The sequence below is a fragment of the Symphalangus syndactylus genome, chromosome X (assembly GCF_028878055.3).
Source record: "Symphalangus syndactylus isolate Jambi chromosome X, NHGRI_mSymSyn1-v2.1_pri, whole genome shotgun sequence".
Classification (NCBI taxonomy): Eukaryota; Metazoa; Chordata; class Mammalia; order Primates; family Hylobatidae; genus Symphalangus; species Symphalangus syndactylus.
Genome location: NC_072447.2, coordinates 152333452 through 152473830, shown reverse-complemented (window position 1 = coordinate 152473830; position 140379 = coordinate 152333452). Strand labels below are relative to the sequence as shown.

Here is a 140379-nt window from a genome sequence, read left to right as displayed (position 1 = left end):
TATTTTGATACTGCAACACTCCTCTCTGAGTAAATGATAAATGAACTAGACAGAAAGTCCTCAAAGTTATGGAAAGACCTGAACAACAAAATGAACCAACTCGAGCTGATTGGCTTTTGCTGAATGCGCCACAGCAAAGCAGCAGAATATACAGGATTTTCAAGTATATGTGGAAGTTTTACCAAAATAAATCATAAATCAACCCATAACTAATTTAAAATAATTGAATATGTACAAAGTATGTTTTTAAAATCTGTAATGGGATAAAATAAAAAATATAACAAATGAGATACCTGTATTTTTAAAAATAGTTTTAGTGATCCATGTTTCAAAAAATTCTTGAGGAAAGTTAGAAAATATTTCCAAATAAATTAAAACTTAAATGTCATGTTTAAAAATTTGTGGAATTCAGGTAAAGTAGTGCCTATGTCATTAAATGCTTATATTAGAATGTAAGAAAAGATTCAAATAAAAAATCTAAACTTTGATCTTATATAATGAGAAAAGAAAAGTAAATTAACCTGAGGCCAACAAAAATATATGGATGATACCCAGCACTTTGGGAGGCCAAGGCGGGTGGATCACGAGGCCAGAAGTTCGAGACCAGCCTGGCCAAGGTGGTGAAACCCCATCTCTACTAAAAATATAAAAATTAGCTGGGCATGGTGGCGGGCACCTGTAATCCCAGCTACTCGGGAGACTGAGGCAGGAGAATCAGTTGAACCTAGGAGGCGGAGGTTGCACTGAGCCGAGTTCATGCCACTGCACTCCAGCCTGGGTGACAGAGCAAGACTCCATCTCAAAAAAAGAAATATATGTATATATATATTATATATATATACGTATATATGTATATATACATATATAATATACGTATATATATTATATATACGTATATATATAATATATGTATACATATATTATATATATACGTATATATAATATATATTACATATATATTTTATACATATATATGGATGATATAGATAGGAAAATAAAAAATTTTAGAAATTATAGAAAAATAATAAATGAGGTTGATGGAACTAAATTTACTTTTTAAAAAAATTTTTGAGATAGAATCTCATTTTGTTGCCCAGGCTGGAGTGCAGTGGCACGATCTCAGCTCACTGCAACCTCTGCCTCCCAGGTTCAAGTAATTCTCTTGCCTTAGCCTCCCAAGTGGCTGGGATTGCAGGTGCCCACCACCACGCCCGGCAAATTTTTTAATTTTTAGTACAGACAGGGTTTCACCATGTTGGCCAGGCCAGTCTCGAATTCCTTACCTCAGGTGATCTGCCTGTCTTGGCCTCTAAAAGTTACTTCTTTAAATAGATAAGACTAGTTGAAATGTCTGACGTCAATCTGAGAATTTTTTTCTAAAAGTTGTTCAGAAGCAATGACTTTAAACAAAGCTTCAAATAGAGGAAAGTATATGTAAACTGTAATTTTCTTGTGATAACACTCTTCGTTCTTTAGAGAAGATTCTGAGAAGACAAGATTCTCCTTGAAATTTTCTTAATTTTTAAGTGCCTACTATGTGACAGATTTTTTTTTTTTTTTTTTTTTTTTTTGAGACACAGTGTTGCACTATTGCCCAGGCTGGAGTGCAGTGACATGATCTAGGCTCACCACAACCTCCGCCTCCTGGGTTCAAGTGATTCTCCTGCCTCAGCCTCCTGAATAGCTGGGACTATAGGCGTGTGCCACCATGCCTGGCTAATTTTTTGTATTTTTAGTAAAGATGGGGTTTCACCACGTTGTCCAGGCTGGTCTTGAACTCCTGACCTCGTGATCCACCTATCTTGGCCTCCCAAAGTGCTGGGATTACAGGCGTGAGTCACCATGCCTGGCCGTGACAGATGTTTTCAAATGCATTAGCCCATCCGATTTGAAGAGCATCCTGTAAAGGTCAGCAGAAAGAGTTCACCTTCTTCGCTCCATAGCATTTACTGCACTTCCTTTTGCAATGCCATCTATCATCTCAGGAGGCTGAAGATTTCCTCCTTCCATCTGATGCAGGGGCAGAATTTTGCTCAGAGTCTTTGATACCTTCCACATAACCATTCTTGCTTGAACACCTGTACAGGTACCACTAGTCACACTGAAAGCCAGTATGTTCCTGGGGAGAGATGCCAGACAGGAGGCAGTGGAAGGCTAATTATCTTTTCAAATTCTAGCTGGCATGTCAATCATGGAACCATTTTTCACCTCCTGAGAGAAGCCCAGGGTTTGTAGGAATTCAGACTCAGTTGGTTGCTGTTCCTCTTAGAATTCTTATGAGGGGATGGAAGTTTTGAGCACCTAAAAAAGCCTGTCCCTTTGTTTGCCCGTTCAGTCCCCAGGTTCAGATAAGAAGGTCATTAAAATCATACTGCAGATATGCTAGTGACTGGACAAACTCTCTGTCTGCCTTCAGGCATGTACCCTAAGAACCAGGAAATTATGTTTCAAATCATACTCTACTTGCAGCCCACTGGGAAAACAAACAGTATGCAGAGGATTCCCTGGAGGGAATACCAAGTGTCTAAAGTTGCAGTCCAGGGTGGCTGTGGCTGTGGCTGTAAGACAAGACCAAGGGTGTGCGGTGGCAGAGTCAAGGGACTTTTGCAGGGGATAGGATTACTCCATGTCCCAGGGAGGGGAGGTGATTCTGCACAGCCTCCAGGGGAGGCAGCGTTGAAGACCAGACAGCAGGCCAGTTCCCCTAGTCAGAAGGGAGGGCACATGAGGGTGACTGAGAAAAGGTGCTGTGACACGAGAAACTGTCGGGGCCAGAAACAAATCCTGGGAGTGTACTTGTCCCATGTGCCCAGGAAGGACAGGAATGCAAGATGTGGATGAGCACTTGAAGCCTCTCCCACAACCTAATGAGCACCCATAGTAGGTGCTCAACAGAAAGCATTCAACAATGAGCTCCCAGGGGACTTACCACATGCCACCCCCTAATGGTGTTTGATTCTCGTTGTCACCTTTGTAGACCTGCTTTTAGTACCTTGGTCTCAGGTACTTTCTGTCACCTGAGAGACATGGTGCAGTGCTGAGAAGATGCAGTCAGGAGATGGGCCTCAGGCTGGGGGGAGGGGGAGCAGCATAGGCTCTGGAGGAATTCAGACCAGGGGTCTTTCCAGCCCTGTCCTTTAGTAGCCACAGGATCCTGGGAAATACTCAAGCCCTGTGAGCCTCAGGCTCTACGTCTGTGAAGCAAGTGTGATAAGTCCTTTCCACTAGGACTGTTGGAGTGTGTGCCATGCAAGTGAAGCACCTAGCTCAGGGCCTGGTGTAAATTACAAGTTTAAAGAATGGTGAATGGCTGTTTTTTCCTATATTATTTTACCCCAGGCCTTAACACTCTGGGATTTTGTTGTTGTTGTCATTGTTCTCCAGGACTTATCAGATAATATACAGCTCAGTAAGACATGGAATAATCAGTCAAAGAATGAAGTTTCATCTATAAAATTCAGTCAATATTTCCTCTTAGAGGACATACTTCAAACTTTGGTTGTTGGGGAGTTTTCCCAAGCCAGATGCAGCTCGCAGCTCCTAGAATTTGAGTCAAGGACCAACTCCTTCCTTCTCTGCCCACTGCTTTTCCATCCAAACCACTATTTTCTTTCATTTCATTGCCACCGAAAATCTAGCCGTTGCTAAAAATTAGCCAAATGGCACTTGAGATGACCTAATTAGAATGTCATTTTAATAGAGTCAGCTTTGGCTCCTAGCCAGGCAGAAGAGACCTGTCCAGTGGCTTCCGGGCCTCACTTCCAGGGATATTCACCCTTATCTCTCAGAAAACACTTGCAGATGATGCGTATCCATCACCTAGCTCTTGTGCTGTGTTCAACCTCACTGGAACAAGAGCACAGGATGCTTTCCACTCCTGCCCCAAATGGAAACTCCTCTCTGCTTTATCCACTATTCAAAAGGAACTGCTGAGCAGTTTTCTATTCCAGGCTTTTCTCTCATGCCTGAGAATCTGGCTCTGGCACCACACAGCTTCATTACAATTAGCTCCCCCAGAAGGAACTACAGTTTCCCAAAGTCCAAAAGGTTTTGGCTCAGGGCATGTACACTCAACTATTAATACTCTCACCTGTTGCCCCACACCCTCACCACTCTCTTATTTTCCCTCCAGATCTTAGAAGACATCTGGCCACTTTAATTCTGTGACTGCAGATCCTAGACTCCACCACCCTAAGGTTAGGGGTGGATCTGGCTTACCTTAGCATCTCTACTACTAACCTCAGCCTTCCAAGTAGCAGATGCTCGATGAATGTTTTGAGAAAAAAATGAGCCAGTGAGCAGGGGGACCTAATTATTCATATGTAATTCTCTTGCATGATCGAATAAGCCAAGCAAATCTGGTAAGACTTCAGGATAGTGGGTTCCCTCCTGGCCCAGGGCAGGTCTAAAAATGCCGTCCAAAAGCCAAGTTCTGGAATCAAGAACCCCAAAAGACAGCTTGGTTGTCTTCCCCACTGTGGGTTCTAAGGGCCCTCACTGAAACCAGTTATGTGAAACCAGCTGGTAGTTTTCCTGAACCAAATCTTGTGGAAAATAAACTTATTAGGCTGTCCGCCAGGCACAAGAATTACCCTGTGAAAGGCATACTGGAAAACCTACCATCAGCTCCCCTCCATCTCCAGTTAGGTCAGCCTTACCAGATATTCTAGTACTAGAACTTCAGTTTGGCTGGGGGCTCTGAAAACAGCCCCTTAGGCAGGCTTCCCATGAGCTAAACCAACTGAAATTGAACAGACCAAAGAATGAGCCAGATGAGGAATCTACCCATTCTAACCAACCAGCCTGTTTGTCTTATTCATCCACGTACAACAGAAAGTGTTAGCAGCTGCACAGAGTCCTTCCTGTTGAGCTAGAAGGTTGCAGTTCCATGATCTAGTATCCCATCATGCGCTAAACTGAGGCAGGGAGTGAGGCCAAGTGGATCTTGAAGTCTGACTATAAAAGGGATCACTAGCAAAGTTTAAACAAACAATTGCATCAAGGATGTTTCTAAATTTAGCCACTGGGTGGATTAAAGAATGTCTTGGGTCATGTAAAGATATAGGTTTGGCATGGGACATCCAATGTTCTATGGAAGCTGATCATTGTAAAATTCTAACTACATGTCACCCTGGACCCACACAGGTCTGAACTGCGTGGTTCCACTTATGCATGGATTTTCTTCTGCCTCTGCCATCCCTGAGACAGCAAGAACAAGCCCTCCTTTTCTTCCTCCTCCTCAGCCTACTCAATGTGAAGTTGATGAGGATAAAGATTTTTATCATTATCCACTTCTACGTACTGAAAAGTAAATATATTTTCTCCTCTGTATGACTTTCTTAATAACCCTTTCTTACCTCTAGCTTTCTTTATTGTAGAAATATAGTATATAATACACTTAAAACACAAAATATGTGTTCATCCATAAGATTTCCAGTCAACAGCAGGCTAATAGTAGTTATGTTTCTGGGGAGTCAATGTTTATACACAGATTTTTTACTGCAGTGGGAGTCGGTCCCCTTAACCCCCAACTCGTTCAACGGTCTAGCATACAGGTGTTATCTTGCCAAGTGAAAGAGGGAAGCATAAGCAAGAAAAAATTAAGAGGGATAAGGATGTCATTGTGAAAGGGAGTCTTGTTTCAACATCTTCAGAGAAGCTGTCTACAGGATGAAGTCATCGAGTTCTCATTCTGGCTTATAGCTTGAAAGTCTGGTTATGGCTTCAAGCATTGTGGTGAACTCTCTGAGTGGCTCACACATCACGCAGGAGGGTTGTTTCTTAACATTTACATGAGATGTCGAGCTGCAGCTTACAGAGGACCTGAGCAGTTCTTGTTAGTATGAGACTTGCAGCCAGATAATGCAGAAAATTAGAACAATTTAGAATCATGTATGGCCTGCAATTAGACTCGAAAACAACGAACAGAGCTACAAGCTAATAACAAGTATACCATAGTTTTTTAATTTTCCTGAAACTTAATTTTTCTCTCTTCTATCTGCATTTCTATCAAAGATAACTAGAGTAAGACTATTTTTATAACAAGTTTAGTCTCATCAAACTTAGAATGGTTACTTACGTAAGTGCAGCAAGGATCCATTAGCCACATAGGCTCTTTTAAAGTTTGCTTTGTTGGAACTTTTAGGGAGGATTCTCAGATTTCAGTTTTCAAAGCCGCTTTATGCTAGGAAGCCAAACCAAGGTGGACTTCAGACTTTGTCTGCTGCACCTATAGATTTGGGTGAATTTCTCTCTTCTTGGGGTCCCCCAAATATTTTGAGGTTCCTGGGCTTTCCAGGAAGTGACTTTTTTTCTCACTATAAATCTGGGAACACTTAAAGCCATGCATTCTATGGACATTCTCAAACATGGTATCACAGTGACAACCTGGGTAGTATAACTAGTATTCCCGATTGCATCCTGTTATAAAGAGAGCAGATTGTGATTGAACTTATGCAAACAACTTTGCCATAAAATCCAGAACACCCACAAATTGTCTCTGGGAGGCAAGTTTTACAAAAACCTTTTTAGAAATTTGTGTGCATGAATAGGCATCCATGTAGGGGCCTATTTCGGAGGGCCTAATTTTTAAGCGCATTGTTGGGATGAACAGTATTGTTCATCTGGAATGTTTCACATGATGGCCATTGTAAGTCTAAATTATCCTTATGAAGATTGCACCTTTTTGTAAAGGTTTGCTGATTCTGCTGCGTAATACTTACACATATAGAAAGCAGGCATAGCCAGAAGGTGGAGTACACAGTTGTCTGGAAAGCAAGGATGCCATTTTTATGTTGACTCAGAGATAAGATCAAAGTCTAAGAAGGAAATGCCATGGGATTGGGTCCTGGTTTGCTTTCCAGTGAACCTTGCTGCATGGATGCTGTCTTGAGGCTGACGGTGACATGGTATTTAACTTATTTGTTTCGTGACCAGCTGATCCTAACACAGACGTCTTATTTTTAGGTGGTGAGTGCTCTAATCGCTCCTAAGTTCCGAAACTGGAGCCACCAGTCAGTCATGGCTATGGCTCTGAGCTTCCCCTGACTAACGTAGCCAGTGAATCTCTCCTACCAAAGCATACAAGCAAAAGAAACTGGAGAACCCACATCCCTGCAGATTTCCAAAAGCCAGAGTCACACACTGCATGTGATAATTTGCTCCTGCCATCAGTTACCTTTAAAACTACATGTATTGTCAGTGACTTGTCAGCCCCCACAAACCCCCAGGTCATGTTCTCTCTCACAGGACAAATGAATCCTGGAATCAAGAGCCAAAAGTATCAGGGGACTCAATGCAAAAATCTGACCCGAGAAGAACTTAGAACCCTTGTGTCTCTGTGAGGGTGAGAGGGGCCTCCAAAGCTGTCAGCAGCATCTCCCCTGCATTTCTCAAGGGGTCTCCAGAGACATCAGCTGTGTCTTTTGGGTCCCTTCATGGGTTGCCAGAAACTGCCAAGAGAATAAATAACATCAAATACGATTTGAAGATCGAGCTGGCTTTTTAAATTTTTTCGCAATACTAGAATTGGGCAACACAACATTCTATAAAATAAAATGAGTGTTCCAATGAACCGAGCAGAGGAGGTTGGCTTCATAGGCAGAACACTGCTAAAGAAAGCAGAAATAGGAAAAAAAAAAAAAAAAAAAAAAAAAGCAGATTGGTCAAATTTACTTTCCACTTAGAGTTAAAGAAGAGGAGACTTCCTTACTATGCTGACTCAGGTTAATTGGAAGATTCTGCACTTTTTTTTTTTTTAATTGGCCCCTTGGAAAGTCCTGGATGTGTATGTGGCACTCAGCACAAGTGACCATGTTCTGGTTGGGTGTGGTCAGCTGGGGCTTAGGGCAGAAGGCTAGTCCACAGAAATGGCCTCCCCTCCCCTGAAGGTTGTTTCACACAAGTCCCTGAATTAATGAGTCTTGCTAAAGGAGGCTGTGCTAGCTTTCCTAAACAGCCAGCTTTCGTCCCTTGCTGTAGACAGGGACACTTGGATGCTTGCGATTTCCACTGGTTGTCTTTTCTACAGCATCTTAAAAGCCTTTTGTGGGAAAGTTTGTCTGTGAGGAAGTATAGTATTAACATCATTCTCAGTCAATAGTGCTTGGATTTGCTTTCTCTCTCTCTCTCTCTCTCTCTGTGTGTGTGTGTGTGTGTGTGTGTGTGTTAAGCTTTTCAAGTATGGAAACCAGAACATGTCTCTGTAGGTGATAATTCTTGCCTCTTGGGGTCCCTGGAGAAAGGAAGTCCACATGGAAAACAGAGGCAATCTTCAGGTGGAGATACATCCTCAGAGATTTAAAAGCAGTTTTCAGCCTGTGTTATATACACTTACCAAAGATGACCTGTGTGTCATCCCTAGGCTGGATGAAGGCCTTGGTTGTCGTTTAGACATGGGATGTTGCTGTTGATTGGCCTTGAGGCTTCTCGGCTATCCTGCAGTACCGCTCGTGTTTCTCTACTGTTTTTCTTCACAAGACTGAGACCTGTTGGCTCCGAAGCCCACCAGCACAAAACTCAATTTTTCACGTTTGATCATTTGAAACATGGTACTGCCAAGCAGCTGGTTAGGCATTCAGAGCCTACCTGGCTTCCATACCCTGCTAAACTTCATCCCACATCTGCTAACCATAGATAAGATAGAACCTTGTGGTTAGGAGACCTCAAAGCCACTTTGTCCAGCTACTGAGACACATCAGCTAGACCTGTAAGGCCCTTATCCAATTCCCACCACCTCCAGCAGTTCTCCTGCCTTCCTCCATGTCTGATGGTGACCCCTGAACCGTAAACTCTGGACAGCCCTCTGCTCTGAGGATATCCCCTCCCCAGCACCCTATCCAATCACCACCCAATAAAGCTGCTTTGTGTGGTACAGCCTCTGTTGGTCCTATCATTTTCCTTGATCAACCCCCCAGGCCCACACAGTGTGAAATGAGCTCTTATGAACTCAGATATCTGACCCTTAGAGGCTGATGATTGAGCTGAGTGGCATGATTTGAGGGGGTCTGTTTGGACAAGACCAAAAGGCCTTAGGAAAGCACACCAGGCAGGCGTCTCACGGGGACATGGAATGCTGCTGTTGTCTGGCCTTGCCGCGTCTCGGCTTTCCTACTGCTAAAGAAAACCTCTTGATTGTTTTGGAATTCTGAATTCACAGATCTCAACAGACTGGGCTTGACTCTAAGCTAAAACCCAAAGTGTCCACCCTGAGCTGTTTCAGACTCACCACAAGCTGTGCTGGACAGAAAGTAGGCATTGCTCAATGCAATAAATTAGTCTTTGACACTGGAATCTTGATTGTTCTGGGCCCTACTCCATGGGTTGTAAAACTGTTGCAACCTGCATGCAGCCCTGGGCCATCCACATCTCTTGCAGATGCCCATGATTTAGGGCTTGTTCTCAGGTGGGACCCACTAGAGTGGGACTGCTCATGGGCACTGTATTTCTGATTCAGGCGGGTTGCACTTCTAACCAGTCATGGTGGCCAAAAGCTGAACATCGGGAGAGGACACCCCACAGAGACTGTGATCCCTCTGCCCACTCATGACAGATCAGTCTTGAACCCCCTTTCAGGGATGTCCACTGCTGGTGACTCGTGTTTGACAACCTACATCAGTTACATGTTGGTATAGCAGATGGACAGCCTGACTTTACTTCCTCTCTCTCCTCCTGGTCCACATGCCAGGCAGTGGGGTTATCAAACGCAGCTATGCCCAGGAAGGGATGAGTTTTTTCTGCTCTGCTCACTGCATAAATAGGCGGGATGGAAAGGGATATGTAAACCCATTTTGAAATCTTTTCAAAATGCAGGATTTTAAACATGATGGGTTTTTCTGTTCACATCTTGTTTTATGACAGTGTTTTTGTCCCTGTTACATACAGCCTTGCTAGGCGAGAAAGCCTGGGAGAAGATATGAGAGATTGAGGGAATGTAAAGCTTTTATTACTGAGTGAGCCACGTTGATTTTATAAGGGTGGAGAAAAACACAACAAGATATCTGTGGAGGTGAGAGGGAGAGCACTGTGGTCTTAGTGTTGCAGAACTGTTCCTGGAAGCTTTCCTCCCTTTCTGAAGGAAAACTCCCCATGCTGCCTTTGCAAGCTGCTGCAAGCTCTGTGACCCCAAACTGATGGCTTCACCTGAGCCCATACCTGACGCCATACCTGACCCCACTGACTAGGGGAGAGAGGCGGTGGCTCCAGCCCCTCCATGTTCCCCACGGAGCACCTGCAGTTGTCATCCACACCAGTCATGGACAAGCCGAATTGTTTGCAATGAAACCAGAGACTGAACTGGATTATGTGGCCTGTGCTGGATACCCCATGGCTGGCAGCAGCTGCCACAGAGGAAGGCCACAATGAGGCCTTGATGTCCTGTGCTTCCTGACTTAGGTACACTCTCTTGGGGTGCCCAAACCATGGTACACTTGGTGTGTGCAGGGACACCATGTGTGCCCTCATGTATTGTACATCCTGTGTACTCTGCCTGTCATGACACTGCCTCAGGCCTGGATGACTTTCAGATCAGCTCCAACTTACTGGCCAGAGTTGTGTTCTACCTGAATTGATGCCCTTGGCTAGGTAAAAAGAAACCATTTGTACTAAAATTTAAGGAGGGAGCCATGTGGTTGTCTAAGATAGTCCTGTGTGGTTAATGGGGTTTGTGTTGACTGGTTCAATCCAGGACTCCTAACAGGCATAAGTGATATCTGTATGCAGCTTGATTTCACCCTGCTGTGTCCGGTCCTATTGATAATTTCCTGTAATATGCCTTGACCAATGAGGTGCGCTGTGCAGAAAAGACTGCACACAGCAGGCTTCATTGCTCTACTTAGAACAGCCTATTACTTTCAATGTTGTCCATTGGCTGGATTCTGAGGACTTGGATTTGGGAGGGATTTCACTTTTCTCAGAACTCATTATACCTAAACTATGTATGGAAACAAAAAGCTGCACAGTGCTTTCCTCCTGGGAGTCTGGAATTTTGGTCCATGCCTGGGAGAACTACTTGTGTGACCAGCCCAAGTTCAACTCATGGGTGATGAGGTTTTACTGAACTCCACTGGTTGGCAGCATTTTACATGTGTGGTCACACCTTGTTGTGAGGGAATTAAGTGCATTCTTTGTGACCCTACTGGGAGATGAGATGACTCTGGAAACCTGTGTCTGGTCTCCTGCACTTCTCCCTGTGTACCCTTTCCCTTTGCTGACTGTGCTTGGTATCCTTTCACTGTAATAAGTTGTAGTATGGGTAGGACTATATGGTGAGTCCTGTGAGTTCCCCGTTAGTGAGATACTGGACCAGATTTAGTGGTTTGGGGTCCCGCATTTGGTCCATATGCCCCATATCTGGCACATCCATCCAGCCCCTCCATCTCACACTCCAGGAAGTTCAGATCAGGACACTACTGAGAGGAATCATAATGGACAAGCTTGCTTGAGTGTTTCTTAGATCTCAGGGACTCTTCTCAATGCTTTTTAAAACATCTAATATATATGTCATCACTCCCCGTTGAGATAGATTCTATCGTTCCACCAATTTTGTGAAATAAATCCTTGGTTTTCTCTATGCAACTTTTCTATAAATCCAAATCTCTTCTCATATCAAAAGTTTATGTTTCTATAAAGTAAATGGTACCAGGAGGTTTGGGCAAAGAAACTAGAAGTTGAAGTAAAATCAGTATGGTGGTAAAATTTTTGTGCTTTTTTTTCCTCCTCTATCTCCAAGACTGAACTCAAAGGCTGCCCAAATTTCTAAATTGCACATGAGGTGTGGACAAAAAGAGTTTTATGGAAAAGGTCTCTGTCTATGGTCCAAGAGCTAGGAAGGCAGGCCCATACAGTATACAGGGAATGAGGGAAAGAACATTTTGATCCTGCTGGGCCAGCTCACAGATTAGCTCCAGTCCTGAATCTGTATCCTGTGGCTGCAGCATCAACCACAGCTGGAAAAGCATCTAAAAATCTCAAGGAGGGGAATCCTACTCTCAAACAAGATATTTTGTCCAAAAAAGTGTGAGAAGATTGGAAGGTGGTAATGAGTAGCACTTTTGCAGGTCTCAGCCCAGGGCACAGGCCAATAAAAAGACTGAGACTTACTCATAGGTCTGTGGAACACTTCCTCTTTGCCACATCTTACCAGTATGTCAGTAGGACTCCTGTGTAATAGCAGGGGAATAGCACTGAAACAACTTCATATCTCAGATTTCATTTAAGAATAAATATCTAGGGAAACTCAACACAAGAACAGAAAGTTTAACCTCTGAAACCTATGGCTCCAGGAAACCATAAACACAGTTGTTCGCCAGTGCCGTAAAGAAATAGCACTTGAACGCTATTATTTAGTAAGGCCATTTTTACTTCCTGCAGAAAGGGTATACTCACCAGCAGTTTTGCCATGAGAATACACCAAACAAAGGAGACAGGGTCATTTATAACCTGACATGTCCACCCTACTGCTGTGTCTGGTTTCCATTGGCTGGAATGGGACCTCACATTCTGTATTTGTCCTGAATGGCTAGCAACTTAGGAGTTTTTAAAAGAGGCAAAGGTAGGCCGGGCGCTGTGGCTCACGCTTGTAATCCCAGCACTTTGGGAGGCCGAGGCGGGTGGATCACGAGGTCAGGAGATCGAGACCACAGTGAAACCCTGTCTCTACTAAAAATACAAAAAATTAGCCGGGCATGGTGGCGGGCGCCTGTAGTCCCAGCTACTCGGAGAGACTGAGGCAGGAGAATGGCGTGAACCTGGGAGGCAGAGCTTGCAGTGAGCCGAGACTGCGCCACTGCACTCCAGCCTGGGCGACAGAGCAAGACTCCGTCTCAAAAAAAAAAAAAAAAAAAAAGAGGCAAAGGTAGAGGAGAACAAAAGAAGGAGGAAGTAACTTGTGAAATGCTGAGAAAGGTAAAAACACTTTTAAATAAGGAAGAGGAACAGGCTATGACCTCATGCTTGCTTGGACCAGTATAAGCATGCCAGGGCAAGGATTTAGGAGCACAGGTCTTTGAATAAATTTTGCTTCTAAGAGAAGTTACTATTTATTTCTAATGAGATTGGAAGGAAAGTCTTTGAAGATGAACCTCTACTTTACTTTTTATTTACAATGTTCAGTTCACAGAAAAACTGGATGATACCTCTGTAGCTTTAGCCAATATGTTTACACACAGAATTTCCTTTACAATTAATGTTTCAAAACTTGCTTAAACCTTTAAAACAAAATTTTTTTAACCTTTTAATGTAGGTAAAAATCCACATCATTATGCCTCCATATAATCCTTTTACCAAAGGTATATTTTACTTCCCTTATACACCTTGCACATAAACTGTTTCTTCAATAGTTCTACATTCAGGAGGCCTAATTACTTTTAAATTATACAACATTTCTTGTGTAAATTCCCTTTTATAACTTTTTTGCCACAACTTTCACAGACAATTCTTCCACATGCCTCAACTGTCTGACTTGTTGCAAACATCCTTTTCTTTAAACAACCAGTTAATTTATTTTAGGACAAGAATTTACCATGTAACATTATTTTTACATAAATTCCCCCCTACCCTTTTTTTCCTAAAGATGATAACCATTCTTTTCCAAAGCGAACTTCCTTCATGTCTGTGGCCTAGACTGCCTAAGGCCATAAGATTAGAAGTCAGGATAATACATGTTACACTGTTAACTTTTAGCAAACTTTACTTTTGTCGAAAACCTTGTAAGTTTGGGATTTCAATTATCCTTTGCTGTTAATAAGACCTTGTTTAGTCCAGATTTACTTAGAATTGGTATAGATGGTTCCTTCCTGGTTCTTTAAGTACTTTAAGGCTTGGCCGAGTGGAAACAGCTCTCAGGTTTGAGCAGGCCAATTATTAAGCCATTTTCCTAACTCTGCTTTTACAAGACTTTCCCTGTCAATTACTGAATACCTATTGTGTCTTTTTCCCTCAGTCACCGGGGAGGAACCATCTACTGTCCTGTCCTGAAGGGAGTTCCTCCTAGGTCTGGTCAAACCTTTGTATGGTAATTAATTAAGATTTAGATTAGGAAACCTGCTGGGTTAAGGGAATTATCAGTGGTTAATGTTAAATCATCTTTTTCTAACACAAGAGTCCCATACTTTAAGATTTTTGAGTTAGTAAGCTACTTTTTTGCTTTTTTTTTTTTTGACTTAAGATAGTTCTGAACTTGTGAGGTGTGCTCACAGTGAAGTTTCCTCTAAAAGCTATTTTTCTACTTCCTTCTGCTAGCAAAGCAGTTGCTGCTACAGATTAAATGCATCTGGGCCATCCACAGGTTAAGGATTTTAGATAGGAAGGCTACGGGTTGTCAGTGGCCTCAGTGCTTTCGGGCTACGCCCTTGTTTACACTGACAACAAGGTGGTATTGGAGTGTTATAGGGTCATGGAGAAGACCTTCAATTATCAATTATAGGTTTTAAATTTACCCTGACTTTTACAGGAATAGGGTACACTGTTTCTTCTTTACTACTTCTATCTTTCTTTCTTTCTTTGACTTTGTCTCTCTCTGACTCCCTCTTTGTCTGTCTCTTCCTCTCTCTCTCTGCCTCTCTTTCTCTGACTCCCTCTTTGTCTCTCTCTCTGCCTCTCTCTCTCTCTGCCTCTCTCTCTCTCTGCCTCTCTCTCTCTCTGCCTCTCTCTCTCTCTGCCTCTCTGATTCCCTCTTTGTCTCTTCCTCTCTCTCTCTGCCTCTTTTCCTCTCTTTTCCCCCCCTCTCTCTTTCTGCTGTTTTTTCCCTGCCTCTGCCAGCTGCTTATGCTGCTGTTCTCCCCTCTCCTTCCCCTTCCCCTAGGGGAGTGACCAGCAGGAGTGGAGCTACTCTTTCTTCCCCTGAAAAGAGGATGCCCAAGATGGACATTAACTCGACCCAAGTGTACAACTGAGGTCCTAAGAATTGATCAATTTGGTCTGCCACTCCGTAAGGGTCATCTAGTAGTGATTTAAGCTCCTTTTTTAAAAAAATTCTGGACTTCTGAACTCGTTAGGGTAGCATATGCAAAGCCAATGCCCCCTTCCCCCCTACACCCACCCTCATTGTGGTACCTCTTTCAAAGGTAAGTGTCTGGAATTGGTGGATTCTTGGTCTCACTGACTTCAAGAATGAAGCCGCGGACGCTCGCGGTGAGTGTTACAGTTCTTAAAGGCGGCGTGTCCGGAGTTTGCTCCTTCTGATGTTCAGATGTGTTCGGAGTTTCTTCCTTCTGGTGGGCTCGTGGTCTCACTGGCTTCGGGAGTGAAGCTGCAGACCTTCACGGTGAGTGTTACAGCTCATAAAGGCAGTGTGAACCCAAAGAGTGAGCAGTAGCAAGATTTATTGCAAAGAGCGAAAGAACAAAGCTTCCACAGTGTGAAAGGGGACCTGAGCAGGTTGCCACCGCTGGCTCAGCAGCCTGCTTTCATTCTCTTACTTGGCCCCACCCACATCCTGCTGATTGGTAGAGCCGAGTGGTCTGTTTTGACAGGGCACTGATCGGTGCGTTTACAATCCCTGAGCTAGACACAAAGGTTCTCCACGTCCCCACCAGATTAGGTAGATACAGAGTATCGACACAAAGGTTCTCCAAGGCCCCACCAGAGTAGCTAGATACAGAGTGTTGATTGGTGCATTCACAAATCCTGAGCTAGACACAGGGTGCTGATTGGTGTGTTTACAAACCTTGAGCTAGAGACAGAGTGCCGATTGGTGTATTTACAATCCTTGAGCTAGACATAAAGGTTCTCCAAGTTCCCACTAGACTCAGGAGCCCAGCTGGCTTCACCCAGTGGATCTCACACTGGGGCTGCAGGTGGAGCTGACTGCCAGTCCTGCGCCATGCGCCCACACCCCTCAGCCCTTGGGTGGTCGATGGGACTGGGTGCCATGGAGCAGGGGGCGGTACTTGTCGGGGAGGCTCGGGCTGCACAGGAGCCCACGGAGGCAGAGTGGGGAGACTCAGGCATGGCGGGCTGCAGGTCCAAAGCCCTGCCCGGCAGGAAGGCAGCTAAGGCCTGGCGAGAAATCGAGTGCAGCACCGGTGGACCGGCACTGCTGGGGGACCCAGCACACCCTCCACAGCTGCTGGCCCAGGTGCTAAGCCCCTCATTGCCTGGGGCTGGCAGGGCCGGCTGGCCACTCCAAGTGTGGGGCCTGCCGAGCCCACACACACCTGGAACTCATGCTGGCCCACAAGCACCACACACAGCCCGGGTTCCTGCCCGTGCCTCTCCCTCCACACCTCCCCGCAAGCTGAGGGAGCTGGCTCCGGCCTCGGCCAGCCCAGGAAGGGGCTCCCACAGTGCAGCGGTGGGCTGAAGGGCTCCTCAAGTGCCACCAAAGTGGGAGCCCAGGCAGAGGAGGTGCTGAGAGCGAGCGAGGACTGTGAGGACTGCCAGCACGCTGTCACCTTCAAGAGGATCAGGGCTAACCCCTTAGGTACAGAGGGAAACGGGAAATTCTGAATATCTTTTTTACATCATTCTACCTCATGCTGGAGTTCTTTTAGACAGGGGTATTTTCGTCAGGAGGGAACAGACTGATGGGATGGTAATTCCCAAGAGTCAGTGTTATAAGGAGGAGGGATAACATGAGTAGAGGAGGAATTTGGAAAGGGATCTGAGGTGTCAGTGGCTGTCTGAGGGGAAAGATTGGGGATGCTGAATTGGGGGAAGATAGTCTAGAGGATCCCATGTGCTGGAATTTTTAGGCATGAGAGCTGGCTCTTCTGACTTTTCATTTTGAGGTGCCAGATTGGGTTCTTCCCTATTTGTTTTTAAGGGAAAAAGGAGGGCAGGTCCTTGTCTCCATAGCCTAGTTCTTCTTGGGACACTGGACTTTTATCATTAACATGTCAGATTAGAAGCTGACACATTACATGCTCATTTGACCTAAACTTTAGCCAGAAGATTGAGGGTTTGAGGATGGGTCCCTGAGTTCAAATAAAACAGCAATATTTTATCGTTTGTTGCTTTTTCCTTTTTTTTTAGTCTCTTCATTATCCTTCCAGTGTTTTAGCATGAGACCTAGGGGGCTATCCGGGGGGATATCTTTGTTACCATCTTTATCCTCCTTGCTCCCTGTCTTGCTTGGGGTATTTCCCATCTTGATGGTTTTGGGGTAAGGTTCAAGGTTCAATTTCCCTTACTGGGAATTTCTCACCTTTTGGGGTGAGGCTCAATGTCCCCACTGGAAATTTCTTGCCTTTTGGGGTGAGGCTTAATGTCCCCACTGGAAATTTCTTGCCTTTTGGGGTGAGGCTCAATTTCCCCACTGGAAGTTTCTTGCCATTTCTACTACTGGAGATTTGTGTGAGGTTCAATCCCCCACAATGGGGATGTCTCACCACTTTTTAACTTCTAAGCCACCCCGACCAAGGAGTACTTCACTGCCCCCGCCCCACTGCAACTTTCTTACCTTGGTCCTGACCACCAAGGAAATATTTTACCAGCTCCCAGAGCTTCTCCTTCCTTGGTCTGTGCACAGAGTTGTTGCCGCGCTATGTGAGGATCCTTTAAGCTAGGTTGCTGGCCAGTGCCCCCTGCCCCACATTGCTGAGAGCCCAGGTTATTCCTCGCACTGGGTGGGTCTTGATTTCTCACCCCCGAGGCTGCCACAAGGGGGCAGGGCATGCCTCCTCACAAGAGAGAACCAGAGAACATCCCTAGGGGGGAATGTAATCACAGGCGTGCCCCCAAATTGTTATATATAAAGTTTCAGTGCAGCAAAAGGAATAGCCCTCAAATATAAAATTTTATTTTTAATTCTCAGCAAGGCAAGTTACTTCTATAAAAGGGTATGCCCTTACAGATGGGGCAATGGTGAGTGCACACTTGGACAAGGGAGGGGAAGGGGTTCTTATCCCTGACGCATGTGGCCCCTGCTGCTGTGTCATTCTCCTATTGGCTAGGGTTAGCCTGCACAGGCTAAACTAATTCAGATTGGCTAATTTAAAGAGAATGTCGGGTTGAGTGCTTTGGTGGGAGTCAGGGTAGAGCAGGTAGCAGGTAATCTGAATGAGTTAGGGTGCAGCGGGTGATCAGAATGAGTTAAGGTGGCACAGGTGATTGGAATGAGTCAGGGTGGAGTAGGTAATTTGAATGAGTCAGGGTGGAGTAGGTAATCAAAAAAGGTTGTTTTACGAGGAAGTTAAGTTTAAAAGTAGAAGGCAAAGAACTGAACATACTGACATATTAATTATTTGAAAAGAAATGTAGAACTCATATCTAAAATCTGAGAAAAAAAGAAACAAGAATTTAAAAAGGTAAATATAGAGCAGTTTCAAGATGGCCAAATAGGAACAGCTCCAGTCTACAGCTCCCAGCGTGAGCGACGCAGAAGATGGGTGTTTTCTGCATTTCCAACTGAGGTACCAGGTTCATCTCACTGGGGCTTGTCGGACAGTGGGTGCAGTCCATGGATTGTGAGCCGAAGCAGGGCGGGGCATCACCTCACCCGGGAAGTGCAATGGGTAGGAGAATTCCCTTTCTCCTAGCCAAGGGAAGCCATGACAGACAGTACCTGGAAAATTGGGATACTCCCACCCTAATACTGCACTTTTCCAACAGTCTTGGCAAATGGCACACCAGGAGATTATATCCTGCACCTGGCTTGGAGGGTCCCACACCCATGGATCCTCACTCACTGCTAGCACAGCAGTCTGAGATTGAATTGCAAGGCAGCAGCAAGGCTGGGGGAGGGACGTCCACCATTGCTGAGGCTTGAGTAGGTAAACAAAGCAGCTGGGAAGCTCGAACTGGGTGGAGCCCACTGCAGCTCAAGGAGTCCTACCTGCCTCTGTAGACTCCACCTCTGGGGGCAGGGCATAGCTGAACAAAAGGCAGCAGAAACTTCTGCAGACTTAAATGTCCCTGTCTGACAGCTTTGAAGAGAGTAGTGGTTCTCCCAGCACAGAGTTTGAGATCTGAGAATGGACAGACTGCCTCCTCAAGTGGGTCCCTGACCCCCTAGTAGTCTAACTGGGAGACACCTCCCAGTAGGAACCGACTGACACCTCATACAGCCCGGCGCCCCTCTGAGATGAAGCTTCCAGAGGAAGGATGAGGCAGCAACATTTGCCTTTCTGCAATATTTGCTGTTCTGCAGCCTCCTCTGGTGATTGATACCCAGGCAAACAGGGTCTGGAGTGGACCTAGGCAAACTCCAACAGACCTGCAGCTGAGGGTCCTGACGGTTAGAAGGAAAACTAACAAACAGAAAGGACATCCACACCAAAACCCCATCTGTACATGAAAGACCACAGGTAGATAAAACCACAAAGATGGGGAAAAAACAGAGCAGAAAAGCTGAAAATTCTAAAGATCAGAGTGCCTCTTCCCCTCCAAAGAAATGCAGCTCCTCGCCAGCAACAGAACAAAGGTGGATGGAGAATGACTTTGACTAGTTGAGAAAAGAAGGCTTCAGATGATCGGTAATAACAGACTTCTCCAAGCTAAAGGAGGATGTTCGAACCCATCACAAAGAAGCTAAAAATCTTGAAAAAGGATTACATGAATGGCTAACGAGAATAAACCGCATAGAGAAGACCTTAAATGACATGATGGAGCTGAAAACCATGGCATGAGAACTATATGACACATGCACAGGCTTCAGTAGCCAATTCGATCAAGTGGAAGAAAGGGTATCAGTGATTGAAGATTAAATGAATGAAATAAAGCAAGAAGAGAAGTTTAGAGAAAAAAGAGTAAAAAGAAACAAACAAAGCCTCCAAGAAATATGGGACCATGTGAAAAGACCAAATCTACATCTGATTGATGTACCTGAAAGTGACGGGGAGAATGGAACCAAGTTGGAAAACACTCTTCAGGATATTATCCAGGAGAACTTCCCCAACCTAGCAAGGCAGGCCAACATTCACATTCAGGAAATACAGAGAAAGCCACAAAGATACTCCTCGAGAAGAGCAACTCCAAGACACATAATTGTCAGATTATCCAAAGTTGAAATGAAGGAAAAAATATTAAGGGCAGCCAGAGAGAAAGGTCGGGTTTCCCACAAAGGGAAGCCCATCAGACTAACAGCAGATCTCTTGGTAGAAACTCTACATAGAAGCCAGAAGAGAGTGGGGGCCAATATTCAACATTCTTAAAGAATTTTCAACCCAGAATTTCACATCCAGCCAAACTAAGCTTCATAAGTGAAGGAGAAATAAAATCCTTTACAGACAAGCAAATGCTGAGAGATTTTGTCACCACCAGGCCTGCCTTACAAGAGCTCCTGAAGGAAGCACTAAACATGGAAAGGAATAACCAGTACCAGCCACTGCAAAAACATGCCAAATTGTAAAGACCATTGATGCTAGGAAGAAACTTCATCAACTAACAAGCAAAATCACCAGCTAACATCGTAACAACAGGATCAAATTCACACATAACAATATTAACCTTAAATGCAAATGGGCTAAATGCTCCAATTAAAAGACACAGACTGGCAAATTGGATAAAGAGTCCAGACCCATCAGTGTGCTGTATGCAGGAGACCCATCTCACATGCAGAGGCACACATAGGCTCAAAATAAAGCGATGGAGGAAGATCTACCAAACAAATGGAAAACAACAAAAAAAAAAAGCAGGGGTTGCAATCCTAGTCTCTGATAAAACAGACTTTAAACCAACAAAGATCAAAAGAGACAAAGAAGGCCATTACATAATGGTAAAGGGATCAATTCAACAAGAAGAACTAACTATCCTAAATATATATGCACCCAATACAGGAGCACCCAGATTCATAAAGCAAGTCCTTAGAGACCAACAAAGAGACTTAGTCTCCCACACAATAATAATAGGAGACCTTAATACCCCACTGTCAACATTAGACAGATCAACGAGACAGAAAGTTAACAAGGATATCCAGGAATTGAACTCAGCTCTGCACCAAGTGGACCTAATAGACATCTACAGAACCCTCCACCCCAAATCAACAGAATATACATTCTTCTCAGTACCACATCGCACTTATTCCAAAATTGACCACATAGTTGGAAGTAAAGCACTCCTTAGCAAATCTAAAAGAACAGAAACTATAACAAACTGTCTCTCAGACCACAGTGCAATCAAACTAGAACTCACCATTTTAAGAAACTCACTTAAGACCACACAACTACATGGAAACTGAACAACCTGCTCCTGAATGACTACTGGGTACATAACGAAATGAAGGCAGAAATAAAGATGTTCTTTGAAACCAATGAGAACAAAGACACAACATACCAGAATCTCTGGGACACATTCAAAGCAGTGTGTAGAGGGAAATTTATAGCACTAAATGCCCACAAGAGAAAGCAGGAAAGATCCAAAATTGACACCCTAACATCACAATTAAAAGAACTAGAGAAGCAAGAGCAAACACATTCAAAAGCTAGCAGAAGGCAAGAAATAACTAACATCAAAGCAGAACTGAAGGAGACAGAGATACAAAAAACCCTTCAAAAAATCATTGAATCCAGAAGCTGGTTTTTGAAAAGATCAACAAAATTGATAGACTGCTAGCAAGACTAATAAAGAAGAAAAGAGAGAAGAATCAAATAGATGCAATAAAAAATGATAAAGGGGATATCACCACTGATCCCACAGAAATACAAACTACCATCAGAGAATACTATAAACACCTCTATGCAAATAAACTAGAAAATCTAGAAGAAATGGGTAAATTCTCGGACACATATGCCTTCCCAAGCCTAAACCAGGAAGAAGTTGAATCCCTGAATAGACCAATAACAGGCTCTGAAATTGGTCAATAATTAATAGCCTACCAACCAAAAAAAGTCCAGGACCAGGCAGATTCACAGCCGAATTCTACCACAGGTACAAAGAGGAGCTGGTACCATTCCTTCTGGAACTATTCCAATCAATAGAAAGAGAGGGAATCCTCACTAACTCATTTTATGAGGCCAGAATCATCCTGATACCAAAGCCTGGCAGAGACACAACAAAAAAAGAGAATTTTAGACCAATATCCCTGATGAACATTGATGCAAAAATCCTCAATAAAATACTGGCAAATTGAATCCAGCAGCACATCAAAGGATTATAAATCATGCTGCTATAAAGACACATGTACACGTATGTTTATTGCAGCACTATTCACAATAGCAAAGACTTGGAACCAACCCAGATGTCCATCAGTGATAGACTGGATTAAGAAAATGTGGCACATATACACCATGGAATACTATGCAGCCATGAGAAAAAAGGATGAGTTCATGTCCTTTGTAGGGACATGGATGAAGCTGGAAAACATCATTCTCAGCAAACTATCACAAGGACAAAAAACCAAACACCACATGTTCTCACTCACAGGTGGGAATTGAACAATGAGAACACTTGGACACAGGGTGGGGAACATCACACACTGGGGCCTGTCGTGGGGTGGGAAGAGGTGGGAGGAATAGCATTAGGAGATATTCCTAATGTAAATGACGAGTTAATGGGTGCAGCACACCAACATGGCACATGTATACATATGTAACAAACCTGCACATCATGCACATGTACCCTAGAACTTAAAGTATAATAATAAAAAAGGTAAATATACATACATATACACATACACATACACATACACATATATATGTATAAAGCAAGCATATATAAGCATATATATGTATATATGTATATATAAGCATATATATGTATTTATATATAAGCATATATATGTATTTATATATAAGCATATATATGTATTTATATATAAGCATATATATGTATTTATATATATAAGCATATATATGTATTTATATATATAAGCATATATATGTATTTATATATATAAGCATATATATGTATATATGTTCAAAAAGCATACGGAAAGGTAAAGGTTTTGAAATAATTAAAACAATTTTCAAAACACAGAGTAATTGAACAAATCCTACCACTCAATTTTAAGACTTAGCATAAGCCTAAAACAATTAAGTCATTATGGAATTTTCTAAGGGATACACGTATAGATTAATGGATTAAAACAGAGAATCCATAAATAGACCCACACGAATATAGCAATGGAGGTTTTAGAAGGGGAGAAAGACAATTTATTGGAAAAATATTAGTCTTTTCAATTAGTGGTATTGGAACAATTGAACATCCATGTGTTAAAAATATGACTTGACCAAAACCTCACGTTTTACAAAAATTAACTCAAAGTGGATCACAGATCCAAATGTTACATGAAATACTATAAAACTTTTAAAGAAGGCCGGGTGCGGTGGCTCACACCTGTAATCCCAGCACTTTGGGAGGCCGAGGTGGGCGGATCATGAGGTCAGGAGTTCAAGACCAGCCTGGCCAACATGGTGAAACCCCATCTCTACTAAAAATATAAAAATCAGCTGGGCGTGGTGGTGCACACCTGTAATCGCAGCTACTCGGGAGGCTGAAACAGGAGAATCGCTTGAACCCGGGAGGCGGAGGTTGCAGTGAGCCGAGATCGTGCCATTGCACTCCAGCCTGGGCAATAGAGTGAGACTCCGTCTCAAAAAACAAACAAACAACAACAACAAAAAACTTTTAAAGAAAACACAGGGTGAAATATTAGTAGCCTGATGTGAGGCAAAGAGGTCTTAAACATGACACCAGCAGTGTGATTCATAAAGAAAAGAAACAATAAATTAGACTTCCTCAAAGTTAAAACTTTTGCTGTGAGAAGGACATTGAGGAGAGACTAAAAAGCCAAACGAAGTATTCACAAGTATTCGCAAATCATATATACACCAAAGGCCTTTTATGAAAATTGTATGAAGATTCCTAAAATCTCAAAACTTAGAACATATGTCAAAACACAAAGTTTCACCAAACTTTGTTCAAAGATCTAACTGGCTTTTCTTTATGATTCTTGAATGGGCATTTTTTTCTCTCCGTCAACTTGAATGAGTGTCCCTATGTGTGGAGCAAAAGATGTTGGCTTATAGGCAGAAGAGGACTGAAAAAAGTAGAAACGGGGAACAAAACGTGGTTTGGTGATTTCAAAGTTGATTTCCTTGTAGGATTAAAGCAGAGAAAACTTTCTTATCATGCCTGCTCAGGTACGGTGGGCTCCTTGTTATTGGTTGCTGTGACTATTCTGTTTTTAATTTTTTGAGAACTGGCCCATTTCAATGTTCACTTTGATGAATGGCAATTAGTACAAGGGACACTATTCTGATTTTGTCTGTTCTGCTGGGGCCTGGGGCCAGAGATTAGGGCAAAACAATGGCCTCCCATGAGTTCATTTAACACAAACAACCACATTTTTTATAAGGGCAAAACATATCAATAGACATTTCACCCAAAAGGACATACGCATGACAAATAAGCCCATGAAAAACTATTCTACATCACAGCTGTTAGAGAAATGCAAATTAAACCATGATCAGATGCCATAATGCATATTTGAAAATGACTGAAATTTTTAACGAGATACTTCTAAGTGCTAACATGGATGAAGAACAACTTAAAATTTCATACATTGCTAGTGGCAGTTATGAAACGGGACAACTGCAGAAAATGATTTGGTAATTACTTATGAACACATGCCATGTGACTCAGTGATTTCACCTAAGGGAAAAAGAAAAATTTATGTTCACACAAAAGCCTATGTACATGAATGTTTATAGCAGCTCTAGTCATATTTGCCAAAACCTGGAAATTATACAAATGTATTTCCATGGGTAAATGGGAAATGAAATTTTGGTGCATCCTTACTTCCTATGAAATACTTCTCAGCAATGAAAAAGAATGAACTACTGATACACATAACAATGTGTTTCAAACTCGAAGGTGTTTTGCTGTGTGAAAGGAGCCGGTCTCAACCAGTTACATATTCTATTATTCTGTTTACCTGGCATTCCTGAAAGAGAAAACTGAAACGATGGAGTACAGATGAGTGGCTGTCAGGGTTTGGCGTGCAGTGGTGGGTACAGCTATAAATGAATTGCACATGGAGGAGGTTTCTTTTGGGGAGAAGACATAACAATCTTAACTGTTAATTCACGTAAAAGCAGAGATTCAAAATGCAAGAAACTGCATCTGATAGAACTGCAAGGATAAATCGTCAAATCTACAATGATATTTGGAGATGGCGACAGTCCTCCTCAAGGAAATGATTGAAGTAGACAGAAATTCTGCAAGGGTGTAGGAGGAGCTGAACAACAAAGAACCAATTTGAGCTGATTAGATTTTAGTGAACACTCCTCAGAACGACAGTAGATTATATGATATTTTCAAGTGTGTGTGGAATTTTTACCAAAAGAGACCAGAAAACAACCCATAAAAATTTAAAATAATTGGAATTGTACAAAGTACCTTTTCAAAATCTATAATGGAATGTAATTCAAAATATAACAAAGGAAATATCTGTAAAGTCCTTAAGTATTTTTAAAATAACACATTTTTACTAATCCGTGTTTAAAAAATTCTTGAGGAAAGTTAGAAAATATTTTCAAATAAATAAAAATGGAAATGTGATGTTTTAAAATATCTGCAATTTAGCTAAAATGTGCCTAGGGGAAATTTTATGTACTGAAATGTTTATATTAGAAAGTAACAAAAGACTCGAATATGTATACTTTGATCTTAAATAACTAGAAAATAAGGAAATTAAACCTAAGGTGAGCAAAACGATGGGGATAATATAGACAAGAAGAGAAAAATTAATGAAATTGGGATTTCAGAAATTTTAGAAAAACAATAAATAATACTGATGGAATCAAAAGTTAGATCTTTAATTAGATCAGACCAGCTGAAAGGCCCGAAGTCAATCTGAGAAATTTAAAACACCTGGCTTTGGGCCAGGTGTGGTGGTTCAAGCCTGTAATCCCAGTACTTTTTGAGGCAGAAGCAGGCAGATCTATTGAGGCCAGGAGTTCAAGACCAGCATGGACAAGATGGTGAAACCCTGTCTGTACTAAAAATACAAAAATTAGCCAGGCATGCAGTGCATGCCTGTAATACCAGCTATTTGGGAGGCTGAGTTACGAAAATGGCTTGAGCCTGGGAGGCAGGGATTGCAGTGAGCTGTGATCTTGCCACTGCACTCCAGCTTGGGCAACAGAGTGAGACTCTGTCTCACAAAACAAAACAAAACCCCAGAAAACGTGGTTTTGGAGAAGCAAGAGCTTTGAACACAGCTAGAAGTAGAGGACATTTTACAGCAACTTTAAACTGTTGTGACAACAACAATGTTTGTTTCTTAGAGAAGTTTCTGAGAAGACCAGATTTGCCTTGAAATGCTCAACGTGTCTGCAATGTTACAGATGCTTTCAAACGTATTAACCCAGGGGTCCCCAACACCCCCGGCCATGGATAGGAACTGGGCTGCACAGCAGGAAGTGAGTGGTTGGCCAAGCAAGTGAAGCTGAACTCCACCTCCTGTGAGTTCAGTGGCCACATTAGATTCTCCTAGGAGCAGGAACCCCACTGTGAACTGCGCACGTGAGGGGTCTAGGTTGCGTGTTCCTGATGAGAGTCTAATGCTTGATGATCTGTTACTGTCTCCCATCACCCCCAGATGGGACCATCTATTTGCAGGAAAACAAGCTCAGGGCTCCCACTGATTCTACCTGGTGGTGAGTATGCAATAATAATAGAAATACAGCGCGCAATAAATGTAATGTGCTTGAATCATCTGAAAACAATGCCCCACCCCCAACCCGTGCTCATGGAAAAATTGTCTTCCAGAAACCGGTCCCTGGTGCCAGGAAGGGTGGGGATGGCTGCATTAACCCATCTAATGTGAAGAGGATCCTGTAAGGTCAGCATGGAGAGTTCACCTTCTTCACTCCATAGCATTTTCTGCACTTCCCTTTGCAGCACCATCTATCATCTCAGGAAGCTGAGGATTTCCTCTTTCGATCTGATGCAGGGGCAGAATCTTACCCATCATCTCTGCTACCCTCCATATGACTGTTCTTACCTGAACACCTGTATAGGTGCCACTAGTCACGCTGAAAGCCGGCATGTTCCTGGGGACAGATGCCAGATAGGAAGCAGTGAAAGGCTGGTTAATTATTCTTTTGAAACTCCAGCTGGCATGTCCGCCATGAAACCATTTTTCACCTCCTGGGAGGAGCCCAGGGTTTGTAAGAATTCAGCTTCATGAAATGGCTGCTCCTCTTCTACCTCTTAGGAGGGGAATTTCTGAGCACCGTCCATCTGTTTGTGTGTTCTGTCCCCAGCTTCAGATAACAAACTCAGTAAAATCCTACTGCAAATATGCAACTGACTGCGAAAACACTCTCTCAATCTTCGGGGCTGTAACCCAACCAGGAGCTTATAGGTCAAATTGGACTCTTCTTACAGCCCACTGGGAATACACAGAGTAGAATTCTCCCAAGGAGGGAGGACCAAGTGTCTAAAGTCACCGTCCAGAATGGTTGCGGCTGTGGGACTGGACTGAGGGTGAGCCGTGCGAGAACCAGGGGACTCCTTCAAGGGCCAGGAATGCTCCATGTTGCAGGAAGGGCAGGTGGGTCTGCCCAGCCTCCAGGGGAGGCAACACTGAAGAGCAAGCAGTAGGTCAGGTCGCAGAGTCAGAAGGGAGGAAACACGATAGTGACCGGGGAAGGGCACTGTGACACGGGAACATGCTGGTGCCAGACAGAAGTGCTGATTATGTATTCGTCCCTTGTGCCCAGGAAAGAGAAGATAAAAGATGTGGATGAGCATTTGTAGGCGCCCCTACAACCTGTTTCATAGTAGGCGCTCAACAGACAGCACCCAGCAGACAGTTCCCAGGGGACCCACTGCATGCCATCCCCAAATTGTATTTGATGCTCATTGTCACCTTCTTTAGGCCTGCATTTAGTACCTTGGCCTCAGGGTCCTTCTTTTTGTTACTTGAGAGACATGATGCATTGCTGAGAAGAGAAATGAAGTACCAGTGAGGAGGTCTGCCTCCGGCTCAGGGGAGTGGGAGCAGCACGGGCTCTAGAGGAATTCAGATCAGGGATCCAGCTCCAGCTCTGTTCCTTACTAGCCACCTGATCCTGGGAAATACCCAAGTTCTGTGAGCCTCTGGTTCTTCATCTGTGAAGCAGGTATGATGAGGCCCTTCCACTAGGACGGTTAGAGTGTGTGCAATGTAAGTGAAGCATCTGGCTCAGGGCCTGGCATTAAGAAAGAAGTTTAAGGAATGGTGGATGGCTGTCATATCTAATACTATTTGACCCTAGACCCTAGCACTCTGGGATTTCGTAAATGTTGTTGTTCTCCAAGACTTACCAGAGAATATACAGCTCAATAGGACATGGGATAATCAGCCCAAACAGGAAGTTTCGTCAAGAAAATTAAGTATTTCCTCTTAGCGAATGTACTTCAAAATTTGGGTGTGCTGGAGTCTTGCGCAGCTGAATGCAGCTCAAAGCTCCTAGAATTTGAATCGAGGATCAACTCCTTTCCTTTCTCCCACCTGCTTTTTGATCCAAGGCACTGTTTTCACTTATTTTGTTAACACTCAAAATCTAGCCTTTGCTTACAATTGGTCAAATCCCACCTGAGATAACTTGATTAGAATGCCTTTTAAATACGATCAACTCTGGCTCTCCCAGACAGGCAGAAAAGCACCTGGCCAATGACTTCTGGGCTTCCCTTCTGGGAGATTCACCCTCATCTTGCAGGAAACCCTTGCAGATGATAGGTATCTATCACCTAGGCCCTGCACTGTGTTCAACCGCACCGAGACAGGAGCACGGGACAATTTCCTTCTATTCCTGCCCCAGGTGGAGACTCTTCTCTGTTCATCCACTATCCAAAAGGAACTGCTGAGCAGTTGTCCATTCCAGGCCTTTCTCTCATCCTCTGAGAATCTGGCTCTGGCACCACCCAGCTTCAATAGAATTACCTCCCCCAGAAGGAACTGCAGCTTCCCAAAGCCCAAAAGGCCCTGGCTCAGGGCATATACACTCGACCGCTGTCATCTAGAGCCCCAAACCCTCACCCATGTTTTATTTTCCTCTAGTTCTTAGAGGACATGGCACCACCTTAATTTTAGGATTGTAGCTCCTAGACTTACCACCCTGTGGTAAAGGGGTGGGTCTGGCTTAGCTAGCATCTCTACTACTAACCCAGGGTGTTCCGAGTAACAGATGCTCAGTGCGTGTTTGAAGAAAAAATGAGCCAGTGAACAGGAAAAATTATTCTTTCAATTTTTATTTCTCTTACATTCTCAAAGAAGCCAAGCAAATCCAGGTATACATGTATATATTTTAATTTTACAGGGGAGAGAAAGAGGTATAAGGCAAGAATAACTACATTTTCATTTCATTATTTCTTTATGAGCTCTATTTTGCTGCTAAGTTCAAGTTTCAAAAAAATTATTAATTCCTCTGCTATGTTATCTTGTCCCAATTCACAAAATAACAGGGATTTCCCCATGTGAATCAAAAGCAAGAATCTTACTCCTAAATAACATAAACAGCAATATGTGTGACTACTGTCATTCATTAACTTCGATGGTGAAGTTCATTAAACTGACCATTAAAAGAACATTTGAACAATTCCAAAAGGGAGCAAGGATAAATCTCCAAATCACCCAATAAACAAGGAACCCAGAGATGACATACAGTATGCTCACTTCCACCCATTGCCACTGAGAACGCTGATTGCTCTCTTCAAACACAGTGAAGAATGGGCCTCATGTCACATGGGGCAGGGTAGCTGCTGGATGGGGCCCTGACCCCACAAACATCTGCCCTGGCTGCAGCTGGTGCTCAGACTCCCTATTGCTCCTCTCCCAAAGCCTCTTCATAAAGGGATGGGTAGCAAATGGGCTCTCTTGTGTTGACCATGACCAAATAATTTATGATCTTCTCATAGCTGGTTTCAGCGTGGGCCTTTGGACCCCACAGGAACTCGTAGCATGCAGGATCACTGTGGGGCACCTGCCGGTACTCCAGGTAGTTTTCCTGCACCCAATCTTGGGTGAGCAGCTTCCTGGGCTCCCCATAGAAAATGTGCTCCGTCCCAACATACACCCCCATCACACTCAACGCTTCCCAGATAACCTCTTCAGGGGCGCAGTTGTCTTCGGTTAAGATCACACCCAGGATAATGATCAGGAGGGCGGCCTTGGGCATGCTATGACCATCACCCAGCATGCTATCACACGAGAGGCCAAGAGCAGTGACAAGGATGTAGGAGTGGCCAGCGGGGTCCACCTCCTTCACATCAGCACCAAAGATCAGCTGCATGAACTCGGAGGCTTTGCCGAAGATCACAGGAAAGTAGTGCTTGTAATTTTTGATGACACTCTCCAGCATTTCTGCCTTTGTGACCGGCTCCTTGACTCGATATTTGTGGAGCAGGAAACGAACCAACTCAGCCACCTTCCATTTCAGTGTTTCTTGGAACATGAAATCCAGGTGAGCTGGGTCGACCGAGGTGCTTGGCCCTTCCTCTTCTTGACTGCTGGAGCCCTCATCGAATTGGCTCCATAAAGTGTAGTAGATGGAAGTGGAGGAGGAAGCGCCTCCCTGAGGACTCTGGGGAGGACTTGATGACCCAACAGCAGACATCTCCTCCTCCTCCTTGTCAGAGGAGGAGGTAGCCTCCTGCTCCTCGCCTGTGGGATCCTGTGCACCCATCAGGCCCAAGTCCTTTCCTTGGGCTTCAAGGTCTTCATCAGGCTTGCAGGGCGGACTCCTCTGCTCAAGAGACATGATGACTCTGGTCAAGGCAGCAGTCAGGAGAGTGGGCAGGAGCTGGGTGATGGAGAACCCACAGGCCTGGGGAGAGAAGGATTGTGTGAGAGACTTCAGCTGAGAACCGAACCTTGGAGGTTCTAACAAAGGCTGACTTACAGGTCTTCTTCAGTGCTGCTCTGGGGCCTCTTGGGGCTCCTGTCCTCCTGGTCAGCCTGTCCCCTGAGAATCTGAAGGAGGAAGTGAGAGGGCTACTCAGCGTGCAGCTAGCCTGCAGAGATCAAGGCTCTATGAGTGACAGTAGGGTGAATGGGGCCAGGTGCTATGGGGTCCCATGTGTGCTGGGGCAGGTGGGGCCCTTGGTGCACATTCAGGGTGAACACTTCACCTTCACTGCTGACACTGCCTGGGCCTCCTCTGCTCTGTGACCTGAGGACACTGTCTCAGACCAAGGCCTGACTGCTTCCTGGAGCTCCCGGAAGAGGAATCGAGGGGCCCTTAGGCTGCAGACTGCAGGTAGAGCCCCGGTCCCTCAGTGCTGTCAAGAGGGCGGGCAGGACACTCTTGAGTTCTACACACCTTTGGGGCAGATGGTCCCCTCTGCGCTCACTCAGGGCCCTCACCTTTCTCCTGGCAGGGACTGGACTCCACTCCTCTACTCGCCTGAGAATCTCTCGGATCAAGAGCTCACATCCCTGATATGGAACAGAAGGACATGCCCCAACCAACATCTGCCCACACCTGCCCAGGGTTTCCTCGGAAGTACAGTAAGAGATGTCCAAATTCAATGGGGTCCATGTGTCCTGGGGTGAGGATACTGCCCGGTCCTCATCTTGATGCCTGCAGGGTCTGGAACCCTCCCCCTGTTGACCTGAGGCCCTATCTCCAGGAGACACCTGAAGAGGAAGTGAGGGGAGTCCATCCACCCAGCGGCTTCCCTCAGCTGACAGAAGGGGCAGGGTGGGGCTAGGTCCTCTGTGTTTGGTGAGTGGGGTCCCCTCAGTCTGCACCTGGACTCCTGGCAGGGCCTGGGACCCTCCCTCTGCTGACTTGAGTGCAGCCCCCTCAGACCAAGGCCAGCCCTCCCTGACACCAATGATCCCAGGATAAAGGAGGGACCTCAGCAGACAGTCCTGCCTGGGTTCTCTGGGGTGACAGTAGGGGCAGGGCAAACTCTCTTGATCTGAGAGTTTCTCTGGCCTGGAGGTACCCTCAATCCTCCCTTAGGTTCCTCACCTGGACTGCTCTCCAATCCTGGGACCACTGTGTCTGTTGAACACAGTGCCTCCCTGTTTTGTCCACACACCCTCTGAGAACAAAGTCCTCACCTCCCTGAGATCCAGAAACAGAGGTGAGGAGGCCCCACATCTGTCACCCCTGCGTGGGGTGTCCACGGCTGACCCCACCAGCTGAATCCTTCAGGTATGAGGTGGGTGTTCCAAAGTCCTCCTGTGGGTTATTCATCTTTACTTCTGCTGGGGCTTCTACTTACTCGACCCTCAAACCCTTGAGATGAGCAGACATCTCCCTTGACACCAATGCCTCATCCCCCTGAGGGCTCCTCAACTTCCTGCCGTGGTGCAAGTGAGCTTGCCACTTAGCACCATCCCTGATCAGCTACCCCCCCGGCCCCCACATCTAAGAACAGAATTCACCTAGACTCTGTGGGGTGGCTTCTTTCTGGGTTGGGGGTACCTCCATTCCTCATGAACGGGGCAAACCTCGGGTCCTGCTGATCCTGGGAGTCCTCCTTCTACTGACCAGGTGTGGAGCCCTCTGTTGAATCTTTCAGTGCCCTCTGGGATCAAGGTACTCACCTCCCTCAGACCTCTCACCCCTAGTCACGACGGGAGAAATGAGACCATGCCTCATGCCATTCCTGCCTGGGGCCACCTGGGGCTGAGAACAGGTGACACCAGTGTCTGTGAGGTCCTTTCTTTTCTGAGAGCGTGGAGGTACCTTCTTACCTTCAGTCCTCACCAAACTTCCTCCCCGTCACTCCTGGAAGACCCTGGATTCCACCCTGTGCTGACCAGGTGTGGCTCCCTCTGCTGAGCTGAGGAAACCCCTCGGACCAAGGCCCCCACCTCCCTGAGACCTGGGAGGCAGAAGTGAGGGGGCACCTCATGGTCACTCATGCGTGAGATACCCAAGGCTGACCAAAGGAGCAGGTTTCAGGGGGCCTCGTCGGTCTCGGTGTCCTCTAGGTATTCATATTTGCTCCTCACAGAATCTGGCCCCTTCCATTTTGCTGAACCAGAGATGAGTCTTGCAGACCAAGGCCAATTTCTCCCTTAGACCCTCTTTGAGAAACTGTGTGTTGGGGGTGGACAGGGCACTTCCCTTCCTCACAGTCCTGCCTGGGGCCTCCCAAGACTGACAGCAGGGGCAGGTTTCCTAGGTCTGGGATGAGAGGTCTGGTGAATCCTTCCTCAGGCCTCTGGGACTCCTCCTTCTGCTCACCTGAGGCCCCACTCCTCGTACCACAGCCCTGTCCCCATTGACACCCGATCCCACCAGCCACAATGCACCACATGTGGCCACCGTGCCCGGGATCACCCAGGCCAGGATCCCCACCGAGCTGGACTCCAGGGTCCCCTCTGTCCTCTGTCTTGTTCCTTCCCTGGTCTCCTAGAGGGCTGGGCCCCACCCCTCTGTGGACCTGAGTCTCTATCTGTCGGATTCCCGAGGCTGAATGAGGAGGGGCCTCGGTCTCAGATAGGGGCCGGGTGGGCCCCTTGTCCTGGGGTACTGGGTCCGCTCAGGCCTTCCTTGTCTCCCAGCAGGACCTGGACCCTCCCTCTATTCTCCCGCGGCCATGCTAACGATACCAACCCCCTTCCCTCGGTCAGCCCAGGATGCAGATATCAGGATCCGCTTCCCTGACCGCCATGCCCGGAACGTCCCAGGGTTGACTGCAGGGGCAGTGACTCCCTCTGTGGGGCCTCAGCCCTCCCTCAGGGTCCTGGCCCTGATGCCTGGCAGAGCCTGGCCCCTGCCCTCTCCCAACCAGTCCTGCCCTGGTCACACCAAGCTCTGACCCAGAGTCCCCTGGGGCTTAAGCAGTGAGGTGGCGAAGGGTGGCCCAGCCCGAGAAGTCCGCCCCCGGGTGGTCCAGGGCTGGCAGCAGGGGTGGTGCTGGATTATTTGGGGCCCTCTATCTGGGGTGGGGGCGTCCTCAGTCCTCCCTCAGCGTCTCACCTTGCCTCCCCACAGAGCCTGGGCCCGCTTCCCTCTGCCGATCTTCAGCCACCACTCAGAACCAAGCCCTTGCTACTCTCTGGCCCCCAGTGCGCAAGTCAGAGGCCTTACATCCGGGCACCCGGAGCTTCCCTGGGTTGACAGCAGGGGCCAAACCGGATTCTGCCACGGGAGACTTGGGGGTGGGGTGGAGTGGGGGGTTGAGGATGGAGGTGGGGAACCTGAGACTGTAGGTCATGGTGGTGGTGGCTGGGTTAGGGGTGTGGAGGCATTCAGCCCTCCCTCAGGGTTCTGAACTTGATGCCAGTCAGAGCCTGGGCCCAGCCTGATAAGCCCGACTCCGCCAGCTCAGGTTGTCCAGGGCTGGCACAGGGGCCGTGCTGTATTATTTGGGGTCCTCTATCTGGGGTGGGTGTTCTTGAGTCCTCTCTCAGGGTCTCACCTTGCCTCCTCACAGAGCCTGGGCCCGCTTCCCTCGGCCGATATCGACCCACCGCTCACAGCGAGACCCCCCGCTACTCTCTGACACCCAGCGTGCAAGTCACTGGCCTTACATCCGGGCACCTGGGGCTTCCCTGGGTTGACAACAGAGGTGGAACCAGATTCTGCCGCGGGAGAGTTGGGGGTGGGGTGGAGTTTAGGGTGGGGTGGGGTGGGGTGGGGTGTAGAGTGGGGCTGAGGATGGGGCTGGGGAACCTGGGGCTGTAGGTCATGGTTCGGTGGGGGGGGGGGCAGCCCTCCCTCAGGGTCCTGACCTTGATGCCCGGCAGAGCCTGGGCCCTGCCCTCTCCTAACCAGCCCTGCCCTGGTCACACCAAGCTCTCACTCCAGAGTGCCCAGCAGCTTGAGCGGCGGAGGGAGGGGGTCGGCCCAGCCTCACAAGTCAGCCCCAGATCAGCCCCCGGGTGGTACAGGGCTGGGAGCGGAGAAGGCACTTGGTTCTTTGGGGTCCTCTATCTGGGGCGGGGGCATTCTCAGTCTTCCCTCAGCACCTCACCTTGACTCCTCACAGAGCCTGGGCCCGCTTCCCTCCACCGGTATGAAGCCGCCCCTCAGAAGGAGGCCTCTCCCTTCTCTCTGACCCCAGTGCGCGTGTCAGTGACGTCACATCCGGCCTCTAAGCCTGGGGCTTCCCTGGGTTGACAGTAGGGGCTGAATCGGGTTCTGGTGGAGTAAGGGTGGGGATGGGGATAGGGGCCCTCAGTCATCCCTCAGAGGGTCCTGACCTTGATACCTGGGTCTGGATCCCCATTTTCTGCCGATTGGGTGTGCTCCTCTCAGACCAAGTCTCTGACTCCCAGTCGCATGAGGTGGCAGTGAGGGGAGGGGTGTGGTCGGGGTGACGACATTGCCAGGGTCTTCCAGGGCTGACAGGAAGGGCTGAGCTGGATTCTGTGGCCCCTCTATGTGGGGAGGGTGGACCTTCAGTCTCTACTCAGGAGGGTTCTCCTCCTGGCTCCTGGCTCTTCGATGAAGTGATGGGTGGGAGATGATCCGTTTATGTCACCTTTGAGCATTTGTCCGGCTGCACGCGTTGCAGAGAATGGCTGCGGGTCCAAGGCTAGATGCTCCCTGGGGGGCTGCAGCACCTGTGATTGTAGGACCTCTGAGAGAAGATGCACACCTTCCCATGGGGGCTCCTCCCCAGCCAGAGCTAGACTTTGCAAACCTTTTGTCCTAAAAGGTTTATTTTTACACGGAAGAGGCTGAGCAGCAGCAAGAGATTTGGAGAAGCCATGTGTTTTGAAGGTATCGAACACAGCAGAGTCCAGATTAGTGATTTTCATATTTTAATCCTCATTCATATGGTAATAAATTTTACATTGTATGTGTACATTAGATATAGTATATGTACATTTTGTTTATATCTACGTTTATATACATACCTGTTTTAGACATTATGTACATTTATGCTTATATGTATATATACATGCATATATATCTTTATATCATAGATGTATAATTATATATACTTACGTGTATATATCTTTAGATACATATTCGTTTGTATTTGTAGACTTTATACTATATATATGCACACAGATTTTATTAATATCTACTCATAGTATGTGGCCTTCACACATACTTACTATTCTATTCCTAGTTCATTCTTTATATTCCATTAAAATAATAATTTCGTGGAAGGCTGGTCTTCTCCTACTAAGTTTGTTTCAGGTGGTTGTTAGCAGAACTCTGGAGCCATAGTGTCTCAATCAACTCAAATTTCCTGGTGTCGTGATATTACCCCACGGCTACTGGCATCAGATTCTGTGGCGCTGCCTCAGATTGCGCAATGATGTGGGGTGGAATGTTAAACACTTTCTCCTATCCATCCTGTAATCTGCCATCTATGCAGGGTACAGACCTCCTCGATTTCCCTGCTGCTCCCTGGACCCAAAACACAAGTACTAGTTTAGCACAGGCTTCAGTCATCCCCAGGGCTTTCTCTGTTTTGATGTTTTTTTTTTTTTTTTTAATCTTTTCCCTTCTATATTTTTCCGGGGTTGATTTGGGGAGCAGAGCACAGCAACCTGAGCTTGGTTGTCACTTTGGCAATGACAGTTAAGGCACTCACTCTGTATTTAATTTAAGTAGCGTTTACATCTTTGCCATATTCTGTTCCCCATCAAGGAATATGGTATACAGATCCATTTACTTGAGATTATTTCCTGAGTCTATCAGCAACTTTGCACAGTTGCTTCCATGAAGGTCTTGTTAGGCTCTTCTTACTTCCATTTTGGATTTTAATGCTGCTGTGAATGGTATATTTTCTATTTTCTATTTTATGCACTAAGTTGCTTCTGTGTGGCAAGGCTCATGATTTTGCTGTAATCACCTTCTATATGACGTTTTCTGAAGTCTTTTATTCATTTGAATATTCAATGTGTCTATTCCTTTGAATTTTCTATGTAGATAATCATATAGTTAACAAATACTATTTCTTAGCAGTCTTCATATCTCATTTTCATTTTGACATCCATAGCTCTGTCTCTTTTTCATTTTCATATTCACTGCAGATGTAGGTGGTAGTGGTGACAGCATAGGTCAACGACTTGTCACTGCCGTGAATGGCAGAGCTTCTGACATTTCACATTTATGTATGCTTGCTGCCGATTTGAGGAAATGGAAGTTCCTTTTAATGTTAGTTTGCTTAACATTGTTAATTTGTACTTACATAGAATTCATTTCAGAGCCTTTGCCTGTACCCATTGCCATGACTGAATGTTTTTTTCTAGTCTATCTTGTATGCAGGGAATTAGAATTGAATTTTTTTCTAACATTTCATCGTATTTTTATTCCATGCATACAGGCGGCTTGTTCGTTTAATCCACTGTTGTGTTGGATATGTGATTATCTGTTTATGACATTTGCTGTGATATGTGTGAACACTTGCCTCACAAATTCTTTTCATGAGTGCTCGGGTGCCTTCATCTGTTTATGAATCTAGGAGAGCGAGCCTGGGAGAATGAGTTAAACAATTGCCCATTTTGGATGCATTGGAAGAGTTGAGATAAGACAGTGATTCATTTTCCCTTGCCACTTGGCTGAACGGGCCTCCAAAATTTCCTGTCCTGGAATATTTGAGGGTAGATTGAACTTTGAATACACTTTCAGTTTGTGGAAGTACCATTGGTTTTATCCATTCACCTCTTCAAGGACATCTTGGTTGGTGATTATGAATAAACTACTATATACATTCGTGTACACGATCTTCCATGTGAGAACCAAAGTTTCCAATTCACTTAGGTAAAACCTAGGAGTACGACTGATGGATCTAAAGGTAAGTCTATGTTTTACTACATAAGAAAGGGCCAAAAGGCCTTCTAGAGTGAATGAAACATTTTTCTTGTCTACCAGCTATGAATGAGAATTCCACATCCTCTCCAGAATTTGATATTCTCAGGTATTTGAATTCTATCCATTGTACTAGGTGGGTAGAGGAATCTTAGTGCTGTTGACATTTGCATTATTAGTGAATAATTATGGTGATCATCTTTTCACGTGTGTATCTTCATTGGTGAATCTATGTGTATTTCTGCGTGTCTTCATTGGTGAATGTCTTCAAATCATTTACATCTTTAGTTGGATTCTTTGTTTTCAAAGGTTGAATGTTAAAATTTTGGTGTTTATTCAGCATATGAGTTCTTTATCAGACATCAGATTACTAATATTTTCTCTCCATCTATATCGTTTTTTCCATTCTTCTAACAGTATTTTTTTTTTTTTTTTTTTTTTTGGAGATGGAGCCTCACTCTGTCCCCCAGCCTGGAGTGCAGTGGCGTGATCTCGACTCACTGCAATCTCTACCCCCTGAGTTCAAGCGATTCTCCTGCCTCAGCCTCCCGAGTAGCTGGGATTACAGGTGCCTGCAAACGTGCCCGGCTAATTTTTGTATTTTTAGTGGAGACAGGATTTCACCATCTTGGCCAGGCTGGTCTTGAACTCCTGACCTCATGATCCACCTGCCTCAGTCTCCCAAAGTGCTGGGATGACAGGCGTGAGCCACCGTGCCCGGCTGAGATTCACAGGAAAACCAGGATCGGAGGGGTATAAGTTTGTAGGAAAGAGGTTTTTAAGTGGCAGCATCTTTGCATGATTCAAACTCTGGAGGCATATGTATAAAGTCCAAGAAACACATGAGAAAATTGTACTTCTTGGAAACTAAGGAGCTCACAAATGATGAAATGTGATTCACACCGATTTGTAAATGAGCACCCATTTGTAAGTGAGCAGGCCGAGACAGGGAGATGCAGACCTGGCTGGACTCTGGATTAATCCATTCCCATGTCTGCATTCTCTTATGGCCTCTTCCCACGTCTCCCAGGACTCTGCCACCTACTGTCAAATTAAAAATCACAGGCAGGGATACCTCTGGGTTCTGGTGTGTGGGTGTTGGGGCTCTCTGCACGCCCTGATTTCAGAGCTCTTTTGATGTCTGTGCCCAGTTGTGTCTATGGTAAGGACTTGAATCTGTTTCTTCTGATCATTCAAAGAGGTTTGTCGATGATAGCATGTGTTCTAAGATGAACACCCCAAGTGACCAGAAAAGGCTGCTTCCTAAGTTAAAACATGACATGACATCTTTTAAATTAATTTTTGGCTCCAAAAGAAAGAAGGAGAAGGAAGGAAGGGAGGGAAAGGGAGAGAGAGAGAGAGAGACGGAAGGAAGGAAGGAAGGAAGGAAGGAAGGAAGGAAGGAAGGAAGGAAGCAGAGAGAGAGAGAAAGAAAGAGAGAAAGAGAAAGAAAAAGGGAAAGGAAAGGAAAGGAAAACAAGAAAGAAAAAGTGGGGGCATAGTGGGGGAATCAAGGAAGGAAGTAAAAAACCCCACCAGATCCAGTACAGACATAAAAGCCAAACGTAAATCCTGTCCACCAGACACTAATGAGCACCCTCTAAACTGCAAACCTGTAGGACTCCTTGGTAGTATGTGTCACCGCCACAACTATCAAGGGCACTTTTTAACTCAATGACAAAGCCAGACGTGATCTCATCTGTATGTAAAGTGAAGATCCTGTTATATAAAGGCACCACCATGACAAGGAATGGCCAGCAACACAGTGTCATTGTGAACCCTCGGCCGGCAATGCTAGCAGCACAATTGGCACTCAGCGAGCAACTCCAGGTAATTTTTTTTTTTTTTTTTTTGAGACGGAGTCTTGCTCTGTCACCCAGGCTGGAGTGCAGTGGTGCGATCTCGGCTCGCTGCAAGCTCCGCCTCCCGGGTTCATGCCATTCTCCTGCCTCAGCCTCCCGAGTAGCTGTGACTACAGGCTCCCGCCACCACGCCCGGCTAATTTTTTGTATTTTTAGTACAGACGGGGTTTCTCCGTGTTAGCCAGGACGGTCTCCATCTCCTGAGCTTGTGATCCACCCGCCTCAGCCTCCCAAAGTGCTGGGGTTACAGATGTGAGCCACCGCGCCCAGCCAGCTCCAGATAATTTTTAATGAGCAGAGGCAGGATGTCTGAGGGGCTTCCTAAAACTCAGCAACTTCTCGAGAACCTCCTGGGCACTTTTCCAGGGAGGCGTGTTAGGCTGAAGTCTCTATCATGCAAGCCAAAGATGTCAGAGCGGGGTACTGGACTGCAAAGAAAGAAAAAGGATGGAGACCATGAAGACTTTTTTGTGCAGTCAGAAAATTACTCATTTTCTGACACATTTATTGACCAGCACGTATTCTGCCCAAATGCTCGCCTCTATGTGCTCTGGTCTGCATAGGCTGGGTACGCCTGGGCCCATCGCTAGCTGGCATGTACCGTGACATGCGGTGGCTGTGGGGGCAATGGTGGTGCAGAGCTGGGGGATGGGGGAACATGGCCATGGAGGCAGCAGGCTGTGCAGCCCCAGCAGCCACTAGGGTCACCGGTACCCAGAGATGGCAAAAGGGCAGCATGCCAGGTGCAGGAAGTCCTGTGGTGTCCATGGCAAGGGCACTAGGGGACGCTGTGGGAAGGGCCACCACAGGCCCGTAAGAATTCATCTGAGTGGGATATCCAGGGACATAGAGGAAGGGCAGTGCTGCAGGCCCAGGGACAGTGGCCACCGGAGTGACGTGAGCCTGGCTGCCCTCTGACCACTCGCCCGCCGGCTGGGTCGCTGGAGCGTTGTCACTCGCCATGGCGGGATTGGGCACCATCACAGGAGTTGCTGGTGGAGCAGAGCCACTCCTGATTTGGGTGTTGGGACCGGCCGGTTCCTGGTGTTGCAGTGTGACCTGGTCATTCTCATTCGGAGATGTGTGATCTTGTTGCTCAGTGTCTGCTGGTGCCAGACAGGATCCAGCAGCTTCTGGCTTGTCCTCCTCCTGATGTCTTGGTGCAGACTTGACGCCCACTCTTCTCTTCATCCTCACGAGGAGGTGAGGGGAGTCTCTTTGAAAGTAAGGATGGCAGTAGAACTCTAACTGTAAGTCAAAGTTTAAATAAACAAAAGGAAACTGCAAGTCACAAGGATGGACTACAACTACCAACCATCTACGCCCCTGTGCAAGAGAACTCTGCTGGCCCAGGAGGCCTTTCTGGAAAAGGTCCCAGTCCCCAAAGGAAGCTGGGGACTCGCGTTCACATCGTCAAGGTTTACCAAGTTGTGGCGGGCCTTTCCGTCTTGGAAAAAGCCTCAAAATGGCAGATTAGGGTGTCCATGGCCAGCGGAAAGGGTCTTTGAAGTTGCAGACCAGGAGGGAAGAAGATTCTGGGCCTCCCCCATGCAGTGTCGGCTGGCAACAGAATGCACCCCGGCTGGGCTGGAGGCCCTGGGCACTGGCTCTTCCACACCAGGGGCCCACCTACCAAGGGCAGCAGGAGCATCTGCACCTCCTGCGCCAGGCGCCCTTCAGCACTTCAACTTGAGCACTTCTCCAGACACCAGCTAGGGTGACAGTGGTACAAATACCAGACTCCCCTGGCCTGCTCACCTCACACGGTAAAGCGCTATGGAGTCAGGGGGACACAGCAACCACCAGACGACATGGCTGGCCCGGGGCAGGAGGACATGCAGATATGGCTACTTAGCACCTGTGATATTTTACACACTCGAGAGGGGCAGGTACCATCCTCAGCCCTCTCCCCACATTCGCTCTTAGTTCATGTCACCTCCACCCAGAGGGGGACACAAGCCCACAGTGATGGCCCCACACCCTGCCTGAGGTCGCCCACTTCCCAGGAGGCAGTCCTGGGACTTCCACCCGACCAGGCCCCAGAGCCCACCGACTTAACCCCCCCCAGAGGCTTGTCGTTCATTACCTTATTCGAGATGGAGACCGGCCTGTTTGTGGAGAAAATGCGGGTGAAGGTCCTGAAAGTGCATTGACGCCATTTTCGGAAGCCATGCAAGTTTAGCTGGTGGAAGAAGCTCTTTATCGAATTTGTGGCAAACACTTTGTGTGCGACGTCCCTTTTGAGAATCTCCTTTTCAAAGAGTTTTTGATTGATCACTATACAAGTCCCACTGTCATCCCACCAGATGGACGAAAACTGGTTGCTGCTGACCAGTCTCCACAGTTTCTGCGGAAAGGGGAGGGAGAGGAGATTATCTGCTCCCTGGGGCGGGACGTCACCGTCAGGGTGCGGCCTTCTGAACGAAGCTGCCTCGGCCAGAGGTTGGAAAGCGATTTCTTCTGTCAGCAGCATGAAGTTAGGGCTCCCAGTGGACACTGGGTGGTGCCAGGCAGGGGAAGGATCTGCTGGGTGAAGGTAGGTCTCTGAGTGCAATTGGGGAGGAAAAGGCACCCTTTCCAAGCCGTGACCCTGTCCTCTCAAATTTCTTTCTTCACAGCGAGCCATGATCAATGATGGCTAGTCCTCCAACTGGCAAACTTGCTAGTGCAGTGTGGCCAGCAGCACCCCTTGGCAGTCATGTAACCAGCCCCATGACATCATAAAGGGGCTCTGACTGCCGAGGGAGGGGTGGCATCTCCACACACCCAGCAAGTTATGTAATAAAGGGCCAAGGCAGACAAGTAGCTGCCCATCTGCATGTGCACATTCCGATCCTCACAGTCATTTCAATGGGAAAGATGACACTAGTGCACAGGAGTGCCAAGGGGCCCTGCCACACCTTAGGTGCAGACCTGGAGCGGTCCCCTTGTCCTAGAGCTCCTGAGCCAGGCAGAACTACAGGAAAGCCCTGGCTCAGGAAGGTCAGAGCTCACCATCTGAGTCATGGGCCCACAGACCCCAGCACATGACTGACACTTTGAAGCACAGAATAAAGGGTAGGACAATGCCCACGGGTCAGGCTGTAGCCACGCCACCCTTTCCACCCTGTCCTAGCCAGAGGCAGCAATGTGCTCCATACAGATCCTCCTAACACACCCACACTGTCGGTCCCCAGCACGCAGATACCCGACAGCCACTTAGGCAAATGGCTTAGCTGACTGCCCCAGCACACACCGTCGCCATGCAGTCCAGTGGGGAGTCGGAGGCAGCCTTCTTCCTGCCTCTCCTCGGCCTGCACGTGTCCCCCCACCAAGCAGAGACACCCTTCTACACCCCGGGTCTCTGCAGTCACATCGTGGTGGGGCATGCAGCTGTTGGCCTTTGAGCATGTCTTGTTTTCCTTGGCCAGTGTCTCCAGAGAAACGCACATGGGTTTGTGCCTAGTGGTCCATCTCTGCAACAGTTGTTCCTTTGGGATCGGATGCTAGGAGGTCACGGGAGAGGTGTCCATCCAAAGCAGTGTCTGTGTCGTACACTGTCCCCACACACAGGGCCACCTCTGCACAGACTCCCCCGACTCGATTCTGGGCACAGAGCTCAGGGATCTTCCAGAGACTGCCACGAACCGGTGATGCCTCCACGCTTGAGACATCCTGACCGCAGGGCCCAAGATGCACTGGCTCAGGGGGTGACAGTGAGGGGTCTGCAAACAGACTGCTGATGCTGGTGTCTCAACCTGGCCGCTGCCGAGCTGTGTGACTTGGGCACGTCACTTAACCTCTCTCGGCCTCCGTCTCCTCCCGGGGATAAGAGTAGTAGCACCTGCTTCCCGGGGCTGTGAGGATCCAGTGGGACGTATAGGCTTGCAGGGCGGACTCCTCTGCTCAAGAGACATGATGACTCTGGTCAAGGCAGCAGTCAGGAGCGTGGGCAGGAGCTGGGTGATGGAGAACCCACAGGCCTGGGGAGAGAGGGAGTGTGTGAGAGACTTCAGCTGAGAACCGAACCTTGGAGGTTCTAACAAAGGCTGACTTACAGGTCTTCTTCAGTGCTGCTCTGGGGCCTCTTGGGGCTCCTGTCCTCCTGGTCAGCCTGTCCCCTGAGAATCTGAAGGAGGAAGTGAGAGGGCTACTCAGCGTGCAGCTAGCCTGCAGAGATCAAGGCTCTATGAGTGACAGTAGGGTGAATGGGGCCAGGTGCTATGGGGTCCCATGTGTGCTGGGGCAGGTGGGGCCCTTGGTGCACATTCAGGGTGAACACTTCACCTTCACTGCTGACACTGCCTGGGCCTCCTCTGCTCTGTGACCTGAGGACACTGTCTCAGACCAAGGCCTGACTGCTTCCTGGAGCTCCCGGAAGAGGAATCGAGGGGCCCTTAGGCTGCAGACTGCAGGTAGAGCCCCGGTCCCTCAGTGCTGTCAAGAGGGCGGGCAGGACACTCTTGAGTTCTACACACCTTTGGGGCAGATGGTCCCCTCTGCGCTCACTCAGGGCCCTCACCTTTCTCCTGGCAGGGACTGGACTCCACTCCTCTACTCGCCTGAGAATCTCTCGGATCAAGAGCTCACATCCCTGATATGGAACAGAAGGACATGCCCCAACCAACATCTGCCCACACCTGCCCAGGGTTTCCTCGGAAGTACAGTAAGAGATGTCCAAATTCAATGGGGTCCATGTGTCCTGGGGTGAGGATACTGCCCGGTCCTCATCTTGATGCCTGCAGGGTCTGGAACCCTCCCCCTGTTGACCTGAGGCCCTATCTCCAGGAGACACCTGAAGAGGAAGTGAGGGGAGTCCATCCACCCAGCGGCTTCCCTCAGCTGACAGAAGGGGCAGGGTGGGGCTAGGTCCTCTGTGTTTGGTGAGTGGGGTCCCCTCAGTCTGCACCTGGACTCCTGGCAGGGCCTGGGACCCTCCCTCTGCTGACTTGAGTGCAGCCCCCTCAGACCAAGGCCAGCCCTCCCTGACACCAATGATCCCAGGATAAAGGAGGGACCTCAGCAGACAGTCCTGCCTGGGTTCTCTGGGGTGACAGTAGGGGCAGGGCAAACTCTCTTGATCTGAGAGTTTCTCTGGCCTGGAGGTACCCTCAATCCTCCCTTAGGTTCCTCACCTGGACTGCTCTCCAATCCTGGGACCACTGTGTCTGTTGAACACAGTGCCTCCCTGTTTTGTCCACACACCCTCTGAGAACAAAGTCCTCACCTCCCTGAGATCCAGAAACAGAGGTGAGGAGGCCCCACATCAGTCACCCCTGCGTGGGGTGTCCACGGCTGACCCCACCAGCTGAATCCTTCAGGTATGAGGTGGGTGTTCCAAAGTCCTCCTGTGGGTTATTCATCTTTACTTCTGCTGGGGCTTCTACTTACTCGACCCTCAAACCCTTGAGATGAGCAGACATCTCCCTTGACACCAATGCCTCATCCCCCTGAGGGCTCCTCAACTTCCTGCCGTGGTGCAAGTGAGCTTGCCACTTAGCACCATCCCTGATCAGCTACCCCCCCGGCCCCCACATCTAAGAACAGAATTCACCTAGACTCTGTGGGGTGGCTTCTTTCTGGGTTGGGGGTACCTCCATTCCTCATGAACGGGGCAAACCTCGGGTCCTGCTGATCCTGGGAGTCCTCCTTCTACTGACCAGGTGTGGAGCCCTCTGTTGAATCTTTCAGTGCCCTCTGGGATCAAGGTACTCACCTCCCTCAGACCTCTCACCCCTAGTCACGACGGGAGAAATGAGACCATGCCTCATGCCATTCCTGCCTGGGGCCACCTGGGGCTGAGAACAGGTGACACCAGTGTCTGTGAGGTCCTTTCTTTTCTGAGAGCGTGGAGGTACCTTCTTACCTTCAGTCCTCACCAAACTTCCTCCCCGTCACTCCTGGAAGACCCTGGATTCCACCCTGTGCTGACCAGGTGTGGCTCCCTCTGCTGAGCTGAGGAAACCCCTCGGACCAAGGCCCCCACCTCCCTGAGACCTGGGAGGCAGAAGTGAGGGGGCACCTCATGGTCACTCATGCGTGAGATACCCAAGGCTGACCAAAGGAGCAGGTTTCAGGGGGCCTCGTCGGTCTCGGTGTCCTCTAGGTATTCATATTTGCTCCTCACAGAATCTGGCCCCTTCCATTTTGCTGAACCAGAGATGAGTCTTGCAGACCAAGGCCAATTTCTCCCTTAGACCCTCTTTGAGAAACTGTGTGTTGGGGGTGGACAGGGCACTTCCCTTCCTCACAGTCCTGCCTGGGGCCTCCCAAGACTGACAGCAGGGGCAGGTTTCCTAGGTCTGGGATGAGAGGTCTGGTGAATCCTTCCTCAGGCCTCTGGGACTCCTCCTTCTGCTCACCTGAGGCCCCACTCCTCGTACCACAGCCCTGTCCCCATTGACACCCGATCCCACCAGCCACAATGCACCACATGTGGCCACCGTGCCCGGGATCACCCAGGCCAGGATCCCCACCGAGCTGGACTCCAGGGTCCCCTCTGTCCTCTGTCTTGTTCCTTCCCTGGTCTCCTAGAGGGCTGGGCCCCACCCCTCTGTGGACCTGAGTCTCTATCTGTCGGATTCCCGAGGCTGAATGAGGAGGGGCCTCGGTCTCAGATAGGGGCCGGGTGGGCCCCTTGTCCTGGGGTACTGGGTCCGCTCAGGCCTTCCTTGTCTCCCAGCAGGACCTGGACCCTCCCTCTATTCTCCCGCGGCCATGCTAACGATACCAACCCCCTTCCCTCGGTCAGCCCAGGATGCAGATATCAGGATCCGCTTCCCTGACCGCCATGCCCGGAACGTCCCAGGGTTGACTGCAGGGGCAGTGACTCCCTCTGTGGGGCCTCAGCCCTCCCTCAGGGTCCTGGCCCTGATGCCTGGCAGAGCCTGGCCCCTGCCCTCTCCCAACCAGTCCTGCCCTGGTCACACCAAGCTCTGACCCAGAGTCCCCTGGGGCTTAAGCAGTGAGGTGGCGAAGGGTGGCCCAGCCCGAGAAGTCCGCCCCCGGGTGGTCCAGGGCTGGCAGCAGGGGTGGTGCTGGATTATTTGGGGCCCTCTATCTGGGGTGGGGGCGTCCTCAGTCCTCCCTCAGCGTCTCACCTTGCCTCCCCACAGAGCCTGGGCCCGCTTCCCTCTGCCGATCTTCAGCCACCACTCAGAACCAAGCCCTTGCTACTCTCTGGCCCCCAGTGCGCAAGTCAGAGGCCTTACATCCGGGCACCCGGAGCTTCCCTGGGTTGACAGCAGGGGCCAAACCGGATTCTGCCACGGGAGACTTGGGGGTGGGGTGGAGTGGGGGGTTGAGGATGGAGGTGGGGAACCTGAGACTGTAGGTCATGGTGGTGGTGGCTGGGTTAGGGGTGTGGAGGCATTCAGCCCTCCCTCAGGGTTCTGAACTTGATGCCAGTCAGAGCCTGGGCCCAGCCTGATAAGCCCGACTCCGCCAGCTCAGGTTGTCCAGGGCTGGCACAGGGGCCGTGCTGTATTATTTGGGGTCCTCTATCTGGGGTGGGTGTTCTTGAGTCCTCTCTCAGGGTCTCACCTTGCCTCCTCACAGAGCCTGGGCCCGCTTCCCTCGGCCGATATCGACCCACCGCTCACAGCGAGACCCCCCGCTACTCTCTGACACCCAGCGTGCAAGTCACTGGCCTTACATCCGGGCACCTGGGGCTTCCCTGGGTTGACAACAGAGGTGGAACCAGATTCTGCCGCGGGAGAGTTGGGGGTGGGGTGGAGTTTAGGGTGGGGTGGGGTGGGGTGGGGTGTAGAGTGGGGCTGAGGATGGGGCTGGGGAACCTGGGGCTGTAGGTCATGGTTCGGTGGGGGGGGGGGCAGCCCTCCCTCAGGGTCCTGACCTTGATGCCCGGCAGAGCCTGGGCCCTGCCCTCTCCTAACCAGCCCTGCCCTGGTCACACCAAGCTCTCACTCCAGAGTGCCCAGCAGCTTGAGCGGCGGAGGGAGGGGGTCGGCCCAGCCTCACAAGTCAGCCCCAGATCAGCCCCCGGGTGGTACAGGGCTGGGAGCGGAGAAGGCACTTGGTTCTTTGGGGTCCTCTATCTGGGGCGGGGGCATTCTCAGTCTTCCCTCAGCACCTCACCTTGACTCCTCACAGAGCCTGGGCCCGCTTCCCTCCACCGGTATGAAGCCGCCCCTCAGAAGGAGGCCTCTCCCTTCTCTCTGACCCCAGTGTGCGTGTCAGTGACGTCACATCCGGCCTCTAAGCCTGGGGCTTCCCTGGGTTGACAGTAGGGGCTGAATCGGGTTCTGGTGGAGTAAGGGTGGGGATGGGGATAGGGGCCCTCAGTCATCCCTCAGAGGGTCCTGACCTTGATACCTGGGTCTGGATCCCCATTTTCTGCCGATTGGGTGTGCTCCTCTCAGACCAAGTCTCTGACTCCCAGTCGCATGAGGTGGCAGTGAGGGGAGGGGTGTGGTCGGGGTGACGACATTGCCAGGGTCTTCCAGGGCTGACAGGAAGGGCTGAGCTGGATTCTGTGGCCCCTCTATGTGGGGAGGGTGGACCTTCAGTCTCTACTCAGGAGGGTTCTCCTCCTGGCTCCTGGCTCTTCGATGAAGTGATGGGTGGGAGATGATCCGTTTATGTCACCTTTGAGCATTTGTCCGGCTGCACGCGTTGCAGAGAATGGCTGCGGGTCCAAGGCTAGATGCTCCCTGGGGGGCTGCAGCACCTGTGATTGTAGGACCTCTGAGAGAAGATGCACACCTTCCCATGGGGGCTCCTCCCCAGCCAGAGCTAGACTTTGCAAACCTTTTGTCCTAAAAGGTTTATTTTTACACGGAAGAGGCTGAGCAGCAGCAAGAGATTTGGAGAAGCCATGTGTTTTGAAGGTATCGAACACAGCAGAGTCCAGATTAGTGATTTTCATATTTTAATCCTCATTCATATGGTAATAAATTTTACATTGTATGTGTACATTAGATATAGTATATGTACATTTTGTTTATATCTACGTTTATATACATACCTGTTTTAGACATTATGTACATTTATGCTTATATGTATATATACATGCATATATATCTTTATATCATAGATGTATAATTATATATACTTACGTGTATATATCTTTAGATACATATTCGTTTGTATTTGTAGACTTTATACTATATATATGCACACAGATTTTATTAATATCTACTCATAGTATGTGGCCTTCACACATACTTACTATTCTATTCCTAGTTCATTCTTTATATTCCATTAAAATAATAATTTCGTGGAAGGCTGGTCTTCTCCTACTAAGTTTGTTTCAGGTGGTTGTTAGCAGAACTCTGGAGCCATAGTGTCTCAATCAACTCAAATTTCCTGGTGTCGTGATATTACCCCACGGCTACTGGCATCAGATTCTGTGGCGCTGCCTCAGATTGCGCAATGATGTGGGGTGGAATGTTAAACACTTTCTCCTATCCATCCTGTAATCTGCCATCTATGCAGGGTACAGACCTCCTCGATTTCCCTGCTGCTCCCTGGACCCAAAACACAAGTACTAGTTTAGCACAGGCTTCAGTCATCCCCAGGGCTTTCTCTGTTTTGATGTTTTTTTTTTTTTTTTTAATCTTTTCCCTTCTATATTTTTCCGGGGTTGATTTGGGGAGCAGAGCACAGCAACCTGAGCTTGGTTGTCACTTTGGCAATGACAGTTAAGGCACTCACTCTGTATTTAATTTAAGTAGCGTTTACATCTTTGCCATATTCTGTTCCCCATCAAGGAATATGGTATACAGATCCATTTACTTGAGATTATTTCCTGAGTCTATCAGCAACTTTGCACAGTTGCTTCCATGAAGGTCTTGTTAGGCTCTTCTTACTTCCATTTTGGATTTTAATGCTGCTGTGAATGGTATATTTTCTATTTTCTATTTTATGCACTAAGTTGCTTCTGTGTGGCAAGGCTCATGATTTTGCTGTAATCACCTTCTATATGACGTTTTCTGAAGTCTTTTATTCATTTGAATATTCAATGTGTCTATTCCTTTGAATTTTCTATGTAGATAATCATATAGTTAACAAATACTATTTCTTAGCAGTCTTCATATCTCATTTTCATTTTGACATCCATAGCTCTGTCTCTTTTTCATTTTCATATTCACTGCAGATGTAGGTGGTAGTGGTGACAGCATAGGTCAACGACTTGTCACTGCCGTGAATGGCAGAGCTTCTGACATTTCACATTTATGTATGCTTGCTGCCGATTTGAGGAAATGGAAGTTCCTTTTAATGTTAGTTTGCTTAACATTGTTAATTTGTACTTACATAGAATTCATTTCAGAGCCTTTGCCTGTACCCATTGCCATGACTGAATGTTTTTTTCTAGTCTATCTTGTATGCAGGGAATTAGAATTGAATTTTTTTCTAACATTTCATCGTATTTTTATTCCATGCATACAGGCGGCTTGTTCGTTTAATCCACTGTTGTGTTGGATATGTGATTATCTGTTTATGACATTTGCTGTGATATGTGTGAACACTTGCCTCACAAATTCTTTTCATGAGTGCTCGGGTGCCTTCATCTGTTTATGAATCTAGGAGAGCGAGCCTGGGAGAATGAGTTAAACAATTGCCCATTTTGGATGCATTAGAAGAGTTGAGATAAGACAGTGATTCATTTTCCCTTGCCACTTGGCTGAACGGGCCTCCAAAATTTCCTGTCCTGGAATATTTGAGGGTAGATTGAACTTTGAATACACTTTCAGTTTGTGGAAGTACCATTGGTTTTATCCATTCACCTCTTCAAGGACATCTTGGTTGGTGATTATGAATAAACTACTATATACATTCGTGTACACGATCTTCCATGTGAGAACCAAAGTTTCCAATTCACTTAGGTAAAACCTAGGAGTACGACTGATGGATCTAAAGGTAAGTCTATGTTTTACTACATAAGAAAGGGCCAAAAGGCCTTCTAGAGTGAATGAAACATTTTTCTTGTCTACCAGCTATGAATGAGAATTCCACATCCTCTCCAGAATTTGATATTCTCAGGTATTTGAATTCTATCCATTGTACTAGGTGGGTAGAGGAATCTTAGTGCTGTTGACATTTGCATTATTAGTGAATAATTATGGTGATCATCTTTTCACGTGTGTATCTTCATTGGTGAATGTATGTGTATTTCTGCGTGTCTTCATTGGTGAATGTCTTCAAATCATTTACATCTTTAGTTGGATTCTTTGTTTTCAAAGGTTGAATGTTAAAAGTTTGGTGTTTATTCAGCATATGAGTTCTTTATCAGACATCAGATTACTAATATTTTCTCTCCATCTATATCGTTTTTTCCATTCTTCTAACAGTATTTTTTTTTTTTTTTTTTTTTTTTTGGAGATGGAGCCTCACTCTGTCCCCCAGCCTGGAGTGCAGTGGCGTGATCTCGACTCACTGCAATCTCTACCCCCTGAGTTCAAGCGATTCTCCTGCCTCAGCCTCCCGAGTAGCTGGGATTACAGGTGCCTGCAAACGTGCCCGGCTAATTTTTGTATTTTTAGTAGAGACAGGATTTCACCATCTTGGCCAGGCTGGTCTTGAACTCCTGACCTCATGATCCACCTGCCTCAGTCTCCCAAAGTGCTGGGATGACAGGCGTGAGCCACCGTGCCCGGCTGAGATTCACAGGAAAACCAGGATCGGAGGGGTATAAGTTTGTAGGAAAGAGGTTTTTAAGTGGCAGCATCTTTGCATGATTCAAACTCTGGAGGCATATGTATAAAGTCCAAGAAACACATGAGAAAATTGTACTTCTTGGAAACTAAGGAGCTCACAAATGATGAAATGTGATTCACACCGATTTGTAAATGAGCACCCATTTGTAAGTGAGCAGGCCGAGACAGGGAGATGCAGACCTGGCTGGACTCTGGATTAATCCATTCCCATGTCTGCATTCTCTTATGGCCTCTTCCCACGTCTCCCAGGACTCTGCCACCTACTGTCAAATTAAAAATCACAGGCAGGGATACCTCTGGGTTCTGGTGTGTGGGTGTTGGGGCTCTCTGCACGCCCTGATTTCAGAGCTCTTTTGATGTCTGTGCCCAGTTGTGTCTATGGTAAGGACTTGAATCTGTTTCTTCTGATCATTCAAAGAGGTTTGTCGATGATAGCATGTGTTCTAAGATGAACACCCCAAGTGACCAGAAAAGGCTGCTTCCTAAGTTAAAACATGACATGACATCTTTTAAATTAATTTTTGGCTCCAAAAGAAAGAAGGAGAAGGAAGGAAGGGAGGGAAAGGGAGAGAGAGAGAGAGAGAGAGAGACGGAAGGAAGGAAGGAACGAAGGAAGGAAGGAAGGAAGGAAGGAAGCAGAGAGAGAGAGAAAGAAAGAGAGAAAGAGAAAGAAAAAAGGAAAGGAAAGGAAAGGAAAACAAGAAAGAAAAAGTGGGGGCATAGTGGGGGAATCAAGGAAGGAAGTAAAAAACCCCACCAGATCCAGTACAGACATAAAAGCCAAACGTAAATCCTGTCCACCAGACACTAATGAGCACCCTCTAAACTGCAAACCTGTAGGACTCCTTGGTAGTATGTGTCACCGCCACAACTATCAAGGGCACTTTTTAACTCAATGACAAAGCCAGACGTGATCTCATCTGTATGTAAAGTGAAGATCCTGTTATATAAAGGCACCACCATGACAAGGAATGGCCAGCAACACAGTGTCATTGTGAACCCTCGGCCGGCAATGCTAGCAGCACAATTGGCACTCAGCGAGCAACTCCAGGTAATTTTTTTTTTTTTTTTTTTTGAGACGGAGTCTTGCTCTGTCACCCAGGCTGGAGTGCAGTGGTGCGATCTCGGCTCGCTGCAAGCTCCGCCTCCCGGGTTCATGCCATTCTCCTGCCTCAGCCTCCCGAGTAGCTGTGACTACAGGCTCCCGCCACCACGCCCGGCTAATTTTTTGTATTTTTAGTACAGACGGGGTTTCTCCGTGTTAGCCAGGACGGTCTCCATCTCCTGAGCTTGTGATCCACCCGCCTCAGCCTCCCAAAGTGCTGGGGTTACAGATGTGAGCCACCGCGCCCAGCCAGCTCCAGATAATTTTTAATGAGCAGAGGCAGGATGTCTGAGGGGCTTCCTAAAACTCAGCAACTTCTCGAGAACCTCCTGGGCACTTTTCCAGGGAGGCGTGTTAGGCTGAAGTCTCTATCATGCAAGCCAAAGATGTCAGAGCGGGGTACTGGACTGCAAAGAAAGAAAAAGGATGGAGACCATGAAGACTTTTTTGTGCAGTCAGAAAATTACTCATTTTCTGACACATTTATTGACCAGCACGTATTCTGCCCAAATGCTCGCCTCTATGTGCTCTGGTCTGCATAGGCTGGGTACGCCTGGGCCCATCGCTAGCTGGCATGTACCGTGACATGCGGTGGCTGTGGGGGCAATGGTGGTGCAGAGCTGGGGGATGGGGGAACATGGCCATGGAGGCAGCAGGCTGTGCAGCCCCAGCAGCCACTAGGGTCACCGGTACCCAGAGATGGCAAAAGGGCAGCATGCCAGGTGCAGGAAGTCCTGTGGTGTCCATGGCAAGGGCACTAGGGGACGCTGTGGGAAGGGCCACCACAGGCCCGTAAGAATTCATCTGAGTGGGATATCCAGGGACATAGAGGAAGGGCAGTGCTGCAGGCCCAGGGACAGTGGCCACCGGAGTGACGTGAGCCTGGCTGCCCTCTGACCACTCGCCCGCCGGCTGGGTCGCTGGAGCGTTGTCACTCGCCATGGCGGGATTGGGCACCATCACAGGAGTTGCTGGTGGAGCAGAGCCACTCCTGATTTGGGTGTTGGGACCGGCCGGTTCCTGGTGTTGCAGTGTGACCTGGTCATTCTCATTCGGAGATGTGTGATCTTGTTGCTCAGTGTCTGCTGGTGCCAGACAGGATCCAGCAGCTTCTGGCTTGTCCTCCTCCTGATGTCTTGGTGCAGACTTGACGCCCACTCTTCTCTTCATCCTCACGAGGAGGTGAGGGGAGTCTCTTTGAAAGTAAGGATGGCAGTAGAACTCTAACTGTAAGTCAAAGTTTAAATAAACAAAAGGAAACTGCAAGTCACAAGGATGGACTACAACTACCAACCATCTACGCCCCTGTGCAAGAGAACTCTGCTGGCCCAGGAGGCCTTTCTGGAAAAGGTCCCAGTCCCCAAAGGAAGCTGGGGACTCGCGTTCACATCGTCAAGGTTTACCAAGTTGTGGCGGGCCTTTCCGTCTTGGAAAAAGCCTCAAAATGGCAGATTAGGGTGTCCATGGCCAGCGGAAAGGGTCTTTGAAGTTGCAGACCAGGAGGGAAGAAGATTCTGGGCCTCCCCCATGCAGTGTCGGCTGGCAACAGAATGCACCCCGGCTGGGCTGGAGGCCCTGGGCACTGGCTCTTCCACACCAGGGGCCCACCTACCAAGGGCAGCAGGAGCATCTGCACCTCCTGCGCCAGGCGCCCTTCAGCACTTCAACTTGAGCACTTCTCCAGACACCAGCTAGGGTGACAGTGGTACAAATACCAGACTCCCCTGGCCTGCTCACCTCACACGGTAAAGCGCTATGGAGTCAGGGGGACACAGCAACCACCAGACGACATGGCTGGCCCGGGGCAGGAGGACATGCAGATATGGCTACTTAGCACCTGTGATATTTTACACACTCGAGAGGGGCAGGTACCATCCTCAGCCCTCTCCCCACATTCGCTCTTAGTTCATGTCACCTCCACCCAGAGGGGGACACAAGCCCACAGTGATGGCCCCACACCCTGCCTGAGGTCGCCCACTTCCCAGGAGGCAGTCCTGGGACTTCCACCCGACCAGGCCCCAGAGCCCACCGACTTAACCCCCCCCAGAGGCTTGTCGTTCATTACCTTATTCGAGATGGAGACCGGCCTGTTTGTGGAGAAAATGCGGGTGAAGGTCCTGAAAGTGCATTGACGCCATTTTCGGAAGCCATGCAAGTTTAGCTGGTGGAAGAAGCTCTTTATCGAATTTGTGGCAAACACTTTGTGTGCGACGTCCCTTTTGAGAATCTCCTTTTCAAAGAGTTTTTGATTGATCACTATACAAGTCCCACTGTCATCCCACCAGATGGACGAAAACTGGTTGCTGCTGACCAGTCTCCACAGTTTCTGCGGAAAGGGGAGGGAGAGGAGATTATCTGCTCCCTGGGGCGGGACGTCACCGTCAGGGTGCGGCCTTCTGAACGAAGCTGCCTCGGCCAGAGGTTGGAAAGCGATTTCTTCTGTCAGCAGCATGAAGTTAGGGCTCCCAGTGGACACTGGGTGGTGCCAGGCAGGGGAAGGATCTGCTGGGTGAAGGTAGGTCTCTGAGTGCAATTGGGGAGGAAAAGGCACCCTTTCCAAGCCGTGACCCTGTCCTCTCAAATTTCTTTCTTCACAGCGAGCCATGATCAATGATGGCTAGTCCTCCAACTGGCAAACTTGCTAGTGCAGTGTGGCCAGCAGCACCCCTTGGCAGTCATGTAACCAGCCCCATGACATCATAAAGGGGCTCTGACTGCCGAGGGAGGGGTGGCATCTCCACACACCCAGCAAGTTATGTAATAAAGGGCCAAGGCAGACAAGTAGCTGCCCATCTGCATGTGCACATTCCGATCCTCACAGTCATTTCAATGGGAAAGATGACACTAGTGCACAGGAGTGCCAAGGGGCCCTGCCACACCTTAGGTGCAGACCTGGAGCGGTCCCCTTGTCCTAGAGCTCCTGAGCCAGGCAGAACTACAGGAAAGCCCTGGCTCAGGAAGGTCAGAGCTCACCATCTGAGTCATGGGCCCACAGACCCCAGCACATGACTGACACTTTGAAGCACAGAATAAAGGGTAGGACAATGCCCACGGGTCAGGCTGTAGCCACGCCACCCTTTCCACCCTGTCCTAGCCAGAGGCAGCAATGTGCTCCATACAGATCCTCCTAACACACCCACACTGTCGGTCCCCAGCACGCAGATACCCGACAGCCACTTAGGCAAATGGCTTAGCTGACTGCCCCAGCACACACCGTCGCCATGCAGTCCAGTGGGGAGTCGGAGGCAGCCTTCTTCCTGCCTCTCCTCGGCCTGCACGTGTCCCCCCACCAAGCAGAGACACCCTTCTACACCCCGGGTCTCTGCAGTCACATCGTGGTGGGGCATGCAGCTGTTGGCCTTTGAGCATGTCTTGTTTTCCTTGGCCAGTGTCTCCAGAGAAACGCACATGGGTTTGTGCCTAGTGGTCCATCTCTGCAACAGTTGTTCCTTTGGGATCGGATGCTAGGAGGTCACGGGAGAGGTGTCCATCCAAAGCAGTGTCTGTGTCGTACACTGTCCCCACACACAGGGCCACCTCTGCACAGACTCCCCCGACTCGATTCTGGGCACAGAGCTCAGGGATCTTCCAGAGACTGCCACGAACCGGTGATGCCTCCACGCTTGAGACATCCTGACCGCAGGGCCCAAGATGCACTGGCTCAGGGGGTGACAGTGAGGGGTCTGCAAACAGACTGCTGATGCTGGTGTCTCAACCTGGCCGCTGCCGAGCTGTGTGACTTGGGCACGTCACTTAACCTCTCTCGGCCTCCGTCTCCTCCCGGGGATAAGAGTAGTAGCACCTGCTTCCCGGGGCTGTGAGGATCCAGTGGGACGTATAGGCTTGCAGGGCGGACTCCTCTGCTCAAGAGACATGATGACTCTGGTCAAGGCAGCAGTCAGGAGCGTGGGCAGGAGCTGGGTGATGGAGAACCCACAGGCCTGGGGAGAGAGGGAGTGTGTGAGAGACTTCAGCTGAGAACCGAACCTTGGAGGTTCTAACAAAGGCTGACTTACAGGTCTTCTTCAGTGCTGCTCTGGGGCCTCTTGGGGCTCCTGTCCTCCTGGTCAGCCTGTCCCCTGAGAATCTGAAGGAGGAAGTGAGAGGGCTACTCAGCGTGCAGCTAGCCTGCAGAGATCAAGGCTCTATGAGTGACAGTAGGGTGAATGGGGCCAGGTGCTATGGGGTCCCATGTGTGCTGGGGCAGGTGGGGCCCTTGGTGCACATTCAGGGTGAACACTTCACCTTCACTGCTGACACTGCCTGGGCCTCCTCTGCTCTGTGACCTGAGGACACTGTCTCAGACCAAGGCCTGACTGCTTCCTGGAGCTCCCGGAAGAGGAATCGAGGGGCCCTTAGGCTGCAGACTGCAGGTAGAGCCCCGGTCCCTCAGTGCTGTCAAGAGGGCGGGCAGGACACTCTTGAGTTCTACACACCTTTGGGGCAGATGGTCCCCTCTGCGCTCACTCAGGGCCCTCACCTTTCTCCTGGCAGGGACTGGACTCCACTCCTCTACTCGCCTGAGAATCTCTCGGATCAAGAGCTCACATCCCTGATATGGAACAGAAGGACATGCCCCAACCAACATCTGCCCACACCTGCCCAGGGTTTCCTCGGAAGTACAGTAAGAGATGTCCAAATTCAATGGGGTCCATGTGTCCTGGGGTGAGGATACTGCCCGGTCCTCATCTTGATGCCTGCAGGGTCTGGAACCCTCCCCCTGTTGACCTGAGGCCCTATCTCCAGGAGACACCTGAAGAGGAAGTGAGGGGAGTCCATCCACCCAGCGGCTTCCCTCAGCTGACAGAAGGGGCAGGGTGGGGCTAGGTCCTCTGTGTTTGGTGAGTGGGGTCCCCTCAGTCTGCACCTGGACTCCTGGCAGGGCCTGGGACCCTCCCTCTGCTGACTTGAGTGCAGCCCCCTCAGACCAAGGCCAGCCCTCCCTGACACCAATGATCCCAGGATAAAGGAGGGACCTCAGCAGACAGTCCTGCCTGGGTTCTCTGGGGTGACAGTAGGGGCAGGGCAAACTCTCTTGATCTGAGAGTTTCTCTGGCCTGGAGGTACCCTCAATCCTCCCTTAGGTTCCTCACCTGGACTGCTCTCCAATCCTGGGACCACTGTGTCTGTTGAACACAGTGCCTCCCTGTTTTGTCCACACACCCTCTGAGAACAAAGTCCTCACCTCCCTGAGATCCAGAAACAGAGGTGAGGAGGCCCCACATCAGTCACCCCTGCGTGGGGTGTCCACGGCTGACCCCACCAGCTGAATCCTTCAGGTATGAGGTGGGTGTTCCAAAGTCCTCCTGTGGGTTATTCATCTTTACTTCTGCTGGGGCTTCTACTTACTCGACCCTCAAACCCTTGAGATGAGCAGACATCTCCCTTGACACCAATGCCTCATCCCCCTGAGGGCTCCTCAACTTCCTGCCGTGGTGCAAGTGAGCTTGCCACTTAGCACCATCCCTGATCAGCTACCCCCCCGGCCCCCACATCTAAGAACAGAATTCACCTAGACTCTGTGGGGTGGCTTCTTTCTGGGTTGGGGGTACCTCCATTCCTCATGAACGGGGCAAACCTCGGGTCCTGCTGATCCTGGGAGTCCTCCTTCTACTGACCAGGTGTGGAGCCCTCTGTTGAATCTTTCAGTGCCCTCTGGGATCAAGGTACTCACCTCCCTCAGACCTCTCACCCCTAGTCACGACGGGAGAAATGAGACCATGCCTCATGCCATTCCTGCCTGGGGCCACCTGGGGCTGAGAACAGGTGACACCAGTGTCTGTGAGGTCCTTTCTTTTCTGAGAGCGTGGAGGTACCTTCTTACCTTCAGTCCTCACCAAACTTCCTCCCCGTCACTCCTGGAAGACCCTGGATTCCACCCTGTGCTGACCAGGTGTGGCTCCCTCTGCTGAGCTGAGGAAACCCCTCGGACCAAGGCCCCCACCTCCCTGAGACCTGGGAGGCAGAAGTGAGGGGGCACCTCATGGTCACTCATGCGTGAGATACCCAAGGCTGACCAAAGGAGCAGGTTTCAGGGGGCCTCGTCGGTCTCGGTGTCCTCTAGGTATTCATATTTGCTCCTCACAGAATCTGGCCCCTTCCATTTTGCTGAACCAGAGATGAGTCTTGCAGACCAAGGCCAATTTCTCCCTTAGACCCTCTTTGAGAAACTGTGTGTTGGGGGTGGACAGGGCACTTCCCTTCCTCACAGTCCTGCCTGGGGCCTCCCAAGACTGACAGCAGGGGCAGGTTTCCTAGGTCTGGGATGAGAGGTCTGGTGAATCCTTCCTCAGGCCTCTGGGACTCCTCCTTCTGCTCACCTGAGGCCCCACTCCTCGTACCACAGCCCTGTCCCCATTGACACCCGATCCCACCAGCCACAATGCACCACATGTGGCCACCGTGCCCGGGATCACCCAGGCCAGGATCCCCACCGAGCTGGACTCCAGGGTCCCCTCTGTCCTCTGTCTTGTTCCTTCCCTGGTCTCCTAGAGGGCTGGGCCCCACCCCTCTGTGGACCTGAGTCTCTATCTGTCGGATTCCCGAGGCTGAATGAGGAGGGGCCTCGGTCTCAGATAGGGGCCGGGTGGGCCCCTTGTCCTGGGGTACTGGGTCCGCTCAGGCCTTCCTTGTCTCCCAGCAGGACCTGGACCCTCCCTCTATTCTCCCGCGGCCATGCTAACGATACCAACCCCCTTCCCTCGGTCAGCCCAGGATGCAGATATCAGGATCCGCTTCCCTGACCGCCATGCCCGGAACGTCCCAGGGTTGACTGCAGGGGCAGTGACTCCCTCTGTGGGGCCTCAGCCCTCCCTCAGGGTCCTGGCCCTGATGCCTGGCAGAGCCTGGCCCCTGCCCTCTCCCAACCAGTCCTGCCCTGGTCACACCAAGCTCTGACCCAGAGTCCCCTGGGGCTTAAGCAGTGAGGTGGCGAAGGGTGGCCCAGCCCGAGAAGTCCGCCCCCGGGTGGTCCAGGGCTGGCAGCAGGGGTGGTGCTGGATTATTTGGGGCCCTCTATCTGGGGTGGGGGCGTCCTCAGTCCTCCCTCAGCGTCTCACCTTGCCTCCCCACAGAGCCTGGGCCCGCTTCCCTCTGCCGATCTTCAGCCACCACTCAGAACCAAGCCCTTGCTACTCTCTGGCCCCCAGTGCGCAAGTCAGAGGCCTTACATCCGGGCACCCGGAGCTTCCCTGGGTTGACAGCAGGGGCCAAACCGGATTCTGCCACGGGAGACTTGGGGGTGGGGTGGAGTGGGGGGTTGAGGATGGAGGTGGGGAACCTGAGACTGTAGGTCATGGTGGTGGTGGCTGGGTTAGGGGTGTGGAGGCATTCAGCCCTCCCTCAGGGTTCTGAACTTGATGCCAGTCAGAGCCTGGGCCCAGCCTGATAAGCCCGACTCCGCCAGCTCAGGTTGTCCAGGGCTGGCACAGGGGCCGTGCTGTATTATTTGGGGTCCTCTATCTGGGGTGGGTGTTCTTGAGTCCTCTCTCAGGGTCTCACCTTGCCTCCTCACAGAGCCTGGGCCCGCTTCCCTCGGCCGATATCGACCCACCGCTCACAGCGAGACCCCCCGCTACTCTCTGACACCCAGCGTGCAAGTCACTGGCCTTACATCCGGGCACCTGGGGCTTCCCTGGGTTGACAACAGAGGTGGAACCAGATTCTGCCGCGGGAGAGTTGGGGGTGGGGTGGAGTTTAGGGTGGGGTGGGGTGGGGTGGGGTGTAGAGTGGGGCTGAGGATGGGGCTGGGGAACCTGGGGCTGTAGGTCATGGTTCGGTGGGGGGGGGGGCAGCCCTCCCTCAGGGTCCTGACCTTGATGCCCGGCAGAGCCTGGGCCCTGCCCTCTCCTAACCAGCCCTGCCCTGGTCACACCAAGCTCTCACTCCAGAGTGCCCAGCAGCTTGAGCGGCGGAGGGAGGGGGTCGGCCCAGCCTCACAAGTCAGCCCCAGATCAGCCCCCGGGTGGTACAGGGCTGGGAGCGGAGAAGGCACTTGGTTCTTTGGGGTCCTCTATCTGGGGCGGGGGCATTCTCAGTCTTCCCTCAGCACCTCACCTTGACTCCTCACAGAGCCTGGGCCCGCTTCCCTCCACCGGTATGAAGCCGCCCCTCAGAAGGAGGCCTCTCCCTTCTCTCTGACCCCAGTGCGCGTGTCAGTGACGTCACATCCGGCCTCTAAGCCTGGGGCTTCCCTGGGTTGACAGTAGGGGCTGAATCGGGTTCTGGTGGAGTAAGGGTGGGGATGGGGATAGGGGCCCTCAGTCATCCCTCAGAGGGTCCTGACCTTGATACCTGGGTCTGGATCCCCATTTTCTGCCGATTGGGTGTGCTCCTCTCAGACCAAGTCTCTGACTCCCAGTCGCATGAGGTGGCAGTGAGGGGAGGGGTGTGGTCGGGGTGACGACATTGCCAGGGTCTTCCAGGGCTGACAGGAAGGGCTGAGCTGGATTCTGTGGCCCCTCTATGTGGGGAGGGTGGACCTTCAGTCTCTACTCAGGAGGGTTCTCCTCCTGGCTCCTGGCTCTTCGATGAAGTGATGGGTGGGAGATGATCCGTTTATGTCACCTTTGAGCATTTGTCCGGCTGCACGCGTTGCAGAGAATGGCTGCGGGTCCAAGGCTAGATGCTCCCTGGGGGGCTGCAGCACCTGTGATTGTAGGACCTCTGAGAGAAGATGCACACCTTCCCATGGGGGCTCCTCCCCAGCCAGAGCTAGACTTTGCAAACCTTTTGTCCTAAAAGGTTTATTTTTACACGGAAGAGGCTGAGCAGCAGCAAGAGATTTGGAGAAGCCATGTGTTTTGAAGGTATCGAACACAGCAGAGTCCAGATTAGTGATTTTCATATTTTAATCCTCATTCATATGGTAATAAATTTTACATTGTATGTGTACATTAGATATAGTATATGTACATTTTGTTTATATCTACGTTTATATACATACCTGTTTTAGACATTATGTACATTTATGCTTATATGTATATATACATGCATATATATCTTTATATCATAGATGTATAATTATATATACTTACGTGTATATATCTTTAGATACATATTCGTTTGTATTTGTAGACTTTATACTATATATATGCACACAGATTTTATTAATATCTACTCATAGTATGTGGCCTTCACACATACTTACTATTCTATTCCTAGTTCATTCTTTATATTCCATTAAAATAATAATTTCGTGGAAGGCTGGTCTTCTCCTACTAAGTTTGTTTCAGGTGGTTGTTAGCAGAACTCTGGAGCCATAGTGTCTCAATCAACTCAAATTTCCTGGTGTCGTGATATTACCCCACGGCTACTGGCATCAGATTCTGTGGCGCTGCCTCAGATTGCGCAATGATGTGGGGTGGAATGTTAAACACTTTCTCCTATCCATCCTGTAATCTGCCATCTATGCAGGGTACAGACCTCCTCGATTTCCCTGCTGCTCCCTGGACCCAAAACACAAGTACTAGTTTAGCACAGGCTTCAGTCATCCCCAGGGCTTTCTCTGTTTTGATGTTTTTTTTTTTTTTTTTAATCTTTTCCCTTCTATATTTTTCCGGGGTTGATTTGGGGAGCAGAGCACAGCAACCTGAGCTTGGTTGTCACTTTGGCAATGACAGTTAAGGCACTCACTCTGTATTTAATTTAAGTAGCGTTTACATCTTTGCCATATTCTGTTCCCCATCAAGGAATATGGTATACAGATCCATTTACTTGAGATTATTTCCTGAGTCTATCAGCAACTTTGCACAGTTGCTTCCATGAAGGTCTTGTTAGGCTCTTCTTACTTCCATTTTGGATTTTAATGCTGCTGTGAATGGTATATTTTCTATTTTCTATTTTATGCACTAAGTTGCTTCTGTGTGGCAAGGCTCATGATTTTGCTGTAATCACCTTCTATATGACGTTTTCTGAAGTCTTTTATTCATTTGAATATTCAATGTGTCTATTCCTTTGAATTTTCTATGTAGATAATCATATAGTTAACAAATACTATTTCTTAGCAGTCTTCATATCTCATTTTCATTTTGACATCCATAGCTCTGTCTCTTTTTCATTTTCATATTCACTGCAGATGTAGGTGGTAGTGGTGACAGCATAGGTCAACGACTTGTCACTGCCGTGAATGGCAGAGCTTCTGACATTTCACATTTATGTATGCTTGCTGCCGATTTGAGGAAATGGAAGTTCCTTTTAATGTTAGTTTGCTTAACATTGTTAATTTGTACTTACATAGAATTCATTTCAGAGCCTTTGCCTGTACCCATTGCCATGACTGAATGTTTTTTTCTAGTCTATCTTGTATGCAGGGAATTAGAATTGAATTTTTTTCTAACATTTCATCGTATTTTTATTCCATGCATACAGGCGGCTTGTTCGTTTAATCCACTGTTGTGTTGGATATGTGATTATCTGTTTATGACATTTGCTGTGATATGTGTGAACACTTGCCTCACAAATTCTTTTCATGAGTGCTCGGGTGCCTTCATCTGTTTATGAATCTAGGAGAGCGAGCCTGGGAGAATGAGTTAAACAATTGCCCATTTTGGATGCATTGGAAGAGTTGAGATAAGACAGTGATTCATTTTCCCTTGCCACTTGGCTGAACGGGCCTCCAAAATTTCCTGTCCTGGAATATTTGAGGGTAGATTGAACTTTGAATACACTTTCAGTTTGTGGAAGTACCATTGGTTTTATCCATTCACCTCTTCAAGGACATCTTGGTTGGTGATTATGAATAAACTACTATATACATTCGTGTACACGATCTTCCATGTGAGAACCAAAGTTTCCAATTCACTTAGGTAAAACCTAGGAGTACGACTGATGGATCTAAAGGTAAGTCTATGTTTTACTACATAAGAAAGGGCCAAAAGGCCTTCTAGAGTGAATGAAACATTTTTCTTGTCTACCAGCTATGAATGAGAATTCCACATCCTCTCCAGAATTTGATATTCTCAGGTATTTGAATTCTATCCATTGTACTAGGTGGGTAGAGGAATCTTAGTGCTGTTGACATTTGCATTATTAGTGAATAATTATGGTGATCATCTTTTCACGTGTGTATCTTCATTGGTGAATCTATGTGTATTTCTGCGTGTCTTCATTGGTGAATGTCTTCAAATCATTTACATCTTTAGTTGGATTCTTTGTTTTCAAAGGTTGAATGTTAAAAGTTTGGTGTTTATTCAGCATATGAGTTCTTTATCAGACATCAGATTACTAATATTTTCTCTCCATCTATATCGTTTTTTCCATTCTTCTAACAGTATTTTTTTTTTTTTTTTTTTTTTTTTGGAGATGGAGCCTCACTCTGTCCCCCAGCCTGGAGTGCAGTGGCGTGATCTCGACTCACTGCAATCTCTACCCCCTGAGTTCAAGCGATTCTCCTGCCTCAGCCTCCCGAGTAGCTGGGATTACAGGTGCCTGCAAACGTGCCCGGCTAATTTTTGTATTTTTAGTAGAGACAGGATTTCACCATCTTGGCCAGGCTGGTCTTGAACTCCTGACCTCATGATCCACCTGCCTCAGTCTCCCAAAGTGCTGGGATGACAGGCGTGAGCCACCGTGCCCGGCTGAGATTCACAGGAAAACCAGGATCGGAGGGGTATAAGTTTGTAGGAAAGAGGTTTTTAAGTGGCAGCATCTTTGCATGATTCAAACTCTGGAGGCATATGTATAAAGTCCAAGAAACACATGAGAAAATTGTACTTCTTGGAAACTAAGGAGCTCACAAATGATGAAATGTGATTCACACCGATTTGTAAATGAGCACCCATTTGTAAGTGAGCAGGCCGAGACAGGGAGATGCAGACCTGGCTGGACTCTGGATTAATCCATTCCCATGTCTGCATTCTCTTATGGCCTCTTCCCACGTCTCCCAGGACTCTGCCACCTACTGTCAAATTAAAAATCACAGGCAGGGATACCTCTGGGTTCTGGTGTGTGGGTGTTGGGGCTCTCTGCACGCCCTGATTTCAGAGCTCTTTTGATGTCTGTGCCCAGTTGTGTCTATGGTAAGGACTTGAATCTGTTTCTTCTGATCATTCAAAGAGGTTTGTCGATGATAGCATGTGTTCTAAGATGAACACCCCAAGTGACCAGAAAAGGCTGCTTCCTAAGTTAAAACATGACATGACATCTTTTAAATTAATTTTTGGCTCCAAAAGAAAGAAGGAGAAGGAAGGAAGGGAGGGAAAGGGAGAGAGAGAGAGAGAGACGGAAGGAAGGAAGGAAGGAAGGAAGGAAGGAAGGAAGGAAGGAAGGAAGGAAGGAAGCAGAGAGAGAGAGAAAGAAAGAGAGAAAGAGAAAGAAAAAAGGAAAGGAAAGGAAAGGAAAACAAGAAAGAAAAAGTGGGGGCATAGTGGGGGAATCAAGGAAGGAAGTAAAAAACCCCACCAGATCCAGTACAGACATAAAAGCCAAACGTAAATCCTGTCCACCAGACACTAATGAGCACCCTCTAAACTGCAAACCTGTAGGACTCCTTGGTAGTATGTGTCACCGCCACAACTATCAAGGGCACTTTTTAACTCAATGACAAAGCCAGACGTGATCTCATCTGTATGTAAAGTGAAGATCCTGTTATATAAAGGCACCACCATGACAAGGAATGGCCAGCAACACAGTGTCATTGTGAACCCTCGGCCGGCAATGCTAGCAGCACAATTGGCACTCAGCGAGCAACTCCAGGTAATTTTTTTTTTTTTTTTTTTGAGACGGAGTCTTGCTCTGTCACCCAGGCTGGAGTGCAGTGGTGCGATCTCGGCTCGCTGCAAGCTCCGCCTCCCGGGTTCATGCCATTCTCCTGCCTCAGCCTCCCGAGTAGCTGTGACTACAGGCTCCCGCCACCACGCCCGGCTAATTTTTTGTATTTTTAGTACAGACGGGGTTTCTCCGTGTTAGCCAGGACGGTCTCCATCTCCTGAGCTTGTGATCCACCCGCCTCAGCCTCCCAAAGTGCTGGGGTTACAGATGTGAGCCACCGCGCCCAGCCAGCTCCAGATAATTTTTAATGAGCAGAGGCAGGATGTCTGAGGGGCTTCCTAAAACTCAGCAACTTCTCGAGAACCTCCTGGGCACTTTTCCAGGGAGGCGTGTTAGGCTGAAGTCTCTATCATGCAAGCCAAAGATGTCAGAGCGGGGTACTGGACTGCAAAGAAAGAAAAAGGATGGAGACCATGAAGACTTTTTTGTGCAGTCAGAAAATTACTCATTTTCTGACACATTTATTGACCAGCACGTATTCTGCCCAAATGCTCGCCTCTATGTGCTCTGGTCTGCATAGGCTGGGTACGCCTGGGCCCATCGCTAGCTGGCATGTACCGTGACATGCGGTGGCTGTGGGGGCAATGGTGGTGCAGAGCTGGGGGATGGGGGAACATGGCCATGGAGGCAGCAGGCTGTGCAGCCCCAGCAGCCACTAGGGTCACCGGTACCCAGAGATGGCAAAAGGGCAGCATGCCAGGTGCAGGAAGTCCTGTGGTGTCCATGGCAAGGGCACTAGGGGACGCTGTGGGAAGGGCCACCACAGGCCCGTAAGAATTCATCTGAGTGGGATATCCAGGGACATAGAGGAAGGGCAGTGCTGCAGGCCCAGGGACAGTGGCCACCGGAGTGACGTGAGCCTGGCTGCCCTCTGACCACTCGCCCGCCGGCTGGGTCGCTGGAGCGTTGTCACTCGCCATGGCGGGATTGGGCACCATCACAGGAGTTGCTGGTGGAGCAGAGCCACTCCTGATTTGGGTGTTGGGACCGGCCGGTTCCTGGTGTTGCAGTGTGACCTGGTCATTCTCATTCGGAGATGTGTGATCTTGTTGCTCAGTGTCTGCTGGTGCCAGACAGGATCCAGCAGCTTCTGGCTTGTCCTCCTCCTGATGTCTTGGTGCAGACTTGACGCCCACTCTTCTCTTCATCCTCACGAGGAGGTGAGGGGAGTCTCTTTGAAAGTAAGGATGGCAGTAGAACTCTAACTGTAAGTCAAAGTTTAAATAAACAAAAGGAAACTGCAAGTCACAAGGATGGACTACAACTACCAACCATCTACGCCCCTGTGCAAGAGAACTCTGCTGGCCCAGGAGGCCTTTCTGGAAAAGGTCCCAGTCCCCAAAGGAAGCTGGGGACTCGCGTTCACATCGTCAAGGTTTACCAAGTTGTGGCGGGCCTTTCCGTCTTGGAAAAAGCCTCAAAATGGCAGATTAGGGTGTCCATGGCCAGCGGAAAGGGTCTTTGAAGTTGCAGACCAGGAGGGAAGAAGATTCTGGGCCTCCCCCATGCAGTGTCGGCTGGCAACAGAATGCACCCCGGCTGGGCTGGAGGCCCTGGGCACTGGCTCTTCCACACCAGGGGCCCACCTACCAAGGGCAGCAGGAGCATCTGCACCTCCTGCGCCAGGCGCCCTTCAGCACTTCAACTTGAGCACTTCTCCAGACACCAGCTAGGGTGACAGTGGTACAAATACCAGACTCCCCTGGCCTGCTCACCTCACACGGTAAAGCGCTATGGAGTCAGGGGGACACAGCAACCACCAGACGACATGGCTGGCCCGGGGCAGGAGGACATGCAGATATGGCTACTTAGCACCTGTGATATTTTACACACTCGAGAGGGGCAGGTACCATCCTCAGCCCTCTCCCCACATTCGCTCTTAGTTCATGTCACCTCCACCCAGAGGGGGACACAAGCCCACAGTGATGGCCCCACACCCTGCCTGAGGTCGCCCACTTCCCAGGAGGCAGTCCTGGGACTTCCACCCGACCAGGCCCCAGAGCCCACCGACTTAACCCCCCCCAGAGGCTTGTCGTTCATTACCTTATTCGAGATGGAGACCGGCCTGTTTGTGGAGAAAATGCGGGTGAAGGTCCTGAAAGTGCATTGACGCCATTTTCGGAAGCCATGCAAGTTTAGCTGGTGGAAGAAGCTCTTTATCGAATTTGTGGCAAACACTTTGTGTGCGACGTCCCTTTTGAGAATCTCCTTTTCAAAGAGTTTTTGATTGATCACTATACAAGTCCCACTGTCATCCCACCAGATGGACGAAAACTGGTTGCTGCTGACCAGTCTCCACAGTTTCTGCGGAAAGGGGAGGGAGAGGAGATTATCTGCTCCCTGGGGCGGGACGTCACCGTCAGGGTGCGGCCTTCTGAACGAAGCTGCCTCGGCCAGAGGTTGGAAAGCGATTTCTTCTGTCAGCAGCATGAAGTTAGGGCTCCCAGTGGACACTGGGTGGTGCCAGGCAGGGGAAGGATCTGCTGGGTGAAGGTAGGTCTCTGAGTGCAATTGGGGAGGAAAAGGCACCCTTTCCAAGCCGTGACCCTGTCCTCTCAAATTTCTTTCTTCACAGCGAGCCATGATCAATGATGGCTAGTCCTCCAACTGGCAAACTTGCTAGTGCAGTGTGGCCAGCAGCACCCCTTGGCAGTCATGTAACCAGCCCCATGACATCATAAAGGGGCTCTGACTGCCGAGGGAGGGGTGGCATCTCCACACACCCAGCAAGTTATGTAATAAAGGGCCAAGGCAGACAAGTAGCTGCCCATCTGCATGTGCACATTCCGATCCTCACAGTCATTTCAATGGGAAAGATGACACTAGTGCACAGGAGTGCCAAGGGGCCCTGCCACACCTTAGGTGCAGACCTGGAGCGGTCCCCTTGTCCTAGAGCTCCTGAGCCAGGCAGAACTACAGGAAAGCCCTGGCTCAGGAAGGTCAGAGCTCACCATCTGAGTCATGGGCCCACAGACCCCAGCACATGACTGACACTTTGAAGCACAGAATAAAGGGTAGGACAATGCCCACGGGTCAGGCTGTAGCCACGCCACCCTTTCCACCCTGTCCTAGCCAGAGGCAGCAATGTGCTCCATACAGATCCTCCTAACACACCCACACTGTCGGTCCCCAGCACGCAGATACCCGACAGCCACTTAGGCAAATGGCTTAGCTGACTGCCCCAGCACACACCGTCGCCATGCAGTCCAGTGGGGAGTCGGAGGCAGCCTTCTTCCTGCCTCTCCTCGGCCTGCACGTGTCCCCCCACCAAGCAGAGACACCCTTCTACACCCCGGGTCTCTGCAGTCACATCGTGGTGGGGCATGCAGCTGTTGGCCTTTGAGCATGTCTTGTTTTCCTTGGCCAGTGTCTCCAGAGAAACGCACATGGGTTTGTGCCTAGTGGTCCATCTCTGCAACAGTTGTTCCTTTGGGATCGGATGCTAGGAGGTCACGGGAGAGGTGTCCATCCAAAGCAGTGTCTGTGTCGTACACTGTCCCCACACACAGGGCCACCTCTGCACAGACTCCCCCGACTCGATTCTGGGCACAGAGCTCAGGGATCTTCCAGAGACTGCCACGAACCGGTGATGCCTCCACGCTTGAGACATCCTGACCGCAGGGCCCAAGATGCACTGGCTCAGGGGGTGACAGTGAGGGGTCTGCAAACAGACTGCTGATGCTGGTGTCTCAACCTGGCCGCTGCCGAGCTGTGTGACTTGGGCACGTCACTTAACCTCTCTCGGCCTCCGTCTCCTCCCGGGGATAAGAGTAGTAGCACCTGCTTCCCGGGGCTGTGAGGATCCAGTGGGACGTATAGGCTTGCAGGGCGGACTCCTCTGCTCAAGAGACATGATGACTCTGGTCAAGGCAGCAGTCAGGAGCGTGGGCAGGAGCTGGGTGATGGAGAACCCACAGGCCTGGGGAGAGAGGGAGTGTGTGAGAGACTTCAGCTGAGAACCGAACCTTGGAGGTTCTAACAAAGGCTGACTTACAGGTCTTCTTCAGTGCTGCTCTGGGGCCTCTTGGGGCTCCTGTCCTCCTGGTCAGCCTGTCCCCTGAGAATCTGAAGGAGGAAGTGAGAGGGCTACTCAGCGTGCAGCTAGCCTGCAGAGATCAAGGCTCTATGAGTGACAGTAGGGTGAATGGGGCCAGGTGCTATGGGGTCCCATGTGTGCTGGGGCAGGTGGGGCCCTTGGTGCACATTCAGGGTGAACACTTCACCTTCACTGCTGACACTGCCTGGGCCTCCTCTGCTCTGTGACCTGAGGACACTGTCTCAGACCAAGGCCTGACTGCTTCCTGGAGCTCCCGGAAGAGGAATCGAGGGGCCCTTAGGCTGCAGACTGCAGGTAGAGCCCCGGTCCCTCAGTGCTGTCAAGAGGGCGGGCAGGACACTCTTGAGTTCTACACACCTTTGGGGCAGATGGTCCCCTCTGCGCTCACTCAGGGCCCTCACCTTTCTCCTGGCAGGGACTGGACTCCACTCCTCTACTCGCCTGAGAATCTCTCGGATCAAGAGCTCACATCCCTGATATGGAACAGAAGGACATGCCCCAACCAACATCTGCCCACACCTGCCCAGGGTTTCCTCGGAAGTACAGTAAGAGATGTCCAAATTCAATGGGGTCCATGTGTCCTGGGGTGAGGATACTGCCCGGTCCTCATCTTGATGCCTGCAGGGTCTGGAACCCTCCCCCTGTTGACCTGAGGCCCTATCTCCAGGAGACACCTGAAGAGGAAGTGAGGGGAGTCCATCCACCCAGCGGCTTCCCTCAGCTGACAGAAGGGGCAGGGTGGGGCTAGGTCCTCTGTGTTTGGTGAGTGGGGTCCCCTCAGTCTGCACCTGGACTCCTGGCAGGGCCTGGGACCCTCCCTCTGCTGACTTGAGTGCAGCCCCCTCAGACCAAGGCCAGCCCTCCCTGACACCAATGATCCCAGGATAAAGGAGGGACCTCAGCAGACAGTCCTGCCTGGGTTCTCTGGGGTGACAGTAGGGGCAGGGCAAACTCTCTTGATCTGAGAGTTTCTCTGGCCTGGAGGTACCCTCAATCCTCCCTTAGGTTCCTCACCTGGACTGCTCTCCAATCCTGGGACCACTGTGTCTGTTGAACACAGTGCCTCCCTGTTTTGTCCACACACCCTCTGAGAACAAAGTCCTCACCTCCCTGAGATCCAGAAACAGAGGTGAGGAGGCCCCACATCTGTCACCCCTGCGTGGGGTGTCCACGGCTGACCCCACCAGCTGAATCCTTCAGGTATGAGGTGGGTGTTCCAAAGTCCTCCTGTGGGTTATTCATCTTTACTTCTGCTGGGGCTTCTACTTACTCGACCCTCAAACCCTTGAGATGAGCAGACATCTCCCTTGACACCAATGCCTCATCCCCCTGAGGGCTCCTCAACTTCCTGCCGTGGTGCAAGTGAGCTTGCCACTTAGCACCATCCCTGATCAGCTACCCCCCCGGCCCCCACATCTAAGAACAGAATTCACCTAGACTCTGTGGGGTGGCTTCTTTCTGGGTTGGGGGTACCTCCATTCCTCATGAACGGGGCAAACCTCGGGTCCTGCTGATCCTGGGAGTCCTCCTTCTACTGACCAGGTGTGGAGCCCTCTGTTGAATCTTTCAGTGCCCTCTGGGATCAAGGTACTCACCTCCCTCAGACCTCTCACCCCTAGTCACGACGGGAGAAATGAGACCATGCCTCATGCCATTCCTGCCTGGGGCCACCTGGGGCTGAGAACAGGTGACACCAGTGTCTGTGAGGTCCTTTCTTTTCTGAGAGCGTGGAGGTACCTTCTTACCTTCAGTCCTCACCAAACTTCCTCCCCGTCACTCCTGGAAGACCCTGGATTCCACCCTGTGCTGACCAGGTGTGGCTCCCTCTGCTGAGCTGAGGAAACCCCTCGGACCAAGGCCCCCACCTCCCTGAGACCTGGGAGGCAGAAGTGAGGGGGCACCTCATGGTCACTCATGCGTGAGATACCCAAGGCTGACCAAAGGAGCAGGTTTCAGGGGGCCTCGTCGGTCTCGGTGTCCTCTAGGTATTCATATTTGCTCCTCACAGAATCTGGCCCCTTCCATTTTGCTGAACCAGAGATGAGTCTTGCAGACCAAGGCCAATTTCTCCCTTAGACCCTCTTTGAGAAACTGTGTGTTGGGGGTGGACAGGGCACTTCCCTTCCTCACAGTCCTGCCTGGGGCCTCCCAAGACTGACAGCAGGGGCAGGTTTCCTAGGTCTGGGATGAGAGGTCTGGTGAATCCTTCCTCAGGCCTCTGGGACTCCTCCTTCTGCTCACCTGAGGCCCCACTCCTCGTACCACAGCCCTGTCCCCATTGACACCCGATCCCACCAGCCACAATGCACCACATGTGGCCACCGTGCCCGGGATCACCCAGGCCAGGATCCCCACCGAGCTGGACTCCAGGGTCCCCTCTGTCCTCTGTCTTGTTCCTTCCCTGGTCTCCTAGAGGGCTGGGCCCCACCCCTCTGTGGACCTGAGTCTCTATCTGTCGGATTCCCGAGGCTGAATGAGGAGGGGCCTCGGTCTCAGATAGGGGCCGGGTGGGCCCCTTGTCCTGGGGTACTGGGTCCGCTCAGGCCTTCCTTGTCTCCCAGCAGGACCTGGACCCTCCCTCTATTCTCCCGCGGCCATGCTAACGATACCAACCCCCTTCCCTCGGTCAGCCCAGGATGCAGATATCAGGATCCGCTTCCCTGACTGCCATGCCCGGAACGTCCCAGGGTTGACTGCAGGGGCAGTGACTCCCTCTGTGGGGCCTCAGCCCTCCCTCAGGGTCCTGGCCCTGATGCCTGGCAGAGCCTGGCCCCTGCCCTCTCCCAACCAGTCCTGCCCTGGTCACACCAAGCTCTGACCCAGAGTCCCCTGGGGCTTAAGCAGTGAGGTGGCGAAGGGTGGCCCAGCCCGAGAAGTCCGCCCCCGGGTGGTCCAGGGCTGGCAGCAGGGGTGGTGCTGGATTATTTGGGGCCCTCTATCTGGGGTGGGGGCGTCCTCAGTCCTCCCTCAGCGTCTCACCTTGCCTCCCCACAGAGCCTGGGCCCGCTTCCCTCTGCCGATCTTCAGCCACCACTCAGAACCAAGCCCTTGCTACTCTCTGGCCCCCAGTGCGCAAGTCAGAGGCCTTACATCCGGGCACCCGGAGCTTCCCTGGGTTGACAGCAGGGGCCAAACCGGATTCTGCCACGGGAGACTTGGGGGTGGGGTGGAGTGGGGGGTTGAGGATGGAGGTGGGGAACCTGAGACTGTAGGTCATGGTGGTGGTGGCTGGGTTAGGGGTGTGGAGGCATTCAGCCCTCCCTCAGGGTTCTGAACTTGATGCCAGTCAGAGCCTGGGCCCAGCCTGATAAGCCCGACTCCGCCAGCTCAGGTTGTCCAGGGCTGGCACAGGGGCCGTGCTGTATTATTTGGGGTCCTCTATCTGGGGTGGGTGTTCTTGAGTCCTCTCTCAGGGTCTCACCTTGCCTCCTCACAGAGCCTGGGCCCGCTTCCCTCGGCCGATATCGACCCACCGCTCACAGCGAGACCCCCCGCTACTCTCTGACACCCAGCGTGCAAGTCACTGGCCTTACATCCGGGCACCTGGGGCTTCCCTGGGTTGACAACAGAGGTGGAACCAGATTCTGCCGCGGGAGAGTTGGGGGTGGGGTGGAGTTTAGGGTGGGGTGGGGTGGGGTGGGGTGTAGAGTGGGGCTGAGGATGGGGCTGGGGAACCTGGGGCTGTAGGTCATGGTTCGGTGGGGGGGGGGGCAGCCCTCCCTCAGGGTCCTGACCTTGATGCCCGGCAGAGCCTGGGCCCTGCCCTCTCCTAACCAGCCCTGCCCTGGTCACACCAAGCTCTCACTCCAGAGTGCCCAGCAGCTTGAGCGGCGGAGGGAGGGGGTCGGCCCAGCCTCACAAGTCAGCCCCAGATCAGCCCCCGGGTGGTACAGGGCTGGGAGCGGAGAAGGCACTTGGTTCTTTGGGGTCCTCTATCTGGGGCGGGGGCATTCTCAGTCTTCCCTCAGCACCTCACCTTGACTCCTCACAGAGCCTGGGCCCGCTTCCCTCCACCGGTATGAAGCCGCCCCTCAGAAGGAGGCCTCTCCCTTCTCTCTGACCCCAGTGCGCGTGTCAGTGACGTCACATCCGGCCTCTAAGCCTGGGGCTTCCCTGGGTTGACAGTAGGGGCTGAATCGGGTTCTGGTGGAGTAAGGGTGGGGATGGGGATAGGGGCCCTCAGTCATCCCTCAGAGGGTCCTGACCTTGATACCTGGGTCTGGATCCCCATTTTCTGCCGATTGGGTGTGCTCCTCTCAGACCAAGTCTCTGACTCCCAGTCGCATGAGGTGGCAGTGAGGGGAGGGGTGTGGTCGGGGTGACGACATTGCCAGGGTCTTCCAGGGCTGACAGGAAGGGCTGAGCTGGATTCTGTGGCCCCTCTATGTGGGGAGGGTGGACCTTCAGTCTCTACTCAGGAGGGTTCTCCTCCTGGCTCCTGGCTCTTCGATGAAGTGATGGGTGGGAGATGATCCGTTTATGTCACCTTTGAGCATTTGTCCGGCTGCACGCGTTGCAGAGAATGGCTGCGGGTCCAAGGCTAGATGCTCCCTGGGGGGCTGCAGCACCTGTGATTGTAGGACCTCTGAGAGAAGATGCACACCTTCCCATGGGGGCTCCTCCCCAGCCAGAGCTAGACTTTGCAAACCTTTTGTCCTAAAAGGTTTATTTTTACACGGAAGAGGCTGAGCAGCAGCAAGAGATTTGGAGAAGCCATGTGTTTTGAAGGTATCGAACACAGCAGAGTCCAGATTAGTGATTTTCATATTTTAATCCTCATTCATATGGTAATAAATTTTACATTGTATGTGTACATTAGATATAGTATATGTACATTTTGTTTATATCTACGTTTATATACATACCTGTTTTAGACATTATGTACATTTATGCTTATATGTATATATACATGCATATATATCTTTATATCATAGATGTATAATTATATATACTTACGTGTATATATCTTTAGATACATATTCGTTTGTATTTGTAGACTTTATACTATATATATGCACACAGATTTTATTAATATCTACTCATAGTATGTGGCCTTCACACATACTTACTATTCTATTCCTAGTTCATTCTTTATATTCCATTAAAATAATAATTTCGTGGAAGGCTGGTCTTCTCCTACTAAGTTTGTTTCAGGTGGTTGTTAGCAGAACTCTGGAGCCATAGTGTCTCAATCAACTCAAATTTCCTGGTGTCGTGATATTACCCCACGGCTACTGGCATCAGATTCTGTGGCGCTGCCTCAGATTGCGCAATGATGTGGGGTGGAATGTTAAACACTTTCTCCTATCCATCCTGTAATCTGCCATCTATGCAGGGTACAGACCTCCTCGATTTCCCTGCTGCTCCCTGGACCCAAAACACAAGTACTAGTTTAGCACAGGCTTCAGTCATCCCCAGGGCTTTCTCTGTTTTGATGTTTTTTTTTTTTTTTTTAATCTTTTCCCTTCTATATTTTTCCGGGGTTGATTTGGGGAGCAGAGCACAGCAACCTGAGCTTGGTTGTCACTTTGGCAATGACAGTTAAGGCACTCACTCTGTATTTAATTTAAGTAGCGTTTACATCTTTGCCATATTCTGTTCCCCATCAAGGAATATGGTATACAGATCCATTTACTTGAGATTATTTCCTGAGTCTATCAGCAACTTTGCACAGTTGCTTCCATGAAGGTCTTGTTAGGCTCTTCTTACTTCCATTTTGGATTTTAATGCTGCTGTGAATGGTATATTTTCTATTTTCTATTTTATGCACTAAGTTGCTTCTGTGTGGCAAGGCTCATGATTTTGCTGTAATCACCTTCTATATGACGTTTTCTGAAGTCTTTTATTCATTTGAATATTCAATGTGTCTATTCCTTTGAATTTTCTATGTAGATAATCATATAGTTAACAAATACTATTTCTTAGCAGTCTTCATATCTCATTTTCATTTTGACATCCATAGCTCTGTCTCTTTTTCATTTTCATATTCACTGCAGATGTAGGTGGTAGTGGTGACAGCATAGGTCAACGACTTGTCACTGCCGTGAATGGCAGAGCTTCTGACATTTCACATTTATGTATGCTTGCTGCCGATTTGAGGAAATGGAAGTTCCTTTTAATGTTAGTTTGCTTAACATTGTTAATTTGTACTTACATAGAATTCATTTCAGAGCCTTTGCCTGTACCCATTGCCATGACTGAATGTTTTTTTCTAGTCTATCTTGTATGCAGGGAATTAGAATTGAATTTTTTTCTAACATTTCATCGTATTTTTATTCCATGCATACAGGCGGCTTGTTCGTTTAATCCACTGTTGTGTTGGATATGTGATTATCTGTTTATGACATTTGCTGTGATATGTGTGAACACTTGCCTCACAAATTCTTTTCATGAGTGCTCGGGTGCCTTCATCTGTTTATGAATCTAGGAGAGCGAGCCTGGGAGAATGAGTTAAACAATTGCCCATTTTGGATGCATTGGAAGAGTTGAGATAAGACAGTGATTCATTTTCCCTTGCCACTTGGCTGAACGGGCCTCCAAAATTTCCTGTCCTGGAATATTTGAGGGTAGATTGAACTTTGAATACACTTTCAGTTTGTGGAAGTACCATTGGTTTTATCCATTCACCTCTTCAAGGACATCTTGGTTGGTGATTATGAATAAACTACTATATACATTCGTGTACACGATCTTCCATGTGAGAACCAAAGTTTCCAATTCACTTAGGTAAAACCTAGGAGTACGACTGATGGATCTAAAGGTAAGTCTATGTTTTACTACATAAGAAAGGGCCAAAAGGCCTTCTAGAGTGAATGAAACATTTTTCTTGTCTACCAGCTATGAATGAGAATTCCACATCCTCTCCAGAATTTGATATTCTCAGGTATTTGAATTCTATCCATTGTACTAGGTGGGTAGAGGAATCTTAGTGCTGTTGACATTTGCATTATTAGTGAATAATTATGGTGATCATCTTTTCACGTGTGTATCTTCATTGGTGAATCTATGTGTATTTCTGCGTGTCTTCATTGGTGAATGTCTTCAAATCATTTACATCTTTAGTTGGATTCTTTGTTTTCAAAGGTTGAATGTTAAAAGTTTGGTGTTTATTCAGCATATGAGTTCTTTATCAGACATCAGATTACTAATATTTTCTCTCCATCTATATCGTTTTTTCCATTCTTCTAACAGTATTTTTTTTTTTTTTTTTTTTTTTTTGGAGATGGAGCCTCACTCTGTCCCCCAGCCTGGAGTGCAGTGGCGTGATCTCGACTCACTGCAATCTCTACCCCCTGAGTTCAAGCGATTCTCCTGCCTCAGCCTCCCGAGTAGCTGGGATTACAGGTGCCTGCAAACGTGCCCGGCTAATTTTTGTATTTTTAGTAGAGACAGGATTTCACCATCTTGGCCAGGCTGGTCTTGAACTCCTGACCTCATGATCCACCTGCCTCAGTCTCCCAAAGTGCTGGGATGACAGGCGTGAGCCACCGTGCCCGGCTGAGATTCACAGGAAAACCAGGATCGGAGGGGTATAAGTTTGTAGGAAAGAGGTTTTTAAGTGGCAGCATCTTTGCATGATTCAAACTCTGGAGGCATATGTATAAAGTCCAAGAAACACATGAGAAAATTGTACTTCTTGGAAACTAAGGAGCTCACAAATGATGAAATGTGATTCACACCGATTTGTAAATGAGCACCCATTTGTAAGTGAGCAGGCCGAGACAGGGAGATGCAGACCTGGCTGGACTCTGGATTAATCCATTCCCATGTCTGCATTCTCTTATGGCCTCTTCCCACGTCTCCCAGGACTCTGCCACCTACTGTCAAATTAAAAATCACAGGCAGGGATACCTCTGGGTTCTGGTGTGTGGGTGTTGGGGCTCTCTGCACGCCCTGATTTCAGAGCTCTTTTGATGTCTGTGCCCAGTTGTGTCTATGGTAAGGACTTGAATCTGTTTCTTCTGATCATTCAAAGAGGTTTGTCGATGATAGCATGTGTTCTAAGATGAACACCCCAAGTGACCAGAAAAGGCTGCTTCCTAAGTTAAAACATGACATGACATCTTTTAAATTAATTTTTGGCTCCAAAAGAAAGAAGGAGAAGGAAGGAAGGGAGGGAAAGGGAGAGAGAGAGAGAGAGACGGAAGGAAGGAAGGAAGGAAGGAAGGAAGGAAGGAAGGAAGGAAGGAAGCAGAGAGAGAGAGAAAGAAAGAGAGAAAGAGAAAGAAAAAAGGAAAGGAAAGGAAAGGAAAACAAGAAAGAAAAAGTGGGGGCATAGTGGGGGAATCAAGGAAGGAAGTAAAAAACCCCACCAGATCCAGTACAGACATAAAAGCCAAACGTAAATCCTGTCCACCAGACACTAATGAGCACCCTCTAAACTGCAAACCTGTAGGACTCCTTGGTAGTATGTGTCACCGCCACAACTATCAAGGGCACTTTTTAACTCAATGACAAAGCCAGACGTGATCTCATCTGTATGTAAAGTGAAGATCCTGTTATATAAAGGCACCACCATGACAAGGAATGGCCAGCAACACAGTGTCATTGTGAACCCTCGGCCGGCAATGCTAGCAGCACAATTGGCACTCAGCGAGCAACTCCAGGTAATTTTTTTTTTTTTTTTTTTGAGACGGAGTCTTGCTCTGTCACCCAGGCTGGAGTGCAGTGGTGCGATCTCGGCTCGCTGCAAGCTCCGCCTCCCGGGTTCATGCCATTCTCCTGCCTCAGCCTCCCGAGTAGCTGTGACTACAGGCTCCCGCCACCACGCCCGGCTAATTTTTTGTATTTTTAGTACAGACGGGGTTTCTCCGTGTTAGCCAGGACGGTCTCCATCTCCTGAGCTTGTGATCCACCCGCCTCAGCCTCCCAAAGTGCTGGGGTTACAGATGTGAGCCACCGCGCCCAGCCAGCTCCAGATAATTTTTAATGAGCAGAGGCAGGATGTCTGAGGGGCTTCCTAAAACTCAGCAACTTCTCGAGAACCTCCTGGGCACTTTTCCAGGGAGGCGTGTTAGGCTGAAGTCTCTATCATGCAAGCCAAAGATGTCAGAGCGGGGTACTGGACTGCAAAGAAAGAAAAAGGATGGAGACCATGAAGACTTTTTTGTGCAGTCAGAAAATTACTCATTTTCTGACACATTTATTGACCAGCACGTATTCTGCCCAAATGCTCGCCTCTATGTGCTCTGGTCTGCATAGGCTGGGTACGCCTGGGCCCATCGCTAGCTGGCATGTACCGTGACATGCGGTGGCTGTGGGGGCAATGGTGGTGCAGAGCTGGGGGATGGGGGAACATGGCCATGGAGGCAGCAGGCTGTGCAGCCCCAGCAGCCACTAGGGTCACCGGTACCCAGAGATGGCAAAAGGGCAGCATGCCAGGTGCAGGAAGTCCTGTGGTGTCCATGGCAAGGGCACTAGGGGACGCTGTGGGAAGGGCCACCACAGGCCCGTAAGAATTCATCTGAGTGGGATATCCAGGGACATAGAGGAAGGGCAGTGCTGCAGGCCCAGGGACAGTGGCCACCGGAGTGACGTGAGCCTGGCTGCCCTCTGACCACTCGCCCGCCGGCTGGGTCGCTGGAGCGTTGTCACTCGCCATGGCGGGATTGGGCACCATCACAGGAGTTGCTGGTGGAGCAGAGCCACTCCTGATTTGGGTGTTGGGACCGGCCGGTTCCTGGTGTTGCAGTGTGACCTGGTCATTCTCATTCGGAGATGTGTGATCTTGTTGCTCAGTGTCTGCTGGTGCCAGACAGGATCCAGCAGCTTCTGGCTTGTCCTCCTCCTGATGTCTTGGTGCAGACTTGACGCCCACTCTTCTCTTCATCCTCACGAGGAGGTGAGGGGAGTCTCTTTGAAAGTAAGGATGGCAGTAGAACTCTAACTGTAAGTCAAAGTTTAAATAAACAAAAGGAAACTGCAAGTCACAAGGATGGACTACAACTACCAACCATCTACGCCCCTGTGCAAGAGAACTCTGCTGGCCCAGGAGGCCTTTCTGGAAAAGGTCCCAGTCCCCAAAGGAAGCTGGGGACTCGCGTTCACATCGTCAAGGTTTACCAAGTTGTGGCGGGCCTTTCCGTCTTGGAAAAAGCCTCAAAATGGCAGATTAGGGTGTCCATGGCCAGCGGAAAGGGTCTTTGAAGTTGCAGACCAGGAGGGAAGAAGATTCTGGGCCTCCCCCATGCAGTGTCGGCTGGCAACAGAATGCACCCCGGCTGGGCTGGAGGCCCTGGGCACTGGCTCTTCCACACCAGGGGCCCACCTACCAAGGGCAGCAGGAGCATCTGCACCTCCTGCGCCAGGCGCCCTTCAGCACTTCAACTTGAGCACTTCTCCAGACACCAGCTAGGGTGACAGTGGTACAAATACCAGACTCCCCTGGCCTGCTCACCTCACACGGTAAAGCGCTATGGAGTCAGGGGGACACAGCAACCACCAGACGACATGGCTGGCCCGGGGCAGGAGGACATGCAGATATGGCTACTTAGCACCTGTGATATTTTACACACTCGAGAGGGGCAGGTACCATCCTCAGCCCTCTCCCCACATTCGCTCTTAGTTCATGTCACCTCCACCCAGAGGGGGACACAAGCCCACAGTGATGGCCCCACACCCTGCCTGAGGTCGCCCACTTCCCAGGAGGCAGTCCTGGGACTTCCACCCGACCAGGCCCCAGAGCCCACCGACTTAACCCCCCCCAGAGGCTTGTCGTTCATTACCTTATTCGAGATGGAGACCGGCCTGTTTGTGGAGAAAATGCGGGTGAAGGTCCTGAAAGTGCATTGACGCCATTTTCGGAAGCCATGCAAGTTTAGCTGGTGGAAGAAGCTCTTTATCGAATTTGTGGCAAACACTTTGTGTGCGACGTCCCTTTTGAGAATCTCCTTTTCAAAGAGTTTTTGATTGATCACTATACAAGTCCCACTGTCATCCCACCAGATGGACGAAAACTGGTTGCTGCTGACCAGTCTCCACAGTTTCTGCGGAAAGGGGAGGGAGAGGAGATTATCTGCTCCCTGGGGCGGGACGTCACCGTCAGGGTGCGGCCTTCTGAACGAAGCTGCCTCGGCCAGAGGTTGGAAAGCGATTTCTTCTGTCAGCAGCATGAAGTTAGGGCTCCCAGTGGACACTGGGTGGTGCCAGGCAGGGGAAGGATCTGCTGGGTGAAGGTAGGTCTCTGAGTGCAATTGGGGAGGAAAAGGCACCCTTTCCAAGCCGTGACCCTGTCCTCTCAAATTTCTTTCTTCACAGCGAGCCATGATCAATGATGGCTAGTCCTCCAACTGGCAAACTTGCTAGTGCAGTGTGGCCAGCAGCACCCCTTGGCAGTCATGTAACCAGCCCCATGACATCATAAAGGGGCTCTGACTGCCGAGGGAGGGGTGGCATCTCCACACACCCAGCAAGTTATGTAATAAAGGGCCAAGGCAGACAAGTAGCTGCCCATCTGCATGTGCACATTCCGATCCTCACAGTCATTTCAATGGGAAAGATGACACTAGTGCACAGGAGTGCCAAGGGGCCCTGCCACACCTTAGGTGCAGACCTGGAGCGGTCCCCTTGTCCTAGAGCTCCTGAGCCAGGCAGAACTACAGGAAAGCCCTGGCTCAGGAAGGTCAGAGCTCACCATCTGAGTCATGGGCCCACAGACCCCAGCACATGACTGACACTTTGAAGCACAGAATAAAGGGTAGGACAATGCCCACGGGTCAGGCTGTAGCCACGCCACCCTTTCCACCCTGTCCTAGCCAGAGGCAGCAATGTGCTCCATACAGATCCTCCTAACACACCCACACTGTCGGTCCCCAGCACGCAGATACCCGACAGCCACTTAGGCAAATGGCTTAGCTGACTGCCCCAGCACACACCGTCGCCATGCAGTCCAGTGGGGAGTCGGAGGCAGCCTTCTTCCTGCCTCTCCTCGGCCTGCACGTGTCCCCCCACCAAGCAGAGACACCCTTCTACACCCCGGGTCTCTGCAGTCACATCGTGGTGGGGCATGCAGCTGTTGGCCTTTGAGCATGTCTTGTTTTCCTTGGCCAGTGTCTCCAGAGAAACGCACATGGGTTTGTGCCTAGTGGTCCATCTCTGCAACAGTTGTTCCTTTGGGATCGGATGCTAGGAGGTCACGGGAGAGGTGTCCATCCAAAGCAGTGTCTGTGTCGTACACTGTCCCCACACACAGGGCCACCTCTGCACAGACTCCCCCGACTCGATTCTGGGCACAGAGCTCAGGGATCTTCCAGAGACTGCCACGAACCGGTGATGCCTCCACGCTTGAGACATCCTGACCGCAGGGCCCAAGATGCACTGGCTCAGGGGGTGACAGTGAGGGGTCTGCAAACAGACTGCTGATGCTGGTGTCTCAACCTGGCCGCTGCCGAGCTGTGTGACTTGGGCACGTCACTTAACCTCTCTCGGCCTCCGTCTCCTCCCGGGGATAAGAGTAGTAGCACCTGCTTCCCGGGGCTGTGAGGATCCAGTGGGACGTATAGGCTTGCAGGGCGGACTCCTCTGCTCAAGAGACATGATGACTCTGGTCAAGGCAGCAGTCAGGAGCGTGGGCAGGAGCTGGGTGATGGAGAACCCACAGGCCTGGGGAGAGAGGGAGTGTGTGAGAGACTTCAGCTGAGAACCGAACCTTGGAGGTTCTAACAAAGGCTGACTTACAGGTCTTCTTCAGTGCTGCTCTGGGGCCTCTTGGGGCTCCTGTCCTCCTGGTCAGCCTGTCCCCTGAGAATCTGAAGGAGGAAGTGAGAGGGCTACTCAGCGTGCAGCTAGCCTGCAGAGATCAAGGCTCTATGAGTGACAGTAGGGTGAATGGGGCCAGGTGCTATGGGGTCCCATGTGTGCTGGGGCAGGTGGGGCCCTTGGTGCACATTCAGGGTGAACACTTCACCTTCACTGCTGACACTGCCTGGGCCTCCTCTGCTCTGTGACCTGAGGACACTGTCTCAGACCAAGGCCTGACTGCTTCCTGGAGCTCCCGGAAGAGGAATCGAGGGGCCCTTAGGCTGCAGACTGCAGGTAGAGCCCCGGTCCCTCAGTGCTGTCAAGAGGGCGGGCAGGACACTCTTGAGTTCTACACACCTTTGGGGCAGATGGTCCCCTCTGCGCTCACTCAGGGCCCTCACCTTTCTCCTGGCAGGGACTGGACTCCACTCCTCTACTCGCCTGAGAATCTCTCGGATCAAGAGCTCACATCCCTGATATGGAACAGAAGGACATGCCCCAACCAACATCTGCCCACACCTGCCCAGGGTTTCCTCGGAAGTACAGTAAGAGATGTCCAAATTCAATGGGGTCCATGTGTCCTGGGGTGAGGATACTGCCCGGTCCTCATCTTGATGCCTGCAGGGTCTGGAACCCTCCCCCTGTTGACCTGAGGCCCTATCTCCAGGAGACACCTGAAGAGGAAGTGAGGGGAGTCCATCCACCCAGCGGCTTCCCTCAGCTGACAGAAGGGGCAGGGTGGGGCTAGGTCCTCTGTGTTTGGTGAGTGGGGTCCCCTCAGTCTGCACCTGGACTCCTGGCAGGGCCTGGGACCCTCCCTCTGCTGACTTGAGTGCAGCCCCCTCAGACCAAGGCCAGCCCTCCCTGACACCAATGATCCCAGGATAAAGGAGGGACCTCAGCAGACAGTCCTGCCTGGGTTCTCTGGGGTGACAGTAGGGGCAGGGCAAACTCTCTTGATCTGAGAGTTTCTCTGGCCTGGAGGTACCCTCAATCCTCCCTTAGGTTCCTCACCTGGACTGCTCTCCAATCCTGGGACCACTGTGTCTGTTGAACACAGTGCCTCCCTGTTTTGTCCACACACCCTCTGAGAACAAAGTCCTCACCTCCCTGAGATCCAGAAACAGAGGTGAGGAGGCCCCACATCAGTCACCCCTGCGTGGGGTGTCCACGGCTGACCCCACCAGCTGAATCCTTCAGGTATGAGGTGGGTGTTCCAAAGTCCTCCTGTGGGTTATTCATCTTTACTTCTGCTGGGGCTTCTACTTACTCGACCCTCAAACCCTTGAGATGAGCAGACATCTCCCTTGACACCAATGCCTCATCCCCCTGAGGGCTCCTCAACTTCCTGCCGTGGTGCAAGTGAGCTTGCCACTTAGCACCATCCCTGATCAGCTACCCCCCCGGCCCCCACATCTAAGAACAGAATTCACCTAGACTCTGTGGGGTGGCTTCTTTCTGGGTTGGGGGTACCTCCATTCCTCATGAACGGGGCAAACCTCGGGTCCTGCTGATCCTGGGAGTCCTCCTTCTACTGACCAGGTGTGGAGCCCTCTGTTGAATCTTTCAGTGCCCTCTGGGATCAAGGTACTCACCTCCCTCAGACCTCTCACCCCTAGTCACGACGGGAGAAATGAGACCATGCCTCATGCCATTCCTGCCTGGGGCCACCTGGGGCTGAGAACAGGTGACACCAGTGTCTGTGAGGTCCTTTCTTTTCTGAGAGCGTGGAGGTACCTTCTTACCTTCAGTCCTCACCAAACTTCCTCCCCGTCACTCCTGGAAGACCCTGGATTCCACCCTGTGCTGACCAGGTGTGGCTCCCTCTGCTGAGCTGAGGAAACCCCTCGGACCAAGGCCCCCACCTCCCTGAGACCTGGGAGGCAGAAGTGAGGGGGCACCTCATGGTCACTCATGCGTGAGATACCCAAGGCTGACCAAAGGAGCAGGTTTCAGGGGGCCTCGTCGGTCTCGGTGTCCTCTAGGTATTCATATTTGCTCCTCACAGAATCTGGCCCCTTCCATTTTGCTGAACCAGAGATGAGTCTTGCAGACCAAGGCCAATTTCTCCCTTAGACCCTCTTTGAGAAACTGTGTGTTGGGGGTGGACAGGGCACTTCCCTTCCTCACAGTCCTGCCTGGGGCCTCCCAAGACTGACAGCAGGGGCAGGTTTCCTAGGTCTGGGATGAGAGGTCTGGTGAATCCTTCCTCAGGCCTCTGGGACTCCTCCTTCTGCTCACCTGAGGCCCCACTCCTCGTACCACAGCCCTGTCCCCATTGACACCCGATCCCACCAGCCACAATGCACCACATGTGGCCACCGTGCCCGGGATCACCCAGGCCAGGATCCCCACCGAGCTGGACTCCAGGGTCCCCTCTGTCCTCTGTCTTGTTCCTTCCCTGGTCTCCTAGAGGGCTGGGCCCCACCCCTCTGTGGACCTGAGTCTCTATCTGTCGGATTCCCGAGGCTGAATGAGGAGGGGCCTCGGTCTCAGATAGGGGCCGGGTGGGCCCCTTGTCCTGGGGTACTGGGTCCGCTCAGGCCTTCCTTGTCTCCCAGCAGGACCTGGACCCTCCCTCTATTCTCCCGCGGCCATGCTAACGATACCAACCCCCTTCCCTCGGTCAGCCCAGGATGCAGATATCAGGATCCGCTTCCCTGACCGCCATGCCCGGAACGTCCCAGGGTTGACTGCAGGGGCAGTGACTCCCTCTGTGGGGCCTCAGCCCTCCCTCAGGGTCCTGGCCCTGATGCCTGGCAGAGCCTGGCCCCTGCCCTCTCCCAACCAGTCCTGCCCTGGTCACACCAAGCTCTGACCCAGAGTCCCCTGGGGCTTAAGCAGTGAGGTGGCGAAGGGTGGCCCAGCCCGAGAAGTCCGCCCCCGGGTGGTCCAGGGCTGGCAGCAGGGGTGGTGCTGGATTATTTGGGGCCCTCTATCTGGGGTGGGGGCGTCCTCAGTCCTCCCTCAGCGTCTCACCTTGCCTCCCCACAGAGCCTGGGCCCGCTTCCCTCTGCCGATCTTCAGCCACCACTCAGAACCAAGCCCTTGCTACTCTCTGGCCCCCAGTGCGCAAGTCAGAGGCCTTACATCCGGGCACCCGGAGCTTCCCTGGGTTGACAGCAGGGGCCAAACCGGATTCTGCCACGGGAGACTTGGGGGTGGGGTGGAGTGGGGGGTTGAGGATGGAGGTGGGGAACCTGAGACTGTAGGTCATGGTGGTGGTGGCTGGGTTAGGGGTGTGGAGGCATTCAGCCCTCCCTCAGGGTTCTGAACTTGATGCCAGTCAGAGCCTGGGCCCAGCCTGATAAGCCCGACTCCGCCAGCTCAGGTTGTCCAGGGCTGGCACAGGGGCCGTGCTGTATTATTTGGGGTCCTCTATCTGGGGTGGGTGTTCTTGAGTCCTCTCTCAGGGTCTCACCTTGCCTCCTCACAGAGCCTGGGCCCGCTTCCCTCGGCCGATATCGACCCACCGCTCACAGCAAGACCCCCCGCTACTCTCTGACACCCAGCGTGCAAGTCACTGGCCTTACATCCGGGCACCTGGGGCTTCCCTGGGTTGACAACAGAGGTGGAACCAGATTCTGCCGCGGGAGAGTTGGGGGTGGGGTGGAGTTTAGGGTGGGGTGGGGTGGGGTGGGGTGTAGAGTGGGGCTGAGGATGGGGCTGGGGAACCTGGGGCTGTAGGTCATGGTTCGGTGGGGGGGGGGGCAGCCCTCCCTCAGGGTCCTGACCTTGATGCCCGGCAGAGCCTGGGCCCTGCCCTCTCCTAACCAGCCCTGCCCTGGTCACACCAAGCTCTCACTCCAGAGTGCCCAGCAGCTTGAGCGGCGGAGGGAGGGGGTCGGCCCAGCCTCACAAGTCAGCCCCAGATCAGCCCCCGGGTGGTACAGGGCTGGGAGCGGAGAAGGCACTTGGTTCTTTGGGGTCCTCTATCTGGGGCGGGGGCATTCTCAGTCTTCCCTCAGCACCTCACCTTGACTCCTCACAGAGCCTGGGCCCGCTTCCCTCCACCGGTATGAAGCCGCCCCTCAGAAGGAGGCCTCTCCCTTCTCTCTGACCCCAGTGCGCGTGTCAGTGACGTCACATCCGGCCTCTAAGCCTGGGGCTTCCCTGGGTTGACAGTAGGGGCTGAATCGGGTTCTGGTGGAGTAAGGGTGGGGATGGGGATAGGGGCCCTCAGTCATCCCTCAGAGGGTCCTGACCTTGATACCTGGGTCTGGATCCCCATTTTCTGCCGATTGGGTGTGCTCCTCTCAGACCAAGTCTCTGACTCCCAGTCGCATGAGGTGGCAGTGAGGGGAGGGGTGTGGTCGGGGTGACGACATTGCCAGGGTCTTCCAGGGCTGACAGGAAGGGCTGAGCTGGATTCTGTGGCCCCTCTATGTGGGGAGGGTGGACCTTCAGTCTCTACTCAGGAGGGTTCTCCTCCTGGCTCCTGGCTCTTCGATGAAGTGATGGGTGGGAGATGATCCGTTTATGTCACCTTTGAGCATTTGTCCGGCTGCACGCGTTGCAGAGAATGGCTGCGGGTCCAAGGCTAGATGCTCCCTGGGGGGCTGCAGCACCTGTGATTGTAGGACCTCTGAGAGAAGATGCACACCTTCCCATGGGGGCTCCTCCCCAGCCAGAGCTAGACTTTGCAAACCTTTTGTCCTAAAAGGTTTATTTTTACACGGAAGAGGCTGAGCAGCAGCAAGAGATTTGGAGAAGCCATGTGTTTTGAAGGTATCGAACACAGCAGAGTCCAGATTAGTGATTTTCATATTTTAATCCTCATTCATATGGTAATAAATTTTACATTGTATGTGTACATTAGATATAGTATATGTACATTTTGTTTATATCTACGTTTATATACATACCTGTTTTAGACATTATGTACATTTATGCTTATATGTATATATACATGCATATATATCTTTATATCATAGATGTATAATTATATATACTTACGTGTATATATCTTTAGATACATATTCGTTTGTATTTGTAGACTTTATACTATATATATGCACACAGATTTTATTAATATCTACTCATAGTATGTGGCCTTCACACATACTTACTATTCTATTCCTAGTTCATTCTTTATATTCCATTAAAATAATAATTTCGTGGAAGGCTGGTCTTCTCCTACTAAGTTTGTTTCAGGTGGTTGTTAGCAGAACTCTGGAGCCATAGTGTCTCAATCAACTCAAATTTCCTGGTGTCGTGATATTACCCCACGGCTACTGGCATCAGATTCTGTGGCGCTGCCTCAGATTGCGCAATGATGTGGGGTGGAATGTTAAACACTTTCTCCTATCCATCCTGTAATCTGCCATCTATGCAGGGTACAGACCTCCTCGATTTCCCTGCTGCTCCCTGGACCCAAAACACAAGTACTAGTTTAGCACAGGCTTCAGTCATCCCCAGGGCTTTCTCTGTTTTGATGTTTTTTTTTTTTTTTTTAATCTTTTCCCTTCTATATTTTTCCGGGGTTGATTTGGGGAGCAGAGCACAGCAACCTGAGCTTGGTTGTCACTTTGGCAATGACAGTTAAGGCACTCACTCTGTATTTAATTTAAGTAGCGTTTACATCTTTGCCATATTCTGTTCCCCATCAAGGAATATGGTATACAGATCCATTTACTTGAGATTATTTCCTGAGTCTATCAGCAACTTTGCACAGTTGCTTCCATGAAGGTCTTGTTAGGCTCTTCTTACTTCCATTTTGGATTTTAATGCTGCTGTGAATGGTATATTTTCTATTTTCTATTTTATGCACTAAGTTGCTTCTGTGTGGCAAGGCTCATGATTTTGCTGTAATCACCTTCTATATGACGTTTTCTGAAGTCTTTTATTCATTTGAATATTCAATGTGTCTATTCCTTTGAATTTTCTATGTAGATAATCATATAGTTAACAAATACTATTTCTTAGCAGTCTTCATATCTCATTTTCATTTTGACATCCATAGCTCTGTCTCTTTTTCATTTTCATATTCACTGCAGATGTAGGTGGTAGTGGTGACAGCATAGGTCAACGACTTGTCACTGCCGTGAATGGCAGAGCTTCTGACATTTCACATTTATGTATGCTTGCTGCCGATTTGAGGAAATGGAAGTTCCTTTTAATGTTAGTTTGCTTAACATTGTTAATTTGTACTTACATAGAATTCATTTCAGAGCCTTTGCCTGTACCCATTGCCATGACTGAATGTTTTTTTCTAGTCTATCTTGTATGCAGGGAATTAGAATTGAATTTTTTTCTAACATTTCATCGTATTTTTATTCCATGCATACAGGCGGCTTGTTCGTTTAATCCACTGTTGTGTTGGATATGTGATTATCTGTTTATGACATTTGCTGTGATATGTGTGAACACTTGCCTCACAAATTCTTTTCATGAGTGCTCGGGTGCCTTCATCTGTTTATGAATCTAGGAGAGCGAGCCTGGGAGAATGAGTTAAACAATTGCCCATTTTGGATGCATTGGAAGAGTTGAGATAAGACAGTGATTCATTTTCCCTTGCCACTTGGCTGAACGGGCCTCCAAAATTTCCTGTCCTGGAATATTTGAGGGTAGATTGAACTTTGAATACACTTTCAGTTTGTGGAAGTACCATTGGTTTTATCCATTCACCTCTTCAAGGACATCTTGGTTGGTGATTATGAATAAACTACTATATACATTCGTGTACACGATCTTCCATGTGAGAACCAAAGTTTCCAATTCACTTAGGTAAAACCTAGGAGTACGACTGATGGATCTAAAGGTAAGTCTATGTTTTACTACATAAGAAAGGGCCAAAAGGCCTTCTAGAGTGAATGAAACATTTTTCTTGTCTACCAGCTATGAATGAGAATTCCACATCCTCTCCAGAATTTGATATTCTCAGGTATTTGAATTCTATCCATTGTACTAGGTGGGTAGAGGAATCTTAGTGCTGTTGACATTTGCATTATTAGTGAATAATTATGGTGATCATCTTTTCACGTGTGTATCTTCATTGGTGAATCTATGTGTATTTCTGCGTGTCTTCATTGGTGAATGTCTTCAAATCATTTACATCTTTAGTTGGATTCTTTGTTTTCAAAGGTTGAATGTTAAAAGTTTGGTGTTTATTCAGCATATGAGTTCTTTATCAGACATCAGATTACTAATATTTTCTCTCCATCTATATCGTTTTTTCCATTCTTCTAACAGTATTTTTTTTTTTTTTTTTTTTTTTTTGGAGATGGAGCCTCACTCTGTCCCCCAGCCTGGAGTGCAGTGGCGTGATCTCGACTCACTGCAATCTCTACCCCCTGAGTTCAAGCGATTCTCCTGCCTCAGCCTCCCGAGTAGCTGGGATTACAGGTGCCTGCAAACGTGCCCGGCTAATTTTTGTATTTTTAGTAGAGACAGGATTTCACCATCTTGGCCAGGCTGGTCTTGAACTCCTGACCTCATGATCCACCTGCCTCAGTCTCCCAAAGTGCTGGGATGACAGGCGTGAGCCACCGTGCCCGGCTGAGATTCACAGGAAAACCAGGATCGGAGGGGTATAAGTTTGTAGGAAAGAGGTTTTTAAGTGGCAGCATCTTTGCATGATTCAAACTCTGGAGGCATATGTATAAAGTCCAAGAAACACATGAGAAAATTGTACTTCTTGGAAACTAAGGAGCTCACAAATGATGAAATGTGATTCACACCGATTTGTAAATGAGCACCCATTTGTAAGTGAGCAGGCCGAGACAGGGAGATGCAGACCTGGCTGGACTCTGGATTAATCCATTCCCATGTCTGCATTCTCTTATGGCCTCTTCCCACGTCTCCCAGGACTCTGCCACCTACTGTCAAATTAAAAATCACAGGCAGGGATACCTCTGGGTTCTGGTGTGTGGGTGTTGGGGCTCTCTGCACGCCCTGATTTCAGAGCTCTTTTGATGTCTGTGCCCAGTTGTGTCTATGGTAAGGACTTGAATCTGTTTCTTCTGATCATTCAAAGAGGTTTGTCGATGATAGCATGTGTTCTAAGATGAACACCCCAAGTGACCAGAAAAGGCTGCTTCCTAAGTTAAAACATGACATGACATCTTTTAAATTAATTTTTGGCTCCAAAAGAAAGAAGGAGAAGGAAGGAAGGGAGGGAAAGGGAGAGAGAGAGAGAGAGAGAGAGACGGAAGGAAGGAAGGAAGGAAGGAAGGAAGGAAGGAAGGAAGGAAGCAGAGAGAGAGAGAAAGAAAGAGAGAAAGAGAAAGAAAAAAGGAAAGGAAAGGAAAGGAAAACAAGAAAGAAAAAGTGGGGGCATAGTGGGGGAATCAAGGAAGGAAGTAAAAAACCCCACCAGATCCAGTACAGACATAAAAGCCAAACGTAAATCCTGTCCACCAGACACTAATGAGCACCCTCTAAACTGCAAACCTGTAGGACTCCTTGGTAGTATGTGTCACCGCCACAACTATCAAGGGCACTTTTTAACTCAATGACAAAGCCAGACGTGATCTCATCTGTATGTAAAGTGAAGATCCTGTTATATAAAGGCACCACCATGACAAGGAATGGCCAGCAACACAGTGTCATTGTGAACCCTCGGCCGGCAATGCTAGCAGCACAATTGGCACTCAGCGAGCAACTCCAGGTAATTTTTTTTTTTTTTTTTTTTGAGACGGAGTCTTGCTCTGTCACCCAGGCTGGAGTGCAGTGGTGCGATCTCGGCTCGCTGCAAGCTCCGCCTCCCGGGTTCATGCCATTCTCCTGCCTCAGCCTCCCGAGTAGCTGTGACTACAGGCTCCCGCCACCACGCCCGGCTAATTTTTTGTATTTTTAGTACAGACGGGGTTTCTCCGTGTTAGCCAGGACGGTCTCCATCTCCTGAGCTTGTGATCCACCCGCCTCAGCCTCCCAAAGTGCTGGGGTTACAGATGTGAGCCACCGCGCCCAGCCAGCTCCAGATAATTTTTAATGAGCAGAGGCAGGATGTCTGAGGGGCTTCCTAAAACTCAGCAACTTCTCGAGAACCTCCTGGGCACTTTTCCAGGGAGGCGTGTTAGGCTGAAGTCTCTATCATGCAAGCCAAAGATGTCAGAGCGGGGTACTGGACTGCAAAGAAAGAAAAAGGATGGAGACCATGAAGACTTTTTTGTGCAGTCAGAAAATTACTCATTTTCTGACACATTTATTGACCAGCACGTATTCTGCCCAAATGCTCGCCTCTATGTGCTCTGGTCTGCATAGGCTGGGTACGCCTGGGCCCATCGCTAGCTGGCATGTACCGTGACATGCGGTGGCTGTGGGGGCAATGGTGGTGCAGAGCTGGGGGATGGGGGAACATGGCCATGGAGGCAGCAGGCTGTGCAGCCCCAGCAGCCACTAGGGTCACCGGTACCCAGAGATGGCAAAAGGGCAGCATGCCAGGTGCAGGAAGTCCTGTGGTGTCCATGGCAAGGGCACTAGGGGACGCTGTGGGAAGGGCCACCACAGGCCCGTAAGAATTCATCTGAGTGGGATATCCAGGGACATAGAGGAAGGGCAGTGCTGCAGGCCCAGGGACAGTGGCCACCGGAGTGACGTGAGCCTGGCTGCCCTCTGACCACTCGCCCGCCGGCTGGGTCGCTGGAGCGTTGTCACTCGCCATGGCGGGATTGGGCACCATCACAGGAGTTGCTGGTGGAGCAGAGCCACTCCTGATTTGGGTGTTGGGACCGGCCGGTTCCTGGTGTTGCAGTGTGACCTGGTCATTCTCATTCGGAGATGTGTGATCTTGTTGCTCAGTGTCTGCTGGTGCCAGACAGGATCCAGCAGCTTCTGGCTTGTCCTCCTCCTGATGTCTTGGTGCAGACTTGACGCCCACTCTTCTCTTCATCCTCACGAGGAGGTGAGGGGAGTCTCTTTGAAAGTAAGGATGGCAGTAGAACTCTAACTGTAAGTCAAAGTTTAAATAAACAAAAGGAAACTGCAAGTCACAAGGATGGACTACAACTACCAACCATCTACGCCCCTGTGCAAGAGAACTCTGCTGGCCCAGGAGGCCTTTCTGGAAAAGGTCCCAGTCCCCAAAGGAAGCTGGGGACTCGCGTTCACATCGTCAAGGTTTACCAAGTTGTGGCGGGCCTTTCCGTCTTGGAAAAAGCCTCAAAATGGCAGATTAGGGTGTCCATGGCCAGCGGAAAGGGTCTTTGAAGTTGCAGACCAGGAGGGAAGAAGATTCTGGGCCTCCCCCATGCAGTGTCGGCTGGCAACAGAATGCACCCCGGCTGGGCTGGAGGCCCTGGGCACTGGCTCTTCCACACCAGGGGCCCACCTACCAAGGGCAGCAGGAGCATCTGCACCTCCTGCGCCAGCCGCCCTTCAGCACTTCAACTTGAGCACTTCTCCAGACACCAGCTAGGGTGACAGTGGTACAAATACCAGACTCCCCTGGCCTGCTCACCTCACACGGTAAAGCGCTATGGAGTCAGGGGGACACAGCAACCACCAGACGACATGGCTGGCCCGGGGCAGGAGGACATGCAGATATGGCTACTTAGCACCTGTGATATTTTACACACTCGAGAGGGGCAGGTACCATCCTCAGCCCTCTCCCCACATTCGCTCTTAGTTCATGTCACCTCCACCCAGAGGGGGACACAAGCCCACAGTGATGGCCCCACACCCTGCCTGAGGTCGCCCACTTCCCAGGAGGCAGTCCTGGGACTTCCACCCGACCAGGCCCCAGAGCCCACCGACTTAACCCCCCCAGAGGCTTGTCGTTCATTACCTTATTCGAGATGGAGACCGGCCTGTTTGTGGAGAAAATGCGGGTGAAGGTCCTGAAAGTGCATTGACGCCATTTTCGGAAGCCATGCAAGTTTAGCTGGTGGAAGAAGCTCTTTATCGAATTTGTGGCAAACACTTTGTGTGCGACGTCCCTTTTGAGAATCTCCTTTTCAAAGAGTTTTTGATTGATCACTATACAAGTCCCACTGTCATCCCACCAGATGGACGAAAACTGGTTGCTGCTGACCAGTCTCCACAGTTTCTGCGGAAAGGGGAGGGAGAGGAGATTATCTGCTCCCTGGGGCGGGACGTCACCGTCAGGGTGCGGCCTTCTGAACGAAGCTGCCTCGGCCAGAGGTTGGAAAGCGATTTCTTCTGTCAGCAGCATGAAGTTAGGGCTCCCAGTGGACACTGGGTGGTGCCAGGCAGGGGAAGGATCTGCTGGGTGAAGGTAGGTCTCTGAGTGCAATTGGGGAGGAAAAGGCACCCTTTCCAAGCCGTGACCCTGTCCTCTCAAATTTCTTTCTTCACAGCGAGCCATGATCAATGATGGCTAGTCCTCCAACTGGCAAACTTGCTAGTGCAGTGTGGCCAGCAGCACCCCTTGGCAGTCATGTAACCAGCCCCATGACATCATAAAGGGGCTCTGACTGCCGAGGGAGGGGTGGCATCTCCACACACCCAGCAAGTTATGTAATAAAGGGCCAAGGCAGACAAGTAGCTGCCCATCTGCATGTGCACATTCCGATCCTCACAGTCATTTCAATGGGAAAGATGACACTAGTGCACAGGAGTGCCAAGGGGCCCTGCCACACCTTAGGTGCAGACCTGGAGCGGTCCCCTTGTCCTAGAGCTCCTGAGCCAGGCAGAACTACAGGAAAGCCCTGGCTCAGGAAGGTCAGAGCTCACCATCTGAGTCATGGGCCCACAGACCCCAGCACATGACTGACACTTTGAAGCACAGAATAAAGGGTAGGACAATGCCCACGGGTCAGGCTGTAGCCACGCCACCCTTTCCACCCTGTCCTAGCCAGAGGCAGCAATGTGCTCCATACAGATCCTCCTAACACACCCACACTGTCGGTCCCCAGCACGCAGATACCCGACAGCCACTTAGGCAAATGGCTTAGCTGACTGCCCCAGCACACACCGTCGCCATGCAGTCCAGTGGGGAGTCGGAGGCAGCCTTCTTCCTGCCTCTCCTCGGCCTGCACGTGTCCCCCCACCAAGCAGAGACACCCTTCTACACCCCGGGTCTCTGCAGTCACATCGTGGTGGGGCATGCAGCTGTTGGCCTTTGAGCATGTCTTGTTTTCCTTGGCCAGTGTCTCCAGAGAAACGCACATGGGTTTGTGCCTAGTGGTCCATCTCTGCAACAGTTGTTCCTTTGGGATCGGATGCTAGGAGGTCACGGGAGAGGTGTCCATCCAAAGCAGTGTCTGTGTCGTACACTGTCCCCACACACAGGGCCACCTCTGCACAGACTCCCCCGACTCGATTCTGGGCACAGAGCTCAGGGATCTTCCAGAGACTGCCACGAACCGGTGATGCCTCCACGCTTGAGACATCCTGACCGCAGGGCCCAAGATGCACTGGCTCAGGGGGTGACAGTGAGGGGTCTGCAAACAGACTGCTGATGCTGGTGTCTCAACCTGGCCGCTGCCGAGCTGTGTGACTTGGGCACGTCACTTAACCTCTCTCGGCCTCCGTCTCCTCCCGGGGATAAGAGTAGTAGCACCTGCTTCCCGGGGCTGTGAGGATCCAGTGGGACGTATAGGAACTAGCAAGGCACCTGGCAGTTGGGTCACAGCTACTGTTGTCGCTTCACAAGGCATTTTCTTGAACAGCAAGTCGGAAATCTCATGAGCCTAAGGCAGAATCCACCTGTGGCCTCTGGTTACAACCCACAGGACTGAAAATCCTTCCAGCCACAGCAACTGGTGGATTTCCTGGTCAATTGCCCCAAGTCATGAGCTGAACCCCACTTGGGTTTCAGTTCAGGCAGAACTCTAGAGATGGCTAGGGCGAGCTAGACAGCAATTGCAGAGCCTTTTGTTGCAGCATGAGCACTCCTCAGCTGTTGACATCACTGGGGAGCAAACGAGGACCAGGAGCGGTAAAAGGACAGTGTCTGCTGCAGACTGTCGTAGCACCCAAGGAACACTCCAGAAAGCCTCCTAAGCAGTAACAAGTGTGGCACGGCGTAGCCCAGCCAACAGTGGCATCTGTGAGGCGTCCCCTCCTTCCTCCCACTACCCCCTATACCCTGGGAGCTGTGCACTGAAGGACTCATTCTAAAGGCTGTGCCCCTGCAGCCGCCAGCCTCACTTGGCTGCCTGTGCCAGCTAGAGATTTCTTTCCTCTGAGGCTGGCTGAGAGGACCATTCCAGTTTCCTGGGCCACCCAGCAAATAAGATACACATCATGCACGTGTAAAATGAGGAACCGGTTTATTGAACAGCTTAAGAGGGCAAAAATAGTGGCTTTAGCTACATTTTTTACACACTGAGCAGGAAGGGCTAAACCATCCTGTTCCCCTGTACCCCAAAGAGAACAGGGCTTGCTGGAGGCGGAGTCGTGTTCGCAGCAGACTTGAATTAACCCCATGTAGGCCGGCGAGCAGTTGCCCGTGTTAAAACGCCACACTCTTCTCCTGGCTGAGAAGATCAAAGCTCTTTTTTTACCCTCTTTTCAGCAAAGGACCTATTTGTTTTCAGGCAGGAGGACGTTAAACTTGCAGCCTCTGACACACGGCGGAACCTGCAGTGCTTGGAGAAACGGCACGCACATAGGAAAACATCGCGCCTACCCCAAAGCCTTCTTGTTGCTGGCAGGAGGGAAGCTTGAGACTTTCCCATGCATAGTCGTGACCCGCGTGGCCGTTTCTGCTCTCAGCAACATTCTCCAGTGTTCCGGCTTCAAGCAGCGCTTGTCAGGTTTTAGGCTAGCCACTATTCTGAGAACGTCAGAAAAGCATGGACCATGTCTTGCTTGGCGTTGCTGTTCTGCCAGCAGCAGCTACTACGTACCTGCAGGAGTTCCAGGGCAGAAGTGGCAATGTCCCACGAAGGCGTGGAACCCCACTGGGACGGGGTGGGTGTGCCACGGGCATCCACTTCTGCAGCAGAAGGCATGTGCCTACAGCACAAGCTTGTAAAAAAATACTTGAACAGAATATGCTGTACAGAACTAGGGGTTAACACCGCATATGAAGATGCTAAAACATTTGTATAAATACTCTGTATACAGGCATGGAGTCACTCCCATCGAAAGGGCTCATGGGTGAGGCTATGAGAACCTGCTGTCAGCATGCCCAGAGAGAAACTACTTCCACAGTAGGAACAGAAAAAAGGACTGTGCTGTGTCTAAACACGTGGTGCATCAGAGACATAGTTACAGTTCCTACTGACTGCCCCAGCCGCGACCTGGGAGTGCTGAGGACCTGGGAGTGCTGAGGGAGCTGCGGGAGGTCAGCCCTGTGGAGAAATACATTTCGAAACAACACTTTTGATTGAGATTTCAGCACCGTGTAGACAGATGTTCCTTCTGGGGGCCTGGCAAGCAGCCATCCCCCAGTGGGTCTGATGGGGAAGAGGGGTACCTGGAGCTCCTCCCAGACAGATGGAAATCCCACCCGTTCTCATACTCTTCCTGGCATCCGCATCTGCTGGCACACACCCCCGTCACCTGCCACTTCCGCGTCCCGTCATGGTGAGTGGCTGATAGGCGCTGGATGCAAACAAGGCATGAGATGGACGTACCTGGAGACCCAGCTCCAGTACTGGTTCTGGTCTGCGGGGTGAACGACGGGGCAGAGGCAGGCAGAGAGAGCGCGTCCCAGTCCACTTAAGCTCTGTCCCGGGAAGTGGCATCTAATCTGGCATTTCGATATTTAATTTGGGAGGTGGGAGCACATACTTCCCAGGGCTCTGGGTAATGACCACCCTGGCCTTCTTTCGAAACATGGGTGCGATTTTAGGAGGCTCCGGAACGGGGGTCTCTTCGGTTTCTTCATTATCTTCATGATGGAGATCATAGGAAATGTTTCCATATTCTCGTAGAAATGGGAAGATTTCAAGCAGAAACTGACAGAAATCTTTGCGGATACCAAACCACCCCGAAAAATAAGAATTTTTTATTTCACACACGAGGCTCAACTGACCCTGTTAACTTTCTTTCCATAACAAGAAGTTTCACTCCTACAATGTCATAACATACTTTATCCAGACTCCTGAGTCACAAAGCCTGAACAGGGCTTGAGTACCCAAAATGGGGAGGAAGTGCAAATGCTAGCTCTGTGGTGCTCGGAGTGGGGTTCCCGGACCAGCAGGGGCAGCGTCCCCGGGCCCTAGTTAGGGATGCCATTCTCGGGCCCCAGCCCAGACCTCCAGAAACAGTCTGGCTAGGGTGGGCTCCAGCAGTCCCCTTTTCCGGCCCTTTTGGGATTCTGCTGGGTGCCCAAGTTTGAGAACTACTGCTTCAGTGAGTCTCAAAGTATCTGTGGTGCGTAGACTATGGTGTCTTCTGCTAATCTTCTCCAGCCAGGATAAACTCATGGATGACAGTGCCACCCAAGAACAAGATTTCTGTCACCTTCTGGAATCCGCGAGGGCGGCAGTCATGCGTGGGTCCTGGCCAGCAGGGGGCCTGAACTCATGGAGCCACCTTAAAGCCACTTTCCCAGTCCCACTATTCCTCTCTGTAGGCTAATGGAGTGTCAGCTGGGTGCAGGCCCCCCCCGCTCGCGGGGTGCGGGGGCAGAGGAACAAACAGCAAGCATAGCCTGGGCTGCTGGGCTGCTGGGCTGCAGTGAGGCCCTGCCCCCAAACCCACTGGCTTTTGGAAGGACAATGCTCTGGGCTTCCATGCCATGGAGCTCACAGCCTTGCCAGGAAGGCACCCTCTGCAGAGATCATTTTGGAAGTGTCTGCCTCAGCAAGCAGGTAGAGGGGAATAGAGTGTTAGCAAGGCAAGACAGGCAAGACTTGGGTGATGGGGCGGGGAGGCCAGAGGGGCCAACAGAGACCTAGGATGAATCCCAGGTTTTGGGTGGGAGATGTGGATTTTCCATCAAACCCTCAAGGGCCTGGGAAGAATCTGTCTTGATCCCCATTTTGCAGAGGAGGGAACGGGATCTCTGAGAGGTTGCCTGCCTTGTCTGGTTCTACCTCAAATGGCAGCGTGCACTGCGAGAAAAGTCTCAGTGCAGGCCAGAACACCAGAGTTACGGTATGCTCTTCCCTTAGAAGGTCCCAGAATTTCCTCAGCCCTCGCTTTCCCACACAAGCTTCTAAATTGGGAATCTCAGGGACTCATCCCTTCCTAGACTTCTATCCGCCCCCCACCCCCCGGTCCCACCCCAGACACACACCAAGGACTTCTGAAATGCTGAGTACATACAGTGGTTTCCTCCCTTCTGTCCAAATGTGGTTGCCATCAGCGTGATCAACGAGAGCCAAAGGGGGACAAAGATCGGGATGCAGGAGAAGGCGTTGTGGCCATCCAGTTTGTGAACCAGCAGAATCTAAAGAAAGAGACATAGTCCCGGTTGATGCCAGCACCGAAAATGGACAGAGGCGGAAGCCAGACCTCATTAGAGAGTTCCTCCCCACCACCCCACCCCCGCGTGAGCTCCCAGAATAGGGAACATCAGCACCGCCAGGAAAAGGCAGGAAACCACCTATCCCTGGGGAAAGCTTGAAATGAGCTTTTATGTCCCTCTTCAGAGCTCGGCAATAGCCTATCTGCCTGAAAAATTCCCAATGCCAGCAGTTTTATGGCAAACTCCTCCGGGTGTTTGTTCTAAGGAGTCAACAGCTCCCATTCTAGAATTCTCCACGTCACTCCAATACACAAATCTGACATCCAACTCTGCTTTTCCAAAAGGGGAAACGAGCCATACAGAGGCACCATGGCTAAAAAGGTGCACTCTTCTCCCTGCCAGCCCCACGCGCTGCTCCCAAGAGAAAGGAAGGATGCTCTCCTTTCACCGAAGCTCCCTCTTGGAGACGGCTGTGTTCTCTCCCCTCTCCTGGAGTGGGCTCACTGTGAGCTCGAGGGACAGAAGCTGCCTTTCTAGGGGTGCAGAATCCTGTCAGGGGAAGCGCAAGCTTCAGGGGCTGAAGAGGCTTCCTGTGGAACGCTTACCTCAAATGTAAGAAGGGGCACGACGATGGTCATCCAGCTCAGGGCCATGGTTATATGTGTCCTGCGCTGCTCTGCAATCACATCCATAGAGCGCAAGAACAAGACGGACCACACAATGTAGTAGAGGACCACCAGGCACAGAAAGGACATGAGAATCCACAGCGGGACACACACAACCTGGGGGTGGGTGAGAGAACAGCGAGAGAAGTCTCTTTAGAGCTTCCAACCTGGCCTCTGATGGAAGGCATCTTTAGCACCTTGCTGTGTCTGTCCAGTTAAGGCGGTCCCTCCCGCGAGCCGAATAAGGACCGTTCCACCTCCTAGGACTGCTGCGAGGATCGCTCAGGACAGAAAAGGTATGGTATGTTCACTATGGGGCCTGCTGCCACCAAGGGACACACACGCTCAGTGAGTCATCAGTCCCTCTACCTTTGGGTGACAGACAGCCCTGCATCTGGCTCCGCAGCCTCTACTGTTCCAGAGGCCCACCCTCCCACACTCCGTCAGGCTCCCCTAGGTTCTGCTGCCATCATAGCTTCCCGGGAAACGGGACACAGCTGTCACCCTGTGCACACACACAAGATCTCACCACAACAGACGCTCTTCACAGGCAACATTCCCACAACCTGCTGGGGGTACTTTGGCAACACAAATGGGAACGGGCTCCCCAGAAAGTGTGGCTGCCTGGGCTCCTAAGGATCCCTAACCTCACCCCTACCAAGTTAGTGAACTTGGCAGGTTGATGCTGGATACAGGCTGATGCTGGATACGTAGCACTGCCGGGTCCCTGCCTCCATGACAAGGGGGCATTCCAAGTATAGCGCTGTCGTACCAGGTAGACCTTGTCTCATCCACACACAAGCCCAGAAGATGAGTTCTGGGGGCGCCACTTGGCCAGGCTCCCCTGTGACACGTCTTTGCCCTCCTGCCCTGCCCCCTGGGACGACACTTCTCCGTTCTCCCTTTTTATTATCTATCATACGGTAGGAAAAGTGACTGTCTTCCTTTGGTGTGAGTTCTCTGAGTCTTCACACAAGTGTAGATTCGCACAGCTGTAGACAGGATGCAGAAGAGGTCTGTCACCCTGCAAAACTCTCTCATGCTGTCCCTTCACTGTCACACTGTCCCACCATTAGCCCCGGCAAACACTGATCTGTTCTCCATCAGTGTACTTTCGTCTCTGCTGGAACTTTATGTAGATGGCATCGCGAGACAAGTAACCTGTTGAGACTGGCTTCCCGCCATCCCCATAACGTCTGTAATGAGATTCATCCAAGTTGTTCCCTCCCTGTATCCACAGGTCGTTCCCTCTGAGGGGTATTCCATTGTATGGATGCCTACAGTTTGTTTATCTGACTGTCCGCTGAGGGTGGTTTGTGAAAACCTAACAAGGCTGCTATCCAAAATGCAAACAAGACTGCTACAAACACTGGTGTGTGGGTTTCTACAAGGCTGCACGCTTTCACTTCTCTGGGGTAAATCTTATACCCAGGAGTGGGGCAGCCAAGTCCCATGGTGAGGGCGCTTTTAACTGCATTGGAGACGGCCAAACCGTTTTCTACAGTGCCGGTACCACCTGCCTTCCCGCCAGTAACGCTGGAGTGTCCCAGTTCCTCTGCATCCTCCCAGGCAGGTGGCCTTGTCAGTGTTGTTGAGTTTCACCATTCCGAAGCCATGTGTTTCGGGCCCTCATCCTGGTTGTAGTTTGTCTTCCCTAACCTGTAATGGTGTTGAGCATCTTTTCCTGCGCTTTTTCCCCCATGCATATATCCCCTTCGCAAATTGTCAACTCTTTTGCCAATTTTTAGGTGTTTCTTTTTGCAGTTTTGAGTTTTTAAGAGTTCTCTGTATGTTCTGGGTACAAGTCAGTGTTTTGATGTGTGCTTTGCAAATATTTTCTCCCAGTCTGTGGCCTGTCTTCATTTCATTTTAATTTTGAGGAAGTCCAAATTTATTTATTTATTTGGTTCTAGGACTGGGGCATAGAAAATACAAGGTGAGCTTAGCATTTTGTGGTGCCAGAAAATAAAGAAGTGCTTAAGAAATGATGCAGTATATAAAAAGGGCACAGGAGCTTCCAAAGACTAAAAGGGCTCCCAAAAGCTGGAAAATTTGAGCAACAATATAAATAATGATAGCATTGAATTATAAGCAATAGAATAAAATAACAATTTAGATTTTTCTCAGGTATGAGCATGGATTATCTCTTCATTTATTTAGATGTTTTCAAATTTTTCTGTCATGTTTTGTAGTTTTCAGTGTACAGGTCTTACAAATTTTTCGTTAAATGTATTCCAAAGCACTTTATGTTTTGCTATACATAAAGCACTTGCTTTTTGTCATTTTCATGTGTTTGCTATTAGTATAGAGCTACAGTATTAATTTCTTTATATTAAAAGTGTATCTTATAACCGTGGTATATTCACTTATTAATTGCAGTTTTCCTTTTTTCTTTGTAGAATCCTTAGGATTTTCCACACTGACCATCATGTTGTTTGCAGTAAAGACCATTGTATTTCTTCCTTTTGAATCATGTTTTTCATTTCTTTCTCTTGCTCTGTTGCAATAGTTTGAACCTCTAATAGAAAAAGTTGAGGAGAAGTATGAAATCTGTTATTTTTGCCTTGATCCTGACCTTAGATGGAAAGCATTCAGTATTTCATCATTAAGCATATTCTTAGCTCTAGTTTTTTGTAGATTTCCTTCAATGAATTGATAATGCTCACATATATTTTTAATTTGCTGAGAATTTTTAAAAAATGAAATGTGTTGAAATTTTCAAATGATACTCTGCATTTAATGGTCATTAGATCTTCTTTGTTCTTACTGATTTTCTATTTTTTTCTAACAATTATAGGAATCTTATATAGGTCCTAAGTTTAGGTCTACATAAAGAAAGAATACCAGAGAAGAAATAAATAAAGGTAAAATAAAATGCTTTCTTATTCTTAACTGACCTAAAAGGTAACTATTTGTTTAAGTTAATAATAGTAACAATGTATCAGACAATTAGTGTATATGGATAAATGAAATAAATGATTGTAATGTTACAAGCAATGCAATGAAGGAATTGAGTATACTCTTTTATAAGGTATCTGTACTACATATGAAGCAGTATAGTGTTGTTTTATGGCATATTATTAAAATATATATTACAAACTCTAAGACAAAGACTAATTTTTTAAAAAAGAGGTGTATTTTACACGTACTAAATGTTCTATAAAGTGAAAGAAGACAGAAAAAGAAGAGGAATAAAGAAAAATTAAATACATAGAAAACAGTTACATATATGGTAGATATTAATGCAATTATATTAATAATCTCTTTAAGTTTGAATGGTCTAAATATACCAATAAAAGACAGGTTGTCAGAATTAATAAAAAATAATACTCAAGAACATGTTGTCTATAAGAAACCCATTTTAAATTATAAGGACTCACGTAAGTTCAATGTAAGGAGGCTGAAAAAGGTATTCTAACACTGACAAAAGAAAGCTGGAATAGCTACATTAATTTCATATTTAGAGGGTCTAAAGTTAAAAAAAACAGACAATATCAATTGCTGGCAAGGATGCTGAGCAAAAATAATCACTCATTGCTGGTGGGAATGCAAATAGTACAGTTACTTTGGAAGACAGTTTGTGAGTTTCTTACAAAGCTGAACATAGTATTACCATGTGATTCAGAGAACACACCCCTAGGTATTAACCCAAGTAATCTGAAATTTTATTTCTACACAAAATCTTGCATATAAATTTGTATCATAGCTTATTTTATAATTGTCAATAATGGAATAAACTAAGTTCTTCAGTAGGTGAATGGATAAACAAACTGTGGTACAACCATTTAATAGAACATTATTAATCAATAAAAAGAAATGAGCTATCAAGCTATATTAGTCTGTTTTCATGCTGCTGATAAATCACACCTGAGCCTGGGAAGAAAAAGAGGTTGAATTGGACTTACGGTTCCACATGGCTGGGGAGACCTCAGAATCACCGCAGGAGGTGAAAGGCACTTCTTACATGGCAGTGGCAAGAGAAAAAAAATGAGGAAGAGGCAAAAGTGGAAACCCCTAATAAACCCGTCAGATCTCTTGAGACTTATTCACTATCACAAGAATAGCACGGGAAAGACCAGTCCCCATGATTTAGTTACCTCCCCTCTGGGTCCCTCCGACAACACATGGGAATTCTGCGAGACACAATTCAAGTTGAGATTTGAGTGGGGACACAGCCAAACTGTATCACAAGCCGTACAAAGACATGGATAAATATTAAATGCCTATCCCTAAGTGAAAAAAACCAGCCTGAAAAGTTTAGATAGTATTTGATGATACAATTTATGTGGCATTCTGGAAAAGGCAAAACTATAGAGATAGTAAAAAGATCAATTGCTTCCAGGGGTTGGGTGGGTGAGGGGGAAGGATTGAATGGGGTAAGCACAGGGGATTTATTAGGGTGGTGAAGCTATCCTGTATGATACTGTAATGGTGAATATAACACTATGCATTTGTCAAAATGCTCAGAACAATTGTGACCCCTAATGTATGCAAATATAAAAAAATAATTTAGGAGGTCTGAATATCCCAGGAAAGAATGGACAATATGACAAAACAGAATAACTATACTATAAACATATGAAACAACCTCTTTAATGAATATCAAGAGAAAAGGTGCTGGCATAAGTGACTGTGGAAGTGAGTAGAGCCTGTAAGAAAGAAGTTAGAAGGAACTCAACACTTCAGAAAAGAAGGGCCCTCCAGGATTCTGGCTGCTGCCGATTGTCAGCCCTAGGATGACCCTGGCAAAAGGCTGGATGTGGCATGCTCTCACTTCTGCAATGGGGTGAGAGTGGGGCTTCAGGGAGGTGAGGCCTTGGTCTGAAATGGAGAACTCAGATAATCAAGGGCTAGGTTTAGGATAGGAGTAAAATGAATGAAAATAGTGGTTTGGATGGAAAAGCAGCTGGGAGGGAGAGAATGAGTTGGTCTTTCACTCAAATTTCAAGATCTTTGGGCTGCATCCAGATAGGGAAGACTCTTGCACACTCAAATTAAATAATAGGCCATCTCGGAGGGAAATTTTACTTTTATTCACAAAGCTTCAATTTTGACTAATTTGGTATTATATGTTCTGTTCAGCTGCATATTCTCTGAGATATTTTAGATAACAACAGAAGTAATTCCCAAAGGAGATTATAGTAAGATATGGTCTAAAAATAATATTTGAAAACTACCATTTATTAAATATTCAATATATGCCAGGTACTGTGTCAGGCGATTCAATACATTTCTTACAACAGTCTTACAAAAAAATGATCTAGCAAACAGAATCTTGTTGTCCCCTGTTCTTGGCTCTACGGGGACCTGATCACGGGTGGCCCTAAGTGTCAAGCTCACTTGTACCACAGGCAGGAAGTTAGGGAACCCCCAGGGAGATGGGGTCTTGGTGTAAAGGGCAGATGTCTGTTCATCTCAGGGATTGGGAGTTGAGGAATGGCAGGCCCCGGCAGGTGTAAAGATGAAAAACCCACAGGAGGACTTTGGAACACCCATCCCAGAACCGACAGGGCCAGCCTCTAGCTCTGGTTGGGGAGGAGCCCCTGTAGGAAAGCGTGGGTCTTCTCCCAGAGGTCACTACAATCACAGGTGCTGAAGACCCCCAGGAAGCACCTAGCCTGGGACCTGCAGCCATTCTCTGCAAGGGGTGCAGTTGGCAAATTCTCAGAGGTGACAAAAACAGAGCATCTCCCACCCATCACTTCATCAAAGAGCTGGGAATCAGGAGGAGGATTCTCCTGAGTGAGAAGTGAGGGTCCACCCTCCCCACATAGAGGGGCCACAGAATCCAGCTCGGTCCCTCCTGTCAGCCCTGGAAGACCTTGGCAATGTTGTCCCCCGACCTGACACCTCCCCCTCACTGCCACCTCAGGGGACTCAGAATCAGAGACTTGGTCTGAGGAGAGGAGACACTATTGGCAGAGGACAGAGTTCCAGGCTCTGCAAGGAATCAAGGTCAGAAACCTGAGGGAGGATTGAGGCACCTCCATGATCCCTGACCACATCCGCACCCCTCGCCACTACTCTTCCCCCCGCCCCCACCCCAGCAGAATCGAGTACTGCCACTGCTGTCAATCCAGGGAAGCTCCAGGCGTGGGGCTGCATGTGACCTCCAGTGGCTTCTGTCTCTGGGATCTGAGAGAAGAGAGGGCATCTCTCTGAGGGGTGTCTTGAGAGTGGCAGAAGGCAGTGGGCCCAGGCTCCGTGAGGAGGCAAGGTGAGAGCTGAGGGAGGACTGAGGAGGCCTCCTACCCAGATAGAGAGCCCCAAATAATCCAGCGCCAACCCCGGAGCCAGCCGTGAAACAACAGGGGGCCAAATTATCAGGCTGAGACAATCCCCCACCTCAGTACCCAAGGAGACTCTGGGAGTCGGATCTATGGTGTGACCTGGGCAGAGGCAGTTCCATAAAGGGTGGGGTCCCGGCCTTTCCAGACATCAACATCAGGACTCTGAGAAATTATGGAGAGGTTCCACCCCATCCTGATAGAGGGGCCCCAGAGTCCATCCTTGTCCCTGCAGTCAACGCAAAGAACCTCCCGGCTTGGTACCGTGGACTTGCACATTAGGGGGTCAGGGAGAAGTGACAGCCTGGTTCCGAGGGGAGGCTTGTGATCCGCTGAGGGCAGCGGGCCCAGGCTTTGTGAGGAGGTGAGATGAGACGCTGAGGGAGGACTGAGGATGCCCCCTTCCCAGATAGAGGACCCTAGAAAATCCAGCACCGCCTCTGCTGCCAGCCCTGGATCACCCCATGGGGACAGACTTCTCAGGCTGGGCCTTCCCCTCCTGCCGCACCCCCCACCCCCTTCTGCCCCCTGCCGCTTAAGCCTCAAGGGACTGTGGAGTCAGAGCTTGGTGTGACCAGGGCAAGGCTTGTTAGGAGAGAGCAGGGCCCAGGTTCTTCCAGGCATCAAAGTCAGGACCCTGAGGGAGGGCTGAGGCCCCACAGAGCGAGGCTCACTCTCTGCTGTCAGCCCTGGGAAGTTCCTGGCATGGCTGCCAGGCAAGTGGATCCTGATTTCTGCATCCTGGGCTGACCGAGGAAAGAGGCTTGGTATCATGAGAATGACCTAGGGGGAGCACAGACAGGGCCCAGTCCCTGCTGCGGGATGAGGGAGGCCTGAGGGCACCCAGCACCCCAGGACAGGGGGCCCACCCCGCCCCCATCTTAGACTGAGGTGCCTCCTCATTCGGCGTTGGGAATCTGAGGGATGGAGACTCAGGTCCGCAGAGGGATGGAGACTCAGGTCCGCAGAGGGATGGGTAAAAAGTGGGAGCCCTCCCATTGGCATTGGCTATGTACTCAAGAACTTTCATCTTGCTGGTCTCAGCGTGGGCCCTTGGACCCCACAGGGGACACTGGTGGAAACAGCAACACCACATGTCCCTTGTTGGACAAAGCAAAGGGATATGGAGAATGCTCACCCTGTGTTTCCTAAGGACTGCAGGGCTGCAGCAGCTAGGACGTTCCATGCACCCCACATCCTCTCCTACAGGCATTTCAGGGTCCAGCATCCTCCACAGCAGCCTCCTGTATGGACACACATCACACAGGACTGGGACAATTCTGAACATCACAGGGCAGAGCAGATGGGAGCATCCCTGTGCCCATCCGTGGATAGGTCTTGAGGGTTTCCTCCCTGTTCCACCAGCCATGGATAAACCCCCTACTGTGAACTCTAGCCTCCTTGACAAGGGGCTGATCTCCTGCCTGGCTCTTGCCAGTCTTTCTCTGTGGCAATTACCCCTGGTAAGTGTTCTATAGCTCCTCTTGAGCAAGTATGGGGTCCCAGAGCATCTAGCCTTATTAGGGGGCTCCTGTCACAGTCCAAGTGAGAGGAATTGTGAGGCCAAATTAGGGCAGTGGTTGAAAGGCTGGAGATGAGGGATGGATTTCCGAGGTATGGCACAGGGGGAAGAGGCTGGTCTTGTGGGCGAGTCCAGCTTAGAGGCTGCGGGGGAAGAAAGGTCTGAGGACAACTCAGAAGTGGTTGGCGTCACGTTTCCTAGTTCTCTGTGCTTGTGTATGGTTTCTTTTATGAAAATTAAATTCATCACTCTTCAAAGTTTCCTTTTGTTATATCCATTTTTAAAATTTCATAGACTTTATTATTTTGAGGTATTTTATGCTTGAAAATAATTTTCAAGGATAGTACAAAGTTTCTATATGCCTCCTCCTTCAGTTTCAGGTTCCCCTATTGTTAACATCCTACATGAGTATGGTACATTTGCTACAATTGTTGCATTATGTGTTACTAACTAAAGGTCACTCTTTATTGAGATTTATTTCATTTTTACCTAGTGTCCTTTTGGTCCTCCATGATTCCATCCAGGATGCCATGTTATATTTAGTGGTAAGGTCCCTTTAGATTCCTCTTGGGTGTGATACTTGCCTTGTTTTTGATGATCTTTACAGTTCTGAGGAGTATTGGTCAGGTATTTTGTAGAATGACCCTCAGTTATGGTTTGTCTGGTACTTTTCTCATGATTAGGCTGGGGTTATGGGTTCTGGGGAAGAAGACAATAGAGGAGAAATGCCATTCTCATCACTTCACATCAAGGCTACATACTATCAGCATGACTTATTACTAATGATGTTTACGTTGAACACCTGGCTGAAGTAGTGCTCGCCAAGTATGGTTCCTGTAAAGTTTCTCTTTTATTCCCCTATTTCATAGTGTTCTCTTTGGAAGAAAGTTACTGTGTGTAGCCCACACTATGAGCAGTGGGGAATCACATTCTGCTTTCTTGTGAGAGTGAGAGTCTCTGCATAAATTGTTTGGAACTCTTTCCCATGAGAAATTTGTTCACCCTCATTTTTGCATTTAAGTAATCATTTATTTATCTCAATGTGGACTTACGGATACTAATTTCACACTTTGTTGAAAATCCAATACAACTTTATATGTTTTGTTGTTAAAATTGCTCCAGGTTTGGCCATTGGGAGCACTTTCTCTTAGTTCGCTTTGTACATGTCTTTCTTATACATTTGTCAATGTGTTTACATTTTTGTTTTTAGTATTTCTTTACTGTCAAGCACAATAAGATGTTCCAGGATTAGCCTGCGTATTTCCTGATCTGCTTCAACCATCAGCAATTTCTCTACTGAGTCCATTTTTAAAAATTGGAGAAAGGTATTAGAAGTCTAGATCTGTATATTAGGTATGCTCATTCCTACTGGGGTGTCTGTGGCATCTGCTGACAGAGCAAGAAATTATATGTGTGTATAGTAACCTGTTTATATTAATATATCTATAAATATTTCTAGATGCAATGATCTGCATGAATATTAAGTCAACAGTGAGTTCTTCCTAATATCTCTAACTCAAATCCGCTATCACAGAGATCATTACAGCCTCCTCTCCTTGTCTGTCTGGAAATTTTTACTTAATAGTAAGAAACCTCGAGGTTGACAACTGGTTTGTGTGTCAGCGTCATGTTGCTTTTGCTAGATAGCTCCTTGAGGAGCTTGAGTGGTTTCCATCTATGAAGCTCTTGAAAAGGCAATGGTGCCTGTTATTCAAGTGTCTAAACTGACAAGCCATCTCCCCCTTCATGCCTGCTTGAGGCATGATCACTGGTAATGAAGATGGTGCTGTCCAATCTGACCACTGGCAAGCACTCTTTCTAACAGTGTGGGCTGCAGGTTCAGCTAGACCCTGAGTTGCATCTGTGCTCCTCCACCCTTACTTGCCGGGTGGCTCAGGACCTGTTACACAAGCCTCTCTGTGCCTTAGTTCCTCATCTGTATTTGAGTGTTCATTGAGAACCACCTCTGGGCTACACATTGGACTTTACCCAGAGGATGGGAAAGGAAGCTGGACCCAAACGTCCGGGAAAGGGTCCTAATGCTTCAGCAAATGAAAGCTTGATTTGGGTTACTCATCTTTAAAATTAGCTTGTATAATAATCTCCATTCCCCGGTGGGTGTTGGGAAACTTATTTACCATTTGTGACTTTTTTTTTTTCGTTCTCAGAAGAAAGGTGATGCATCATAGCTAAGTATGACTATCGCAATTGTGATTCTCTCAAGCTGCCCTTGGGGCTAACCAGGATAAAATTGTCCATTGTGAAAATGTACTATTATATAAAGTGTGACTATTTTCCACAATGATACTATATGGATATTCAAGGTATTGCTATCATCATGAAAAACTCTTAAATTGGCCAAAGTGAAGATAGACTAGCTCATCTTTTGAGGTATTATGTGCTCCAACACGGACACACGCATAGCATCTACAAATACTGGGATTTTTTTTAATTCCATACATTTAAGAAAATCTCTATCAAATCATTAGGTGGCCGCTAAGCTAATAAATTAAGAGATGGCAGTGTCTGTACATGACAAAGAATACAGACTTTAAAATATAGTCCAGAAAAGTCACTAAACAAACAACAAACCCCTACAACCCAGAGCAAGCAAAATCAAGAAGTCCTGGGAAGGGGGAATATATATATATATCTATACCTATTACAGATATATATATATATATATATTCCTAGCCCCAAGGGAAATTTAAGGTTTAATGACTGACCTATTGGATTTTGGACTTGCATGGGGCCTGTAGCCCCTTTATTTTGGCCAATTTCTCCCAGGTGGAATGGGTGTCTTTACCCCCACTGCATCTAAGAAGTAACTAACTTGCTTTTGATTTTACGGGCTCATCGGCAGAAGGGACTTGCTTGTCTCAAATGAGATTTGGAAGTTGTACTTTTCGGTTAATTCTGGAATGAGTTAAAACTTTGGGAGACTGTCGGGAAGGCATGATTTTGTTTTGAAATGTGAGGACATGAGATTTGGGAGGGGCCAGGGGCAGAATGATGTGGTTTGGCTGTGTCCCACCAAAATCTCATCTTGAATTGTAGTTCCCATAGCCCTATGTGTCATGGGAGGAACATGGTGAAAGGTAATTTAATCATGGGGATGGTTACCCTCATGCTGTTCTTGTGATAGTAAGTGAGTTGTCTGATGGTTTTATATGGGGCTTTTTCCCCTTTTGCTCAGCACTTCTCCTTGCTGCCACTATGTGAAGAAGGACATATTTGTTTCCCCTCCTGCATGATTGTAAGTTTCCTGAGGCCTCTCTAGCCTTGTGAAACTTTGTGTCAATTAAACCTCTTTCCTTTATAAGTTACCCAGTCTCTGCCAGTTCTTTATAGTAGCATGAGAATGGACTAATGCAGTCAGACTAAGCAGGTGGCAGGGAAGGAGAGAAGACAGGACACCATCAGCTCATGAGGGGCATTAGGAGGATCCAAGAAAGGGCAACTGCCAGAGTCCATGAGAGACCACACGCACAACCAAGTCCACAGAGCCCCAGGCAGGCTGGCACTCAGAGCTCTCAATCCAGAGTTCAGCCCAGTGGGGTCAGGGACCTGAGGGAGATAAGGGGAAAGGGAGGAGGGAGGACAGGACAATGAGCAGGAATAGGCTTGGGAAATCTGGGCACCATCATCTCCAGCTGGACATGGCCACGTGATGTGAGTGAGCAGGCCTGATAGCTGAATGCACCAGGGCATTTCATCTGCTTTCATCTGTTTTCACACCACAACAATCAACACAGAAGACTTCTGTGACCGAATGTATGGGGATTTCTCCTCACCAAAAAGCAAGAAATCAATTCTACAGCAGACACCAGCTAGGTGCCTTTTAATTCAATTCCATTCTGACACTATCTATCTGGAGATAGCATCAGATCCACAGGTTGAGGACTCAGTCCCACAACAGTGCCCTCTCTTCAGATGCTAGTCAAAAGTCCAGGCCTCTGGAACTTCTAATTGATTGGCTTCAACTTCAGGTTGTCATGACCCCTTTTTTAGGCTTGATTTGCTAGATCAGCTCACAAAACTCAGGGAAACATTTATGTTTACTGGTTTATAACAAAGGATATTTTAAAGGACACAATGAAACAGCCATATAAAGAGGTACATAGGGCAAGTTCTGGAGGGTCTGCCCTGTAAGGGCTTCGGTTCCCATGCAGCTGGGGTGCAGCACTCTCCTGGCACGTGGATGAGTTCTTATGCACCTTTCTGGAAGCCTCCATGAATTCAGCTGTTCAGAAGCTCTCAATATCCCGTCATCCTGGCCCTTTTGCTAAGACTTCCTTGGATAGGCATGATTGAAGCATGGACAGATGTGTAGAAATATGATTGGACAGAAAGATATAACCTAATACTAAGAGACTGAGTTAGGAAACCAGCAAGGCCTGTCTGTTCAGATTCTTCCTGTTCTCCCTGAGCAGCATTGTGTCCTCCAGGGTATGGATCAGGACCTCTTCTGAAATGGGAGTTTAAGACCTACACTCAGACAAGGTATGTCAGAGAATTTCTTTATGACCAGCTCTAAGACACATGAGGGGAGATGAGTATATTTTTAGTTTCTATGGTTTGTCTTAGGGAGAAAAAGAAGAAGGTGAAAGGGGGTCAAAAGAAAGTTAGAGAGCGAGATTGTGTTTTCTGAAGTCTCCTTCTGAGGCCTAAAGCACTCCAACATTACAACAAAAGACCGTCTTCCACCTTTACTATTCTGAAGCTGTTCTGAAGCTGCTTCAGGAACCAAAGACAACAGGACAAATATTTTAATGAAAGATATTCTTATTGTTTTACTCACTTGGGAAATAACAAGATCTATAAGAATGTCAGGAACCATGGAGTGATATATGTGTGTACATATACATATACACATACATATACATATACAATTAGCCTACATTAAAATTTCCCCATCTCCTGTCAGGAAGGGTATATAGCTGGCTGCCTGAGTCATTCTCTTGACCACTCTAGTAATCCTGTGCACTCTCACCAGGGCAGGGAGCTGTCTTGACCCCCAGTGGAGGCTGACAATTTTTTCCCTTTGTACAGTGGACCCCTTTCATAGAGGTGGGTGCTATGTGAGTGGAGTTGGTGACTGATGGCTGACCATTGATACAGGCTAGGAATACCAATGAGCAAGGTAAGGGAATGTGTATCTGCAAGGAGGGGTAAGCTGGAGTGGGAATGCCCAGGAGCAACTAATTCAGTAACTATAGATAAAGGGCTATGAAAAATGATCCAGATGATGTTCCTAGCTCAGAATACCTCCCATGGTTTCTGCGTCCTTGTCACAACAGAGAACCTGTGTCCTATAAAAGTGGGTGACTATAAACCTGTGTTCTATAAAACCTGTGACTATAAAAGTGGGTCTATATGTCAGCAGATAATGTCTGGAATAGAGGATTGGTTTAAAGTGCAGATATTTGAAGGGTAGATGGAAAACTCATGGAGATGGTACACACTTCCTTGTTAAACCTCCTCTAATCTAGTGTGTTGAAGGCAGCTGGCAACTTTGCAGTAACTAAAGTCAGTGAAGCAAAGGGCTGAAAGCAATATTAGGCACAAGTAGAGGATGCCAGGACACCACAATGCATCCCATATCTCACTAATAGACCATGGTTGCCAAATTTTAGACATAGAATCCCTTATTTTAACTGAAGCCTTCCATAGAACCCCAATTTATGAACATTAGAAGGCAGAGCAGTCTGGTTGAAGTGAGCACTCTAGTCCCAGAGTTCTGTTTGCCCAGCATCCTTTCTCCCTCCTTTAGGCAGTGGGCCCTGATGCCTTACCTGCTACATAACACTGGGGATGTCCCTGCAGTGCTGGGAAAGCTCTGTGCTAGAAGACCTTCCTCAAAGGTGGGCTTCATCATGCCCCTGCACAGGCACATATCTATGTGGATGCCATTCTGTCCAATGCACTGAATCCAAATTTTGCCTCCTGGCTCTCCAGCCCTGCCAACAGCTGATAGCCCCCAATCTCTTTATCGTCAGCATACCTCACCATGTCACCTCTTGTTTACCCAGTTCTTCATTGTCCTACCCCTGACCTAAACACACGTAGGCACACACTGTTCTTCTACATATTTATCTATTCTCTATTCTCAAAATGGGACTGTTTACCCTCCCTCCCTCCAATTCACTATCCCTCTTGGAATTTTGCAAGGATCTTCCTTAGTGTTGGCCCCAATCTCTGTCTCTAACCTCATTCCTAGCCCTGCTTCAGCCTCTCCTCTGGGAAAGAGGCCCCTGCTACTGCCTATCATCACCAAACAGCATTATGGGCATGTTCACTGTTTCCTTCTTTTGAGAGTGTTCTCAGACCATGTACAAGCATGCTCAACAAGAGCAAGGATCTTGACTCATTTTACTTTTACCTGTTGCCTCTGCTTCCGCACATGGTGCACAATCCCCTTGACTGATGTTCAGATGGCTTCATCTCAACCAAAATTTATTAGAGATATGTCTCTTAATTTCCTTTAAGAAAACAAGGTACAGTTCTTTCTATAAGAGTTTCTCATTTAAGGAATATTAAGGAGTAATTGTCTGGAGTTCACAGCACTCTCTCTGTTCACATAATAAATGATCAGTGTTTTTTAAAAATGTCTGTTATGTGCAGGTTCACCTTATTAATATACCTCATGTGCAATGAGGAAAACAGTCATCTCTATTCAGCTCTACCCATTGGCACTTAGAATAGTCAGATACATAAAAACCAACGGTATGCTTCCATTTCCCCCTTCTCATCCTATGGTCTATTCTAAGCATACATTTTGCATTTACATATGTTGTAAGCCACATCATACATGGCTATTTTTAACTTAATACCTTTAAGTACTGTTACTTTAAACAGTCACTTTGCTGTGAAGACATTACATAATAAGGAAAATATGTTTTATACTTATGCATGCAGTTGCACCTTCTAGGGCTCTTGATTCCTTTGTGTAGATCCGGATTTTTCTCTGGCATCACTTTCCATCTGCCTGGAGGACTTGCTTTAACATTTCTTCTAGTGCACATATGTTGGTGATAAATTCATTCTAATTTTGCATTCCGAAAACAAAAGTGTTTCATCTTTATTCTTGGAATATATTTTCATCAATATAGAAGTTTGCGTCTTTTGTATTTGTTTCCTTCAATATTTAAATATAGTACTCTCCTCTGGCTTTCATTATCTTTCAAAAGAAATCTGCCATCATCCTTATCTTTGTTCCTTTGTAGGTAATGTACATAATTTGTATCTCTGGTTACTTTTAAAAGTTTCTTGTGATTTCTTCTTAAAATCTCAGTGATTTTAAACAATTTGATTATCAAGTGCCTTGGTATACCTTTATACATGTTTATTGTTTTGTGATTTCTTTTTTTTAGTTTATCAGATTTTGGGGTTTATAGTTTTTATCAAACCTGGAAACTTTTCAGTATTTCCTCAAGTATTTTTTTATCCCTTATTTTCCCCTCTGCTTTGTGGTTCTCATATACATTCATAATTTTTTAAATGTCTTTGCCTACAATCTCTATTATCGGTGTCACGTGTGTGTTTTATCCTCATTGTTGATCCTAATTTCTGCTTTTTTACAAAACTGATCATTGTGATTGGATGGAAGACATTGTGAATTTTACTTTGTTGAGTGCTGGATAGTTTTGCATTTCTATAAAATATTATTGGGATTTATTCTTCAGCATGGGTAAGTTTCTTGAAAATAGTGGCATTTTTTTCAAGTCTTGCTCTTAACGTTTTAGGTGAAATCAGAGCAGTTTTTAGTCTATAGCTTATAATGCCTCATAATCTGGACAAAACCCTCTTAAGATTTTTAGCTGATGTCCCATGCTTTATAAGGTTTTGCACTCTGAGTAGAGGAAACAAGAACTATCCTCACGCCCATGTAAGCTCTGGAGATTTCTCTCTGTACCGCTTTCTCCTCTTCATTATTTTGTTCTGCAATTTTTAGTCTCCCTGTCCTCCCAATTCTACCTCCTCAACTCAAAAAACATCAAGGCTTTCCTGCTGTCTACTCTGTCCTCCAGGCAGTAAGCTAAGGAAATTTTAGGGCTCACTTTATTTTCCATCTCTCATCACTCAGAGATCAGTTATTTGTTTAAACATATACAGTAAACCGAAAATAGTTGTGTTACAAGATAAACTTAGAAAAATTAATAGTGTAAAGAGTTTATTTCAGCAAACAGCAATTCATTAATTGGGCAGCATAAAACCACAACTGGTCCAGGGCTTCACCAAAAGGGCATGAGGGCAGAACTTTTATGAAGTGCATGCAGAAGCAAGGCAAAGAAAATATTTTTTTGGTTTAGGTGGAGCTGTAGGGCCAGGCACAGTGGCTCATGCCTGTAATCCTAGCACATTATGAGGTTGAGGTGGACAGATCACTTGAGGTCAGGAGTTCAAGACCAGCCTGGTCAACATGGCAAAACCTCATCTCTACTAAAAATACAAAAATCTGCTCCTTTAAATTTAAGATAGGGAGAAAAGAAAATTGACAACATGTTAGGCACAAAAAAGATTTATACTTGGAAAGTAGGTAACTCTAGGCTTTTTCAAAATACAAAAACATTTGTGCAAGGAACAATGTACTTTTTAAAATAACCATTGGGCCATCCCAGTGGAGTGCAAGCAGTGGTGTGGAGAATTTGGAATGTGGCTCTAGTACTCCTCAGAGATGTGAACCTGGGCAGCGAGGGTCAGGCACACTGCGGGACCTTTTCTTTGGCATTCAGTGTGTTCACCTGGAGGACTCTCCCTTGCAGAGCTCTGGGGTGTGAGATTGGATGCAGGGAGGGCGAGCCTGGAGGAAGTCTTGAAAGCAACTCTCACAGACCTATGTGTTGATCCAGGTCCTGGTTCAGTAGCCCTTGTTATTGCCCCAAGCAGGACTAGAACAAGTTATATCATGTCTATACAGTTCAAAGATGTGGGATTAAACAATCCATGGTAACAGATTTTCAAGGGGAAAAGAAAACAAATGCATTAATTAATGCACATGTGGATCATAAGACATATACAGGTTCAGGAATATTAAAATGTGGGGGAAGGTACATCGTGGGCACGCAATAATAATAGCCACTTATTAATGACCACGTTATTAGGGCCAAGCATTTTACATGCAAGTGGCATGTTATATGATGCTCACATCAACACTCTGAAGTTGTACTATTATTACTCTCATTTTACAGATGAGAAAACTGAAGTATATAAAGGATACTTGATGTATGGGCTTATAAGCGACAGAGCTTATATTCAAACTTACTTTCTTATGGATTCAAAGCCCTGTCTCTGTACTGGGTTGAGCTGCAACCCACAAACAAGGGAGTGCTAGCCATCTTCCACTGCTAACTATTGCCCTATCAATATGCTCCTAGGACTGATCTTAAAGGAGCCAAGTGGTGGTGCCAGTGAGAGCTTGAAACAGAATCCTACCCAATGGCCTCTCTCCAGTTCTATCCATATGACATGGAGACAAATGCCGTGGAGGAGAGGTGGGTCCTAGGATAAAGGGTGTGAAGATGGAGAAGTTTCTGCATTAAGAGCTCCAGATGGGCTGCAGTTCAGAACACCTGCAGTTCAGAAGCACGACCCCTGCAATGAGCTTGTGCTCCATTAACAGGACATTGGGGATCCAGAGGGGAATGCAGATGAGGTGAAGACATTAAAGAGTTAAGTGGGAATGAGAAGGGACTTCGCTCATTATTTTCCTCCCCCTCTTTTTCACTCCTGCTTCATTCAGAAAATATTTGGGGCAGGCTACAAAGAAGTACGTAACACAGCAAGATAAAATGCATTACACACAAATAAAACAAAGGGATCCCAGAGATAAATCAAGTGAGAAGATGGTGGAGCCTGAAGCAGGCTTAGAACCCCAAATATGTGCCAGGAAGTCCAGCCTCCAGGAAGACTTCCATTGACCCTTAGGGTACCCTGGCAGCTCATGGCCCAAGTACAGTTGCCCAGGCTAAGCTATAGCGACCATTTGACATGGATATCAGAACTCCAGTCTTCCAGAGGCTGCTATTATGTCCAGACATGTGCCCTGCCTTGCTGTGTACCTGCCTGGCCTGGTCTCTTTTATTCTCAGCACATTAGGTGACTCAACGATTTCCTTCGAGCCAGCTCCACTGAGCAGGCTGGCAACCAGATACATAGTAGGGCAAGTAGGACGAAGCACAGTGCCCATGAGGCATGTGGACTCTCACTGCATCCACGTAGGTGTCAATGTCTGCAGGGCTCGTTTGCATTGACCCTCAGTCTGAGTGATGGGCAACCTTGGCTTTGTCCTCTGATGCTATTTTGTGGATTTTCCTTGGGACATAACAAGCATCCTGCCACTAGCCCCTGCTATCCCTATGTTCAGCTCCAGCCCTGGGATCAAGGATAAAAGGAGACCCAGGACTCCTTATTTGCTCAGGAAAGGCTGACAGGATAATTGGCACAGGGAAGAGCTGGTGATATGGTTTGGCTCTGTGTCCCCACACAAATCTCCTTCTGAATTGTACTCCCATAATTCCCATGTGTCGTAAGAGGGACACGGTTTGAGATAATTGAATCATGGGGGCAGTTACCCCATGCTGTTCTCGTGATAGTGAATGAGTCTCACGAGATCTCATGGTTTTTAAAAAATTAAAATTGCCCTGCACAAGCTCTCTTTGCCTGCCGTCATCCACGTAAGATGTGACTTGCTCCTTTTTGCCTTCCCCCATCATTGTGAGGCCTCCCTAGCCATGTGGAACTGTAAGTCCAATTAAACCCCTTTCTTTTTGAAATTGCCAGGTCTCGGGTAAGTCCTTATCAGCAGCATGAAAATGGACTAATACAGCTTTCAAGAACCATGCAGGAGGTCAGCCCCTTGCCAAGGAAGCTAAAGTGAAGTGCAGGGCTTCAGTCATAGCTGGCAGAACAGAGAGGTCTCTTAGGAGAGCAGGACCATGGCTGACAGGCCTCACATCAGTCCCTCAGTGGGCAGGCTCAAGACATCCAGAGACAGTCAGGACCTTCCCATGTATGGGCACAGGAAGGCCCCCATCTGCTTTGCCCTACCCTGGTCAGGATTGCCTCCATCCTCTGTGGTGTGTAACCACACAGGAGGCTGCTGTGGAATATGCTAGACTCTGGAAATGCCTCCAGAAGAGGCTGTTGGTGGGGTGCTGTGAGACCCCCTAGCTGCTCTAGCCCTGCAGCACTTAGGCATCCTAGAGTCATCACTCTCCCCATCTGTCATTTCTCTCCAACAAAGGGCACTAAGTGTCCCAGTTGTCACCTGGAGTGCGACAAAGCAGTCTGCTCTGGAGCTCTTTCTAGAAGCACTCGGTTCATGGCATCTTGCAGGGCTCCAGCTCACCTCCAGTCCCATTTTACTTCTACATTCCTCCTGTGGCCAGCCTAAGGCAGTATAGCTGGATCCAGCAGATGATCCTTCTCACGCTTTTCCAAACGCATCACAGCCTGCATCCTTTGGTAACAAGAAAGCCTTACCCTTCCTGGCTCCTTTCCAAATCCTAATTTGACCTGAGGATATTCTGGGATCTGGAGGAGTATACTAAGGACCACAGACCTCACAGTCGGCTTCACCCATTAGTCTTCTCAAACTATTTTGGGGGTACACCGAGATCCTAGATGGCTCTTTGGGTAGCGGACAAAACAGTTTGGCATCACCTCTCTGGATCAAGTTTAGAAAGCAAAAACTCATAGGCACCTTAACGAGGTGATTAGTTTAATTAATGTGTGGGCATTACGTAGGGGATCATTTGAAAAGTAACTCATCATTACAGTGATTTGTCACTCATTCACACAGCATTCTTTTATTATTTACCAACCCCTAGGAAACTCATAAAATGGCTACCTCATCTTCTGCCAGTTCTATCTGAACCATAATACTTTGGAAGGGGATTTCTAAGTAGAGAATTTTAAATAAAAGATTAACTGTTCATAAGCCTCAGCACTGAGTCTTGAGTAGTTGTATTGGAGAGCTGCAATTCCAAGCCCCAGGTGGGAAGACTGAAGTCAGATACAGGAGACTACGGGCAAGTGTGGGCACTACAGCAAAGGTGATGGGGGCTCAGAGATGGGCCTCAGGAGAAGGAAACCCCAAATCCTAACAGGTACAATTAGGCTGTTAGATTCCACCTTGCAAGGACTACTGTGTTAACTTGCAGATCCAAACAAGATGGAAAAAGAAACAGGGCATCAGGGAAAGGTCATAGCTGCCTCCTGACAGGAGAGAGTGTTCAGATAGCCCTGGGTGGTTAGAGCCCTGCCATGCTGATTTACCCAGGATGCCAGGAGCACAAACCAGAAGCTGGGAAAGCCGGCCTTTGGAGTCCCCTTAAAACTCAGATGCTTACCTGGTCCAGGAGCCAACAATTAGAAGATAGTGGAGCATTCAAACTTTGGCTGTTGGGTGGTTGGAAAGATTGAAAATTCCATGAGACTTTAGTACCAGAGAAGCTCCAAATACTAGGACCATAGAACTGGCAGTTCTTTATTCATTCCATAAATGAATACTGAGCATGTACTGTGTGCCAGGCACTGCCCTGGGCTCTGAGGATACAACATTGAACACATTTCCTCCCTAGGTGGAACTTATATTCTAGTGAGGTAAAGGGTAGGTACACAATAAATCATGAAACAAACTTAAAGGTGCAGTAGATTTAATGGTTAACTTCTGAATCACCTTTGGTAGGCTTCCAAATGAACTCAGCTGGGGGAGGTCTTGTGATTTCTGGTGCCATCCGGTCCCTCAGTAAAGTGTCTTATCCTGCATTCCACAAATTGTTTACATATGGATTAATATGTAATGTACCAACATTGAAAAGTTTGCTGATTTATTTTTATTTTTATTTTATTATACTTGCTGATTTATTTTTAAATCATGAAGTTTTACTGGTTGTTTTGCACATGGACATTTTAGCCTGTATGTTGCAATTTGGTACAATGATTCTAACCTCCGTATTGCATCCTCTAATAAAAAACGACAACTGCCATATAAAAAGTTCTCCTCTCTTCTTCTAAACTCTCATCAAACCCTTCCAACTTGTTAGACACTCCAGAACACTCCCAACTTTGTTGGTTTCTCCTCCCAGGTCAGTCCTCACATTTGACTTCCAATAAACATTTATCCTCTTATTTTTGCCTAACCAGTCTTAATTTTGGTCGACATGGTGATAAATACTATGGAAACAAATTGAATCTAGAGAACTGAATAAGTGTTTGGGACGAGTTAAGAGGAAGGATTGCAATTTTAGAAAGAGTATTCACTTTTTAATGAGGTTATTTGTTTTTGTTTGTTCAATTGTTTAAGCACCTTATAGATTCTGAATATTAGACCTTTGTCAGATGTGTAGTTTGGGAATATTTTCTTCCATTCTGCAGGTTGTCTGTTTACTCTGTGGATAGTTTCTTTTGCTGAGCAGGAGTTTTGAGTTTAATTAGGTTCACTTGTCAATTTTTGTTTTAGTTGCAATAGCTTTTGAGAACATAGTCATAAATTATTTCCCGAGGGTGATATCCAGAATGGTGTTTCCTAGGTTTCCTTCTAGGATTCTTATAGTTTGAGGTCTTACATTTAAATCTTTAATCCATGTTGAATTAATTTTTGTATATGATGAAAGGTCACGATCCAACTATTGGGTACTATGCTCACTACTTGAGTGACGGCATCAATAATATCACAAATCTCAGCATCACACAATATACCCATGTAACAAAGTTGCACACATACCCCCTGAATCTAAAATGAAAGTGAAATTACAAAAATAAATAATAAAGACACAAATTCTATGAAGAAAAAGAAAGGTTATTCATAGAAGGCCTCACAGAGAAGATATCTGGAGAGAGACCCAAGGGTGTCTGGAAAGCAGGATTAGCTAGCAGTATTATAGGAGCATGTGTCTAGAAGAGAACAAAGGCGTGCAGTACCTCAGGGCCCTGGAACAGAGAGTAGGAGGTAGGGGTCTAGGGAGGCTGGTCTATTGAAGCCAGACCCTTTTCTCTGAGCCATAGGCTGTCTCAGAGCCAGGTCAGCTGCACTGTACCATGAACTGGCTTATTGGATCCAGGATTCTATCCAAGGTTACTGAGTTGGTTTACATTATTCCAGCATTTGAGATGTGGGGTAGGTAGAAGTATAGTTGGAAACAGATTAGTAATGGATTGAAGATTTTTGATGCTGAATATCAAGTATATTGGGTATACGATACTATACTATTTTACATGTCTGACACTTTCTATAATAAAGTTATTTCATCATAATATCATGCCATTAAATTTGAAATCCTAAGTGAAATGAACTATATTTTATAAAAAAAAAAAAAATGGCCTGGCGCGGTGGCTCACGCCTGCAATCCCAGCACTTTGGGAGGCCGAGGTGGGTGGATCACGAGGTCAGGAGTTCGAGACCAGTCTGGACAATATGGTGAAACCCCGTCTCTACTGAAAATACAAAAATTAGCCGGGTGTGGTAGCGCATGCCTGAAATCCTAGCTACTCAGGAGGCTGAGGCAGGAGAATTACTTGAACCCGGGAGGTGGAGGTTGCAGTGAGCTGAGATCACACCACTGCCCTCCAGCCTGGGCGACAGAGCAAGACTCTGTCTCGAAAAAAAAAAAAAAAAAGATCAAATTCGTCCATAAAGAAACAGAAAACTTTAATCAAACATTACAAACTAAAACTGTATTCTCAGTTCAAGCCATCCACAAATGATCCAGGAAAAGAAAGTTTCAGAGGCCAGTTTTACCAAATAATTAGAACGCATTGCCATCCTAAGCAAACTCTTAAAAACCATACAAAAAGATGGGCAATCATGGAACTCATTTTCTGAGACTAGTGTTCTTTGTTTCAAATACCAGAAGAGGACCTCACCATGAAAAGAACACTTAAACCAAAGTTACTCACATAGCAACAAATATCCTAAATAAATTAATAGCCAATTCATTAGGGCAGTGTACTAAATGGAAAAACGGGATAGATCCAAAGAATGAAAATACAATTTGACATTAAAATATACCTTCAGTGTGATTCCCTACATTAACAAGATTATAGAGGCAAAACATATGATCATATTAATGGATACGGAAAAATATTTTGAAAAAATTAGTAATCACCCATGATAAAAATAACTAGAAAATTAAGAGTAGAAGGAAATTTTGTTTCATCAAATCGATAGCAAATATACTTAATTGTAAAATGTTGAATGCATTCGTGTCAGGGACAGGTCATAAATGTATGCTATCATTGCCATTTTTCAAAGTTGTATTGGAATACAAAGCCACAGATATGGATACCAAAATAAATAAGAGGTATGTATATTGGAAATAAAGAGTGATATTTGGTAGGGTAATGCAACAGTCTATCTAGAAAATTCAAAAAAATGCACACCTGAAATAGTCAAATGAATAAGAGACATGTGAAAAATAGTGAATGGAAGATCAATAAAGCAAAATCAAAAGATTTGCAAAACAGACAATAACTATTAAGTACAAGTCATAGAAAATACCCCGTTCACAATAGCAACAATATCCAAAAATTACCTAACAAGAAGACTAACACAAGCATTTATGATTTTTACTGAGGCAACTATACAAGTACTGATATATCCAGTTCAAAGAGCACCCAAATAAACAAGGCAGTATATGATATCATTGATAGGGAATAGAATATTCCAAAGATGGCAATTCTGTTTTTTCAAAAATTGACAGACATAATTCCTTAACCAGCCAAGATGACTGTCAAGCTCAGGCATCTGTTGGTTTTTGATTGTTTGGTTTGGTTTTGTTTTTTTGAGACAGGACCTCACTCTATTTCCAAGGCTGGAGTGCAGTGGTGTGCACTACACCCAGCTAATTTTTCACTTCTTTTTTCTTTTTCTCTTTCTTTCTTTCTTTTTTTTTTTTTTTTTTTTTTTTTTTTTTTTTTTTTTTTTGAGATGGGGTCTTGTTATGTAGCTCAGATTAATCTTGAGCTACTGGGCTCAAGTGATCCTCCTGCCTTGGCCTACCAAAGTGTTTGGATTACAGGTATGAACCACCGTGTTCAGTCTTGGGCTTCTATCTTAGACTCCCCAAAACAACCCTGGAAAACTAAAGAATAAAAATAAATAAATAAAGGAACAAGCAAACAATATCAACAAAGAAATCTAAACAAAAAAACATGAGAGAGCCCTGAGAATTTCATTGTATTTTGAAGGAATACTTGTGATTGGGGGGGAAGAGTGGCAGGGAAGTTGGGGTGGATAGGAAGAAAGAAATGTTTAAAATTCTGCCCCTCCTTCACTGTGGAAAACTAGGGTAGGGTCTCAGACCACAGGTGCCAGTAGTCATGGGGTAACTTCAGGACAGGAGGAAACACTGGTTGATTAAAGGAATACGGCTGGAATTTGTGCTAATAACCACTAAAACCACATCAGTAGATAAGATTGGCTTTTTTAAAATTATCGTTTTAATTGAAGATAAAGAATGGATTAAATTAGAGTATTGACCATTGGAGTGAAATAGGCATAGTTAGGTTAAGTATGATTTTTGACACTGAATGAGAATTAAAAAATGAAAATCACTAAAATGAACTATGAAGTGTTAGATAAATTCTAAACGCAGGACTTCCGCAAATTTCTTGCAGCCACTCAGCCTCTTCAGCGTAAAAATAAAGCTTTCAGGGCAAAAGTTTGCAAAGTCTAGCTCTGGCTGGGGAGGAGCCCCCGTGGGAAGGTGTGCATCTTCTCCAAGAGGTCACTACAATCACGGGGGTACTGAAGCCACATGGAAGCACCTGGCCTGGGATCCGCAGCTATTCTCTGCAAGGGGTGCAGTTGGGCAATGCTCAGAGGTGACAGAAACAGAGCATCTCCCACCCATCACTTCATGAAAGAACCGGTAGCCAAGAGGAGGACCCTCCTGAGTGAGGACCGACGGTCCACCCTCCCCACATAGAGGGGCCACAGAATCCAGCTCGGTCCCTCCTGTCAGCCCCGGAAGACCTTGGCAATGTTGTCCCCCGACCTCACACCTCCCGCTCACTGCCACCTCAGGGGACTCAGAGTCAGAGACTTGGTCTGAGAGGAGCAGACATCACTGGCAGAGGACGGAGCTCCAGGCTCTGCAAGGAATCAAGGTCAGAAACCTGAGGGAGGATTGAGGCACCCCCATGACCCTCGACCACATCTGCACCCGTCGCCACTACTTTTCCCCCCGCCCCGCCCCGCCCCCACACGGGCAGAATCGGGTTCCGCCCCTGCTGTCAATCCAGGGAAGCTCCAAGCATGGGGACCGGATGTGACCTCCATTGGCTTCCGCCTGTGGGATCTGAGAGAAGCGAAAGAGTCTTTCTGAGAGGTATCTTGAGAGTGGCAGAGGGCAGCCGGTCCAGGCTCTGTGAGGAGGCAAGGTGAGAGCTGAGGGAGGACTGAGGAGGCCTCCTACCCAGATAGAGGGCCCCAAATAATCCAGCGCCAACCCCGGAGCCAGCCCTGAAACAACAGGGTACCAAATTGTCAGGCTGAGACAATCCCCCACCTCAGTGCTCAAGCAGACTCTGCTAGTCTATGGTGTGACCCGGGCAGAGGCAGTTCCATAAAGGGTGGGGCCCCGGCCTTTCCAGACATCAACTTCAAGACTCTGAGAAATTATGGAGAGGTTCCACCCCATCCTGATAGAGGGGCCCCAGAGTCCATCCTTGTCCCTGCAGTCAACGCAAAGGACCTCCGGGCTTGGTACTGCGGACTTGCACATTAGTGGGTCAGAGAGAAGTGATAGCCTGGTTCTGAGGGGCGGCTTGTGATCCGCTGAGGGCAGCGGGCCCAGGCTCTGTGAGGAGGCAAGATGAGACGCTGAGGGAGGACTGAGGACGCTCGCTCCCCAGATAGAGGACCCCAGAAAATCCAGCATCGCCTCTGCTGCCAGCCCTGGATCACCCCATGGGGACAGACTTCTCAGGCTGGGCCGTCCCCTCTCGACACCCCCCTCGGCTTCTGCCCCCCCGCCGCTTAAGCCTCAGGGGACTGTGGGGTCAGAGCTTGGTGTGACCAGGGCAGGGCTGGTTAGGAGGGGGCAGGACCCAGGTTCTGCCAGGCATCAAGGTCAGGACCCCGAGGGAGGGCTGAGGCCCCACAGAGCGAGGCTCCTTCTCTGCTGTCAGCCCTGGGAAGTTCCTGGCATGGCCGCCAGGCACGTGGTCCCTGATTTCCGCATCCTGGGCTGACAGAGGGAAGGGGCTTGGTATCATGAGAACCACCTAGGGGGAGCACAGACAGGGCTCAGTCCATGCTGGGAGGTGAGCGAGGCCTGAGGGACAACTGAAGGGACCCAGCACCCCAGGACAGCGCCCCCCCGCCCCACCCCGCCGTCTCAGACAGAGGTGCCTCTTCATTCAGCCTTGGGAATCTGAGGGATGGAGACTCGGGTCCGCAGAGAGGGTCTCGGGTGCAGCCCTGCCAGCATCAAGAGGAAGAAGAAGAGGGAGGACTCAGGATACCTTGGACTCCAGGTCAGTAGGGACCTTGGCCCTTGGAGTTCCAAGGCACAGTGGCCACATGTGGTGCATCCTCACTCTGCCTTTGGGGTGTCAGAGAGGAGTGGGTTGTGGTCTGAGGAGTGGAGCCTCAGGTCAACCCAGGTAGGAGTCCCAGAGCACTGAGGGAGGACTCAGGCAACCAATTATCCCTGAGGTAGAAAACCTGCCCCTGCCATCAGTCCTTGGAGGCCCCAGGCAGGACTCTAGGAAAGAGAGGCAGCTCCCCACTTCCTAGCTGGATTTCTCTGGGAGATGGTGGTCTTGGCCTGCAAAACCCATCCACAGTTCAGCAGGAGAGACATGGATAGGCCTTGTCAGGAGTAAATCTGAATACCTGGAGGAAATCCAGAGAGAGGAGGCGCCCCAGAAATCTGCTTCATCTGGCAGCCTTTGGCATCCCATGAGGGGTGTCCGTGTAGTGCCCCTTCACTTTCTGCCTCCCATATCTCAGAGAGGTGGGGCCCTTGGTCTGAGGCAGGTCCTCAGGTCAGCAGAGGGATACACACCTGGTCAGCACAGGGTGGAGTCCAGGATCTGCCGGTAGTCAAGGAGAGGAAAATTGATGAAGACTGAAGGTAAGAATGTACCCTCCCACATGCCAAAGAAAAAGGGACCTCACAAATCCCTGCTTCCTCTGTTTTCATCCCTGGGAGGCCCCAGGTAGGGGAGGCATGTGCCATGCTCACATTTCTGCCACGAGGTCGGGGGTGGCACCTTGCTCAGGGAGGTGAGCACCTTGTTTCAAGGGGGTGATGACAGGTCAGCAGGTGGAGCCACACCTGATCAGCAGAGGGAGGAGTCCCAGGATCTTTAGGACTCAAGGTGTGTGTGTCCCCTTTGTGAGGACTGGAGATACCCCCATCCCATAATGAAGGGATCCCACAGAGTCTCTCTGTCCCCTGTCCTTGGCTGTATAGGGACCTCATCACGGGTGGCCCCAAGTGGCAAGCTCACTTGTACAACAGGCAGAAAGTTGGGAAACCTTCAGGGAGATGAGGTCTTGGTGTAAAGGGATGTGTCCGCTCATCTCAGGGGGTGGGAGTTGAGGAAGGACAGGCCCTGGCAGAAATAAAGATGAAAAACCCACAGGAGGACTTTGGAATCCCCAGAACCGAAGGGTCCAGCCTCTGCTGTCAGCGCTGGACAACCACATGATGGGGTGATGGGATGTGGGGCCCTTTACTTCTGTTTTGGAATCTTGGGCAGGTGAGCACTATGTTCTCAGAGGACGACTTCCAGTCAACAGAAAGAGCCCCATATGGTCCACAAATACAACAGTGGTCCCAGGATCTGGCAAGAGTCCAGGTGAGAAACCTGAGGGAGGATTGAGGGTTCCTCCTGGCCACAACACAGAGGGCTGCTTAGAAATCTGCTCTGCCCCTGCTGTCTCCCCAGAGAGCATGTGCAGGACTATCTGCTGAGACCCCTCTCTTATGCTGGGATCATTGGTCTCAGGGAGGGGGAGGCATTGGTCTGAGAGGGCTGCACTTAGGTCAGCAGTGGGAGGGTCCCAGGCCATGACCAGAATCAAGGTGGGGGCTGACGGGACAGCACTTACCAAAAACATGGGACTCAGCCCTTCCCTGCCCCTTCTGTCAGCCATGCGAAGTCCCTGGGACCATGGGTGTTTCCATTTCCCTGATTTCCTCTTCTGGTGTCTCCTGGAGATAGAGCTTTGGTTTAAGAAGATGGCCTCAGGACAACAGAGGGAGGGTCCCAGGCCAAGATAGGCATCAAGATGGGAACCAAACAGGCTCCTTACCCGAGGACACATGGACCCAGCTGACTGTCACCATCCCTTGCTGTCTTTCCTGGGTGGCCCTGTGTACATGTGGCCAGATGTGTATCCCCACATGTCCTCTTTCATATCAGGAAAGAGCTATTGATCTGAGAGTTTCTCAGGTCAGGAGAGGTGTGTCTTCCAGGCCCTGGCAGGAGAAAGGTGAGGGCCCTGAGCACAGAGGGGACCATCCACTCCAAAAAAGTGAGAAACTCACAGAGTTTGGCCCACCTTTCTGACAGTGCTGGGGTGCCAGGATGGGTGCTTGCAGTCTGCAGCCTGATGGCCCCATGATTCCTCTTCTAGAAGCTCCAAAAGCTGAGCAGTGAGGCCTTGGTCTCAGGCAATGTCTTCAGGTCTCAGAACACAGGAAGCCCAGGCAGTGCCAGCAGTCAAGATGAGATGTTCACCCTCAACCTACAAATGGCCCCACCTGCCCCAGTACATAAAGGGACCCCCAGCTTGCAGGCTCACCTGCCCTACCTCAGTCCTGGAGCCTCCTGCTCTGATGTCCAGCTGCATCTTGAGCAGTCTTCTCACTTCCTTTTTCAGGTTTTTAGAGAACAGGCCAACCAGGAGGACAGGAGTCCCAGGAGGACCCAGAGGATCACTGGAGGAGAAGAAGTGTAAGTAGGCCTTTGTTAGATTCTCCATGGTTCATATCTCATCTGAGTCTGCTCTCACGCTCCCTCTCTCCCCAGGCTGTGGGGCCCCATCACCCAGATATTTCCCACAGTTTGGCCTGCTGACCTAACGAGAGTCATCATGCCTCTTGAGCAAAGAAGTCAGCACTGCAAGCCTGAGGAAGGCCTTCAGGCCCAAGAAGAAGACCTGGGCTTGGTGGGTGCACAGGCTCTCCAAGCTGAGGAACAGGAGGCTGCCTTCTTCTCCTTTACTCTGAATGTGGGCACTCTAGAGGACGTGCCTGCTGCTGAGTCACCAAGTCCTCCCCAGAGTCTTCAGGAAGAGTCCTCCTCTCCCACTGCCATGGCCGCCATCTTTGGGAGCCTATCTGATGAGGGCTTCAGCAGCCAAGGAAAGGAGGGGCCAAGTACCTCGCCTGACCTGATAGACCCTGAGTCCTTTTCCCAAGATATACTACATGACAAGATAATTGATTTGGTTCATTTATTGCTCCGCAAGTATCGAGTCAAGGGGCTGATCACAAAGGCAGAAATGCTGGGGAGTGTCATCAAAAATTATGCGGACTACTTTCCTGAGATATTTAGGGAAGCCTCTGCATGCATGCAACTGCTGTTTGGCATTGATGTGAAGGAAGTGGACCCCACTAGCCACTCCTATATCCTTGTCACCTCCCTCAATCTCTCTTATGATGGCATACAGTGTAATGAGCAGAGCATGCCCAAGTCTGGCCTCCTGATAATAGTCCTGGGTGTAATCTTCATGGAGGGGAACTGCATCCCTGAAGAGGTTATGTGGGAAGTCCTGAGCATTATGGGAGTGTATGCTGGAAGGGAGCACTTCCTCTTTGGGGAGCCCAAGAAGCTCCTCACCCAAGATTGGGTGCAGGAAAAGTACCTGGTGTACCGGCAGGTGCCCGGCACTGATCCTGCATGCTATGAGTTCCTGTGGGGTCCAAGGGCCCACGCTGAGACCAGCAAGATGAAAGTTCTTGAGTACATAGCCAATGCCAATGGGAGGGATCCCACTTCTTACCCATCCCTGTATGAAGATGCTTTGAGAGAGGAGGGAGAGGGAGTCTGAGCATGAGATGCAACCAGGGCCAGCGGGCAGGGAAACGGGCCAATGCATGCTTCAGGGCCACACCCAGCAGTTTCCTTGTCCTGTGTGAAATCAGGCCCATTCTTCCCTCTGTGTTTGATGAGAGAAGTCAGTGTTCTCAGTAGTAGAAGGCACAGTGAATGGAAGGGAACACATTGTATACTGCCTTTAGGTTTCTCTTCCATTGAGTGACTTGGAGATTCCTTTTTGTTTCCTTTTGGTAATTTTCAAATATTGTTCCTGTAATAAAAGTTTTAGTTAGCTTCAACATCTAAGTGTATGGATGATACTGACCACACATGTTGTTTTGCTTATCCATTTCAAGTGCAAGTGTTTGCCATTTTGTAAAACATTTTGGGAAATCTTCCATCTTGCTGTGATTTGCAATAGGTATTTTCTTGGAGAATGTAAGAACTTAGCAATAAAGTTGAACTGGTGTTGTGAAACAGAGAAATAAAAGGAGAAGGTCATTAATTCTTGTCTTCTTATCCATATTAATCTGTTGTTCTATGAAAGTACACACCCACACACATGTCCACCCCTCTCCCCCCAAATACATATTCACCAAGGAAATGCAGTTTCCTATTTAGTTGCAGATTCTCTGAGATGTCCTGGACAATAAAAACTATTCCAAAGTAGAGAGTGGTAGCACCTGGGGTCAAAGTAATACTAGAAATAGCTGTCAATCATTAAATATCCAGTACATGCCAGGCATCATCCCAGGTGTTTTAATACATTTTATACAACAGTCCTAAAAAAATGGTCTATCAAACCCATTTTCTGGATGAACCTGAGTCTTATGGTGCTTGGTAACTTTCCCAAGACCATATCACTGGTAAACCACAAGGTTGGTCTGAATTCATCTAGAGCCCATTCTATTCTCACTCTTTCCAACCTGAAGTACACCTCTGTCCCTTAATTCATTTGTTTTCTCAGTACTGCATAATGTCTCTCAAGTGGCCAAAAGAAAGACCCTGTGGACATGGTACTGAAAGCAGGCCTACAAAAGGAAGGTGACAATGAGAATGAAACATAATCTGGGGATAGTCTGTGGGCTTTATTAACCTAGGGTCCTCCTGCCTGAGCTCTAGGGTTCCTGAGAGCTGACTCTACCCAAGTGCAGGAATTTCTGTCCAACCCTAACACTTTCTCGCATCACAGAGGCCTTCCCTTGGTCTCCCCCATGTGCCCTCTCTTCCAATTGGAATCTGGCCTGCTTCCTGCTCCTCCCTGCTGCTTGCTTTGAAGGCTAAGCAGAATCACCTGCCCTCCCCTTTACACATCCTGTCATCCCAACTGTGTGTCTAAATACACCCTCGAACTTTTCTAAATAGATGGTGAGCAGAATGTGATTAGCACATGATATACTATTCTTGAGATATGAAGTTACAGAGACAGAGTTTCTTCAAGCCATTTTGTTATTCGTAATAGGAATTTAATGGGGTGTTTTATTTGAAACTGGTCCCTGAACACATACAAGGATGAATGACCTTACCTTGGTGGTGAAAATCTAAAGTCTCTCGCATAAGCTGGAGATGAGGAAAGAACATGCAAATCACTGTGGAGTGAACATCTACTGAGGCTGAACTCCTAAAACCCCAGAGTCTCCCGGGAGGTGAAAAATGCTGCCTTGGTGGGAGTACTAGCTCAAATTTTAGTAGAATAATTAACCAAGTTTCTACTTTCTCTTGTCTAGTACTTGCCCCACAGGAAAATATGGGCTTTCATTGTGTCTAAAGGCACCTGACAGGTGTTTAGGCATGTGAAGGGTAGCAGAAACTCACAGGTTAAAATTTTGACCAGGAATCAAATGGAGGAAAAGTTTAAAGCCTACTAATTGTTTAAAGGGTATTATAAAGGGAAGATTCCCTGATGAGCCTTCCTGCTGGGACTTTCAAAGTTCTTGGACAGTTGTGATCCTACATTTCAAAGCATCAGTCACGTAGCAGGCACTTGAAAACATTAGAGAACTTCAAGGCAAATGTGGGCTTCTCAGAAACTCGCAGCAATGAGAAGGGTTGTGTAATACCAAATTATCATAATTGCTTTTTTTGAGCACCTCCTACATAACAGTTTATGGGGGAGACTATACCACTCACTCACATTTTGTCTTTGTCTCCTTCCCGGACACATGGGAACAGTACAGCCCACTGGCAGTTAGGAAGGGTCATGTGACCACTTGTTACCACTGAAACATGAGCAGAAGTGTTGTTTGTCACATCCAGGCATTTGAGAACCAGTATGCCATTTCCAAGTTTTCTTCCTCCATCCAATAGTAAACATGGCAGTTTCATTTTGAGATGATGGAATCACAAGGTGGAAGCAGCCTGGATCCCTGGGTCATGTGAGAGTGGACAGCCCCTGCCAAACCGCATCAGAACTTATGGGCACATAAAATAAACTTTTCTGGTGTCAATCCATTCAAATTTTAGGGTTTGTCTGTTGCATCAACTAGCGGTTATTTTTACTGACTAATACACAGCTACTGTTTTTGCTGTTTTTCTTATTTAAAGAGTCTCATCACAAAAATAGTGTGTATATGTATTCTTGTTGCAAACAATCTAAATATACAGATATACTGTAATTTCTCCCTTTCCAAAGTCCTTCCACAATTTAAACCCCATCACAGAGTTCACCATAATTATTAATCTGATATATATTATTTTAAAGCTGATTTTAGGCTTCTTATATATAGATGTGCTATGAAAATACTAGCATATTGGTCATTTTGATAATGATGTATATATTGATATGCTACTTGCCTTTACCACTTAATAAAATGGATACAGAATCTTACCATGACAGTACATATATATCTCCCTCGATTTTGTAACCACTCTCTAGAATCTTAAAGCATTAATATGCCATAATTAATTAAACCATTCTATACCTGACAGATAAAGAAATTGTTCTCTACTTGTTATGATTAATAGAACTAAAATCAACATCATTGAACATGAATTATTGTGCAAATGTGCGTATTTTTTACTAAGAAATACTTAACAATGTGAACATTGGGTTAAAGAGGAAAGGGTGGAAACAGTTTACAGTTTGATAAATATTGCAGACCTTTCAATCCAAAATCTGAAGCAATTCATGTTCTCACAGATTAATGTGTAGGAGATCAGTCAAGGTGGCGGGAGAAATTATAAGAAGGAGCTATAGGAAAAACACAAACCTTCTTGGAAGGCCAGGAGGTTTTGCAAAAGCTTCAAAAATTTGGCTGAAGGCAGCCAAAGTCTCTTATCCAGAGCTTGAGAGCAAAAGGTAGATAACAAGGAAGTGTAAAGAAATTGATCTAGATAAGCTAGTTTACTTAGGCCTTAGAACCTGGTCTTTAATCATCCATGCACAGGACTGCTCTCTCTGTAGGGGGTGACCATGTTAATTACCCACAAGATGTGTTGACTCAAAGCCTTTGTCATTAAATCTATACTGAATATTTGCCTGCAGCGCTGGCTTGTTGGGGCCGAGGCTGCTACAACTCTTTCTGTGAACAGCCCAGTCCCCTAGCCCCCTCTTTCACTGGATACCTGTGTGTGAGTACATTTTTTCATCCGTCGCTCGGTCAGGGTCTGCCGGTCAGACCGGGCAGGTGGTGCCCCGTGTGAGGAACGCTGCAACGGATCACAACGGAACCCTCGAAAATGAAGGTGAAGAGACTGCGCAGTCATTAAGTCAGTAAGTCATAGGTGCCCGCTCGGGATTTCCAAGTTCGAAGGAATTGTTCAGGCTAGGGTTTCATCATCGGACAACAGGTATCAGCGCAACAGCAACAGTATATAAAATTTTGAAACAGCTGCTTAAAGCTAGCAGAGCCTCAGTTTCACAGGCTCAATTAAGGGACCTAATGTAAACTGTTGCTTCCCATAACCCATGGTTCCCGGAAGAAGGTACGCTAGACATAGAGCTCTGGGAACAAATTGGGAGAAATCTTAAACAACATCATGCACAAGGGCAGCGGTTCCCAGTAACATCTCTAACGTTATGAGCTTTAGTTAGGGTTGCTTTGGTCCCGCTATACACTGAAGAGCCTAAAAAGGGGAGGGAGGAGGAACCATCACCTACCTTACCACCTCTATCTCCCTCAGCCCTGCTGTTTCTGGGCAAATGTACCAAAGAGGAAATGGAGGTTTTGCCTAAGCCCTCTCCTCCAATAAATTGGAAAAAAGACAAGCGATACGCTACAGCTATGGGACCCTGTCGTAGGCAAGTGGCATTTGAAGGGGAGCTCTTGGCCTGCCCGGTAATGCAAAATCAACAAGGCAATCAAGTATATGAACCCATTTCTTTTAATGCTTATAAAGAGATAAGAAAAAGCATTAAAGAAAACAGAGCCACTAGCCCATTTACGAAAGGAATAATTGAAGCCATGTCAGACAACTTCTGTATGACCCCATGGGACTGGTCAGTGCTAGCTAAAACAACTTTGGGGCCCAGCCAATACCTCCTCTGGAGGGCAGAATATGCGAACCACAAGCCAACCAGAATCAATTGGCCGGGCAAAACGTAACAGCTGCTATGCTCCAGGCGAGGGGTCCCCATGCTGATGTACAACAACAACTAAATTTTGATCCCCAGGTCTATGCACAAGTGTCTTTGTGCACTCTCAGGGCTTGGGACTGAATTCCCGAGAGCAGAGTTCAACAGGGATCTTTTATAAAGTTTGACAAGGGCCTCAGGAGCCATTTGTTGAATTTATCAATCGGTTAACCTAGGCAATTAAGAGACAAATTAGTCATGCCCGGGCCGCTGATATTTTATTGTTGCAATTGGCTTATGAAAATGCTAACATCAACTGCCAGCAAGCAATGCAGGCAATCAGAGGAAAGGCAGCCATAGTTGGGGAACTTATACAACTGTGTCAACTGGTGGGGACTGAAACACACAAAGCAAAAATATTGGCTATGGCATTAAGGCCTCCTAAAGTGAAAAAGGAGAGAAACCCAAATTGTTTTCTATGCGGAGAGCCAGGCCATATGAAGCAGGAATGCCCCAATAGCAGAGAACAAGGTAATTCAGGAAAAGAACCCCTTCCTATATGCCGCTGATGTAAAAAGGGGAAACATTGGGCAAATCAGTGCGGGTCCAAATTTGATAAAAACAGCAACCCCCTAAGTAATCAGGTGGGAAACTTCATGAGGGGCCAGCCCCAGGCCCCGTTCCAAACTGGGGCAATGCCAGCGGCTTTCTTCAGTCAGATGGAAAGCCCACAGTCCTCTCTCTCAGAGCAGCCACCACTGGGAGCGCAGGACTGGACTTACTCTGCCCCAATGAATTAGTGCTAAAAGAAGGAGAAGACCCTAAAAGGGTTGCAACCAGGATCTGGGGCCCACTGCCTCCGGGAACAGTGGGATTAGTCCTAGGGCAATCAAGGCTATCCAGTAAAGGAATTAATGTGCTCACTTGGGTAACTGATAGTGATTATCAAGGTGAGATATTAGTTATGATGGAACGTAAAGGTCTGCATATTCTTTTCCCTGTATCAAAGATAGCCCAGTTAATACTCTTACCATACTGGGTCCCCAAAGCCCAGGGAAAACAAAGGGGAAGGGAAGTTTTGGAAGCATGGGAGCCACAGGAGTATATTGGAACCAATTAATCACTTATCAGAGACCCATGATTACCTTAAAAATTGGAAATAAAAATGTTACTAGCTTATTGGACACAGAGGTGGATATTTCAATCATTAGTGATCAAAACTGGCCAGAAACTTGGCCTTCGGTCACTCAGAAACAAAAAATTGTCGGCATCAGGGAAGCGCACACGACCAAGCAGAGCACACGCCCCCTAATATATTGCGATTTGGAGGGAAGAAAAACAGTTATACAACCTCTGATCATGCCCATCCCTGTTAATCTTTGGGGGCGGGACCTATTAGCCCAATGTGGGGATCACTCTACAGACCCCTTTCTAATAATGGCCACTGTTGTAATTCTTCCCCTACCCATGACGTGTCTCTCTCTAGATCCAATTTGGGTAGAACAGTGGCCTTTAAAGGGGGAGAAATTACAAAGAGCCCATGAATTAGTTGAGGAGCAATTAAAAGCCGGCCATCAAATAGCCCTTAGAATTTGCCCATTTTTGTCATTCCCAAAAAGTCTGGTAAATGGAGACTTTTGCATGACTTATGTGCTATTAATGCTAATTTGCAACCTATGGGGCCCCTTCAACAGGGGCTCCCTTCCCCCGTGGCAATTCCTCAAGATTGGCCTATAGTTGTTATTGACTTAAAAGAGTGCTTTTGTACTATTCCCCTTGCAAAACAGGGCAGAGAAAAAATTGCGTTTACAATACCAGCTATCAATACTGAAAGGTCAACTCGCAGATTTCATTGGAAAGTGCTTCCTCAAGGAATGCTGAACAGTCCTACCATGTGTCAGTATCATGTAAATCAAGCTTTGCTCCCCAGTAGGAAATAATTTCCTAATTGCAAGATTATTCATTTTGTGGATAATATTTTACCAGCAGCCCCAACAGATCCAGTACTTTTAAGTTTATATGCCTCTGTCATAAAGAACACGCAGTTAAGAGGTTTAATCATAGCACCTGAAAAAGTACAAATGTCCTCTCCTTGGAAATACCTTGGGTACATACTAACTTCCTGGTCAGCAAAACCTCAAAAGGTTAAATTAAATACTAGCAACTTACACACCTTAAATGATGATCAGAAATTACTAGGCAATATTAACTGGCTTTGCCCCACCTTAGGCATAACTACTTGTAAGTTACAAAACCTGTTTTCTATCTTAAAAGGCAATGCTGCCCTAGACTCTTCTAGGCACTTAACTCCTGCAGCATAAAGGGAAATTGAGGGAGTAGAGCAAGCTATTTCTCACAGGCAACTAGATCGCATAGATCCACGATATTCAGTTCAGTTGTTTGTTTTTCCCACTAAACATTCCCCAAGAGGATTAATAGGACATATGGCCCCAGGGCTGCACTTTCTAGAATGGGTTTTTTGCTCACATAACAGGACTAAAACACTCTCTCTATATATCCAGCTAGTTAGTAAAGTCATCCATTCAGGCCGCAGACAATGCAGTAAGTTGCTAGGTTATGATCCTGATGTCATCAGAATTCCTTTGAGTAAAAAGCAATTCGAAGCAGTATTGCCTTTATCTTTAGACCTGCAAACAGCACTCTCTGATTACACACGCCATATAGAGCATGCCCTTCCTGCTGATAAACTACTTCAGTTCTTGTCTCATACTTCTGTGGTTTTGCTTACAAAAATAGTTCACTCCCCCATACCTAACATTTTAACACTGTTTACCGATGGCTCTGGTAAACATGGAAAAGCGGCTACTTGGTGAAGACCGCATAATTCCCTCATTCGTTCTGGATTTACTAGCACTCAGAGAGCTGAAATTGGAGCCTTAACATTGGCCTTCGAGAATTTTTTCACTCAGCCCATCAATATTGTTAGTGACCTTGCTTACTCCATTTATTTACTGCAGAACCTTGAAACAACCCTCATTAAGTCCACTCTGGAGCCCACACTGTGTGCACTTTTTGTTCGACTTCAGCAATTGCTAGATCAACGTACACATCCTATTTTTATCACACATATTCGAGCCCACAGCTCACTGCCTGGCCCACTGGCTTATGGCAATGAACAAGCAGACCTACAAGTTGTGATATCACTGCTTAACCAAGCCACCCAATAGCATCAATTTTTCCACCAAAATTGGAGAAACTTATCTAAACGATTTCAACTTACCCAGAGAGTAGCTAGACAAATTATCCTGCAATGCCCAGATTGCCAGCTCACAGGCACGTCCCCTCCTTCTACAGGTGTTAACCCTAGAGGACTAGAACCTAATCAGTTATGGCAAACGGATGTTACACACATCCCTGAATTTGGAAAACTAAGATATGTACATGTGTCTGTATATAGTGCATGTGTCCGTCCATGAGTGCTAATTCTCATTTAATTAGCACTCATGCCTTTCCTGGAGAGTCCACCCGATATGTCATTAAACATCTTCTTTTAACTTTTGCATTTATGGGGCAGCCCACAAAAAATAAAACTGATAACAGTCTGGCTTATGCCAGCTCACAACTTCAACAATTTTGTCACATGTGGAACATCCAACATTCCACAGATATCCCGTATAACCCCCCAAGGACAGGCCATAGTAGAACATGTCCATTTCACCTTTAAAAATATGCTCAAAAAACAAAAAAGGGGGAATATGAGTAAGGACCCTGCAACATTCTTGGCACAAGCCTTATTTACCCTTAATTTTTTAAATTTAAATGATAAATTTCAATCAGCTGTAGAAAAGCACTTTGCTAAAACCTCTCAAGACATAAAACCTGCTGTTTTACAGAAAGATGTAAACAGTAATGTATGGTATGGTCCAAATGAATTGCTAACATGGGGGAGAGGATATGCTTGTGTTCACCCCCCCTCAGGTCCTCTTTGGATTCCAGCAGGATGCATCAAACCATACCATGGCATGGCTAGGACCCAACCCAGTACCAGAAATGAAGAAAATGACCCTGCAGGACCCACAGCCCCAGACAATACTGCTTCCTTGGATGACACAAGCCCCAGACATTACCTGGGGGATGCTGAAGAAGACAACTCAGGAGGCCGAGCAAATCCTGCTCCGGACACAGACACCATTCACTCCAGATAATCTGTTCCTTGCTGTGCTCTCTGTTGTACATTGCAACTCATGTAGGGCATTGATCCTTTTTATGCTCTCGCTTTGTCTGCAATCTGTACCTGCTATACTCTTTGGGCTCATCGCTTAGATCTGCCCTTCTTCTGCCCCGTCACCTGGGCAGACACCCCCTTCCCAGCCTCTAATAACATAACTGCTTGGCTGGGAGAGATAGATTTACCCCTAGTGGGGTCTCTCATTAATGGCACACAGTGTACTAAGGTGCCAGGTAACACTACATATCACTCCACTATCCTCTCACTGTGTGTAAGTTATAAAAGTTCTAACTCTTACTGTGTACCTGCCCAAACACAATTTTGGCTACATTGTGGCAAAGGAAATGCTTTAACAGTCTTAGCAGCAGGTAGCCTCAAACTGGGCAATGCAATCAATGCCATTTTCCCAAACATTCCTCCCTGTGCTAAAGAACAAAGCTGGGAAAGTAATGGATTCCACTTCAGCTGGGAGGTCTGTCACGGGAAACAGGCCTGTAGCCTCCAGTTAAGCAATTATAACTTCTTGGACTGGAGTCCCCACAGCCATTTGCAGGGCGATCATATTGATGTCCATGTCTATCTTGGCATCAATGGCAGTTTTGTAGCCACATCCTGTTCCCCTATAATTTGGGCCGATGGGGGAAGGGATATCCCAGATCCCAAGTAGAGTCCATGCCACCCCAAGACACTTTATGGTGCCTGGGACATCTTAGCACTTCCCTTAACACCTGGCATGGGACATATCATAATTCCAGTCACAATTATACTATGACCTTTTTTCATAATCACACTGATCAGTGCCTGATTTGCCTGATTTGCACTACCCATCCATATGTTTTCCTTATGGGAACCAATATTTCTATTACACCCCAAAACTCCACGTTTGTGACTCGAATGCAGGGACAGGCTTGGTTCGTCTCTTGTATCACTAATTACAATATATCTAATTTAAATATTGCTAGTGTCATGGTATTGAGGAGACAATCTGAGGCTTTCCTACCAGTCAATTTAACATGCAACTGGCAAGGTTCCTCTGCCCTTGCCACCTTAGAATGTGCCCTGTCCCAGGTCAGACGCAAAAGATTTACAGCCATAGTCATCCTAGCAACTGCCAGTGTTGCTGTAGCATCTATTACTGAATCAGTATAGACAGCTACTTTTGTAGATTATTTGGCCAGAAATGTGTCTGATGTGCTTCTCTTACAGCAGGGTATAGATCAAAAGATTCTTGCACATCTGCAAGCCCTTGAGGCTGACTTGGAATATGTAGGGGAGCGACAAGATGCACTTGCATTCCAACAACAATTAATCTGTGACTGGGAGCTTAGGCACATCTGTGTTACCTCTCTACCTTGGAATCAATCAATACATAGTTGGGATGAGGTGAAACAACACTTCTGGGGAAGCTTTCATGATAATTTAACAGCAGCCATAAAGCAACTTAAAACTAAAATTCTAGAATCCATAAACGCCATTGATCTACAAGCCCAACAAATAGCCATACGGAAGGGTATGCGAGAACATCTCTCCTGGATAGATCCCCACTCCTGGGGGGTCACTCCTTGATTGGAAAAGAACGTTGTTAATTATACTCATGTTTGCCTTATGTTATTTACTAATTCTAGGATTCAAAGCCAGAATATGAGTTATAACCGCTGTGCCAGACAAACATGTTGCTGTACACGTCTGTGCTCTTCGATCAACAAAACCTGATGCAAAAAAAAACAGAAAAGGGGGAGATGTTAAGAGATCGGTCAGGGTGGTGGGAGAAATTATAAGAAGGAATTATAGGAAAAACACAAACCTTGGAAGGCCAGGAGGTTTTGCAAAAGCTTCAAAAATTTGGCTGAAGGCAGCCAAAGTCTCTTATCCAGAGCCAGGGAGCAAAAGGTAGATAATAAGGAAGTGTAAAGGAATTGATCTAGATAAGTTAGTTTACTTAGGCCCGAAACCTGGCCTTTAATCATCTGCGTGCAGGACTGCTCTCTCTGGGGGGCGACCATGTTAATTACCCACAAGATGTGTTGACTCAAAGCCTTTGTCATTAAATCTGTAGTGAATATTTGCCCGCAGTGCCAGCTTGTCCGGGCCATGGCTGCTACAACTCTTTCTGTGAAGTGGCCCGGTCCCCTAGCCCTCTCTTTCACTGGATACCTGTGTCTGAGTACATTTTTTATCCATCACTCGGTCAGGGTCTGCCAATCAGACCTGGCATTAATGTATGTGAATATTTTACACTCTCGTGAACATTTTACTATATTAATTTTAAAATTTTGATCAAAAATATGAGTGAAAAATATTTTCTCAATGTTACTTTAATTTATGTCTCTGCATTTTCTAGTTAGGTTAATTAGAACACTAAGTTAATTTCTTACCCATATGAAGCTGGATTTATGCAGTGTTCTAAGTAAGACTATTCCTCTGGGCATGATTTAAAATTTAAAATTTTGAAATGTCAACATATGTTTTTCATTTGAGGAAGAAAGATTCAGTCAGACTGACCAGGAGGCAGGGAAGGAGAACAGACAGGACATGCTCAGCCCGTGAGGGGCATTGGGTGGATCCAGGGGAGAGCAATTGTCAGAGGTCATGAGTGAGACCACATGCAAAACCAAGTCCACAGAGCCCCAGGCAGGCTGGCACTCAGAGCTCTGAATCCAGAGTTCAGCCCGGTGGGGACAGGGACCCAGGAACCCAAGGGAAAGGAGCCAGAGGGGGAGGGAGTATACGACAATGTACAGGAGTAGTTTTCAGAAATCTGGGAATAATAATCATCAGCTGGGTTGGCATTTCACTGTCTTGATGGTGTCCTCTGAAGCCCAAAAGTTTAAAATTTTTGTGAAGTCCAATTTATCTATTTTTTTTTCTGTTCATGCTTTTGGTGTCATATCTAGGAATTATTTGCCTAATCTAAGGTCATGAAGATATACCCCTACGTTGTTTTCTGCAAATTTTATACTAATAGCTCTTATATTTAGGTCTTTTATTCATTTTGAGTTAATTTTTATATATACTGTGAGGTAAGGTCAAACTTCATTTTTTTTTGAGATGGGGTCTCGCTCTTTTGCCCAGCCCGGAGTGCAGTGGCGCAATCTCGGCTCACTGCAAGCTCCGCCTCCTGGGTTCACACCATTCTCCTGCCT

The 140379-nt window shown here is 48.3% G+C and overlaps 8 protein-coding genes and 1 long non-coding RNA gene across 10 annotated transcripts; 1 reads left to right on the top strand and 8 right to left on the bottom strand.

Annotated features, from left to right (window-relative positions):
- Positions 1-28854: 28854 nt before the first annotated feature.
- Positions 28855-30626, bottom strand: LOC129476101 (melanoma-associated antigen 9-like). The gene has a single exon (XM_055268694.2). It carries the CDS (start codon positions 30624-30626, stop codon positions 29688-29690), a length of 939 nt encoding a protein of 312 aa, XP_055124669.1. The 3' UTR covers positions 28855-29687.
- An 8909-nt stretch (positions 30627-39535) lies between these two features.
- Positions 39536-47620, bottom strand: LOC129476165 (heat shock transcription factor, X-linked-like). The gene is made up of 3 exons (XM_055268822.2): positions 47543-47620; positions 41553-43428; positions 39536-40714 (listed from the first exon to the last, which is right to left on the bottom strand). Exons 2-3 carry the CDS (start codon positions 42090-42092, stop codon positions 39971-39973), a joined length of 1284 nt encoding a protein of 427 aa, XP_055124797.1. The 5' UTR covers positions 42093-43428; positions 47543-47620; the 3' UTR covers positions 39536-39970.
- Positions 47621-52273: 4653 nt separating this feature from the next.
- Positions 52274-60371, bottom strand: LOC129476182 (heat shock transcription factor, X-linked-like). Its single transcript, XM_055268872.2, has 3 exons — positions 60284-60371; positions 54294-56169; positions 52274-53455 (listed from the first exon to the last, which is right to left on the bottom strand). The coding sequence occupies exons 2-3, from the start codon at positions 54831-54833 to the stop codon at positions 52712-52714; spliced, it is 1284 nt and encodes a 427-aa protein (XP_055124847.1). The 5' UTR covers positions 54834-56169; positions 60284-60371; the 3' UTR covers positions 52274-52711.
- Positions 60372-65019: 4648 nt separating this feature from the next.
- Positions 65020-73117, bottom strand: LOC129476166 (heat shock transcription factor, X-linked-like). Its single transcript, XM_055268823.2, has 3 exons — positions 73030-73117; positions 67040-68915; positions 65020-66201 (listed from the first exon to the last, which is right to left on the bottom strand). The coding sequence occupies exons 2-3, from the start codon at positions 67577-67579 to the stop codon at positions 65458-65460; spliced, it is 1284 nt and encodes a 427-aa protein (XP_055124798.1). The 5' UTR covers positions 67580-68915; positions 73030-73117; the 3' UTR covers positions 65020-65457.
- A 4640-nt stretch (positions 73118-77757) lies between these two features.
- LOC129476164 (heat shock transcription factor, X-linked-like) lies at positions 77758-85855 on the bottom strand. Its single transcript, XM_055268821.2, has 3 exons — positions 85768-85855; positions 79778-81653; positions 77758-78939 (listed from the first exon to the last, which is right to left on the bottom strand). Exons 2-3 carry the CDS (start codon positions 80315-80317, stop codon positions 78196-78198), a joined length of 1284 nt encoding a protein of 427 aa, XP_055124796.1. The 5' UTR covers positions 80318-81653; positions 85768-85855; the 3' UTR covers positions 77758-78195.
- Positions 85856-90498: 4643 nt separating this feature from the next.
- LOC129475900 (heat shock transcription factor, X-linked-like) lies at positions 90499-93177 on the bottom strand. The gene is made up of 2 exons (XM_055268352.2): positions 92518-93177; positions 90499-91680 (listed from the first exon to the last, which is right to left on the bottom strand). The coding sequence occupies exons 1-2, from the start codon at positions 93055-93057 to the stop codon at positions 90937-90939; spliced, it is 1284 nt and encodes a 427-aa protein (XP_055124327.1). The 5' UTR covers positions 93058-93177; the 3' UTR covers positions 90499-90936.
- Positions 93178-94949: 1772 nt separating this feature from the next.
- Positions 94950-100309, bottom strand: LOC129475901 (transmembrane protein 185A-like). The gene is made up of 3 exons (XM_055268353.2): positions 98664-100309; positions 97917-98040; positions 94950-96633 (listed from the first exon to the last, which is right to left on the bottom strand). The coding sequence occupies exons 1-3, from the start codon at positions 98811-98813 to the stop codon at positions 96389-96391; spliced, it is 519 nt and encodes a 172-aa protein (XP_055124328.1). The 5' UTR covers positions 98814-100309; the 3' UTR covers positions 94950-96388.
- Positions 100310-122817: 22508 nt separating this feature from the next.
- LOC129475830 (uncharacterized) lies at positions 122818-128622 on the bottom strand. Its single transcript, XR_008654857.2, has 8 exons — positions 128500-128622; positions 127054-127432; positions 126805-126970; positions 126601-126703; positions 125997-126101; positions 125377-125576; positions 124046-124336; positions 122818-123902 (listed from the first exon to the last, which is right to left on the bottom strand). It is a non-coding gene; the product is annotated as an uncharacterized lncRNA (long non-coding RNA).
- Positions 123815-129039, top strand: MAGEA11 (MAGE family member A11). Of its 2 annotated transcripts, none has more exons than XM_055268224.1 (5): positions 123815-123917; positions 124903-125015; positions 126249-126347; positions 127375-127448; positions 127524-129039. In XM_055268224.1, exons 2-5 carry the CDS (start codon positions 124920-124922, stop codon positions 128545-128547), a joined length of 1293 nt encoding a protein of 430 aa, XP_055124199.1. In that variant the 5' UTR covers positions 123815-123917; positions 124903-124919; the 3' UTR covers positions 128548-129039. The 2 variants fall into 2 exon arrangements, with proteins under 2 accessions (XP_055124199.1, XP_055124198.1); XM_055268223.2 differs by having other exon boundaries at positions 123835-123917; positions 124881-125015.
- The last annotated feature ends 11340 nt before the right edge of the window (positions 129040-140379 follow it).

What these genes read in the sequence shown, in the direction of transcription:
- LOC129476101 (XM_055268694.2), bottom strand. Translation starts at nt 30,626, where the DNA reads ATGTCTCTTGAGCAGAGGAGTCCGCCCTGCAAGCCTGATGAAGACCTT.
- LOC129476165 (XM_055268822.2), bottom strand. Translation starts at nt 42,092, where the DNA reads ATGGCTCGCTGTGAAGAAAGAAATTTGAGAGGACAGGGTCACGGCTTG. An exon ending in CGGTCTCCATCTCGAATAAG is followed by an intron (nt 40,715 to 41,552) that starts GTAATGAACGAC and finishes TTTGACTTACAG; the next exon opens with TTAGAGTTCTACTGCCATCC.
- LOC129476182 (XM_055268872.2), bottom strand. Translation starts at nt 54,833, where the DNA reads ATGGCTCGCTGTGAAGAAAGAAATTTGAGAGGACAGGGTCACGGCTTG. An exon ending in CGGTCTCCATCTCGAATAAG is followed by an intron (nt 53,456 to 54,293) that starts GTAATGAACGAC and finishes TTTGACTTACAG; the next exon opens with TTAGAGTTCTACTGCCATCC.
- LOC129476166 (XM_055268823.2), bottom strand. Translation starts at nt 67,579, where the DNA reads ATGGCTCGCTGTGAAGAAAGAAATTTGAGAGGACAGGGTCACGGCTTG. An exon ending in CGGTCTCCATCTCGAATAAG is followed by an intron (nt 66,202 to 67,039) that starts GTAATGAACGAC and finishes TTTGACTTACAG; the next exon opens with TTAGAGTTCTACTGCCATCC.
- LOC129476164 (XM_055268821.2), bottom strand. Translation starts at nt 80,317, where the DNA reads ATGGCTCGCTGTGAAGAAAGAAATTTGAGAGGACAGGGTCACGGCTTG. An exon ending in CGGTCTCCATCTCGAATAAG is followed by an intron (nt 78,940 to 79,777) that starts GTAATGAACGAC and finishes TTTGACTTACAG; the next exon opens with TTAGAGTTCTACTGCCATCC.
- LOC129475900 (XM_055268352.2), bottom strand. Translation starts at nt 93,057, where the DNA reads ATGGCTCGCTGTGAAGAAAGAAATTTGAGAGGACAGGGTCACGGCTTG. An exon ending in CGGTCTCCATCTCGAATAAG is followed by an intron (nt 91,681 to 92,517) that starts GTAATGAACGAC and finishes TTTGACTTACAG; the next exon opens with TTAGAGTTCTACTGCCATCC.
- LOC129475901 (XM_055268353.2), bottom strand. Translation starts at nt 98,813, where the DNA reads ATGTCCTTTCTGTGCCTGGTGGTCCTCTACTACATTGTGTGGTCCGTC. An exon ending in TGCCCCTTCTTACATTTGAG is followed by an intron (nt 98,041 to 98,663) that starts GTAAGCGTTCCA and finishes CTCTTTCTTTAG; the next exon opens with ATTCTGCTGGTTCACAAACT. An exon ending in ACAGAAGGGAGGAAACCACT is followed by an intron (nt 96,634 to 97,916) that starts GTATGTACTCAG and finishes CTTATTTTTCGG; the next exon opens with GGTGGTTTGGTATCCGCAAA.
- MAGEA11 (XM_055268224.1), top strand. Translation starts at nt 124,920, where the DNA reads ATGGAGACTCGGGTCCGCAGAGAGGGTCTCGGGTGCAGCCCTGCCAGC. An exon ending in CAGGATACCTTGGACTCCAG is followed by an intron (nt 125,016 to 126,248) that starts GTCAGTAGGGAC and finishes AATCTTGGGCAG; the next exon opens with GTGAGCACTATGTTCTCAGA. An exon ending in AGGATCTGGCAAGAGTCCAG is followed by an intron (nt 126,348 to 127,374) that starts GTGAGAAACCTG and finishes TTCCTTTTTCAG; the next exon opens with GTTTTTAGAGAACAGGCCAA.